Below are 144,179 nucleotides of genomic sequence, written 5' to 3'. Positions count from 1 at the left end.
AATAACATGATTGAAGGTAATAACATGATTGAAGGTAATAACATGATTGAATGTAATAACATGATAGAATGGAATAACATGATTAAATGTAATAACATGATTGAATGTAATAACATGATTGAATGTAATAACATGATTGAATGTAATAACATGATTGAAGGTAATAACATGATTGAATGTAATAACATGATTGAATGTAATAACATGATTGAAGGTAATAACATGATTGAAGGTAATAACATGATTAAATGTAATAACAAGATTGAAGGTAATAACATGATTGAAGGTAATAACATGATTGAATGTAATAACATGATTGAATGTAATAACATGATTGAATGTAATAACATGATTGAATGTAATAACATGATTGAATGTAATAACATGATTGAATGTAATAACATGATAGAATGTAATAACATGATTGAATGTAATAACATGATTGAAGGTAATAACATGATTGAATGTAATAACATGATTGAATGTAATAACATGATTGAATGTAATAACATGATTGAATGTAATAACATGATTGAATGTAATAACATGATAGAATGTAATAACATGATTGAATGTAATAACATGATTGAAGGTAATAACATGATTGAAGGTAATAACATGATTGAAGGTAATAACATGATTGAATGTAATAACATGATTGAATGTAATAACATGATAGAATGTAATAACATGATTGAATGTAATAACATGATTGAATGGAATAACATGATTGAATGTAATAACATGATTGAATGGAATAACATGATTGAATGGAATAACATGATTGAATGGAATAACATGATTGAATGGAATAACATGATTGAATGTAATAACATGATAGAATGGAATAACATGATTGAATGTAATAACATGATTGAATGTAATAACATGATTGAATGTAATAACATGATTGAATGGAATAACGTGATTGAATGTAATAACATGATTGAATGTAATAACATGATTGAATGTAATAACATGATAGAATGTAATAACATGATTGAATGGAATAACATGATTGAATGGAATAACATGATTGAATGTAATAACATGATTGAATGGAATAACATGATTGAATGTAATAACATGATTGAAGGTAATAACGTGATTGAATGTAATAACGTGATTGAATGTAATAACGTGATTGAATGTAATAACATGATTGAATGGAATAACATGATTGAATGGAATAACATGATTGAATGGAATAACATGATTGAATGTAATAACATGATTGAATGTAATAACATGATAGAATGTAATAACATGATTGAATGTAATAACATGATAGAATGTAATAACATGATTGAATGTAATAACATGATTGAAGGTAATAACATGATTGAATGTAATAACATGATTGAATGTAATAACATGATTGAATGGAATAACATGATTGAATGGAATAACATGATTGAATGTAATAACATGATTGAATGGAATAACATGATAGAATGTAATAACATGATTGAATGTAATAACATGATTGAATGGAATCACATGATTGAATGGAATAACATGATTGAATGTAATAACATGATTGAATGGAATAACATGATTGAATGGAATAACATGATTGAATGGAATAACATGATTGAATGTAATAACATGATTGAATGTAATAACATGATAGAATGTAATAACATGATTGAATGTAATAACATGATTGAATGGAATAACATGATTGAATGGAATAACATGATTGAATGGAATAACATGATTGAATGTAATAACATGATTGAATGTAATAACATGATAGAATGTAATTACATGATTGAATGTAATAACATGATAGAATGTAATAACATGATTGAATGTAATAACATGATTGAAGGTAATAACATGATTGAATGTAATAACATGATTGAATGGAATAACATGATTGAATGTAATAACATGATTGAATGGAATAACATGATTGAATGGAATAACATGATTGAAGGTAATAACATGATTGAATGGAATAACATGATAGAATGTAATAACATGATTGAATGTAATAACATGATTGAATGTAATAACATGATTGAATGTAATAACATGATAGAATGTAATAACATGATTGAATGTAATAACATGATTGAATGGAATAACATGATTGAATGTAATAACATGATTGAATGGAATAACATGATTGAATGTAATAACATGATTGAATGGAATAACATGATTGAATGTAATAACATGATTGAATGTAATAACATGATTGAATGTAATAACATGATAGAATGTAATAACATGATTGAATGTAATAACATGATTGAATGGAATAACATGATTGAATGTAATAACATGATTGAATGTAATAACATGATTGAATGGAATAACATGATTGAATGGAATAACATGATTGAATGGAATAACATGATTGAATGGAATAACATGATTGAATGTAATAACATGATAGAATGGAATAACATGATTGAATGGAATAACATGATTGAATGTAATAACATGATTGAATGTAATAACATGATTGAATGGAATAACATGATTGAATGTAATAACATGATAGAATGTAATAACATGATTGAATGTAATAACATGATTGAATGGAATAACATGATTGAATGTAATAACATGATTGAATGTAATAACATGATTGAATGTAATAACATGATTGAATGTAATAACATGATTGAATGGAATAACATGATTGAATGTAATAACATGATTGAATGTAATAACATGATTGAATGTAATAACATGATTGAATGTAATAACATGATAGAATGTAATAACATGATTGAATGTAATAACATGATTGAATGGAATAACATGATTGAATGTAATAACATGATTGAATGTAATAACATGATTGAATGGAATAACATGATTGAATGTAATAACATGATTGAATGGAATAACATGATTGAATGTAATAACATGATTGAATGTAATAACATGATTGAATGTAATAACATGATTGAATGTAATAACATGATTGAATGTAATAACATGGTAGAATGTAATAACATGGTAGAATGTAATAACATGATTGAATGTAATAACATGATTGAATGGAATAACCTGATTGAATGTAATAACATGATTGAATGTAATAACATGATTGAATGGAATAACATGATTGAATGGAATAACATGATTGAATGGAATAACATGATTGAATGGAATAACATGATTGAATGGAATAACATGATTGAATGTAATAACATGATTGAATGTAATAACATGATTGAATGTAATAACATGATTGAAGGTAATAACAAGATAGAATGTAATAACATGGTAGAATGTAATAACATGATTGAATGTAATAACATGATTGAATGGAATAACATGATTGAATGTAATAACATGATTGAATGTAATAACATGATTGAATGGAATAACATGATTGAATGGAATAACATGATTGAATGGAATAACATGATTGAATGGAATAACATGATTGAATGGAATAACATGATTGAATGTAATAACATGATAGAATGGAATAACATGATTGAATGGAATAACATGATTGAATGTAATAACATGATTGAAGGTAATAACATGATTGAATGTAATAACATGATTGAATGTAATAACATGATTGAATGGAATAACATGATAGAATGTAATAACATGATGTAATGTAATAACATGATTGAATGGAATAACATGATTGAATGTAATAACATGATTGAATGGAATAACATGATTGAATGGAATAACATGATTGAATGGAATAACATGATTGAATTGAATAACATGATTGAATGTAATAACATGATTGAATGTAATAACATGATTGAATGTAATAACATGATTGAATGGAATAACATGATTGAATTGAATAACATGATTGAATGGAATAACATGATTGAATGTAATAACATGATTGAATGTAATAACATGATAGAATGTAATAACATGATTGAATGTAATAACATGATAGAATGTAATAACATGATTGAATGTAATAACATGATTGAAGGTAATAACATGATTGAATGTAATAACATGATTGAATGGAATAACATGATTGAATGTAATAACATGATTGAATGGAATAACATGATTGAATGGAATAACATGATTGAATGTAATAACATTATTGAATGGAATAACATGATAGAATGTAATAACATGATTGAATGTAATAACATGATTGAATGTAATAACATGATTGAATGTAATAGCATGATAGAATGTAATAACATGATTGAATGTAATAACATGATTGAATGGAATAACATGATTGAATGTAATAACATGATTGAATGGAATAACATGATTGAATGTAATAACATGATTGAATGTAATAACATGATTGAATGGAATAACATGATTGAATGTAATAACATGATTGAATGTAATAACATGATTGAATGTAATAACATGATAGAATGTAATAACATGATTGAATGTAAAACATGATTGAATGGAATAACATGATTGAATGGAATAACATGATTGAATGTAATAACATGATTGAATGGAATAACATGATTGAATGGAATAACATGATTGAATGCAATAACATGATTGAATGGAATAACATGATTGAATGGAATAACATGATTGAATGTAATAACATGATAGAATGGAATAACATGATTGAATGGAATAACATGATTGAATGTAATAACATGATTGAATGTAATAACATGATTGAATGTAATAACATGATTGAATGTAATAACATGATAGAATGTAATAACATGATTGAATGTAATAACATGATTGAATGTAATAACATGATTGAATGTAATAACATGATTGAATGTAATAACATGATTGAATGTAATAACATGATTGAATGGAATAACATGATTGAATGTAATAACATGATTGAATGTAATAACATGATTGAATGTAATAACATGATTGAATGTAATAACATGATAGAATGTAATAACATGATTGAATGTAATAACATGATTGAATGGAATAACATGATTGAATGGAATAACATGATTGAATGTAATAACATGATTGAATGGAATAACATGATTGAATGTAATAACATGATTGAATGTAATAACATGATTGAATGTAATAACATGATTGAATGTAATAACATGATTGAATGTAATAACATGATTGAATGTAATAACATGATAGAATGTAATAACATGGTAGAATGTAATAACATGATTGAATGTAATAACATGATTGAATGGAATAACATGATTGAATGTAATAACATGATTGAATGTAATAACATGATTGAATGGAATAACATGATTGAATGGAATAACATGATTGAATGGAATAACATGATTGAATGGAATAACATGATTGAATGTAATAACATGATTGAATGTAATAACATGATTGAATGTAATAACATGATAGAATGTAATAACATGGTAGAATGTAATAACATGATTGAATGTAATAACATGATTGAATGGAATAACATGATTGAATGGAATAACATGATTGAATGTAATAACATGATTGAATGGAATAACATGATTGAATGGAATAACATGATTGAATGGAATAACATGATTGAATGGAATAACATGATTGAATGTAATAACATGATAGAATGGAATAACATGATTGAATGGAATAACATGATTGAATGTAATAACATGATTGAAGGTAATAACATGATTGAATGTAATAACATGATTGAATGTAATAACATGATTGAATGGAATAACATGATAGAATGGAATAACATGATTGAATGTAATAACATGATTGAATGTAATAACATGATTGAATGTAATAACATGATTGAATGTAATAACATGATTGAAGGTAATAACATGATTGAATGTAATAACATGATTGAATGGAATAACATGATTGAATGGAATAACATGATTGAATGTAAAAACATGATTGAATGTAATAACATGATAGAATGGAATAACATGATTGAATGTAATAACATGATTGAATGTAATAACATGATTGAATGGAATAACATGATTGAATGTAATAACATGATTGAAGGTAATAACATGATTGAATGTAATAACATGATTGAATGTAATAACATGATTGAATGTAATAACATGATTGAATGGAATAACATGATTGAAGGTAATAACATGATTGAATGGAATAACATGATTGAATGGAATAACATGATTGAATGTAATAACATGATTGAATGTAATAACATGATTGAATGTAATAACATGATAGAATGGAATAACATGATTGAATGTAATAACATGATTGAATGGAATAACATGATTGAATGTAATAACATGATTGAATGTAATAACATGATTGAATGGAATAACATGATTGAATGTAATAACATGATTGAATGGAATAACATGATTGAATGTAATAACATGATTGAATGTAATAACATGATTGAATGTAATAACATGATTGAATGTAATAACATGATTGAATGTAATAACATGATAGAATGTAATAACATGATTGAATGTAATAACATGATTGAATGGAATAACATGATTGAATGTAATAACATGATTGAATGTAATAACATGATTGAATGGAATAACATGATTGAATGGAATAACATGATTGAATGGAATAACATGATTGAATGGAATAACATGATTGAATGGAATAACATGATTGAATGTAATAACATGATAGAATGGAATAACATGATTGAATGGAATAACATGATTGAATGTAATAACATGATTGAAGGTAATAACATGATTGAATGTAATAACATGATTGAATGTAATAACATGATTGAATGGAATAACATGATTGAATGTAATAACATGATTGAATGGAATAACATGATTGAATGGAATAACATGATTGAATGTAATAACATGATTGAATGGAATAACATGATTGAATGGAATAACATAATTGAATGTATTAACATGATTGAATGGAATAACATGGTTGAATGTAATAACATGATTGAATGTAATAACATGGTAGAATGTAATAACATGATTGAATGGAATAACATGATTGAATGGAATAACATGATTGAATGGAATAACATGATTGAATGTAATAACATGATTGAATGTAATAACATGATTGAAGGTAATAACATGATTGAATGTAATAACATGATAGAATGTAATAACATGATTGAATGGAATAACATGATTGAATGGAATAACATGATTGAAGGTAATAACATGACTGAATGATAGAATGTAATAACATGATTGAATGTAATAACATGATTGAAGGTAATAACATGATTGAATGTAATAACATGATTGAATGTAATAACATGATTGAAGGTAATAACATGATTGAATGTAATAACATGATTGAATGTAATAACATGATAGAATGGAATAACATGATTGAATGGAATAACATGATTGAATGGAATAACATGATTGAATGTAATAACATGATAGAATGGAATAACATGATTGAATGTAATAACATGATTGAATGTAATAACATGATTGAAGGTAATAACATGATTGAATGTAATAACATGATTGAATGTAATAACATGATTGAAGGTAATAACATGATTGAATGTAATAACATGATTGAATGTAATAACATGATAGAATGGAATAACATGATTGAATGTAATAACATGATTGAAGGTAATAACATGATTGAAGGTAATAACATGATTAAATGTAATAACATGATTGAAGGTAATAACATGATTGAATGTAATAACATGATTTAAGGTAATAACATGATTGAATGTAATAACATGATAGAATGGAATAACATGATTAAATGTAATAACATGATTGAATGTAATAACATGATTGAATGTAATAACATGATTGAATGTAATAACATGATTGAAGGTAATAACATGATTGAATGTAATAACATGATTGAATGTAATAACATGATTGAAGGTAATAACATGATTGAAGGTAATAACATGATTAAATGTAATAACATGATTGAAGGTAATAACATGATTGAAGGTAATAACATGATTGAATGTAATAACATGATTGAATGTAATAACATGATTGAATGTAATAACATGATTGAATGTAATAACATGATTGAATGTAATAACATGATAGAATGTAATAACATGATTGAATGTAATAACATGATTGAATGTAATAACATGATTGAATGTAATAACATGATTGAATGTAATAACATGATTGAATGTAATAACAGGATAGAATGTAATAACATGATTGAATGTAATAACATGATTGAAGGTAATAACATGATTGAAGGTAATAACATGATTGAAGGTAATAACATGATTGAAGGTAATAACATGATTGAATGTAATAACATGATAGAATGTAATAACATGATTGAATGTAATAACATGATTGAATGGAATAACATGATTGAATGTAATAACATGATTGAATGGAATAACATGATTGAATGGAATAACATGATTGAATGGAATAACATGATTGAATGGAATAACATGATTGAATGTAATAACATGATAGAATGGAATAACATGATTGAATGTAATAACATGATTGAATGTAATAACATGATTGAATGTAATAACATGATTGAATGTAATAACATGATAGAATGTAATAACATGATTGAATGGAATAACATGATTGAATGTAATAACATGATTGAATGTAATAACATGATTGAATGTAATAACATGATTGAATGTAATAACATGATAGAATGTAATAACATGATTGAATGTAATAACATGATTGAATGTAATAACATGATAGAATGTAATAACATGATTGAATGTAATAACATGATTGAATGTAATAACATGATAGAATGTAATAACATGATTGAATGTAATAACATGATTGAATGGAATAACGTGATTGAATGTAATAACATGATTGAATGTAATAACATGATTGAATGTAATAACATGATAGAATGTAATAACATGATTGAATGGAATAACATGATTGAATGGAATAACATGATTGAATGTAATAACATGATTGAATGGAATTACATGATTGAATGTAATAACATGATTGAAGGTAATAACATGATTGAATGTTATAACGTGATTGAATGTAATAACGTGATTGAATGTAATAACATGATTGAATGTAATAACATGATTGAATGGAATAACATGATTGAATGGAATAACATGATTGAATGTAATAACATGATTGAATGTAATAACATGATAGAATGTAATAACATGATTGAATGTAATAACATGATAGAATGTAATAACATGATTGAATGTAATAACATGATTGAAGGTAATAACATGATTGAATGTAATAACATGATTGAATGGAATAACATGATTGAATGTAATAACATGATTGAATGGAATAACATGATTGAATGGAATAACATGATTGAATGTAATAACATGATTGAATGGAATAACATGATAGAATGTAATAACATGATTGAATGTAATAACATGATTGAATGGAATAACATGATTGAATGTAATAACATGATTGAATGGAATAACATGATTGAATGGAATAACATGATTGAATGTAATAACATGATTGAATGTAATAACATGATAGAATGTAATAACATGATTGAATGTAATAACATGATTGAATGGAATAACATGATTGAATGGAATAACATGATTGAATGGAATAACATGATTGAATGTAATAACATGATTGAATGTAATAACATGATAGAATGTAATTACATGATTGAATGTAATAACATGATAGAATGTAATAACATGATTGAAGGTAATAACATGATTGAAGGTAATAACATGATTGAATGTAATAACATGATTGAATGGAATAACATGATTGAATGTAATAACATGATTGAATGGAATAACATGATTGAATGGAATAACATGATTGAAGGTAATAACATGATTGAATGGAATAACATGATAGAATGTAATAACATGATTGAATGTAATAACATGATTGAATGTAATAACATGATTGAATGTAATAACATGATAGAATGTAATAACATGATTGAATGTAATAACATGATTGAATGGAATAACATGATTGAATGTAATAACATGATTTAATGGAATAACATGATTGAATGTAATAACATGATTGAATGTAATAACATGATTGAATGGAATAACATGATTGAATGTAATAACATGATTGAATGTAATAACATGATTGAATGTAATAACATGATAGAATGTAATAACATGATTGAATGTAATAACATGATTGAATGGAATAACATGATTGAATGTAATAACATGATTGAATGTAATAACATGATTGAATGGAATAACATGATTGAATGGAATAACATGATTGAATGGAATAACATGATTGAATGGAATAACATGATTGAATGTAATAACATGATTGAATGTAATAACATGATAGAATGTAATAACATGATTGAATGTAATAACATGATTGAATGGAATAACATGATTGAATGGAATAACATGATTGAATGGAATAACATGATTTAATGTAATAACATGATTGAATGTAATAACATGATAGAATGTAATTACATGATTGAATGTAATAACATGATAGAATGTAATAACATGATTGAAGGTAATAACATGATTGAAGGTAATAACATGATTGAATGTAATAACATGATTGAATGGAATAACATGATTGAATGTAATAACATGATTGAAGGTAATAACATGATTGAATGTAATAACATGATTGAAGGTAATAACATGATTGAATGTAATAACATGATTGAATGGAATAACATGATTGAATGGAATAACATGATTGAAGGTAATAACATGATTGAATGGAATAACATGATTGAATGGAATAACATGATTGAATGGAATAACATGATTGAATGGAATAACATGATTGAATGTAATACCATGATAGAATGGAATAACATGATTGAATGGAATAACATGATTGAATGTAATAACATGATTGAATGTAATAACATGATTGAATGTAATAACATGATTGAATGTAATAACATGATAGAATGTAATAACATGATTGAATGTAATAACATGATTGAATGGAATAACATGATTGAATGTAATAACATGATTGAATGTAATAACATGATTGAATGTAATAACATGATAGAATGTAATAACATGATTGAATGTAATAACATGATTGAATGGAATAACATGATTGAATGTAATAACATGATTGAATGTAATAACATGATTGAATGGAATAACATGATTGAATGTAATAACATGATTGAATGGAATAACATGATTGAATGTAATAACATGATTGAATGTAATAACATGATTTAATGTAATAACATGATTGAATGTAATAACATGATTGAATGTAATAACATGATTGAATGTAATAACATGGTAGAATGTAATAACATGATTGAATGTAATAACATGATTGAATGGAATAACCTGATTGAATGTAATAACATGATTGAATGTAATAACATGATTGAATTGAATAACATGATTGAATGGAATAACATGATTGAATGGAATAACATGATTGAATGGAATAACATGATTGAATGGAATAACATGATTGAATGGAATAACATGATTGAATGTAATAACATGATAGAATGTAATAACATGATTGAATGTAAAACATGATTGAATGGAATAACATGATTGAATGGAATAACATGATTGAATGTAATAACATGATTGAATGGAATAACATGATTGAATGGAATAACATGATTGAATGCAATAACATGATTGAATGGAATAACATGATTGAATGGAATAACATGATTGAATGTAATAACATGATAGAATGGAATAACATGATTGAATGGAATAACATGATTGAATGTAATAACATGATTGAATGTAATAACATGATTGAATGTAATAACATGATAGAATGTAATAACATGATTGAATGTAATAACATGATTGAATGTAATAACATGATTGAATGTAATAACATGATTGAATGTAATAACATGATTGAATGGAATAACATGATTGAATGTAATAACATGATTGAATGTAATAACATGATTGAATGTAATAACATGATTGAATGTAATAACATGATAGAATGTAATAACATGATTGAATGTAATAACATGATTGAATGGAATAACATGATTGAATGGAATAACATGATTGAATGTAATAACATGATTGAATGGAATAACATGATTGAATGTAATAACATGATTGAATGTAATAACATGATTGAATGTAATAACATGATTGAATGTAATAACATGATTGAATGTAATAACATGATTGAATGTAATAACATGATAGAATGTAATAACATGGTAGAATGTAATAACATGATTGAATGTAATAACATGATTGAATGGAATAACATGATTGAATGTAATAACATGATTGAATGTAATAACATGATTGAATGGAATAACATGATTGAATGGAATAACATGATTGAATGGAATAACATGATTGAATGTAATAACATGATTGAATGTAATAACATGATTGAATGTAATAACATGATAGAATGTAATAACATGGTAGAATGTAATAACATGATTGAATGTAATAACATGATTGAATGGAATAACATGATTGAATGGAATAACATGATTGAATGTAATAACATGATTGAATGGAATAACATGATTGAATGGAATAACATGATTGAATGGAATAACATGATTGAATGGAATAACATGATTGAATGGAATAACATGATTGAATGTAATAACATGATAGAATGGAATAACATGATTGAATGGAATAACATGATTGAATGTAATAACATGATTGAAGGTAATAACATGATTGAATGTAATAACATGATTGAATGTAATAACATGATTGAATGTAATAACATGATTGAATGGAATAACATGATTGAATGGAATAACATGATTGAATGTAATAACATGATTGAATGGAATAACATGATTGAATGGAATAACATGATTGAATGTAATAACATGATTGAATGGAATAACATGATTGAATGGAATAACATGATTGAATGTAATAACATGATTGAATGGAATAACATGATTGAATGTAATAACATGATTGAATGGAATAACATGATAGAATGGAATAACATGATTGAATGTAATAACATGATAGAATGGAATAACATGATTGAATGTAATAACATGATTGAATGGAATAACATGATAGAATGGAATAACATGATTGAATGTAATAACATGATTGAATGTAATAACATGATTGAATGGAATAACATGATTGAATGTAATAACATGATTGAAGGTAATAACATGATTGAATGTAATAACATGATTGAATGTAATAACATGATTGAATGTAATAACATGATTGAATGGAATAACATGATTGAATGGAATAACATGATTGAAGGTAATAACATGATTGAATGGAATAACATGATTGAATGGAATAACATGATTGAATGTAATAACATGATTGAATGTAATAACATGATTGAATGTAATAACATGATAGAATGTAATAACATGATTGAATGTAATAACATGATTGAATGGAATAACATGATTGAATGTAATAACATGATTGAATGTAATAACATGATTGAATGGAATAACATGATTGAATGTAATAACATGATTGAATGGAATAACATGATTGAATGTAATAACATGATTGAATGTAATAACATGATTGAATGTAATAACATGATTGAATGTAATAACATGATTGAATGTAATAACATGATTGAATGTAATAACATGATAGAATGTAATAACATGATTGAATGTAATAACATGATTGAATGGAATAACATGATTGAATGTAATAACATGATTGAATGTAATAACATGATTGAATGTAATAACATGATTGAATGTAATAACATGATTGAATGGAATAACATGATTGAATGGAATAACATGATTGAATGTAATAACATGATAGAATGGAATAACATGATTGAATGTAATAACATGATTGAATGTAATAACATGATTGAATGTAATAACATGATTGAATGTAATAACATGATTGAATGTAATAACATGATTGAAGGTAATAACATAATTGAATGTAATAACATGATTGAATGTAATAACATGATAGAATGGAATAACATGATTGAATGTAATAACATGATTGAAGGTAATAACATGATTGAAGGTAATAACATGATTAAATGTAATAACATGATTGAAGGTAATAACATGATTGAAGGTAATAACATGATTTAAGGTAATAACATGATTGAATGTAATAACATGATAGAATGGAATAACATGATTAAATGTAATAACATGATTGAATGTAATAACATGATTGAATGTAATAACATGATTGAATGTAATAACATGATTGAATGTAATAACATGATTGAATGTAATAACATGATTGAATGTAATAACATGATTGAAGGTAATAACATGATTGAAGGTAATAACATGATTAAATGTAATAACATGATTGAAGGTAATAACATGATTGAAGGTAATAACATGATTGAATGTAATAACATGATTGAATGTAATAACATGATTGAATGTAATAACATGATTGAATGTAATAACATGATTGAATGTAATAACATGATAGAATGTAATAACATGATTGAATGTAATAACATGATTGAATGTAATAACATGATTGAATGTAATAACATGATTGAATGTAATAACATGATTGAATGTAATAACATGATTGAATGTAATAACATGATAGAATGTAATAACATGATTGAATGTAATAACATGATTGAAGGTAATAACATGATTGAAGGTAATAACATGATTGAAGGTAATAACATGATTGAATGTAATAACATGATAGAATGTAATAACATGATTGAATGTAATAACATGATTGAATGGAATAACATGATTGAATGTAATAACATGATTGAATGGAATAACATGATTGAATGGAATAACATGATTGAATGGAATAACATGATTGAATGGAATAACATGATTGAATGTAATAACATGATAGAATGGAATAACATGATTGAATGTAATAACATGATTGAATGTAATAACATGATTGAATGTAATAACATGATTGAATGTAATAACATGATTGAATGGAATAACATGATTGAATGTAATAACATGATTGAATGTAATAACATGATTGAATGTAATAACATGATTGAATGTAATAACATGATTGAATGTAATAACATGATAGAATGTAATAACATGATTGAATGTAATAACATGATTGAATGTAATAACATGATAGAATGTAATAACATGATTGAATGTAATAACATGATTGAATGTAATAACATGATAGAATGTAATAACATGATTGAATGTAATAACATGATTGAATGGAATAACGTGATTGAATGTAATAACGTGATTGAATGTAATAACATGATTGAATGTAATAACATGATAGAATGTAATAACATGATTGAATGGAATAACATGATTGAATGGAATAACATGATTGAATGTAATAACATGATTGAATGGAATAACATGATTGAATGTAATAACATGATTGAAGGTAATAACATGATTGAATGTTATAACGTGATTGAATGTAATAACGTGATTGAATGTAATAACATGATTGAATGGAATAACATGATTGAATGGAATAACATGATTGAATGGAATAACATGATTGAATGTAATAACATGATTGAATGTAATAACATGATAGAATGTAATAACATGATTGAATGTAATAACATGATAGAATGTAATAACATGATTGAATGTAATAACATGATTGAAGGTAATAACATGATTGAATGTAATAACATGATTGAATGGAATAACATGATTGAATGTAATAACATGATTGAATGGAATAACATGATTGAATGGAATAACATGATTGAATGTAATAACATGATTGAATGGAATAACATGATAGAATGTAATAACATGATTGAATGTAATAACATGATTGAATGGAATAACATGATTGAATGTAATAACATGATTGAATGGAATAACATGATTGAATGGAATAACATGATTGAATGGAATAACATGATTGAATGTAATAACATGATTGAATGTAATAACATGATAGAATGTAATAACATGATTGAATGTAATAACATGATTGAATGGAATAACATGATTGAATGGAATAACATGATTGAATGGAATAACATGATTGAATGTAATAACATGATTGAATGTAATAACATGATAGAATGTAATTACATGATTGAATGTAATAACATGATAGAATGTAATAACATGATTGAAGGTAATAACATGATTGAAGGTAATAACATGATTGAATGTAATAACATGATTGAATGGAATAACATGATTGAATGTAATAACATGATTGAATGGAATAACATGATTGAATGGAATAACATGATTGAAGGTAATAACATGATTGAATGGAATAACATGATAGAATGTAATAACATGATTGAATGTAATAACATGATTGAATGTAATAACATGATTGAATGTAATAACATGATAGAATGTAATAACATGATTGAATGTAATAACATGATTGAATGGAATAACATGATTGAATGTAATAACATGATTGAATGGAATAACATGATTGAATGTAATAACATGATTGAATGTAATAACATGATTGAATGGAATAACATGATTGAATGTAATAACATGATTGAATGTAATAACATGATTGAATGTAATAACATGATAGAATGTAATAACATGATTGAATGTAATAACATGATTGAATGGAATAACATGATTGAATGTAATAACATGATTGAATGTAATAACATGATTGAATGGAATAACATGATTGAATGGAATAACATGATTGAATGGAATAACATGATTGAATGGAATAACATGATTGAATGTAATAACATGATTGAATGTAATAACATGATAGAATGTAATAACATGATTGAATGTAATAACATGATTGAATGGAATAACATGATTGAATGGAATAACATGATTGAATGGAATAACATGATTTAATGTAATAACATGATTGAATGTAATAACATGATAGAATGTAATTACATGATTGAATGTAATAACATGATAGAATGTAATAACATGATTGAAGGTAATAACATGATTGAAGGTAATAACATGATTGAATGTAATAACATGATTGAATGGAATAACATGATTGAATGTAATAACATGATTGAAGGTAATAACATGATTGAATGTAATAACATGATTGAAGGTAATAACATGATTGAATGTAATAACATGATTGAATGGAATAACATGATTGAATGGAATAACATGATTGAAGGTAATAACATGATTGAATGGAATAACATGATTGAATGGAATAACATGATTGAATGGAATAACATGATTGAATGGAATAACATGATTGAATGTAATAACATGATAGAATGGAATAACATGATTGAATGGAATAACATGATTGAATGTAATAACATGATTGAATGTAATAACATGATTGAATGTAATAACATGATTGAATGTAATAACATGATAGAATGTAATAACATGATTGAATGTAATAACATGATTGAATGGAATAACATGATTGAATGTAATAACATGATTGAATGTAATAACATGATTGAATGTAATAACATGATTGAATGTAATAACATGATAGAATGTAATAACATGATTGAATGTAATAACATGATTGAATGGAATAACATGATTGAATGTAATAACATGATTGAATGTAATAACATGATTGAATGTAATAACATGATTGAATGGAATAACATGATTGAATGTAATAACATGATTGAATGGAATAACATGATTGAATGTAATAACATGATTGAATGTAATAACATGATTTAATGTAATAACATGATTGAATGTAATAACATGATTGAATGTAATAACATGATTGAATGTAATAACATGGTAGAATGTAATAACATGATTGAATGTAATAACATGATTGAATGGAATAACCTGATTGAATGTAATAACATGATTGAATGTAATAACATGATTGAATGGAATAACATGATTGAATGGAATAACATGATTGAATGGAATAACATGATTGAATGGAATAACATGATTGAATGGAATAACATGATTGAATGTAATAACATGATTGAATGTAATAACATGATTGAATGTAATAACATGATTGAATGTAATAACATGGTAGAATGTAATAACATGATTGAATGGAATAACATGATTGAATGTAATAACATGATTGAATGTAATAACATGATTGAATGGAATAACATGATTGAATGGAATAACATGATTGAATGGAATAACATGATTGAATGGAATAACATGATTGAATGTAATAACATGATAGAATGGAATAACATGATTGAATGGAATAACATGATTGAATGTAATAACATGATTGAAGGTAATAACATGATTGAAGGTAATAACATGATTGAATGTAATAACATGATTGAATGGAATAACATGATAGAATGTAATAACATGATGTAATGTAATAACATGATTGAATGGAATAACATGATTGAATGTAATAACATGATTGAATGGAATAACATGATTGAATGGAATAACATGATTGAATGGAATAACATGATTGAATTGAATAACATGATTGAATGTAATAACATGATTGAATGTAATAACATGATTGAATGTAATAACATGATTGAATGGAATAACATGATTGAATGGAATAACATGATTGAATGTAATAACATGATTGAATGTAATAACATGATAGAATGTAATAACATGATTGAATGTAATAACATGATAGAATGTAATAACATGATTGAATGTAATAACATGATTGAAGGTAATAACATGATTGAATGTAATAACATGATTGAATGGAATAACATGATTGAATGTAATAACATGATTGAATGGAATAACATGATTGAATGGAATAACATGATTGAATGTAATAACATGATTGAATGGAATAACATGATAGAATGTAATAACATGATTGAATGTAATAACATGATTGAATGTAATAACATGATTGAATGTAATAACATGATAGAATGTAATAACATGATTGAATGTAATAACATGATTGAATGGAATAACATGATTGAATGTAATAACATGATTGAATGGAATAACATGATTGAATGTAATAACATGATTGAATGTAATAACATGATTGAATGGAATAACATGATTGAATGTAATAACATGATTGAATGTAATAACATGATTGAATGTAATAACATGATAGAATGTAATAACATGATTGAATGTAAAACATGATTGAATGGAATAACATGATTGAATGTAATAACATGATTGAATGGAATAACATGATTGAATGGAATAACATGATTGAATGCAATAACATGATTGAATGGAATAACATGATTGAATGGAATAACATGATTGAATGTAATAACATGATAGAATGGAATAACATGATTGAATGGAATAACATGATTGAATGTAATAACATGATTGAATGTAATAACATGATTGAATGTAATAACATGATTGAATGTAATAACATGATAGAATGTAATAACATGATTGAATGTAATAACATGATTGAATGTAATAACATGATTGAATGTAATAACATGATTGAATGGAATAACATGATTGAATGTAATAACATGATTGAATGTAATAACATGATTGAATGTAATAACATGATTGAATGTAATAACATGATAGAATGTAATAACATGATTGAATGTAATAACATGATTGAATGGAATAACATGATTGAATGTAATAACATGATTGAATGTAATAACATGATTGAATGGAATAACATGATTGAATGTAATAACATGATTGAATGGAATAACATGATTGAATGTAATAACATGATTGAATGTAATAACATGATTGAATGTAATAACATGATTGAATGTAATAACATGATTGAATGTAATAACATGATTGAATGTAATAACATGATAGAATGTAATAACATGGTAGAATGTAATAACATGATTGAATGTAATAACATGATTGAATGGAATAACATGATTGAATGTAATAACATGATTGAATGTAATAACATGATTGAATGGAATTACATGATTGAATGGAATAACATGATTGAATGGAATAACATGATTGAATGTAATAACATGATTGAATGTAATAACATGATTGAATGTAATAACATGATTGAATGTAATAACATGATAGAATGTAATAACATGGTAGAATGTAATAACATGATTGAATGTAATAACATGATTGAATGGAATAACATGATTGAATGGAATAACATGATTGAATGTAATAACATGATTGAATGGAATAACATGATTGAATGTAATAACATGATTGAATGTAATAACATGATAGAATGTAATAACATGATTGAATGTAATAACATGATTGAATGTAATAACATGATTGAATGTAATAACATGATTGAATGTAATAACATGATTGAATGTAATAACATGATTGAATGTAATAACATGATTGAATGTAATAACATGATTGAATGTAATAACATGATTGAATGTAATAACATGATTGAATGTAATAACATGATTGAATGTAATAACATGATTGAATGGAATAACATGATTGAATGTAATAACATGATTGAATGTAATAACATGGTAGAATGTAATAACATGATTGAATGTAATAACGTGATTGAATGTAATAACGTGATTGAATGTAATAACGTGATTGAATGGAATAACATGATTGAATGTAATAACATGATTGAATGGAATAACATGATTGAATGGAATAACATGATAGAATGTAATAACATGATAGAATGTAATAACATGATTGAATGTAATAACATGATAGAATGTAATAACATGATTGAATGTAATAACATGATTGAATGTAATAACGTGATTGAATGTAATAACGTGATTGAATGTAATAACATGATTGAATTTAATAACATGATAGAATGGAATAACATGGTTGAATGTAATAACATGATTGAATGTAATAACATGATTGAAGGTAATAACATGATTGAAGGTAATAACATGGTTTAATGTAATAACATGATTAAATGTGCCCGTCGTCTTTCCTTTTCACGTAGAGTCTGTCAATATCGTCCTATTATTATTATTATCATAATGATGATGATTATTATTATTATTATTATTATTATTATTATTATTATTATTATTATTATTATTGTTATTATTATTATTATTTGCATCTCGTTTTTGTTTATGTTTACAGCAAAGCAAATCAATTTAATAACCCATCAAATTTTTATAATCAAAATTAACTTCATTCATAAAGAGAAGGTACAAAATAATTAACAAAGCCCACACCCTCTCTGTTACAAAATGGTTTTCTAAATAGAAACATTATTATTTAGAAATTCATTTGTAACAATGGGAGGGAGCGTTATTAAATATTTTGTCTTGCATCGTTTTCTCATTATGCCTTCCAATCGTCGACTATTTTCAACTGTTCATGAAAACTTTTACGTAGCATGCTGTACACTAACGACGAAGTGATACAATCTGGCTTTGTTTTAAAATCAAAATAAATCTTTTGTTGTTTTACAATTTTCAATCAATTACAAGGAAACATTTGAGGAAAAAAATATATGCATAAATTACCCGGAAATTTGTAAATTTACAAAAGAAAGACAAATCACTAATAAAATATTTTTTAATTTTAAAAGAATCGGAATCGGGATCGGGAACTGTATCAAAAATCAAAAGATTTAGAACGAAATTGGTAATTGTATTGGAATCGGGAAAAATTTTGGAATCGTCCCTGAATTAGTAATAACATAATTTAGTGTCATAACATGATTGAATGTCATAACATGATTAAATGTAAAAACATGATAGAATGTCATAGAATTATTGAATGTCAACAATTTGATTACATGTGATAACATAATAGAATGTCATAACGTGATTGAATATCATAAAATGATTAAATGGCATAATAATATTGAATGTCATAACAGGATTGAATATCAAAACAGTATTGATTGTCAAAATATGGTTGAGTGTAATAACATGATAAAATATCATAACATGATTGAATGTAATAACATAATTATTGTCCTAATATAACTCAATGTAATAATATGATCGAACGTATTTATATACTTAAATCTAATAACATAATAAAATATAATAACCTGATTGAATGCCATAACATAATTGAATGTACGAAAAAAAATTATTATTCGTTAATTACATTTAATAGTATTTTGCTGTGAAATTTCAAAAGATTTCCAAAATAATTTCATATTTTTCCTATGATTGAATTTTTCAGATTCCGTGAAAAAAAAACTGTTGACGATTGCTTCTTAAGAAGTATTACGAATAAACAGACAAGCTTACTGTTAATAATTAATTTTTTAATAGGTTCTGTTTTTGAATAGGGAATAATTAAGAAATATAGTTAGAAATCGAATGTGAATAAATTTTTCTATGGAAGACCGATGACACTTTGCTGTTTGCACTTTGCTGATAAAAATCATAGCATTACTTGTTTCTTTTGCCAGAATAAGAATATAATTTATAAACAAAGTAACTGAAGCAATTATGAGTTCAGGGTTAATTACATTTTTTTGTGCGTGGCATGTTTTACAATCTGTTAATATTAAATAAAAATGTCACTCCATACAAAAATTTGGAATTGAAAATAATTTCCCCATAGATTTAATTTAAGGATTTAGTTAAATTTAAAAAAAAAAATTTAGTTTTAGGAATTAAAAATTAATATTTCATAGAATAAAGAGGAATTTAATATAAATAATTTAAATATTATGTTTTTTTGACTACAAATTACGATATTGAAAATTAATAATAAAGGAAATTTGGTCAGTCACCGGCCTCCATATCAAACCGGAAGTTAAATGTTTTAGGTGTTGTCTGCTTAAAGATAACATTATTTTTCTGGAGGACATACACATCTATTTTCATAATATTTCAAGCCGAAGGTAAGACTCTTATTTCTTATATTTCACTTGAATAATGATTGAACGAAGACTTTAACAAGATACAATGTATATTTTTACAAATTGTTTTCTTATATTTTTAATGTTTGTAAGACTTAATTTTTATTTATTGCGGACTATTATCATCTTTTACTTAGTTGTTTCACGACGTTTCGGCCAACTATTCCTCTGGCCTTCGTCAGGTGGTAACCGCAATGGATAGGAACTCTTAATCTCCTGACTGCATTCACTGCAATTACTGCCTTCCGTAGTTGTTGCCGTCTCACCACGTTTTGGTCAAGTAAGCCTCTGGCCGGCTTTGGATAAGATTGAAACCACTATCTTCAGACAATTCTGACCTGAAATCGTAGAGATTTAACGTCTTTATTAACTGCGCCACGGGCCCCAAAAGGGCGATCAAGGTTGAATTTTTTGGTCTTATAAATTCATTTTTATTTATGATCTGATCTTCCATAGGCGGATCCGTACCGAATGGACAACAACTATGGAAGGCAGGAGATTCAGAGTTCCTATCCCGTTGCAGTTACCACCTGACGAAGGCCAGAGTAATAGTTGGCGGAAACGTCGTGAAACAACTAAGAAAAAGATGATAATAGTCCATAATAAATAAAAATTAATAAATAATACTCATCTCAATGAAGTCCAATTAAAAAATAATATATTTGTAAGGCTTGTTTTTTTTATATTTACCACACTATTATTTTGTTTTTTGGGGGAGGGGGGTATTTTGTGACGTACAAATCAAATTTCGTCCATTTTATTCAGTGTAAAATAAAGAATATTTATATACGATTTAAATCCTGGTCCTTCCTTTACAATATAAAGTGAAAATTATGATGAATTAATTTCATTTTACAAGTTTTTACTTGTATATTTTGTCATGAGTGTCGAAAATAATTGTCATACCCATCATGAGACTATTCTGTAAGACATTACTTCTTCCTAGTTAGAGGGTAGTATACTATCTGTTTTCTGGTTATGATACCATCATCAAAGGAATTATGTTCTTCTTTTTATTCAGGATAGTGTAGTTTCTCTTATGTTATGATAGCATTTCCCAGGGATTACGTCCTTTCTGCAGATAGTTCATTCGTCATGATACCATCTTCTCAGATATTATCTTCTCTTTTGGAAGGCAGTGTAGTATATATTCGTTCATCACATAAAAATATGCAACGAGAAAGAGCATAGATTTACTAATTTATTTAATAACATTTTTTTCAGTTTCATTTACTGAGGAAGCTGCAGAATAGAATAAAATACTAGAAAATCGAATGATGTAAAAGTATTTCAAGTTCTCTAAAAGTTTTATTATTATTATTATTATTATTATTATTATTATTATTATTATGTGTATATTTTGATGACAATTTGCTGACTGGACAACAGCATTTAGCGGTGTCTATTGATATTAGCTGAGGGATTTTATAGGTATGTGTAATTTGCATGCGATACCACATCTCCCTAAACTTGAAAGGTTGTTTGTCTTTGGTTGCATCTCTGTATGAACATTTACTTGCACGGGCCATGATCGCCCCACACATTCTACCAGGCTAAGATTGTTGCAACAAGAATTCTTATCGCAAGCAAAACTATGCATTCAGTTTATAAACAATGGATGTTTATTATTTGTAGATTGCAAGTGATATTCGTTTTCTTATGTTGAATGGCAGACTTGCAAAATGAGATCTTTTATCTAACTAAAAAAACACCAGTTCAACCGAATATAAGAGACCTGCTCCATCCACCGAAAATTAACTGCTTCCTCAAACGTCCAACTCCAACTGCTTTTGCTTCACTCCAGGATGGCTGGCTTTGACTGCCTCTCCTTCCCATCTTCTCGAACCCATTCACCTTTGACCAGAATCTCCGACAAACCTGACAAGCAGCAAAATCCCACCCTACACAGTAGAAATCTCTAGATGTAAGAAAGCTTTCCACTCTAATAGTTTCTTCCCTAGAACTGCTAGTTTTTAGAATTCCCTTCCAGTTTTCTGCTTCCCCAACTGTACTGACATGCAGAAGTTCAAGTGTAATGTAAACAGACATCTTGCTGCTCGTCCCTACATAGAACCCCTGAAAAATTTGTCCCAGATAGTAGCCCCCTACATCAAAGTGGAATGGTGCCTTGTTTGGGGTGAAAATGCAATAAAAAAATTTTTTTAAATGCTGGCTTTTTTAGTGGTCTCTATTCGACCACTCAGAAGTTGACGAGATGGAGTAAGTTCAGTAAATTTCTGTTATTACTTATTAGCAAAGCATTACCCCTGTCAACCAAGTTTATCATGCATGCAGTGTGATGATGTCTGGAAGTGAAACTTAGCCAATGAAGGTTGAGGACATGCGTTGCATGGAAAGAAATCTCATGAGAAAGATACAATGAATGTGCAATGTAAGTTAAAAACAGGCTTAGATCTGATGACCTCAAAGGAAGATTAAATCTGAAGAGTAGTTGGAGATGTGCATAAAAGGAGACTTTGGTGGTATGGCCACGTTCATAGAATGAATTAGAGTTCTCGAGTCACTAAATGTAAAACAGTCATGATAGTAGGTCCAGAAAACATGGAAGGAAGTGATAAACATAGATTTGAGAGAAAGAAGGATAAAGAAAAACCTGGTCAGAGATAGGTTGGTTTAGAAATCAATTTCTTAAAGTTGTCCAATACATGATAATATGCAAACAGGACTTTAAACCGATGATGATGATGATGATGATGATGATGATGATGATGATGATGATGATGATGATGATTTGTACGTTTTTTTTACGTATCTCTTAGTCCTTTAATAGGTAATTTAAGTGCAAGTCATGGGCATTTTTATAACAGGCTAGTTCGTCATACAACTGGAATCTTTTATTGGAAGCGATGCAAGGAATTGTATAGGAAACTCCACCCATGCATGCACAGGTGTTTTTGCTTCATGTGTGTTGCAGAATATTTGCACTATCATGGTAGTAACACCAAATACAGAATGCAGTAAACTGCAGTTACACCAATTTATGATTAATTTGTACATATTTTTGTTTTGCAGGTGCATGAGATGGCTTCGGCCAGAAGATCGTTCAGAAATAAGCGTGAGGTGTTCTGCTACATATGTGGAGAATACCCTATTGCTCCTAATACGAAGCCAGTCACAAGTTTGATAATGCATGCTTACCATGATTATTTTGGTAGTAAACTTGCTGACAAGGATAAAGCTTGGGTGGTATACATGGCGTGTAAGGCATGCAGCGAGACTCTGCATGGATCAACTAATGGCAAGAACTTCAAATTCCCGTGGTTTGGAGAGAGGCGACAAATCATGCCATTGACTGCTACTTCTGCACTGTTCATGTGATTAGGATCTGTAGAAAGAACTGTGACAGCCTCAAGTATCCTGGTCTTCAATTAACACGTCGTCCTGTAGCTTACTGTGTTGAAATTTCAGTGCCTATTTTAGAAACTTCTGATATTAGTGACGAAGATGCCTCCAGTATTTAAGGACATGAAAACAAAGAAGTGGTTCTTGAAGACGATGCTCAGCACTCATTTTCCCAAAAGGAGTTAAATGATCTAGTTTGCAACCTCTGCTTGTCTAAGTACTCTGCTGAACTGCTGGCAGCCAGATTGAAGGGAAAAAAACTCCTTTCTAACTGCTTGAATAATCTTCTTCCACAACAGACATCAAGAGTATGTTTTTTTTCTCTACAATAAAAGACTTGATGTACTGTGCACAGCTTTTGTTCAAGGAGTGACACAGTACGAACCCAAAGATTGGAGACTGTTCATCAACGGCAGCAAGTGATCATTTAAATGTCTTCTGTTACACAATGGCACCAGTTTGCCTCTGTATCCATCACTCATTCGGCTACACTGAAGAAGTATGAAGCAGTGAAGTTAGTGCTGGAGAAAATTGATTATGATTAGCATAACTGGTTTATTTGTGTTAACTTGAAGATGAACTTTTTGTTGGGACAACAGTCTGGTTTTCTGCATATGTGGGATAGTAGGGGCCGTGCTCAGCATACATAAAGAAGGACTGGCCTGTGTGGGAGGAATTGGTGCCTTGCAAAGAAAGGAACGTCACCAACGACCCTCTGGTGGACAGAGACACAATACTCTTCTAACTGCTGCACATCAAGTTCGGCTTAATCAAGCAGTTCATCAACGTTCTGGACAAGGATGCTGACTGCTGCATTTACTTGTGCCAGGTTTTTCCAGGATTGATCATGAAGTTGAAAGCTGTCATCTTTTACAGTCCTCAGATCTGGCAGCTCATCAGAGATCCAGAGTTAAAAAATGTAATGAACGAAGTGGAACTGGAAGTGGGAAATGCATTTGTTCTGGTAGTGAAGAGTTTTCTTGGCAAAAATGATGTTTACTTGTTTTCTTAAAAACATATTCAGGATGATATGTATTTACAAAATCAGCTGATAATGCTACAAAAATGTAATCGATTTTGTCACAAGATCTGATTTTTTTTTTCAATCACCTTAACACGAAATGGATGTCATTTCCTGACTCAGCAGTGCAAAAATACCCTAAATCAGTTGTAGAAATCTAGACAATATTCAAAAAGTAAAATATTGTTGCCCAGTTAATCGATATAGCAGTTAAAAACAGACAGAAAGTTTCCCTGTGAGATTAGATATTTGTATAGATTTCATATAACAAACATTAATAACCACAATAAATTTAACAATTATTGTTAAATTCCTATAAATGAAGAGACTGGAATCTTTAAATAAACATATTATATTTTTAGAGAATTTTTATTTAATCATATTCATAGTTAGAATCCTTTCAGAATAAGATTTTCTAGGAAAAATAAAAATGTTAGCGACTAAAAGAAGCCTTTTATGACTGAGTATAATTTTTGCCTCCAATAAGAGAATTCAAATGTTAAACTTCTGGAGATAGTGGTTATGGTCTAAGATTATTTTCTTTGTCAGCCTCTTCCCATATATAAATTACTTCTCTTATCTCCTAAAATATGTTATCTCTTTTTGTCTATTTTGTTCAGCAATTACCTTCTTTGTCCACTAAAATAGCACGACTTGATTGGGCAAAACAATTCTATTTGACGAATCACCAGACATTCAATTTGATCAGATAAAAATGAAACGCTTTCCTTCGTTTCCTTTCTGATTCAGAGCCATCTCATCCAGACGTTAAAACGAACCCTATTTCTCATTTACTATCACACTTAATCGGACTTATAAGAATAGTATCATATAAATTGATCTTTAATTTAGTCGCAAATTTACTTTGTTTACAAGACATTCCTTGTATTATATTTTTATTATATATATATATATATATATATATATATATATATATATATATATATATATATATATATATATATATATATATGTGCCTTATTTGTAGCATTCCGAATTTTACTGGGTTCATATAAATTTTCCGTATTGAATAAGTTTTAAACAAAACCAGTTTTTTTAAATCACATAAATAGGTTAGCCGATATTTTGTGTAAATAAACAAAGAAAATTCCAGATACGAAACTAACATAGAATCGCAACAATTTAACTTAGTTGACTAGTCCGGATTAAAAAAATAATTTAAATTAAATAAAGAAATACAGAAATTTAATTTAAGAAATCAATGAATAGTATCAATAAACCATATTAAATGGACATAAGTAATTAGTGGTAACATTGTATGATATTTTGTTTTAATTTTTTTTTTTTAATGGAGATACGAAAATAGGTAAATAAAAATATACTTTGCAAAGATACGATATAGGTAAAATGCTTTCGCTTGTTTTCTTTTCCTAATAAGGGAAATGGTTTCCATAATGTTTTATTATTAAAGTGTTTTTATTCAATAAGTCTAAAGAAAGGCTGTTCTTATGAAAATTTTCAAACAACATAATGTTTGGATTTGTCCGAATGGTCTTAAAACAATTGTAACTAACGATGAAATGCACTATTTGTTGATATCAACCCATTCTTTGAAGTCTTGGTTTTTGTTAAAACAATATATATATATATATATATATATATATATATATATATATATATATATATATATATATGCAGGTGCTAGTCTAGCCGTACTGATGAGCTGTGATATAACAAAACAGTACTGTATGTGGATGACTGCATATACACTCGTTAGCAAAAAAAAAATGGGCCAAACAAATTTTATACATTTTATTGCATTAAAAGCTATATTGAACAAAGAACAACTAAACAAGGAAACTTCAACGAGACTAATAACACAGAACAAAACATTTACTTTAATAAATGTTTAGTATGGAATTGCATTCCCTTTTGATTTCTTTAAAAGATCAATCATTTTAGACATGCTCTCTACCAAAGTGGAACACTGTGAAGAGGAGATGCTATTCCATTCGCTTTGCACAGCTTCCCACAGTTTGTTATTGTTCGAAAAAGTTCTTCCAGCCGATATTATGGACCAAATATTTTCCATTGGGTTTAAATCGGGCTTTGACCTGGCTAAAACATCACATCAATTGAATTATCAGAAAACCATTTTTGTGACTTTAGAAATGACATCATGTTAAAAAATAATGTTCTGGGATATTCCCAGCTTCTAGATACTTGGTAACCGTCCTGTTTCTAATATTCGAATGTATTCCTTTGCATTAATTGACTTCTCACATCTAATAAGTTTCCTAACTCCTACTACAGTAAAAGTTCCCTCCATTCCCGTGTTTAAACATCGTTTTTATGCAACTTGGCGAAAATCTTTCTCCAGTTTTTCAAATGCACTGTTCAGGAGCATCACTAACAAAACAAAATCTTGATTCATCTGACCAGAAAACATTCCTGAACCAGTCGGTATCATTCTTGGCACAACACGAGAAAAATCTCTTTCTATCATTGTTCTTCTTAGATAAAAATGGCTTATTTGCACACCTTTTAGTTAGTCTTTTTCCTATAAGATCTTGGGGTTGGGAAAACAAAAAAGCATTCAGCAGTAAATGAATACTATCCCGCAGTTGACCTCATTAACTCATTAAAACGGGCACCTGCTAAATCCAACTAATTAAATAAATTCAAACGTGTTTCCGTTAGCATCTCGCGGTGGGGCAATGGTTAACATCGCACTTTTTTTTTTCACACTTTAATTTACAACTTTGCCTCAACGGTTCGGGTTTGATCCTCATACTTACTTTTTTTTTTAAACCCCCCCCACACACACACCTCCAAACACCCGGGCAACGCCGGGTACCCCTCGCTAGTATATCTATAAGAGTGAAAATGTCTGTCGATGTGTGTGTCTGTGTATGTTTCCCTACCAAATAACTCAATTTTCGGTCTGGAGGCTCGAGATGGAAAAATCGTTTTAATCAGTTTTCGGCCAGAAATTTGGCTGTCAAGGGGTCAAAGTTCAACGATTTGACCTTTGAAAACTCTATACCAATTTCTTCCGCCAAATTTTGGGTCTAAACACTTGAAATGTAGGTTACTTGGACATGGATCAAACATTTGAATTTGATTTGAGCTCCAAAAAATAAATGTTAAGAGGTCAAAATTGGGGTCAAAGTTTGAAAAAATTGTCCTCTGCGGTCTCTACCAAATTACCCAACCAATTTCTGGTCTAAATATTTGAAATTTTACATAGAGGGTATTCAGAGACAGGGCAAGCTTTTAAATCGGTTTGGGGCAAAAAATTTGAGCTCCCAATGGGTCAAAGTTCAAAAGATTTGACCTTTGCGGTGTCTAGCAAATTATTCAGCCAATTTTCAGTCTAAACATTCCAAATTTATACATAATGGGTATTCAGATATGCGGCAAGCATTTTAATCAGTTTTGGGGTGAAAATTTGACTGTCAAAAGGTCAAAGTTGAAAGAGTTGATCGTTGCAGATTCTACCAAATTCCTCTTCCAATTTGGGGTCTAATGACTTGAAATTTGAGATGTAGGTAACTTGGAAATGGGTAAAAATTTATATTTTGATTTGAGACCAAAATAATAAATGTTAAGGGGTCAAAATTGGGGTCAAAGTTTAAAAAATTTGACCTCTGCGATCTCTACCAAATTACTCAGACAAATTTGGGTCTAAACATTTGAAAATCTTACATAAAGTGTATTCACATGTAGGGCAAGTTATGAACAGTACATAGGGCCCAAGCAAAGTCGGGTTGAACTGCTAGTATATATATATATTGCATCAATTAATAAGTGCTTTAAACCTAAGGGTAGCAGGACAGCACAAAGGAAAAGTAGAATGCCTCCTTTACTCGACTAGTCTGTGAGATACCCTTGGACATAGTCGAGAACCTCCTTAGCCCTCACCCGCCAATCAGGGTAATGTGAGGTCATGGAAAGCAGGTGATTGATGTAAGCAAGCAGAAATAATTCTGCTCATGGGTTCATATTTCGTGTTGTTAAGCAGAAGATATGAGTAGACACTCGTCCAGCATTGCAGACGGAAACTGCAACCTGCCATCCGTACAACTGCAAAGAAAGCTATGGCAATACCTCAAACTCTTTATTTGAGAAACAGTGTGAATAAGGTTCTGGATCAAAACACCTCGCTAAGTAAGGATTACCATGATAGACATCAAACTACTCTCCAACAACCAGCAAAGAATTATGAGAAAGATCGTGAGTAGAAGAAGCAGAAGACGTTTTCCAATTCCGTTTTCTTCCTGCAGGTAGAAGCGTCAAGAGTAGTCTCGGAAGGTTGATTTTGTGCCTTTCAATTAACGGAAAGACCTTTTTTTTTAGTTTCATGCTAATCAATTTTTTTTTTTTTTTTTTTTGCTTTTTGGGTTACAAATGGCATTAAATATGAATTTTAACGATCTGTGATCCAATCTAATTAAAAAAAAAAAAAAAATGAATCCGTCATCATTTTGTTGCTTTTTCATGTTCTAATGTTTTTTTTTTCAATACTTGAATAGTGACAATATTGAATTTTATCACTCACACGCCTCTATTTTGAATTTATAGCTATGGGACACTATCAGTAGATTGCTTCTCCTGCATAAAATGGTGATCTATATAAATAAAAATGTAAAATGTATGTTTGTTCGTAATTGATAGTCTAAATAACCACTGGACCGATTGCTTCAATATTTTGGTATAGCATTTTCATCGTACCGATGCATGTTTTTATATATCTCTTTTTGATTATCATTTGGTTGAGCGGCAGTTTTAGTCATTTAGAAATGTTTTAAAGCTTCACCGCTCACTCATTTTTAGACTAAATTTCAAACAATTATTACAGTTTATTAATCACCTTCTCAGCTATATTGTAAAAAAAAATAATTAATTTTCGTTCAGTAAAACAAAAGTTATGATGAATTTTCTAGTGTTCAAAATCGTAAAAATATGTAAGGAGGTGAGCGACCTTTTTATGACTGGTTTCCATAGCAACCACGTCGCTTTAGCGACTACTGTTGCTACTAATTTGAAAAGAGACGTAACAAGTGAAACAGAGAGAATGAAAGCATGAAATGGAGATAATTGGCGGGATTTTCTTGAAAGCAGACGAGTGCCGTACATTGTTATTACATACACTTGTGCCCGATATTATTCATACCCCCCCCTTGAAAATTGAGTTTATTAGGTGTAACTTTGTAAGAATTTATTGTTTACGTCCATATTGATACATATTCTTAATAAACCTCTTCTGATCATTTTTGTCATTTTAAAATCTCGGGATACTTGTAATAAAAGAAATATACAGCTATTTATAAAATCTGCAATGTTCAAAAATAATCATACCCCCTTATTTTTTCAGTATTAATCGAGTTTCTGACTGTTTGTTTCCTGTTTAATTCTTATTTTGAATGCTTTTATACAACCTTTGATTAATTTCATTTCGTTTTTTGCATTTTTCAGAAATTAAAATGATATCAACTGAAAACCAATAAAAGAATAAAAATTATTAGAATGGGGAAGAAAAAAGAGCTTAGTAATGATCTTAGGACTAAAATTGTGAATTCACATAAGGATGGTTTAGGTTACAAGTCAATTTCCAAGAAATTTGAGGTCCCTACAGCAACAGTACAGAGCATCATCAAAAAATTCCAGAGCCACCACACAACAAACGACTTGATTGGTAGAGGAAGGAAAAGGAAACTGTCTGCTAGAGCCACCAGGAATATTGTAAGAAGTGTTAATGCAAATCCAACCACCACTACTAAGGACATTTTAGAAAATCTGGAGTCTTCTGGCATAAAAATATCAAGGCAAACATTGCAAAGGACTCTGCATGAAAATGGTCTGAAAGGAAGAAGACCAAGAAGGACTCCATTGCACACCGGAAAACACCTTGCAGCACGTCTAAAGTTTGCTAGGACCCATGTGAATTCTCCAGAGTCCGTTTTCTCAAGTATTTTGTGGACTGACGAAACAAAAATTGAATTGTTTGGCCATATGGATGCTTCTTACGTTTGGAGGAAGAAAGGAGAAGCTTACAACCCCAAGAACACCATACCCACGGTGAAACATGGTGGTGGTAGCCTAATGTTTTGGGGCTCCTTTTCGGCTAGTGGCCCAGGTAGTTTGGTCAAGATAGATGGAACCATGAAGAAGGAGCAATATTTGGAGATACTCCAGAAAAACATTAGACAGGATGCGGAGAAGCTCCATTTACGACCAAACTGGGTCCTTCAACAGGATAATGATCCAAAACATACTGCCAAAATAGTCAAGAAATGGTTTGAGGATAATCAAATTAATGTTTTGGAATGGCCTAGCGAGAGTCCCGACTTGAACCCTATCGAAAACCTCTGTCACATATTGAAAACTGAGGTTAAAAAGCGGAAACCTAGAAATTTGAGGGATTTGGAGAACTACTGCATTGAAGAATGGTCAAAAATCAGTGTTGATGCTTGTAAAAACCTTGTTGATAAATATCCAAAACGGTTACAGGCAGTTATTAAGAATAAAGGGCATGCTATTGACTATTAGTAAGAGAGGTATGAATAATTTTGAACTAGTGCCATTATTGTTTTTCTTTGTATAATGTTTCAAACTTGCATAATTTATCTATTTGTTGAGTTTAAATTAAATGTTTATGCTTGATTTATTGTTTGAAATCCCTTTAATATTGTCTACCTTCTGGTTTGAGCAATATTCTTATAAAAATCTCAAAGATCCGAGGGGTATGAATAATATCGGGCACAAGTGTATGTGTTTAAGGGGACAAAAAAATACGGCTGAAATTAAACAAAGAACAAGTGAATTTATTGGAAGCCTGGAAAAATCATGGATTACAATAGAAAAATATGAGCATGAAAAGTAACATGGTTAAGTTTAAACATGGAAAAGTAAAGGACTAGTTGTTAAAACTGAAAAAGATGTCTTTACATCATCAACGTTCTGATCCCTATTTGGCATCAATTGAAATGAATAGCTCTCATCTTGAGGAGGCTCCATGTTTTGACAAGCTCCTGGGCTTGACCGTTATTCCTGATCTGAAATGGAACACGTACATCAAATCTGTTGCCAAGGACACTGGGAAAATGGTGGGATCCTTCTATCGATCCAGAAGATATCTCACTGCTGATGCAATTCTCTACCTATATAAGAGCCAGGTACGTCTAAGGATAAGTATTGTTGCCACATAAAGACCTTATTCTGCCTTGACAGAATTCAAAACAGACTTCGTAGCCTAGTGGGGGAATCCCTTTTCTCTTCCCTGCAACCTCTTTCTCACAGAAGAGAATATGCGAGCCTGTCTCTTCTTTATCGTTATTTTCATGGCAAGTGCTCGTCTGAGCTCCAATCTATGGTTCCCCCCTCACCAAACTTTCACGAGAAATATTCATCTAGCTGAAAACACTATCAATAATTTCCTCCACTCTTTATCTGCGCCTGAACTTAATCATAAATTCCATGAACAAAGTTTCTTCTTAAAACTGCACACCTGTGGAACTCTCTTCCTTTTGCCTGCTTTCCTAAAAAGCTTAAAATTTTAGATATTTTCTGGAATCAGTACTATGTAATGAATTTTGATGAAAATTGGTTTTGTTTGTTTTTTTTGTTTTATGACATATCAACCATTTTGAGGTTATTCAATGTCAGAACATGTCCTTTCTGTAAACGTATTTATACTCGTTCTTTATAGTTCTAATTATTTATTCATGGTGTTTGGTTTGGTTGTTTTGTAGAGGAAAATTGTAGACAAAAAATAGAATGACATCAATGCTTGATGCATTTTATGTTAGGAAGCCGGTATCTTCAGACAGCTTGGTTTGGTAGCACTGAAAAATCGGAATAAGAATTCTAGAGATAAGGTTTGGTCTTGTTTTTAATTGTTGTAAGGAGATATATGAGTTGTACAAAACTGTTCTGTTCAGGAAATACATTTTACCCGTCATAAGACATGTATTTTACTAGTTTACTATCGAATTGTGTTAGTCTCAAGAGAGATTCTAATTTCGTTTGTCGTGCAAACACTTCTGTTATTTTCTTACTCTGTCCTCGGATGAATAAGACCTCGTTCTTATCTTTTAAAAACAATTTGTTTGATTTTTTGGCCTTCCACAACCAATTTCCTTGCATTATAAGTTCCCTACACGATCTCTTGCTTTTACATTTCAACTGAGAAACACTGATGGCATTGCTTATTGAAGTTCGCATACATCTGAAATATTGTTAAATGATTCTTCCATTAAACATGACTATTCTCATTTTCTAAGGTGGAGACACAGTATAAATGAGAAAATAATCCTCTACTCTATAATTAAGGTGAAAATAATCCTCTACTCTATAATTAAGGTGAAAATAATCCTCTACTCTATAATTAAGATGAATGTGTTCTTATGTATACAAATATGCAACCTTTTATCTTTTCACACTAAAGTAAAATACCTGCCTTTTCTACTCCCCACACGAATCCATTTTAAGTGAAGGGAAGTGAGAAAATAAAGTTTTATTCCACCCTCTGAAATAAAAATATAAAAATAAAAAAAATAGTCAAGAATGGGTTTTTCCCCTTTAGATCATCAGAAATGATAACTTATATATGAAAAACTAAACTACTGACGTAATTTTATGATTTTATGTTGTAGGGGACTACGATATATAAATCCCAACCCCGTTACAAAAGAATAATGAAACGAATGGAATTGAAGGAAACAAAAACTCAATTGATGGATAAGATAAACGTGTCGTTTATTTACTGTTGAAAGAATGAATGTTTTAGATATAACATGTGTTCATGTCCGCGCGGGTGTAATTATCATTTGTAGAGGACTGGTATTGTAGAAGGAAAAAGGAAATGTGTTTTCATCTCACGTTCGGGTCACTATCGTTTGTTCGCGCGTGGGAAAAGAAATGAGTAATATAGTAGAACGAGAAATGGCAGTCCATCGTGTAGACAAAGACAAAGATAGTGGGTTGACGTCAGTTAGCAGTCAGCTACGTGAAGGTGTTCTCAGATAGAGAGAGAAAGAGTGAGAATGTGTACGTACGGTCTGTTAGCTTTTTGCCCCACATAGTAACAAGTGGTGTGAGGTACGCGTGTGCGCAAGCCGAAACGGCGGCGGCTAGTGCGCCGACCAACCACCTAGGAGGCTAGTCTCGAAAAAGGCTGGAAACAGCTTGTCTCTTCCTTTTATACTTGTTTCCAGTGGTCTTTTGCGCATGTGTGTATTTCCTTTGAAAGCGGAAGTGACGTTGTCCCTGCGTGCGTGTATGTGAGTACATGTGTGTACGTTAGCGTGTGTGTATATACACGTGAATGTGAGTGTATGTACGCGAAGGACATGGGCGTGTATGTTTGTGTGCGCGTATGTATATGACAAGTAATATAGCTTGAAATGTGAACGCGTGTTTTTGTGTGAGACTTGAAAAAGACTCGTGCAATGTATATATATTTTAGTTATCTAGACATATGAGTGCAAATATTATCGAAACAATTTTCCCCATCATTTTTTTTACAAAGGGTGTACACTATTATTTAATATCCTACAATTAGTCCTCAATCGTTTATCAATTGTTCAAGCTAGTCACGTCTGTCGCTTCACTCCTCTTCCCTATACAAATACAACGTAATCTCTATTGTGTGAGAGATTGAAGCCATTGGCACATCATTTTACTTAAGGGAGATAACTCATAACACCAAATGATTCAAGGGAAATAACTCATATTCGACTAACCTTTCTAGAAAATTGTAACGCGTGCCTTTTTCCATACATACACACACATTTTAGCCAAGATGAATGTGTAGTATCTATACTGATACTACAGTTAATCTTTCTATTCGGTCGGCGAAAAAATTCCTTCTACACTGAAGAAATTTTAATTTTTGTATCACTTCAGAGTATACTTTTTGAGGGGAGCTTGATTTTCTCCCACATTAAAAAACCGACCTTGTGTTTATTTCTGCCTTTTTGGGGTGACTAGAAAATAGGGATTCCATCCCTACTCATCAAAATAGAAATGCTTAACTTATTTTGATTGTATTACCACCCCCGAAAGTACCTGACTCCTAATACAATCCTCTCCACCTATATAAGAGCCTGCGCGAGCCTTTTCTAGTCTCACACAAAAACACGCGTTCACATTTCAAGCTATATTACTTGTCATATACATACGCGCACACACATACGCGCCCACGTCCACACACGTACATATATTCACGTTCGCGTACATACACTCACATTCACGTGTATACACACACGCTAACGTACGCAAATGGACAGCGTCACTTCCCCTTTCAAAGGAAATCCACACATGCGCAAAAGACACACCGGAAACACCTATAAAAGAAAGAGACAAGCTGTTTCCGGCCTTTTTCAGACCAGCTTCCTCGCTGGACGGTCTACAGACCGACAGCGTGCCTTTTCGGCATGCACGCGCGTGCCTCACCCCATTTACTACTATGTGGGACAAAAGGCCAACAGACAGTACGTACACTCTTTCTCTCTCTATCTACTACTTGTGCCAGAGAACACCACCACGTAGCTGACGGCTAACATGGCGCACAGTTTAACTGATTTCAACCCTCTATCCTTTTCTTTGTCTACACGCTGGACTATCATTCTCATTTCTACTAAATTACTCACTTCTTTTCCCACGCGCGAACAAACGATAGTGACCCGAACGTGAAATGAAAACACATTTCCTTTTTCCTTCTACAATGCCAGTCCTCTACAAACGATGGTTACACCCGTGCGGACATGAACACATGTTATATCTAAAACATTCATTCTTTCAACAGCAAATAAACGACACGTTTATCTTATCCATCAATTGAGTTTTTGTTTCCTTCAATTCCATTCGTTTCATTATTTCTTGTAGCGAGTTAGGGTATTATTATATCCTGGTCGGCAACAAGCCAGATAAGTTGGAATATTTATGTCATGTGTCAATAATGAAGACAACGAAAGGAAGTCTCATTTAACATTTTATAAACAAACTTGATTTGTCAATTTTGTGTGGGTAGTCCTGTAGAATGATAAAGTTAGTGTGGGTGCCGCACGTGGAAATAAATGGTAGTTGGGAGGAAGACATTGTTAGCTTGTAATACTTATGTTCTGCCTGGGGCCTAAAGCCCTGGCGATGTTAGCTGTTGGGCAGACCAGTGAGAAAGAATTAAAGGTTTGTGATTTCGCCTTTTATATACTCTGTCATGTGACTGAGAGCTGGCTTGTGATTGGACAAGCCAGGAGGAAATGGATTTCAAATCTTGAAGTTGTGAGAAGTAACTCCTGCCTGTTTGTAGCGGCTGCTACAGATGTGTACCAAGCACGTTTTCTTGTTTCAACAGTTTACAATCGAATAAGGCATGATCTATTTTTTACAGCCAATTCTCACAAAAGAGACGTTGCTACTACTGTTATTATTTCCATGGAAGGTTTTCAACTGAGCTTCAATCTCAGATTCATCCTTGTAAGGCTTGCAGGCAATGCAGAAGAATTACTGATTCGGCTACGGGAAGAAACTATTTTATTAAAAGATTTTTTTTTCATACAACAATTTCGGACGTTAATTGTAAGAAAAGAAAAATGTGACTATTCTTTGCTTCAAACAAGAAAATGGTGTTTTTACTTCAACTACTTTATTTAATGCAACAAAAATTTTAAAAAACACAAAAAGTAAATATAATACATAATTTTATTGGTTGATTTAGTGTTTTGTTTTTGTTTCAAATGAATAGGTTTATTGTAGGACATTTTTTTCTTACATTTACTGAAAGGTTTTGTCTAAGAAAAATTATGGCACTTGTGCATCTACGTTACTGCGCTGAAATAATGTTATTTAGAAACACATTCTTAACATGGGGAGGGGAAGGTGTCTTCTGACTATTCTGTACATTCACCTGACAATTTAATAAACAAATATATCATAAAAATTGAATTTAACTTGAAAATACTATTAAAAAAACAGTGTATAAAGTACAAAAACATTACATTTTACCATTTTTTTTTTTTATTAATGTTATGCTGATTTGGTAATTTTTAGTGTAACTCTAAAAATCTTTTTCTTACAATTTCTAGAATTTTTGGAGATTAGAAAAAAAGAAAATGCAACGATAATTGCAGAGAAATTGTAACTAGAAAAAATATTATTTTTCATAGTGTTAATGCTTATATTTTTTCTTATATTAATGCTATAAAACTTTAAATTTTGTTACATCAAATGAAGTAGTTGGAAAAAAAAAAAAGATGCATCTTTCTTTTCTTAAAATTCTGCAAATATTCTAGCATCTGAAATTATTGTATAAAAAAAAAAACGAATCTCTAGTAAAGTAGAGTTACTTTCCTTAGAAGAGACAGTAATTCTTCCACATTCCCAACTTTTATTACAACTGTGAAGAATTTTCTTTTTTCTCCATGAGTTTAACATCACTCGGAATTTCCTTGAGGTCTATTTTCAAGAATTTCCATCAAAAATTTACAATGTGACTGCTCCCCAGATTGCTACAGCATGCTCATTTTCCAATCCAATGTCAACAAATACTTGTCATAAACCATCTTTATAACTCATTTCGTTAACCCTAATCCTAGAGGGGATTTAACCTCAATACCCAGCCATTTATTAATAAACCCATCGTTGCTGAACAGTCAGCAGAAAAGAAAGCACTTACACTGATGGAGCAATATGATTTTAAGCTCTCTACTGTAAAGACCTGCAACATCATAGAGAAGCATACCATAATCCCTTCTCTGCTGCATCAGATGTTGAGGTAGTTACACTAAAAAACTTCATAAAACATCACTGTTTACAATAATAACCAGATGCCACAATAATAACTTGGCCTTCGGGTCAAGATCAAAGTGTAGCATCTGTTCCGGCAGATACTGCAAGCTATGACTAGCAAAGACCAGATGTGGGGGCAACCCCACATGCCTGACCATTAACCAGCTCCCATTTCCCACCTCTCGGGAGCTGGTCCCCTTTTTCCCTTCTCCCTCCCTTCACTCCTCACATTAAAAATTGGCCTTGTGCCTAATTTGCTCGGTGGGGGAGCAAATAAATACCATCTGTTCCGGCAGATGCTGCACTTCCATTTCTTGTTCTCTTTCAGTGGAGGAGCAGTCCTTCACGACTGAGACAATTTTTTATTTTTGTACCTTTTCTCCACGATAAAAAACGGCCCTGGTGTCTAACTCTGTCCCGTGGGGAGGCATTGTAAATAGGAACAATAATAACCAGATGCCAAAGCAACACCTTGTCTATCATCTTCATTCACTCACACGATTGATTAAAAATTTAATGAAAAAAGTTTTGCATTTATTGGCTTTAATTTTGAAGTTGACAAATGGGAAGGACGTTACTCTCGGTATTATTTGAAAAAAATGAATTTTTTCATTACAAAATCAAAACGTTAAATATTTTTCGATTTTGTTACATTTAGAGTTATCTCCCTTAGACTGGTTAATGTTAATGTAAAAAAATCATCTTTTAAGTGGTTATAAAAAAGACGAAATAATCGATATTTTTTATTAATCGTAGCTTGTTGACATCGAAGGAAAGAGACACACAACTAAAAATAAATTTAATAAAAGAGGTATTAAATTTAACACATTTATGGAGTAGCGATGAAATGGGTAGAAACGTGCTTTTTTTTTTATTGGTTAGTTTTCTTTTTATTCCTTCCGTATACAAATAAATTTTTAAATTAGCGTTGAGAATTTTATATATAAAGAATTAAAAATACGGCAACAGTGTGGTTTAATAACTACTCCAATAGCAAGCGGTTCGATGTTAATGATTGCAAATTTAGTAAGCATTGTAAAGTTTGTGATTCACTCATGCTCAGTCAGGTACTTTTGTCGCGAAATTATCTCAGTATCTCCAAGTGATCTGAAAGCAGGATAGTAAATAAGAATTATAATCTAGACTAGCCTGGGTGCCCGGGTGTTTGGAGGTGTGTGTTGAACAAAAAAAAGTTTTAGTAGGTTGCGGTGTCGGAGTCAGAGGTTTTAGCTGGAGTCAGAGTCGGATTTCTAAAAGTACAAGGAGTCGGATAAAAAAAAATCCCGACTCCGACTCCTTAAGTCCAATGAATTTTTTTTTTTTTTTTTTTTTTTTTTTTACATGGTTTTCCTGTTTGGTTTTACCATTTTTTGTTGTTATATTTTCTAACCAAACCAGGCACATTGCCACTTTGATGTAGGGGGCTGCTATCAGGGATCTAAGTTTCAGGGGTACTATGTAGGGAGTTTAGCAGCAAGATGTCTGTTTACATTACACTTGAACTTCTGCATGTCAGTACAGTTGGGGAAGCAGGAAACTGGAAGAGAATTCCAAAGTCTAGCAGTTCTGGGGAAGAAGCTATTAGAGTAGAAGGCTTTCTTACACCTAGGGATCTTTACTGTGTAGGGGTGGGACTTTGCTGCTTGTCAGCTTTGTCGGGGGTATTTTCATCGAGGGGGTACAAGAACTTGTAGTTCGTCAGAGCATCCACCATTAAAATACTTGTAAAACAAGTAGAGGGATGCAACATTTCGTCGTTAGGACAAGGCTGAAGCTTAGATAACAGTTCAGGACCTATCAGGTTGGCGACTCTCTTTAGAACACTATCCAGGAGTGAGAGACTAGTAGCAGATGCACCAGCCCAAATGTGCAGCAGTACTTGATACATGAGCGAATGGTGGTTTTGTAGAGGTACAGGATACTTTCAAGCGTAAGTAACTTTCTAGCATAGTAGAGAGAAGCCATTTTCTTCACAGCAGCCTTGGCAATGATCTCAATGTATTTATTCCAAATCATGTTCCCTGTGAACATTAACCCAAGGAGTTTGAACGAAGTACTTTCAGGTAATGTATCTTTAGCCATAACTATTGGTGGTTGGTAAGGTTTCATGTAATTATTAAAGGAAACGAGCTTTGTCTTGGCAGCTTTGAACATTACCATCGATTTCTGGCCCCATTCCACTACAGAGTGAAGGTCTTCTTCTAGGGTTTCCACCATTGCTTTAGATGTGTGCTCATTAGTTTTCCCCATGTGCCTGCTATAGAGCATGGTGTCATCAGCAAATATGCCCATGTCAGAGACAATGTTATTCAGTAAGGATCGACCCCTGAGGTACACCTGCATTTATATTATATTGTTTGGACGTACACCCATCGAGGACAACCTGGAGTCTTCTCTCATTTAAGAAGGATTTAATTATGCTAAGTATTCGTCCAGTAATACCATAGATTTTATTTTCATGAGAAGACCATCATGTCATACCCTGTCAAAAGCCTTAGATATATATAGGGCTACTGCCCTCCCCTCCCCTCACCTGCCTTATTTAGTGCTTGGTATATACGTTCAGAGATTACAGTTAGAATATCTGCAGTAGACTGGGCTTGCCTAAATCCATATTGATTGTCAAACAGAAGTTTAGCAGGTGTAAGGTAGTGGACTAGAGCTTGATAAATTAAAGACTCAAATATTTTGGCGAAAAGCAGGAGGAGATTAATTGGGCAATAATTTAATTGGTCAATTCGTTCGCCAGAGATTTTGTAAACTGGTACCACAGAAGTAATATTCCAGCTGTCAGGAAAGAAAGATTCGCTAAGACATTTATTAAAGAGTTTAGAGAGAACTGGAGTAACATCAGCAGAGCATTTTTTAATAGCACAGCCGGCATGAGATCAGGTCCACTTGCTTTTGAGGTGTCTATGTTTTTTATGATATCATGTACTTGAGAAGGGGTGAGTTTCAGATCATCTGGTGTGGTTTCTGTCCACAGAGGAAAATCAGGGAGGGAATGGTTTGCTGGGTCCAAGGTAGAGTTTGAGGGAAAATAACGGGCAAACATGTTAGCTTTCTCAGTTGCTGTGCAAACAACCTCATGATTGTTGGATAGTCGGGGTATTGTTGATTGCCCATTATTTACTACACTATTGTAAATTTTCCAGAAATCATGAGCTCCTAATTTCTGCGCTTCAATGCATTTCCTGGTGGTTTCAGTATATTTACTACTTCTTTCTTACAATTACTTCTAGCTTCTATATACTTTGTCTGTTTGTACAGGACTTATGCTGGATAAATCTACAGTATGCATGTTACCTCTGAGCAATGGCAGCTGCACAAGTAGAAGTAAACCATTTGGTGAGGATGGGGTTTGCTATTAAACTTCCGTGTAGGAACATATGCTTCAATTGTTGCTTTGAACCATTCAGTAGTCTCATTTGCACACTATTCTGCAGGAAGAGAAAAGATATTTCCCCATGCGATCGCTAATGGTATCCTAGTCAGCCTTATTTTAGTACGTTGCCGTTTTGAGCAATGGCTCTTCAACTTGGAGTCGAGAGTTTAGAGTGATTCTATCATTATCACAGCATGATCAGCATTCCTAAGTGGGCAATCAGCATTTGTTACACGATCCTCAGGATCTCTTGTCAGAAATAGATCCACAAGTGAGGCTTGCTGGTCCTGGCGATCTGGGAGACAGGTCGAAAATGTTACTGTCTGTGTCAAGGAATGGGATATAGCAAAATTATGGATAATGCTAAGCTGTGTCAGTGAAGTTAGAAGCCAAATTTCTGTGGCGGGCATTAGAGTCACTAAATACATGTATTTGGGCGCTAGTGTCAAGGGAGAGTGATACATCTATGCTGTAAGAGACATGATTGATTATAGTACAGACCTAGCTGGATGGAGAGCAATAAAGAAAATACAAGTAGCTAATGCTATGTTGTAAATTTAGTTTAAAGCACATGAAGGCCTGGTCGCCTGATTCTAGTTTAGATTCCCTAGACATGGGGAGGGTGTTACAAATATAGACTCCAAATCTGTTCCTGTTAAAGTCCTTACGACAAAGTGTAAGATAACCAGACATGTTAAAGGTTAAAGCTGTTAGAGGGGATGGAGAAGTGCAAGTTAGTTTCACTTAGTGTTAAGATATCCGGGGAGTTTGCTAGGAGAAATTATTCTACATCCTCTAAGATAGTTCTAAGTCCTCGGATAAGTGTAAATGCAAGCCTCAAGAGAGGAGGTGTGAGTGTGTGCCTGGTTTAAACATTTTTTTGGATTGAGCTATCATTTCATTCTATTTAGTAGTTTCAGATCTAGATTGAGGTGCTAGGCAAAACGCATGTGCATAGGCACCATCATGCAACACGAGTAGACCATCAGCCGACTCCTCATCCACAGGAATGTGGTCTCGGGAACGCCCACCAGAGATAAGTGCAGGGTGCCTTTCCGTGCGTGACATGGCACTACAAATATTCCGATATTACACAAGTGATGATAGAACAGCCGCTCTAAGCAATATTGTTTTTCTTTTGTGTGTATTGATATTCACATTAAAAACCCTCTTTTTCTATTTATTTAAAAAGAAAATACAATTTTCTTATATATGGGTTGTGGAAATGCATTCACTAGCAAAAGATCTAGCTAATTTGCATATTCTTTTAAAAATTCATTTTAATTAATTCCCTATTAGCCTTTTCGGTTCTCTTATGGGATGATCTTCTAGAGTTAACTATTACATGTAATTATATTCATGCAGATATTCTATATGATTTATACTTGAATAATATTTGCATAAAATCTTTACTGTAAACAAAAAATTGTTTCCATATATTTATGTATACGTATATATTTTTGTTTGATCTATTGGTCTATCTATATATCTATAAAAGTGAACGTGTCTGTGTGTGTATATTTCCCTATGCAATAACTGTCAATTTTAAGTCTACAGACTCAAAATTTGATATACAGGGTACTGAGATTTGGGAAAATCTTTGTGATACGTTTTCAGCTGGAAATTTGGCTATTAAGGGGTCAAAGTTCAACGATTTGACCTTTGAGAACTCTACCGAACTCTGACAATTTTGGGTCTAAACACTTGAAATTTTAGATATAGGTTCCTTGGACATGGATCCAACTTAATTGATTTCAGCCCAAAACGATAAATGTTAAGGGGTCATAATAGGGGTCAAAGTTACAAAAGACCTCTGCGGTCTCTACCAAATTACTCGGACAATTTCTGGTCTAAACGTTTGAAATTTTACATAAAGGGTATTCAGAGATTAGGCAAGCTTTTTCATCGGTTTGGGTCGAAAATTCGAGTTACCAATATATAAATGTATGTATATATGTATGTTTGCATGTCTGCCTAAAACTTTTAACAGGGGCGACGAATTTTACCAAGATAGGGTAAGTTTGTTTTTTTTTTTTGTTTTTTTTAATCGGTTTGGGTCGAAAATTTGAGTTACCAAGAGATAAATTTATGTAAAAAAAAATATGCATCAAGTGCGCTTGAAAGCCAAATACAACGTAATATTAGGAAAATAAACAAATATTTTACTTGTTTGAAATTTATCACAAATATATTTCAGAGGTATACTCCATCTTCAGTGTTTTTTTTGGGTTTTTTTTCTTCTTCCTTACCATGTTGTAAATTTGGAGAAAGAAGTTTGTAAAGAGCCGTGCATTGTTTCTAGCGGTTGTATTTTGAAATGTTTGAACTGTATGTGGGCAACGCAAGAATAACGTTAAAGAATGAAAGTTCGTATAGAAATGTCGTTTTAATTTGAATAAAATATGCATCAAGTGCGCTTGAAAGCCAAATACAACGTAATATTAGGAAAATATTTATTTTAATGTTTATTTTCCTAATATTACATTGTATTTGGCTTTCAATCGCACTTGATGCATATTTTATTTTATTCAAATTAAAACAACGTTTCTATATGAACTCTCATTCTTTGACGATAAATGTATGTATGCATGTATGTCTGCCTAAAACTTTCAACAGAGGCGACGGATTTTTACAAGGTCAGTATCGTTTTAAAGTTCGACCTTTCAGACAACAAATATCGAAAAAACATCAATATCTTCACCTTCAACTGGGCACTTTTCTACGGGGGGGGGGGGCTTTTTTCGCCGATATTTTTGAAAGTCATCCTCTCCTTTCGATTGTCTAGCCTTAATTAAAACCTATGTCACTTCCGGTTTGGTGGTGATCGTAACAGCAAAGACGTCACGTTTTTTTCCCATTCCTTTCCTCCTTTGTGGTATGGGTTCGAGCCTGCCTTCCTGCTACCACTTTTTTGCCTCAACACACCTTCAAACACCCGGGCAATGCCGGGCTGAAATGCTAGTGATTTAATAAAAAAATTTGTTCAACTAAATTTCACTTTTTTAAATATATTTTTTAACATGAAAAGTAATTTTGTAAAATTGTAATGCTTCGAAATTCTACTTAAGAGTTTCTATTTATTTGCCTCCCCATGAGCACAAAGTTAGACTCATGGTCAAATTCAGCTCCTCAAAACTCTGAATTGGGGCAAAAATAAAATTTACTTCAATTAAGAATTTCTGAGAACAAAACATACTACACTGATCATCTATCTGAAACATTTTCAAGTTTAACTTTGAATGCTTATTTTTTTTAAATAATCTTCAAAATGACACGATTTTTAGTACAAGGAATTGGTTAGAGTAAAAAAAAAAAATTTTTTGCCTATACACTTTTTTTTGAACAAATTTTACCCTACCTCTAAGTATTTGTAATTTTCACTTGGAGAAAATAATTCAAAATTGTCATGTTTACATTTTTGTAATTGGATTTTGAAATTCGTTTGAGTTTTCACTTATTCATTTCAATAAATAATTACATTAATAAAACATTTTTAAAAATCCAATGCTTACATATTACAAAGTTACATATTGGACAAGAAACAATATCCTGTCTGCCCTTTTTATTGATGTTTTTTTTTTATTAATATTGTTTTTATATCCAATATCAATAACACATCATAGTACCTGTAAACTAGGAAATTACCAAAGAATATTTGAATAAAATAGAATAGTAAAAAATGAATTAAAAAAGGATTTTTTTTTTTTTTGCTTTTAATGAATAAATACCCAGGGTGGGTGCTTATACAAAGAGAAGTAACAGATCGATTTTTTTTTGTTTTTGTCTTTAAGAAAAGCAATATTACTTACTGAATTGTCATGTCAAAAATAATATCCAAAAATTACGAAAATTCATTGAGAACAAGTGCTATTGTGTTTTTAGTATTGGCTAAACATGTTGGCCGCCATTACGATGTAATCTAAAATATGCTTTTTGAGTTATGCCCCCTATTTCTACAATTTTCACTAAAACATCTATGAAAAATGTAATTTTCTGTAAAAATTACTTTTAACTTTTTTATACTCGAATTTTAGTAATTTTTTGATATGTTACTATTTTCGACATAAGTATTTTTTTTTTTTAGCTTAAAAAGACGTTTAAAAAACGATTTTTTTGCCTTTCTTTGAACAAGCACCGACAGATACGAATAAAAGGGGAGGGGATTGTATGTTTACCAGTATTATGGTACTAAATTTGAAAACATTGAGAAAAATAATGCAAGTAAACATTAAAGCACACGAATGCAAAACCAGGTTAGGGTATGTACATTTTTCATGGGGGAAGGGGGAGGTGTTAATTTTGTAATTTCATCTAACAATTTAATAAAAAGATGACATAAAAAAATTAATTTAACTTGAACATTTTATCTAAAAATATCACGGTTCATAAACTTCACGTACCCCATTTTGAAAAAAAAAAAAAAAAAAAAAAAAAAGCATCCGTGATTATTCCGAGGGCACGTAAAAATAAGCGCCGGCTTATTTGTTTTTAATATCGAAAGCAGACAAGTCTTATTTTTAAATTGCTGCGATCGACTGGTTCATTTGAATCGCGCGATTCCTTGATTGTGATTGGTGGCGGGCATAAAATATGTGGTCGGTTATTTATTTTTTGTCACTTTTTTTTTTTTTAATACTAAAATATCCTGGATTCATTACGAGTACTTATTAAACTTTAGTACTTATAAAAAATATGGACCATGTATTTTTAAGATAGGATGCAAGTTAAATTCAATTTTTTTTATTAAATTGTTACGTGAAAGTACACAATAATCACAAAACACCCACCTCATGTTAAGAATGAATTTCTAAATAATGCTATTATTTCAGCACGGTCCATATTCTGCATAAGTGCCTGAACTTTCCTTTCATAAAACTGAAAGAAATAAAACATTTGACTATGAAAAAACAAAGTCTGTATGGCAGTAGGGTGCCCCATGTTTGTGGAGTCTTAGTTTTCTCCTTGGATTTGTCAAGAACAAGAAGAATAGCTGCGTTCCCTCGAAGGCATGAAACCATAAGCCAAATCTGTCCGGATTTGCCAACGAAGAGAATGGCGAGGTTTTTCTGTCGGTACAACATAATCGTTCGGTACATAAACTTTGCGGGGTCGGTGTTCAATTTGATCATGGTGCATCATTCTCTCCTTGATAAACCAACGAAGTTCACTGTGTTTGGTCTCCCCCGGGATTTTGTGAAGGGCCCAATAATCTCGAAGTTCATGGTACCTATTGACTGGGTCACATTTTTTATTTTTTTGAAATCTCGGGGCTAGGATCACCGATTTAGGTCGGCCGTCAGTTACAGAAGAGAAACCGGCAGAGGACGCAACGTCGCTAGATTTCTCGGACGATGCAGCCGCAACCTCATAAATAGTTTTGTTCATCTCTCGTAGACGTTCTAAATAGTCGGCGGGGTCCAACAAACTACCACTCTCGCTTTCTGTGTACGACTCGTCTACATAGGTTTTGCCCGTCGCATCTTTACGGGCGATTTTTCTTTTTGTCAGCTTCTTCGCCGGGGGAACATTGTTGCCGTATTCGGGGCGATATTTATCCGATTTGCAAGCACGTAAGAGTTCTTCGAGTAACAAGCCGTTACCATTTTTGGAATGAGGAACCGGTTCCTCGTTTTTGGTCTCGGGTGGTAAAAGGGTGGTAGATGGTCGCTCATAAGACGTAGCATTTTCCTTGTTCTGTGATCGACGGTCAGGTTCACGGTTGCTATGAATCTCGTTCGATTCCGAAAAGGTTGAAATTTTAGAATCCGGATTTGAGGTTTTATTTGGAAAAACAGTCGACTTCGATGAGGAGATTCCCCGTGAAATCCCTTCATCGATATATGGGCGTCCTTCATGGAATTTTTGTGATCCGATTGTGGAATATTCCATGCTACTGGATGGCTTTGGTCCGGAATTAAGATTGACTTGTCGAATTCTTCCAAGTTGAGGATTTTTCCAAGAAGGGGGAGGAACAGGGGGGTCAATTAGATCCTCTTCCCATGCTCTCCGAACGGCATCCACGTCGTTGCAGTGAGATATTTTCGGTTCGGTCTGGAAGTTTTTATGTGATATCATTGCAACATTATAACCAGAGCCGTTTCTACTTAGAGGAGGCGTTAATAATGGAGAAGGAATCGACAATAATGATGAAGAGTCTGGGGATTTATTCGTATAATGTTTTCCTTCTGCGTCTGACGAGTCCGAACACGTCCCACTGCCGATCCCAGTCGAAGTAGAAGAACCATCAGGAAAACCTGTCGAACTGGCACTTACTTCTTGAATTAAATCTCGAAGTTCGTTGCGAAACTGCTGTAAACTTGCCTTATCAATATTTGTAATTCCAAGGCGAGCGAGTTCTTGCTGTACTTCTTCCTCTGTAAACATAAAAGAAGATTGACCGGTAGCCATTTTCAAATTTTATAGTTATTACCAAGTGCTGCCACCTACATTCAAGTTTACTTAGCAACCCCAAGGGAGATCACTCTAAATACATTTTTGTTAGTTTTTGTTTTCTTTTTTTGTTTTGTAAGGAAATTTACGAACTGACTAAAAAACCAGTCCTTCGGGCAAACTAATTAGTGTATATCTTAAAATAAGATGTCCCCTAGAGTAAATGTGGTGGGTTTGTATTACTGTACACAGATTCGAAAAAGTTGTCAAAAAACAAATATATAACAAATAAATATTATCAAAGGCAAGATAAGTTACTTTTCTACCAAACTGGATACATTTTTTTTATTTCTATTCAATGTAACATGTTTATTCAGCTCGAAAAACATGCAGTGTTTACCGATGTATTGGAAAATTCAAAATGGCGCCCAACACTCTCTTTAACATGGTAAGTTTGGGAAAAGGTGTTATAAATAATAAACTAGATAAAATACTATTTAAAAAAACACCGAATATATGTCAACTTATGTCACGGTAACATATAATGAGCGAATTTCTAACAGTATTTTGTCTAGTTTATTATTTATAACATCTTTTCCTGAACTTACCGTGTTAAAGAAAGTGTCGGGCGCCATTTTGAATTTTCCAATACATCGGTAAACACTATGCTTTTCGAGCTGAATAAACATGTTACATTGAATAAAAACACGAAAAATATATCCAGTTAGGTAGAAAAGTAACTTATCTTGCCTTTGATAACGTTTATTTGTTATATATTTGTTTTTTGACAACTTTTTCGAATCTATGTGTACAGTAATACAAACCCAATGTGGTATTATGATGACTGAGATGATTCTAGCTAAGAATAGGATAGAGAGTTTTTGTCATTTTTAACCAACGATTCCTATTTTCCCACAATTTTGGTGGCCTTGTGTCGAATTTGTTCCAAGTGGAAAATTTTTATATTTTGTGCAAATAAATATTTCAAAGTGTAGTATCTGTTCTGTTTGATTCTTTTGTGCTTTGGGGTGGCAAAAGTAAAAAGAATTTATTTTATTTAGATATTTTTTCAACAATTGATTTTAACAAAGATTTTCCGTGTTTCTTCAACATTTACCCTTTTTACATCACAAATGATTTTATGTATTTGCAGAAACTTTTTTTATTTATTCTGAAATGGAAATGAAGGAAATATTTTTATTGTTAGTCTAATCGAAAAAAAGAAAAAAAACCTGGACTTAAGTCTCAGCAACACTCTCCACTCTAACCAGGTTCCATCCGGTTCTCGAGAACTCAACAGCTCGCCTCTCTCAGACATCTTAACTCCCGGCGTTATATTATCTCATTTTTGCAAATTAATGCGCAATCGGACCTGCTCATTCGTCGCCTTCTCGTCTCCCATCGCTCGGGTTTCGAGTTCGCACATGCAGCCCACCTCCGTGACTGCAGTCACACTCAATTTTCACTACACGCCCCCCTGATCTTATGATCATAAGCTGAGTAGGGAAGTAGTATCCGTCTTTGCTAGACACAGCTAGCGCTCGACACTCCGCTAGACACAGCTAGCGCTCGACACTCCGCTAGACACAGCTAGCCCTCGACACTCCGCTAGACACAGCTAGCCCTCGACACTCCGCTAGACACAGCTAGCCCTCACTACTCTCCGTCAAAGACAGATACTACTTAGCAAAAGTGGGACTACATGGCTAGACACAGAAATTAATTTTTAAATTTCTCATTAAAAAACGACTTTACATGCAAGTCGACTAAATCGCAGTGTAATTCTTTTTAATAGCGACTACTTTTTCTTCAAAAACAAAATCGACTTGAATTGTACTCTCACCAAAATAACTATCGTTCAAAAACGACACTTTTTTTCTCCTTTTCAGCACGACACGATTTCATGTTAAATTCCCTATTTAAAAATAACTTTTAAATACATACAAATCGTCGGAATCACATTTTAAGTTCTTTTAACAGCGACGACTTTTTTTCAAAAGCAATAAAATCCGACTCGAATTGTACTTTCATAAAATAAATCTATCATTTAAAAACGACACCCTTTTTCCTTGTCAGCACAACAGGATTTCATTTTAAATTCTGCATTGAAATATGACTTCTATACATACAAGACATCCGAATCGCATTTCAAGTTCTTTTAACAATGATGACTTTTTTCTTTTTTTTTTTTTAAACAAATATAAGCGAATTTCATTCCAAATTCCATGTTTAAAAAGCGACGACTTTAATACAAACAAGTAGACCGAACTGCACTCCAACACGTTCATTTGACAACGACAGTTAAAGAAATCCAACGAATCCTACTGGGATTAATAAACAAAAAGACAAAAACAGTCCGACTCACTTCATATCTTCAACCTTCGCAGTTTGACATGACTCATTCAATTCTCTCTTTGACAACGCTTTTCAATTTTCAACGCAACTTTTAATTTTTCAGGTTCAACACGAACCATTTAAAATTTCCCATTTCATCTCAGCCGCATTGGCTCCATATTTAAAGCTGAAATAGCTTCTAATCGAAAAAAAACCTGGACTCGAGTCTCAGCGACACTCTCCACTCTAACCAGGTTCCATCCGGTTCTCAAGGACTCGACTCTCTCAAACATCTTAACTCCCGGCCTTATATTATCTCATTTTTGCAAATTAATGCGCAATCGGACCTGCTCATTCGTCGCCTTCTCGTCTCCCATCGCTTGGGTTTCGAGTTCGCACATGCAGCCCACCTCCATGACTGCAGCCACACTCAATTTTCACTACAGTTAGTTAAAGTCAAATTATTTTTTCATTGGAATACACAAAGAAAAACAACACTAAAAATATAAGTTCATTAATAATTTCGATATTATTTTTTTTCTGCTTGTACAAAAACTAAATATGAAGTTAATATTGCAGCTTTTCTATGTTCAATAATTAATTCTAGCAAGAGTGGAGAATGAAAATAACCAGGAATGTGATCAAAAGGGCAAATAATACAGACGACAAAAAAATGTAAATGTAAAAATATAAATCTGTTAAAATCAATTGCTTTAAAAAAAAAAAATCTAAAAGTTATCCCCCTTATTTTGCCACCCTCAAATAAAAATGGGGCATTTTATTCTTTTCCACTGTAAGAACAGTGATACCAGTGTCGGAAAGTTGGATTGAGAAGTTAGCACCCCTGAGGAGGAGCACTCTAACCTGCATTCCCCAGTAAGGGCGCCTCAGGTGATTAGCAATAAACTAACTCCTTCTCAAAGAAGGAAAGCAGAACCTGGAAGAGTGCGCTTCATAGAACTGCATAGAACCAGCATTACACCGCGATCAACAGGGACCAGATCATTACAGGAATGGTCTAATCTCTGTTGATTTGGGAGCCCTAGAATAAAAAAGGGTCCTTCTGTTATTCACTGATACATATATTTTTTTTCTATCCCATCTAGAGTGACCTTTGTAGAGGAAGATGAATATCCTCACATAAATAAACTGACCTTGTGTCTAACATTTCCCCCTTGCTGAGGCAAGCAATAGAGATTTTAAAAATCTATATACGATCAAATTGTGGATCTTGTTTACTTGTTACTCTTAACCACACCCTACGAGGGTGGAGTATAACTCAGAATCTGTTTTTAATGTGAAGGTTATCCAACTTTCCCTCAAAGGCATGCACTGGATAGGACAAAAATAAAAGTTGTCACAGCGAGGATTTAATTGAAAAGAAATTACATTAGAATAAAGATAAATGATGTATGTTTGTAAGCAGCAGCTACTGTCGTTACTACTGACCGCTGCTTAAATTTAATAAAATTATCTAGTGTAAATTAAATAGATTTAATTTTTGTAAATATTTTTTGTCATTTTTGGTCTCGTTTGGTAAAAGTACTTTACTGATAAGTTTACTGATTTTATATTAAAATCTGTTTTCTAATTGGAATTTAATTTTTATTTTATTATTTTTTATTTTTTTTTTGCATTAAAAAGTTTTAACAAATAATCAAATCAAACTTTTTATGATTGGAATTTTTTTTTGAAAATATGTTTTAATAGTGTAATAATTTTTATAAATAAAAGTTTAACAAAATTTAAATATATTACAAATTCACATTTTATATAGTCTAGCAAATTAAACAACATTTTAATAACATATCCAGTACATAATACGTAAAAAAATTGCAGTGATATTCAATATTAGGTACATTATTACAATGCTCTTTGCACTCATCCAGTGGAGGCCTGGTTAATGCTTTCGCTCCTTGGTCTTTCCATCCTCCTTGACCCTACACGACTATTTGGTGTGGTGTCAGTTGATGCTGACACTGCATCTTTAGGGAGGGCGTAACTTACAATTATATTTTTTTTTAGTTGTCTTGATTCCATGTAGTGTTGTTCCTCTATCTTTTTGTTTTACTTCTGTTTCAGTTTCGATGTGTCTGTAGCTCATGTGTTAAAGTCTCTGCATTCAAGTGTTTTCCTTACTATTTCAGTCGCTTCCATTATTGTTATCCGTTGTATCTTCTCAGCCAAGATTCCAATCTCTTCCATTCTTTTTCGAAGTTTTTTTTTAGATTGTTCCTAGTGCTTCTATTGATGTTATTTTGACTTTCCTCATCTTTTTATATCCCTTTCAGCTCTCTGACCAGTTCCATGTATTTGCTTCACTTTTCCATCTCCTTGATATTCACCCTGTGGGCTGCTGGAATGACGAAATCTATGATCTGGAAGAATTATCCTTCTTGTTAACTGTTATAACACCCGGTCTTCTTGCTTGGGTGGATTTATCTGTTTGTATGTCCATGTCCAATAAGATTTTGTGGTTTTCATTTTCAAGTACTGCTGTCGGTTTATGTTTGTATCATTTGTGCCTGAGTGCTCAAGATTCAGTTGTTTGCATAGTTGCCTTCTCCACTTGATCGTGTCTATTCTTATATTCTTTTTATGTACTTTTATTTTATTTATTTACTTTTTTTACTGACATTCACCCCTAACAAGGCTTATCACTACTTGGACATAAGGGGCTACTATTTGGGATCATACCTAGGAAAGATTAACAAGATGTTGGTTTACATTACATTTAAACGTCTGCGTATCAATAGAGCCAGCAAAGCATATAGCAGGAAGGGAATACGAATTCTAGCTATTTGAGGGAAGAAACTATTAGAATAGAAAGCTTTCTGACATTTAGGGACCTCAACAGTGAAGGGATGAGATTTTGTGGCTAAGCGGGTTTGTCGGGGATATGTACATCGAGGGGGCACAAGTGCAACGAATTCATCAGAGCACATTCCATTAAAATATTGCAACATTGTGGTGATGGGGCAGGGGTTGGAGCTTAGTTGACAAAGTGGGACTCTTTTTTGGGGCCTATGCAAGAATGAGAAGCTAGTGGTAGATGCATAAGCCCAGCCCAGATGTGGCAACAATACTTCATGCATGGGCGAATGGTGGCTTTGCGGATATATAGGATACTCTCAGGTGTGTGCAATTTTCTAACACGATAGAGGGAACCCACCTTCTTTGCAGCAGCTTTTGCAATGTCCTCAATATATTTTTTCCAGTTCATATTGCCCGCAAGTGTTAGGCTGAGGAGTTTGAAGGAAGAATTCTCAGGAAGGGTGTTAGTTGTCATGGATATAAGTGGTTGGAGAGTTGTTTTGTAATTGTTAAAAGAGAGCAACTTAGTCTTACTAGCATTACATGTTACCATCCATTTGTGGCCCCATTCCACTGCGGTCTAGAGGTAATTTTTAATGACTCTGCCATTGTCTTAGATTTATGTACATCCGTTCTTCCCTCATGCACGTTATAGAGCATTGTATCATCAGCAAATATACCCATCTCAGATATAATATTATCAGGGAAGTCGTTTTTGAATATCAGGAATAATATGGTCCAAGGACCAACCCCTGAGGCATTCCCACATTATTGTTATACTGCTTAGATGTACGTCCATCAATGACAACCTGTATGCTTCCATTGTCTAAGAAGGATATAATTATATTTAGTATATATCCAGTTATACTTTATGATTTATATTTTCATTAGCAGCCCTTCGTGCCAGATTATGTCAAAGGCGTTGGATATATCAAGAGCTACAGTCCTGGCTTCACCTGCCTTATCCAGTGTATGGTATACGAGTTCAGAGATGACTGTTAAAATATCTGCAGTAAAACGACATTGCCTAAATCTATACTGTTTGTCAGAGAGAAGATTTGCTTTTGCAAGGTGGTGGACTAGTGCTTGATTAATTAAGGTTTCAAAGATTTTGTGAAGAGGGGGAGGAGACTGATAGGGCGATAATTAAGAGGGTCGGTTCTTTTCACCATCTTCTAGCTATTAGGGAAGCAAGATTTAGTGTGGCTTTAGTCCACATATGAAAATTGAGAGGGAGTTGTTTGTTGGCTTTAAGATGGAGTTGGAGGCAAAAAATAAAATTTAAAAAATGAAGAAGAAAAAGAAGAAGAAGAAGAAGAAATGAATATTCATAGAAATCAAAAATGAGGGGAAAAAAAAACGGTTATTTTAAGCATACACATATATTTTAACTCTTGATAGATTAAATCCTCAGTTAAATCTACCTCCTCCCTCCACTCCAAAAAATAATTATATTGAGAACGATTATGATTACCCCCGAGAGTCTTTTTTTAATTTAAAGTCGGGGATATGTTTTGCATATAAATTTAACATAAAATAATCTCCTGCTCTAGTTTTTTTATAAAAAGATAACTCGGGGGGGGGGGGGTGAAATAGATCTTGAAAGTACATTCTTCATGTCTTTTGAGAGTTTCTATTTTTTGGAGTTATTAGGTGTGGTGTTATGGGAATGGGAATTTATTAGATGAACACCTTTCACTAAATCACCTCACCTCCACCTATGATTTAGAATTAGTAGTACGGTTAGGATTTTTTTTTGGGGGGGGGGATGATTTGCAACTCAGACTTAGGGTTAGTGGTAGAAGGTTATGTTTTCTTGGGGGGTGGGGGTGCCACTCGGATAAAGGTTAGGCTTTTGGAGGTAGTGGATTCTTCTCTTTAAATGCCTTATATTGTAGTTTCTTTTTGATAAAATTATATTTTGTCAATAGTTCTTTTTGAGCCGTTACCTTAAGTAATTCAATTTACCAAATTCCCACAATCAATGATTACTACGATATTGTTTCATTGACTACACTCATTAACGCTTATCCTCGAGTGGCCTCCGGGGCTTGATAAGTGGTGAGTCCTTTGTAAAAAGAAAAAAAAATTATTGAATCGAATAATCAAAGCTTGAAAGGGTAAAAAATTCATCACATAAAGATTGAAAGTTTTTCAAAAATACTGGCGTTAATACGAGAACATGTTCCTGCTCATATTTCATATATTGTCATCTGTTGCTCATTTATGCTTGCACATATTTGCATGCAACATGAATAAACAGTGATTAGTAGAGAAGGAAGAGATACCAGTAGATTGTTTAGGAATCATAGAATTGTAAGAGTTGCATGACATGCATCATATAGAAGTGAATAGAACACTCATTATATTTGGTGAGGAAAGCTGATCCATTTATAAAATGAGGGTAAGTTGTTCAGAAGGTGGTCAAGAACTGCGTTTGATGTCAACCAATCAGTCATGACCCAAATATATATAATACTGGTTAAATTGGGACTGCGAAAAATTAAACAAAGTTGGCTATTGATACAACACACTATATTGGTGTGTATAGTTGTCAATGAGTGACTGCGGATCTGGGCGACTAGCAATATGGTAAGAGTTATATGTGGAGTCAGCAGCTGCAGTTGCAGAGGAATTGGAGAAGGTAATGCTTGAACGAGGTCGAGTAATGGAGGTGATAACGAACAATAGTACCATTTTTTGTTTGTTTTTTTTTTTGTTTTTTTTTTTTTTTATTCTTACTTGTTCAGATGATGGTCAAAAAATGGAAGATAAAAAGATATCACAGGATTAACTGTAATTCTGTATGAAATGGACTAGTGGAGCAACGTTATCATACATTGAATGCAATAAAGAGAGGAAGGATATCTTATAAAGAGGCCATATATTCAGGTACAACATGGCACCGAAGGACAGAACAGGAGAGAGAGAGAGAGAGGAGAGAGTGCCATATAGATCAACTTTTACTCAAGAATGAAGGCACTCAAGATATGCATCTGTAGAAATTAATGAGCAAGGGTCAGCTAGAATTCAAATAGGTAAAAAGGTTTGGGTGAAGTAACTGAATGCAGATGTATGATACAATGAGGAGTAATTACTAACAATTTAAGCATTGACGGGATGCTGTAGCATATTTTAGATTTAAGGTTTGTGGACCATGTGAATAGTTTGTGGACCATGTGAATAGTTTGTGGACCATGTGAATGATGGAAATTGAAGTGCTGTAGATGAACGCAATGAAGGTGAGGTAATGGCAATGCACAGATCACAGAGAACGTAATGTGCCAATCTGGGTACTGGACTATAGTAAAATGATCTTCGATGATTATCAGGGCGTTTGGTTTAAAATATAACAAATAATTAAATGTTGCTTGCTGTGATAATGGAGAAAAAGATGAAGGGTTATCAGGTTTTAAGTGTGTAGATTGTTTTGCATATTGAGCACTCATTTACAGTGGAGAAAAAAGGATCAAAACAAGAATAAGTGTCCCAATCGACCGAGAAAAACAAAAGAAAAGATTTCAATCTGCACCAGTTTTGTTATATAGGGGTTTCATTAAAAGAGTCTTATTATACGTGATGTTGTATCTTAGTGAGAGAGATGTTGTTATAAGAGAGATTGGGATGTTGAGAGAGTTCTAGAGAGGGATGTTGTGAGAGAGATTGTTCGATGCTGTTGAGAGAGGGATATTGTGTAAGAGAGATTGTTCGTTTTATGACAATTCATATTTATTAAAATGTTCTTTACTTAGATTAATAGATGTGTTGCTATGTGAAGCTCTTAGAATGATGAGATAGTGTTCACTGTTCAGACATTGTGTAGACATGAGATGTAGATTCACATTGTGGATATGAGATGTGTATGTCACGACATTTTATAACACAGACATATAATAACAATTCACTTTACCTTTTTGTAAGAATCACAAACACAAGGACGAGCTTTATCAAAAATACATGATGGGTTTATTTCTTCACGACCGGCCATGGTTTTCATCATCAAGAATTCAAAGCTTCACATTTTAAGTTTAAAAGTGATCGTCTCGCTTCTAGACGTTCGAATTTCAAACTCCAGACTCTCTCTGAGTTTCTCACTGACTGTCTACCTAACTAACTAACTCTCACTTCCTATATTGAGAAATCCATGCATGTCCGGCCTCGTGAGCAAAATTCACGTGTTTCAACATGTGCGACTTTGCACGTTTCCGACATTATGATTTCCCAATAACCTATTTTTTCTTTGATGTTTTTACAAAGGAATTCAACCTACATATCTAATTTATTTAACCCATATTTTATTATCCACATTCTTTCTAACAATTGAATAGTTTATTTATTATTTATTTCATCAGAATTAACAATTTACTGGACATTCCATTTAAACCTATTGTTCTTTAAAACTTATATCCAAGGTTCGATTTCTGCTTTCTCTCATTTTATTTTCATTTTAAGTAATCTCTCTATTTTTATACTTACATGAAAAGGGGACAGCCCTTATCATGTAACAGTTTGACCTTGACCTCCGCACACGTACAGCCTTCTGTAAACAAGTAACAGGCATGTTCAGACATTTGTGCCAAGATTTATTTTTTATATAGAGTGTTTTTTTTTTCTATATTTACAAAACCTTTAAATAAAACTATTGAAACCATAGAGTGCATTCTTTATATTTACAAAACTTTCCTTGAATTCACATACAGTTGATGAACTTTGCTGTTATTGGCATCAGAGGTAAAAACTTGTAATCTTGCAGATAAATGAGCAGCTGCAATTACCAAGGGTTTATTGCAAACCAGATATGAATTGCTCTTTTCAAAACCTTCATGGAATAAGGTTTTTTCTTGTTTTATTTGTATTCCTTGTTGAATAATTAAAATTTTGTGTACCTTCCTCACAGGTTTATAATTTTTTTTTTTAAATTTGAATACATTTTCAATATCAAGATTATTATTTTATATATATATATATATATATATATATATATATATATAATTTTCTTCCTTTGTTAAAACATAACATTTATATGCAATTCATATTAAAAGTCGGTGTGGTTCTTAGCCATACCTAAAGGCACTATTGTCTTCCAAAATTGCTTCTATCAAGGCCTAGAACCATGCCACAAATGTAATAATTAGGAAATAAGAGTTGCTTCCCTTTATTTGTTACTCTTTGTTTTTAACCATTAAACCCTACATTACTTGTGTTATATATTTACAGATAAAGCAAAAGAATACATGAAAAATGAGATTTACAGAACGTCAATGCATGGTGTCAGATAGAAGGTTTATAATGAAGTTATGTCTGCAGGTGTGAGAATATGTAATATTAGAAAAAGCACTTTGCTTGAAATTTACGACTGCTGAATTAGAGAGAACAGACAGAAATGGGTATATAACAAAAATTCTCCCTTAAAATTAATCAAACTGCCAGTCAGCCGACTGCAACCACCTTGATTGATACTACATTGAAGAAATCTTTGAAAAAAAATAATTCTCTCACTACTCTATTTTATATTGTTTTAATCTTTTCAACCATTTTTATATTGTTGCATCCTTTTCAACCAACTTATCACAAGAATCACAAACAGAAAAAGAACTGCTTATTTTAGAACTTGTCAAACAACAAATAAAGAAACTGTACTTGACTTACTTAACTTATGCTAATATTCCAGAGAGCTTCGCCACATGCTTGAAAACAAAATTTTGCCACTTATGATAGTTTTGATCTAGTCCTTCAACTGTTAGTTTTATATTAAGTTAGTAGCGGATTCGTATGATGAACAACAGACACGTGTGAACACTGCAAAATATTTATTGAACTGAAATATAGTAGTCAGTCAACGGCTGTTGTTTCTTATGTGGTGAGAGATTGAAGTATGAGGAATAGTATGAATGATCATGATTAAAGGGGAATAACTCATGTATATCTCACATCGGTTTTTACTAAAAAAAATAAAATAAATTTTTTTTTCATTTATTAAATGTACTTCCTCATTGCCTTAGCTGAAAATCTGATTGTTTTTCCTCTCTTAATACGATTAATTATTGTTCTGTTTTGTGAGTGTGTTTCTGAGGTATTTTGTCTTTGACTATTTTCTCAAATAAATATATTTTCATAATCATCTTGTGTAGTTGTGATGACGCGAGAAAATTTTTCTTTTGTTTTTAGAAGATGATGTCTATTGCGTCTTAGATAACTTCCTTGTTCTGTTCTTATTAAATATGAATGAGGTTGTTCCAGTTTTTTTTTAGCTTTTCTTTTTGGTTCCATTTTCCATGGAAACATATACAAACAGTGTCATTTTTTTTTAGACTTAGTAGTTTGTTAATGTTTTTGTCTATTTCACGCCTTTTCATTATTTTTTGGAGGAAGATTTGTCCTGAGTGTTCTTTTCATTAACTGTGAGGTCGGTGACCGGCGATTTATCTTTTAATAGAGTGGTTCTTAATGCTAACATTGCTAAAAATGGATCCTGGTTGCTTTTGAAATTCATTTTTAGTACCCTTTTTATTGTTTGTATGTTTCTTTCTACTAGTCCATTTGCTTGTGGGAAATTTGGACTTGCTGTAATATGCTTGAATTCCTATTCCCTAGCAAATTGTTTAAATTCCGATGATCCGTACGTATTCCAGTCCATTGTTGCTGATCACTATTTGTTTAATACCAAACTTAGTGAAAGTGTTTTTTATTTTGTTAATCACTGTGTGTTACATACAGTTGTCTGTTTTTGGATATCAACATATCTCGTATCGTCTATAATTACCACATATGCCTTGTTGTCACAACTTTCATGCATGGCATTACAGGTATTTTGTGGTGTATTAACGATTCTGATGGTTGCTGGTTTCTATGGTTTAAATAATATGTGCATGTACTTACTATATCTTTTATTTGATTGTTTATATTGGACCAATCTATAACTTCCTTCGCCCTTGAAATGCACTTTTCTATCCCTAGATGTCCAGTATGGATCTTTTCTTAAAGTGTTTGGGACCACTATTCATGTGCCTTTTAATACTAGTCGCTTCATAACCGATATCTCATTACGAACTGGTATATATGGCGCTATTGTAGATGGCACATCTTTGTTTTTTGGCCAAGTTGATTTTGCATATTTCATCAGCATCTGTAGCATTGGATTTTTTCAATTTCTTCTCGGTATATGTTGAGTTTTTGATCGCTCATTAGATACTGTTTCAAAATTATATGAATATATCTGTTATCTCTTGTGTAGTATTCTTTACATATGCAATGTGACAATGCGTCTGCAATTACTAATTCATGACCCAGGATATATATCACCTCAAATTCATATTTCTGCAGTGTTAATAAAAATCTCTGTATTCTTGGAGGGCTTTTCACAATTGATTTTTTCAAATCTATCTCAACGGTTTATGATCATTTTCAATGAAAAAATGTCTTTTATAAACGAATTGGTGAAATTTTTTACAGGCAAACACTATACACTATGTTTCCAATTCAATAGGACAATAATCCTGTTCTGCAAGAGTCATCAAACCTGATGCGTATGATACTGGTAACCATGTGTCTCCATGTTTTTGTTATAAAACTGAACCTAAGCCTTTTTTACTAGAATCAGTGGTGACTTTTAATTCTCTACTTGGATCATAAACTTGTAGAATTGGTTAATTTGTTATTTGTTTCAATTTTTCCAATGCCTTTATGTGAGGTTTATCGAATGACCAGAGTGTTTTGTTGTATAGGAGTTCCCTTAACAGTGTAGTTAATTCCGAGTAAGTCGGTATGGATTTATACAAGTAGTTCGTCATTCCCAAAAATAGTTGAATGTCTTTTTTTTTTCTCCATGAAAAGCATTTGTGTAATGGCCATTATTTTTGAAGGGTCTGGCTTTATTCCTTGATGAGTATGTCAATTGCTTTACTGCAAATTCACATTCTGATTTATTTAATTTCAAACCAGCTTTGAATACTTTTTCCAGAATTTCTTATGTTCTTTTAAAGTTTCTAACCTTATTATTATTGCTAATTCTTTGTTCCTTTTAAATCTTCTATTATTTTCGTTACTTATACTTGAAAAACTTCTGATGCATTATGTATTCCATAGGGTAAGCGATTAAGTGAATAAAAACCAAATGGTGAATTAAATGTAAAAAGTTTTGAGCTTTCTTCATCCACAGGTATGTGCTAATATCCAATTTATGCGTCCAGTTTTGTGAAATACTTCGGGTTTTTAATTTCTGCTAATATTTTCTCGGTATTAGGTAACATTTTATGTTCCCTTTTTATAACTTTGTTCAGATTTCTGGGCTCTAAACATAGTCTTAGCCTGCCATTCTGTTTCTCCGCTATTATGAGAGAATTTACCTAATCTGTTGGTTCCTGAACAGGTTTTATTATTCCCATTTCTGTCATTTTTTTCTAATTTCTTCTTTAATTTTGGTATCATACCAAATGGTATATTCTTTGGAGGATTCACAACTAGTTTTACGTCCGGGTCTACTGTAATATAATGAGTGACTAGTAATTTGCTTTTATGTCACCAAAACATTCTTCATATTTTTCTTTTAAGCATTTTATGTTTATCTTACTTATTTTATATATTCTTTTTATTAATCAGAGTTTTTTTTTGGCATCAATGACTGCATTTGCATTAGTATCTACTACAATAAAGTGCAAATTTATTTTTACATTTTTATTTTGTAATTATATGATGAAGCTGCCAGTTACTGGAATTTTCGTACTCTTATATGCATTTAATCTTACTGATATCTATCTGCCGAATCATTTTGCCCGGATGCAAGAAGCTGTGACGGATGAAACCAGCCGCAGACCACCAAACAGTCACAATCACCTTTTATTGGTGCAATTTCACCTTCGTTGTTGTGGAGCTTCTCCAGCATCCAACCACTGTGCCAAACGTCATTGATTGTTTTAGAGGATCCACTTCTCAGCACACATCACAATCCGCTTGAGAAATGGATCGTTTTTGTTGCGCAGAAGGAATATAGAAGACACCTCAAACAACAATTTTTTTTATTATCATTCAATTCATGCGGCACCCATTTTTTTGACTTCCCAATTTGCTTTAAATGGTGAACGACTGTTGAGTGGTTGACCTTGAGTTCAACAGCAACTTCTCGTATGATTTTATGAGGATGAGCTTCAATTAAGGCTTTCAAATGTTTATCAACCGCAGTTGGCCGGCTGTGACCGTCTTTATCTTCGAGGCCCTCATCACCATTGCAAAATTTCTTGAACTACCATTGTGCCACATGTTCATTAATGGTTCCTGGGCCAAATACATCATTGATATCACGAGTTGTCTTGGCAGCTTTTTGGCTTGGTTTGAATTGGAACAAGAAAATCGTGCAAATTTGAATTTTGTCCATGCTGTTGAAAAGCCTGCAAACAAAAAAACAAAGAGATTGAGAATGGTAACGAATAACATGATTCAATAGAGCAAGAGCAAAAAAAGATTTTAAAAATGATTTAATCATCAAATATAATTAAAATACAAAAAAATATAAACGTAAACAGTAGCACATTTTTTTTCTAGTTCACCCTAAAAACAAACTAAATTCTACTTTTTATTTAGTGATTAGAAGGAAAAAGGATTAGAAGTCTGAAAAACCTGACTGTAAAAATAAATAAAAACAAAAATATATTAGAATTTAGAGTAGGGGATCAGTTTCGCATATAAGCTTTATTTAAAATGACCACTTCCTTCCCAATAAAATAGCATATTTAAGACGTAACCAATTTTCACTTTTATTCTGGCTATTTTCTTAATTTCTTTGAAATCAATTGTGGGTGTGAATATTCTTTACTGCTTTTTTGCGTATTGTAACCCAGACTTAGGATTAGGGAAGGATAAATAATAATTTAAAATTTTAGTGCTAAATTTTTCAGACTGTTGCTATATAACCAACCCCAACCAATTTTTCAGTGGGTCATGTCTTAGAAAATGTCCTTTGGCATTTTTAAAAAATGGCTCTGTATGTGAATGCATGTTCAATATTTTATATCGTACAAAATTTATCGCCCTTAAAATGTTGTTTTTTTTATCATTATTTAATTTTTAGCATCATGTTTTTCAAGCTGTTTAGAGTGAATTATTGTGTAAAGGTACAATTTTACCCAAAGTTGCCTAGTCACGTTTCATGTGTTTGTACTCCTCGCATTCAAGTAAATTTGATAACTAAAATAAATAAAGTTACGAACTTGCACCAGAGTGGATTTCAGATTTCCTCGTAAACCAGTCGGTTGTTTTAATTTTATTAGTCGAAAAAAAAAAAAAAAAAAAAAAAGGATAGAATATACCATCTCCGAAATTTGAAAGAGTTTAAACTGTTGAAAAACATCGAATATTTATAAATAGATTTAAAATATTACCATGATATAAATTAGTTATAATTTTATAACAATTTGATTCAATTAATAATTCGTAATTAAATGTAATTTTTCAAAATCGTATTAAAAATAAATTAGTTTTTGAAAAGGCATAATTTAAAAAAAAAACATCATTTAAAGCTAATATTTTTTCAGTAGTTGTAAAATTATGTAACACACGCATGTGATGTGTAGTACATTTTTATTAGAGGAAATTTCGTACATTATAAAAAGTGATCTTGAGTTAAATTCTTTAAAAAAAGAAACATTTATACAAGAGAAAATGATTTAAAATATTTTAACAGCCGAAATCGAGCGACTTGAAGTACAGAAATTAAAAGTAAAAATAAAAATATTGTGGAAATTGGGAAAGACATGTTCGCTCGGAGAAGAACGCCATTACTGATCTGCTGTGCGCATGCTCATTGATCCCACTTTCAATGGTCGTTCTAAATATTTTTCACTAAAGCTTCGGTTCGTCCTGATCGAAGTTGAATAATTCCAGTCCAATTATTTTATATACGACTTTGGAAATTATCACAACAGACGTAAGTAATATTTCTTGATTTACTACAAATTTTTGTAAGCCATTTTCTGTAATATTTAAGTAGTACGTAATTTTTAAAAATAGTGAAAAAGCTACAGAAAATGGCGCATTGGTTGGATTTCCGTTCCGCCATTTTACTGTCGATTTCACATCAATGTCTTTTTGCAAGCAAATTTATTTTACATAAATTTCTTTTCAGCTTTTTTTCTACCAAAATAAAAAAGTATATATTCATTAATTTTAATGTAAATCGGTATTTTATTCAGCAAATAAATTAAATCGGTTGTTTTTATTCGGCTTAAATTAATTCGGTTGTTTTAAAAAATAAAAACCGATTTCGTGTTCAATTATGAAGCCGGCAACACTTTTCGATTGTCTTGTTTTCTTTTTTTCACATTAAATAACATTTTCCAAAAAGAAAATCTGAAATTTTGTTATTCTTAAACTTAAATAATTTCTGATTAAAAAAGCAAAAACGATTATTATATCTTTTAACTGGATAAAGAAATATTTTTACAACCATATAAAAAAAAATAATATGCTTTTCTTTTTTATATATATATAAAACTGTTTTTACTCCGTCACTTTCAATTTTGGATTAATTATAATCGCGACCGAAATTTTGCCGCACTTTTTGGTTCTATTTTTTTCTGACTATTTTCCGAATATAAGTAAAAATAAGTCTTTATTTTTATTTTTTTTATTTTATTTCAATATACCTTTTTTCTTTATTTTTAAATATTTGGAAAGTTGAGTGTAATTAATACGGCATTCTGTATTACATTATTACTGAACACTTATAAAACGCTACCAAATGTTGTTCGAATTTCTTTTAAAATACTTCCAAAATGTTCAATCTTTGTATACATCATGAACTGCTAAAAAAATTTAATGAAAAAATGACTTTCTATTCAACTGTCCTTTTAGTTAGAAGCAAAGTTTGGGGATATTTGAAGTAGGATGCCGACCTAGAGTAAATGTGGTATTTTGGTGACTGCAATGATTCCAGCCAAAAACAGCTAGAAAAACACTATTTTTCCCAACAATTTTGATGGCCTTGAGCCTAATTTTTCAAATTTCATAATTTTTTTTTTTAATTTTCGCAAATGAATACTGCAAATTGTATTACGTGCTGATATTGCACTTTATTTTTTTCTTGGTCAGGGAAAAAATCCGTCTAGATCAAGGTAACTTTATTTTGATTTCAATCTGTTGTGCCCCTCTCTGAGAGAGCGGGTTTTCCCACTATTGCCCTCGTGAGGAGACAGGTAACTCGGGGCAGTTTAAATACTTTCACATTTCAAAAGGAATTACTTTGTGATCCTTTGAAATGTGAAAGTATTTAAACTGTCCCGAGTTACCTGTCTCCTATATTAACACCAATTATCAACAGAAAATTAAAAATGCTCACTTGTTTACGAAGAAACCGAAATTTATTCTCGTGGATTTACTTAATAATAGAAATTAATAGAAGACGGTCATCTGGGATGTCTCGATACTCGATGAAAAATCGAAAATTAAACAAATACCGGTAGAAACCCACTCAACAAATTTAACGTTGACATTTGTTCTTAGTACAAATGTCACTGTTAAAATACTAGTACAATTTACTAATATTTTAATTTTCGATTTTTGAGCGATCATCGAGACACCCACTGTCCCACTGATGATCGTGCGACTAGTGTCAGCTATTTTTTCCTTATTCTAAGACTTGATACTACTTGCGTTGCAAAGTAAATAAAGGCACCAAAATAAGTTCAAACACAAACAAAATTAGCTAGGTGTGTAGACGAACAACTTATCTTGCCTTTGGTAATTTTTGATCACGCTGCAAAATGCACATTTTTTTTTTTTTTTAAGAAAACTTTCAATAAGTAATAATCGATTAATAGTAACGTGTAAGTCACATAAAGGTGAGAAAAACATATACACTACACAAGCATACAATAAGACTTAAACTGTGTCCACTTATCGGATAATTGGTCACAATTTGGTATTTTTTATGATCTACTCCAGCATAGTATAAAACCCCCCAACCTTCCTATGTTTAGAACGCCTTTCGGAATACCCCCCCCCAACCTCGAAAGCCGTTCTTAACATGGGGGAGGTTGGGAGTGTTTATTCCGGAATCCGATCTTAACATTGGGGATGCTTATACTAAGCCGGGCCCAGTTGTAAAAAATACCGGTTTTTGAGTATGCTGAAACCAAATATCGTCTTTAAATTTTCCGTAAATAAGTAGTTTTCTAGATATTAAGCAACGCCATTTCGGTATGTGCAAGTGCATAAATGCAACCCGAGAAACTATGTGCAAGTACGCATACCAAAATGACCACCAACAATAACATAAGAAATGACATTGCTTAATGTCTGGAAAACTACTTATTTGTAGAAAATATAAATGCAATATTCGGTTTCGGCATACCTGAAAACCTTTAATAGTCGTCATTTTAAAAGAAAATGTTAAGGTCAAAACCAGTTAAAAATTTACCACACTTTGTCACATTAAATGATGTAGTTAAAAAGAAATTCATTTTTCTTACATCGTAAAATAGTTACCTCCCTTAAAACAATAAGTTAATATTCCGAATAACTGTAACGGGAAGTGAAGTGGAAAAGATAAAGTTAAAAAAACAAAACTCCCTCATACAAAGAAATAAAATTGCTTCACTGACTGCTTTGAAAAAACTTATTAAACCAGAAACCTATTTTTAACAGTGGGGTAAGGTGTTTTTACAATTGTTCACTGTGCAGAGGGCGACAACTCTCTTTTACCAAGAGATTTGTTTATTTTTTTCATCAGATAATTTAGGACGCTTGATGCAACAATATTTTTTATTAATCCAAAAAAAAAAAAAAAAAAAAAAAAAAGAAAGTTGCAATGACTTTTTAAATATACCAAAGTTGATAACATTAATAATACAAAATATAATCTGTATGCAACTATTAAGAAAAAACCCCAACAAACCAACGATATTTTCATTAAATGAAAGCATTTAAAAAGAAGCAAGGATGAAACTTTTAAAGCTGCGGCGACTTTTTTTTTTTTTTTACTAACAAAGCTTATACTAGTAATAACATCAACATGATTCAACAATATTTTTTATTAAATCAATTAGTTATGGTAGTCCATCCATGTGGATGACGACATCTTCAATTATTATTTAAAACATTTTTTTAATTGACTCCGTGACTTCATTGATGACTAAAAATCTGGATGCGTGATCTGCACTGCTTTGCACAGATAGAGCACAGGAAGACAGTGTTTGGGTTTTGATGGTGAATGGTTGCCGCTCGTCAGTATCGTCATTATTTCGCTCATTCTTGTTGTTGAAGAAGGCCATTTCGCTATCACATGTGGAGCACCAAGTATCCCTGTCTGCTGCCAAAGTTTTCAAAAGATGGAAAGGGATATTGCAGCGCTTAAGGGTGAGCTTCATGCAGTCTATGTAGCGTTTCTTTGGGCAGCCGATGTTTCGTCAGCCATGAGTGAGTTGACCAAAGAGAATTCTTTGAGGTAGTGTTGGGGGGCATCCTGATAACGTGGCCCAACCATCAAAGCTGATGACGGATAAGGAGTGACTCTAGAGGTATAATTCCAGCTCTTGTGCAAATCTCTGAATGGGACACTTTGTTCCATCAATGGAGGCCGAGGATCTGCTGTAGTCATTTGATGTGAAATGATCCTAACAGCCTGATATCATGGCGATAGGGAACTCATGCCTCGGAAATGTACAGGAGGGTGGTTATGATGACTACGTAGTAACCCTTGTATGGGTGCTAAGATTGCGGTTGACAAACACTCAGTCATTCAGGTGGCCAAAAGCAGAAGAGGCGAGATTAAGGCGACACTGAACTTCATTGCTAAGGTTGCAGGAGTATGAGAGATTGGAGCCAAGGTATGTGAAGCTACTGATATTCTTTAGAGAGATACCATTGACAATAAAAATGGGAGCATCAGTTGGAGACATATTTGACAGGATTTCCATCTTCTTGGTGTGGATAAGAAAGCCAGCTTGGTGATAAGTGTTAGAGACTGTTAAGACTGTGTTGAAGTCTGCTGGAGGTATGGCTATGGAATGCAGTATCATCGGTATACTGTACGCTGAATATGAGCTAGGTTTTAGTCTTGGCTTGAAAATGTTTCAGGTTGAAGAGGCTGCCATCAAGACAGTACTGGACAGCAACAGCATTAGAAGATTGAAGGTCACGGCATGAAACCAAAATGACGGCAATTAGGAACAGATTGAAAATGACCCGAGTTAAGATGCATGCCTGCTTCACACTGACATTCATGGTGAAAGTGTCCGATTCTGCACCTGACATGGTAACATGAGCATGCATGCCAGTGTGAAACTACTGGAGGAGTGGAGGACCGACAAGAAAGTAGGAAGGCAACCAAATTTCCGGAGAATGTTATTAAATCAAAACATTAAAAAAAAGAAAATTGCGACAAATTTTTTTTTTTAATGTAACAAAGTTGATACATTAATAATACAAAATGTAGTCTGTACACGATTAAGAGTTTTTAAAAACACAGGTTTCAAAATTTCATCCTTATTTTATGAAAGAATTTCATTCTTTTATTTTTTAAGGTTAAAAACTAATTTTTTAAAAACCTTCACATAACATTTACTTCTTGCCGCAGCTTCTTTTTGAAATGTTTTCATCCAATGAAAATATCGTTGGTTTTCGCTTAATAGTCGCGTACAGACTACATTTTGGATTATTAATGTTATCAACTTTGTTAGATAAAAAAAAATTGTCACATGTTTTGATTTAATAAAAAATATTGTTCCATCAAGCGTCCTAAATTATGAGATGAAAAAATGAACAAATCTCTTAGTAAAAGAGAGTTGTCTCCCTCTGCAGAGTGAATGATTGTAAAACTGCGCCGGTGGTGGGGAGTAATATACCCTATAATATGAAATTTGAAAGCTACGAAAAATATGTAAAATGTAGACGACAAAGTTTTAACAAAAAATCACCATAAAAAAAAAAATTGATTCACTTATTGATTTGAAGAAAATTATTAAACATATGGTGCTTGTTAAGGTAGAGTTGACAGATCGATTTTTTAAAATGTTGTTTTCAGCAAAATCAACAGCACTTAAATGTCACGTTGAAAATAGTAATATATTAAACAATTACGGAAATTCATTAAGTAGAGAATTATTTATAGTTGAATGTAATTTTTACGGAAAATTGGGGGAAATTGCATTTTCTCTATATGTGAACACCTTGAAGATCTAAATTTGCCAATGTAATGGTGACATTTTTTTTTAGCCAATTACAGTCAACATTTTTTTTTTTTTTACTAAACTACTTGATAATTTTTCATAATCTTTGGATATATTACTATTTTCGACATGACAATTAAGTACATAATATTATTTTTGCTTAAAACGATATATTTAAAAAAAGATTGATCTGCCGACTCCATCTTAACAAGCACCAAACATTTTTAACAAGGCAATAATTGTCCCTAATTTAATGAAATACTTAAAAACATTGCCTTTTTCTGAATAAGCAAGACCAAATTTGCTTTCGTTAAGTACATACAAATAATTTTTAAAAATAAACATGAAAAAACAAGACAAAAGACTTTCTTTGCCGAATGTTAGTCGTCAAACTTTTACGTCAATACTCGGGACTAGCTAGAACAGAAAAAAAAGGCGAAAACGAAAGTGGTTTTGGTAAACGCGTAGTTTCCTGATGTGATAATTTTATGGGAAAGGTGGTATACAGTATTATTATTATCATCATTATATTATTACGCTTATCACTCCGTCCGTTATCATGCTGTGCATCCCTAAAAAAGGAAAAGGTGGATTATTCCGAATAAATTGGTGTCGCTGTGAGGCAAAGCTAATAAAAATGTGTTGTCTTTCTTGGCCTTTTGGCTAAGATCAAAGTGTAGTATCTGTTCTTCAGGTGCTACATTTCAATTTCTTCTCTCTCAGTGGAAAAGAAATCCTTTACGACTAAGACAATTTAATGTAAGAAAGTTTTAATATTAAAAAAGTAACTAGAAAAAGTTATTTCTGATTTAATTACAAAATGTCCTGGAAATGTCACTTCTGATTAATTATAAAATTCCCTGGAAAATGTCTGTTCTGATTATTTTTTTTTTTTTTTTTGTGTACTTGCCTCCTCACAAGGGCGGAATTGGACATGAGGTGGGTTAAAAATTTAGGGGGAAACCAGCTTCCCAAAAGGAGCACTCTGGTCAATAACAAAAATAAAAAATTGTATCAGTAATGAAGGATTTCTCCTCCATTAACAAAGACCAAAAAAGGAATGCTGAAACTGATACTACACCCAGAAATTCATGTTGAAGCAATGGTTACCTAATCTCTAACCGTGTTAATGTTTTTATGTATTACTTTCGAAAAGCTGCTGAAGCAGTTTATGATTTAAACGTTACTTTATTTCAAGTATATTTTAAGCAGTGGCTTACTGGATATGAAGTCAGTCCTGGAAATTACTTAAACCGTTTACAATTTAAACATAACTTTATTTCATGTATATTTTTAACAATGGGGTGCGGGATATTAAATCAGTCCCTAAAATAGGTGAAACCATTTACACATTACACATTACTTTATTTAATGTATATTTTTAACAGTAGGATGGAAGATAAGGGCCCCGGAAATTGTTGAAAAAGTTTACGATTTATACATTACTTTATTTCATGTATATTTTCAACAGTGGGGTGGGTTTATAAGTCAGTTCCAGAAATGTCTGAAACAGTTTTCTATTTAGACATTACATTATTTCATGTATATTTTTAGCAAAGAGTTTGGGATATAAAGTCGGTCCCGGAAATGTCTGAAACACTTTACGATTAAAACATTACTTTATTTAATGTATATTTTCAACAGTGGGGTGGCAGACATGAAGTCAGTTCTGGGATTGAATGAGATGTGCAAATATATGCTATCATAAAGCGTTGCCCAGTATTGAATGAGATAGGTGGATACCATATAGTAGCAAAATACCTAGCATTGCTCGGGATCGAATAAGATAGTTGAACAATATATATTAGCAGAATACGTGGCGTCACCTGTGATTGGATAAGATAGGTGAATCATATATACTATGAGAATACCCAGAATTGATTGATTTGTTTGTAATGAACTAATGAGCCCTGGCAATATATCAAAGTTATTATTAACTAAGGGGGAGCGACATAGTGGGCTAAAGTTATGAAAATTACTGTCAAAATTAGTAACATATCCAAGAATTACGAAAAATGATGAAATGTGAGTTACTTGATTGGTGTGTTTGTAATGATATAATAAGCCCAGACAATATATCAAATACATAAGTAGGAGGGAGAGGCATAATGTGGGTTTTTAATTATAAAAATTGTCAAAATTAGTAACATATCCAGGATTATGAACAAAGATTAAATGTGAGTTAATCGATTGTGTATTTATAATAAAATAATCAGCCCAGGAAATATATCAAAGTAATTATGTTAGTAAGAGACGGCGATAAGGATGGGTTAAATTATGAAAAATAATTGTCAAAATTAGTAACATATCCAAGAATTATGAAAAATAATAATGTTATTTAATGCATTAGTGTGTTTGCAATGAAATAATCAGACCAGACAATATATCAAAGTTATTATTTTAGTAAGTGGGGCGATGATGTAGGTTAAAATGATGAAAAATGATTGTCGACATTAGTAACATATCCAAGAATTATGAAAAATGATGAAATGTGAGTTGATTGGTGTGTTTGAAATGAAATAATCATCCCAGATAATATATTTCAGTTATTATTTTAGTAGTAGGGGGTTGATAATGTGGGTTAAAAATATTAAAAATAATTGTCGAAATGAGTAACATATCCAAGAATTAAGAAAAATGATGAAGTGTGAGTAAATAGATAGTTGTTTTTTATGAAATAATCAGCCCAGACAATATATCAAAGTAATTTTTTAGTAAGAGAGGGCGACGAGGATGTCGAAATTAGTAACATATCCAAGAATTACGAAAAATTACAAAATGTGATTTAATTGATTGGTGTGTTTATAATAGAATAATCAGCCTACACAATATATCAAAGTTTTTATATAAGTAAAGGGGAAGGTGATAAAGAGGCCTTAAATTATAAAAAAATTATTGTCGAAATTAGTAACATATCCAAGAATTACGAAAAAATTATGAAATATTAGTTAATTGATTGGTGTGTTTGTAAGGAAATAATCAGCCTATACAATATATCAAAGTTATTATTTAGTAAAGAGGGAAGGGCAAAAATGTGGGTTAAAATTATGAAAAATGATTGTCGAAATAAGTAAAATATCCAAGAATTATGAAAAATGATTAAATGATTTCATGCATTAGTATGTTTGTTATAAAATAATAAGCCCGAGTGTTTGTTTCTGAGTTTTAAAAAATGTTATGGTAGGTAAGTAGGAAGGATCAAACCCGGAGTCATGAGTAAAAGTAGGAAAATAAAGTGTGAAAAAAAAAAAAACATCTGCAACGTTAACAGTTCGGCCACCAAGAAAAGTCCATTCCAGTTGTTTAGGAAAGAAAACAAAAAAAAAAAAACGACTACGATAGGTCGGCGCGAACGTGAAAATATAATGTGAATTGTCCAGCACGCTAACCACTACGCCACAGAACACTGCAGCTTAGTTTAGTGATTTTAAATAACTTCACATGAAAGAACTACGAAGCCAAACCGGTGTTCTCTTCTCAACTGTTCCTTGTGAACGATCCCCAAACGGTGTTAAGTGGTGGCAGGGGGAGGAGGAATTTATTAGAGAGAAAATATTTTACCACTTCCATTGATCTTAACCGATTTTGGCCGTGACTTCTCAGCAGAAAAAGTATAGAAATCTAAGATTATCGAGGAATTTGAGAAATAATAAGCCTATAACACACCTCAGATATTGTTCTGCCGTTTGTGCATATTATATTTGCATGAAATATCTTGACTTTTAATCCTATTAATGTCAAAATCAGACGGGGAAAAAATGAGTTCATTTTATTTATATAGAGAAGAGATGATGAAATGTGAGTTAATTGATAGTTGTGTTTTTTTTTTTATAAAATAATCAGCCGATACAATATATCAAATTTAATATTTTAGTAAAGGGAGAGGCGATAATGTGGGTTGAAATTATGAAAAATTATTGTCAAACATAGTAATATATTAAATAATTTTGAAAAATAATAAAATGTGAGTTAATTGACCGGTGTGTTTGTAATGAAATAATCAGCCCAGGAAATATATCAAAGTTATTTTAATAAGGGGGCGATACAGTTTTAATAAAAAAGTAGAATAATATGATTGTGCCTTCATACATGCTGAACAGAACGCTCACAGCATGCCCAGCAACAATATATTACATATGAAAAATGCTCCTGTGGAATTTCCACAGGTCCTACTAGTTATTATTACTACTACTACAACATACTGATTGGTGTTAAAATCAATTTAGTATTGTGTCTGAAATATAAAGGAAAACACTTTAAATTAATAAATTATCAGACATACTGGCATATTTCTAATATAGCTGGTCTGTAAAACTAATCAGTATAAGAATTGGAAAATGTCCTACAGAAAGCAGTATAGTATATAAAAATATTTAAAACTTTGATTTTGATATATTGTGAAACATTTTTATGTGCTACATTGCTAATATTTGTGTTCATAAGAAACTTTATTAAAGCTTTTAAATTTTTCATTGTTCTTTTTGTGTAAACATGAAAATTATATTGTAAAACAAATATTTATTTTTTAGACTTTAAACCTTGCGGCTAGATCAGAATGCATGAAAAAGTCTATAGGCATTAAAAATAGTTTTATATTGTTTTTGTTAAATATTAATCAATGAAGAATCCATTTAATATTATGCATGTAATTTGAGAAAAACATGCTTGAAATGTGTCAGCATTATGTGATAAGCGAAATTACACAACATCAGGTCAAATTCAGTTGCCAGCTTGTTTTGATTTTCTGTTTCACAGAATTTTTCTTGTATTCTGCTCTAGCTGCAACAAAAAATATTGCATCGAGCGTCCTAAATTATGAGATGAAAAAATGAACAAATCTCTTTGTAAAAGTATTATAGTGGTATTTAAATATAGCTTCCCCACCAAAGGAGAGCTTAATCTGGGGTGTAGCCATTGAATGCCTAAAGAGCATTCATGGCCGGTATTTACTAAACCCCCCCCACCTCAAAGAAAAGAAAAAAATTGAGTAGATATGAATTAATCTCAGAAATAAATCGAAGAAAATTTTACATATAGACTTTGGATTTCAGTAAAAGATGGAAATTCCCATAGTCGATCAGAACTTATGCATTTTGGGACCAGTCCAATTTTCAATTTTGTAAAATATACCCCTATTTTCTGAGATGCAACCATAAATCGTACTCTACATGAATCCTCGATGTAGCTTTCACAGTACCAGGATACCAGGAATCCTGATAAGCAACAACTATATATTCACCAGTTGATGGTAATTTTTGTCATTTCTATTCTGATGTTTTACTGAAAATTCAACTATGTAAACAAAGAAATAAAATGGTAATTTTTTTACTTTGTTTCCACCTTAACATTTAAAATGATTACTTTTATAAGTTTTAAGGTATGCTGAAAACGAATATCGCATTTAAATTTTCTGCAAATAAGTAGTTTTTTGTATATTAAGCAATGTCATTTCTTATGTTATCGCTGGTGGCGATCTTAGTACGCGCAAGCGCAACCCCGAGAAACTATGCGCAAATGCACATACCAAGATGGCCACCAGCAATAACATAAGAAACAACATTGCTTAATATCCGGAAATCTACTTATTTACGGAAAATTTAAATGCGATATTCGTTTTTAGCATACCTGAAAACCTTAAAAGGTAGTCATTTTAAAAAAAAAATGTTAAGATGAGAACAAGGTAAAAATTTACAAAATGCATCACAATGAAATTCTTTATTGAACCGCCTAATTATTATTGTTTTACAGATTCGAAAAAAATGATCTTGACAATGAGTTAAAAATAAAAAAATCATACAAAATGCAGTATTTTGTATATTTTTAAGTCATTGTCGAGATTTCAAAGACATGAGATACCACGTGGCTATTTTTCTCGTGCTTGTGTAACATTCGACACTAATTGTCGAAATAAACAAATATTTTGCATTAAATAAATACACTAAAATCTTATCCAACTAGGTAGAAGAGTCTTGCCTTTGGTAATATTTATTTGGGCGCTTATGCACTTATGTTACCGTGCTATTTTTTCAAATAGTATTTTTAAGTTAAATTCAAGTTTTACAATATGTTTTTTATTTAATTGTTAAGTGAAAGTACAGAACAATTAACAAAACACCCTTCCCTCCTCATGTTAAGAATGGGTTTCTAAATAATATTATTTCAGCATGGTAGCATAAGTGCACAAGTACCTTCTTATTTGTTATATTTTTGTTTTTTGACCACTAAAAAATACAATTCCACCTTAAGTACGAGTTAGAAGTTGTAAATACCATGATAACAGAAACGCACATACTTAGTACATTTTGTTGTTTTTTAACGCTTTTAGTACATTGTACTAAAAGCGTTAAAAACAAAAAATAGTTTTGGCTTGGTATTGTTTGGAAATGAAATTTGAAAAACATGAAAATAATTTTTTAGATTGACAAACTCAGAATAAAAAATGACTAGTCTAGTAAACCGAAATCAGAAAAATAGTTTTCTATTTTTAAGAGAATACTTTAGTCAGCTCAGTGCTGGTCAGCACTCAGCACATAGCGAGCCGTTTTCCTGTTAAGTGGATTTGAATTTCTATAAAAGATAACATTTTAAAGAAATATCCACACAATTAATAATTATCAAATATTTACAGATTATACATGAAAATAATTCTGAAACTATTATCTATATGAAAATAGATGATATATACCTATTTATCTTATCAATTTTGAAATATACTTTGTCAACTTTGCTCGGTCATAACTTTGCTTCAGTAAAAATATAAATCAAAGTCCAGTAGAGATGGACTTCTATGCTTATATAGCCTGTAAAATTTCAGCCATATCCAATCAAATTTAACCCCGCGCATGCATATCCAAATATAACGTATGAAATGTAAACATTGAAAAAAGTTTCTCTTTTTGCTGTTGCCATTTTTTTACCTTTTTTTTTTTTTTTCATTTTTAACTTGGAGCATAAAAATATTGAATGCATAAAAGCAAAATTAGCATCATTGAAATGCTTATTCTATTATCTTTCCATCAATATAATTCTTTTAAAAATTGACCCACAAATAAAAAAGATGTGACTTGTTGAAGCACATTAGGTATGTAATATTGCAGATGTCCACGAAAATACAGCATACGCTTGTAATGGTATTATTAATCAGTAGATTTTTACCACTGTCACAGTGCAGTGTGATGATGCATAGAAATGAAACCTGACCAATGAGGGTGGGGGGGGGCGTGCATTTCATTGAAGGAGAGAAATGATGAGAAAAATATAAATATGTAATGTGATTCTTAAAGATAGGCTTAGATTTAATGAGCTGAGAGGAAGATTAAATCTGGACAGCCGATTTCAATCGTATTGCTATGTTAGAAGAATGGATGAGAGTTCTTGGATTAGTAGAACAGATGAAGTAGCAGAGAGCTGCCAGGGAAAACATGAGTAAAACTGAAAAGAATGGCCTTTCGAAGATGAATAACGATCTGACCAGTGAAAGGTTAGTTAGACACCCAACATATGCTGGTATGTAAAATAGATGTAAAACCGAATATGATGATGTTTAAAATCTTGAAACTGTAACTTAAATTCTGTAAAGTGACTAATAAATGTTCACTGCGAAGACCAGAGGAATAGTTAGCCGAAACGCTGTGAAACTATAACTATGAAGATGAGGATAACAGTCCGCAAATAAATAAAAAATATACAAATTACTCATCTCAAAGGATTCCAATAATAAAATAATATACCATTTGATACGAACTCGACAGTGGAAGACCAGGTAAGAATGAAAAAACTTGGATTTATAAGACCAAAAACTCCACTTTGCGCATGGTACAGTGGATAAAGGCATTTAATCTCTACAGTTCTAGTTAAGCATTGTCTGAAGATAGTGGTTTCAATCCTACCCAAAGCCGGCTAGAGGATTAGTTGGCTAAAACCTGGTGAGATGACAACAACTATGAGAGGCAGTAATTACTGAGGATACAGTTATAAGACTTGACTAATGAATGGTTGTAGAATAATGTGAAACGAAATGAAATGTAATCTTTAAATCAAATGTTAGAAAAATATAAAACATGTTTGGAGCATTTGAATTTCTTTTTTGAACTAACAAAAAAGAAAACAAAAGTCATTTATTTGCACATAAATACAACACTTTTTTGTGACAGTTGGAAAATTTTCCATGACTCCACAGCCTTGTATAAAACAATAACATTTGTTCAATTCAATGGACTTTGAATGTCAAAAATTTATTTTGTTGATAAAAAAAGTTCCTTTGTCCTTATTTACTTATCTCCCCACGAGGGCAGGCTTTTGATGTGAGGAAAAATTCAACCCCCTCCAAAAGAGTAATCTCGATTGGAACAAAAAATGAAATTGCCTCAGTTTAAAAGGATTTCTCCTTCATCGACTGTGAACAGAAAAGATGAAGTGTATAAGAAGAGGTATTAAACTTTGATCTAGCCAAATGGTGAAGTGGATCCCTTTTGTATTGGGAATCAAAAAGAAAATCTTTTTTTTTTTTTTTGTCGCAAAATCAATGTTTTACTTTTTTCTTTTTTTTTCTCTTTGCAGATTTTGCCTCGAGAAGAAATGGATCATCATGAATGTAAGAATTTGTTTTTATTGCAATTTTTCTGTTCCAGAAACTATCTCATTCCCAACACAATTTTCTACCTGTATAACAGCCCAATATGTACCGAGATGGAGTGATGTTGCAGGGCACTAAGGATAAATTTACCTTAATTTGACCTTTAACAGCTTTATTAGCCAAATAGAAAAGTTACTAGCCAAACACATGTAATGTTATTTCACTCTAATGTTATGAATAAACCAATTCCATGTGAAGCTTTATTTTATAATTCTCTAAAACAATACAGACGAAATTTATGGAAGGAAATTCATAAATTTCAATGACATTCAGTCATTATTTAGTCAACTGATAAATGCAAGTTTGAAGATCTCAGTTGGAATTTCAACATTGTTTGATTTTGCAAAGAAAGCCGATATCAGCTTTAGTATTATTTTCTTTATTGCCATGTTTCTTTCAAGGTTGAAAATTTTGCGTGCTTAGAAAGATGATTGAAATATGAAATTGTGAATAAAATTGACAAAACTCATAATTTTCATTTTTGGGGTAGGTTGCTGATTTTATTTATTGAACATCTAAAATAAACTGTTAATTAAAAAAAACGTATAGAATTTAATTAATTTATTTTTTCAAACACCTGTGTGGCGCCCATTTTTACATAATGAAATGCTTCAACTTTTACAGGATTCTTACAGACTTGAAAAGCCCTTGAATTTTTACTTTTGCCTTGAAAAGGCCTTATTTCTATTATTTCCTTGAAAAATCCTTGAAAATATGGAAAATTTCTTGAAAAGGCCTTGAAAATTGTATTCTTTATGTTCATTAAAAAATTTGTGTTAAAATATAAAAAATGAAATCGAAATAAATACTATTAAATTATTTTTTAAGTATTAATAAAAAATCCCATTAAAATATGAAATATTGAAAATAAAATCGAAATGCATTGTTCTGACATCATAGAGTATTGTGGATACAAGAAGAATTACGTCCCTTTATCACAAAACTACCTCTGGTTCATGATAAAGATTGAAATCTCTATTTTTGTTCTTGTTTATGATTTAACTTTATAATTTTTTTTAAGGGGCAAGGGTAGTGGCAGGCGTCATATAAATTCCATCCCTCCCCCTCTAAAAAAAATTCTCCAATGGCGAATCCATCCCCACCACCCCAAAAAATAAAATTGTGATAATTTAAAATTAGGCTAGCTGAGCAAAAAAGAAAAAAATGGACAGGATGGCAGCCATCTTGGTTGGAAATTAAAAGCTGTAAAGAGAATTAATTTTTGAGATGAAATCAAAAGCACTTAAAACTACTGAAAATCATCAAAATATGATTCAAGTAGGTTGCAAGGTAACTTTTATTGGCTATGGTAACATTTATTTGTTGTATACTTGATTTTTTTACCACTTTTTTTAATCGCTTTGGATTGTAAAATAAACCCCAAATCTTGTTTTGAAAACTTTTGTCTGGAGAAAGCCTTGAAAAACTTTGAAAATGAACATTGAAAATCTGTACAGACCCTGCTTTATAATGTTAATTGTTTTGTAAAATTTAATGTTAATTGTTTTGTAAAATTTAATGTTAATTGTTTTGTAAAATTTAATGTTAATTGTTTTGTAAAATTTAAGAATTCGCCAAAAATTTTTCTATACATTCACTGTTTTTATTTTTTTAGATCGAATGTGAAATTTTAGGCTCTTTTGAATAAAATGAAAATTATTTACTAGAGAAACGTTTTTCTTAAATTTTGCCTCATATTAAAATAGTCATCAAGAACAAAAATATAGATTAGATTTCATCACAATTTGATAATAAAAGATAAACTAATAGATTATGTATTTTTTTATTAAAAGTATTTTCCCACCATGGGTAAAATTACCTGTGAAGTTAGAAATCAAAACCTATATTTAAGAAAAAAACAACGTTGAATTTTTTGCTTTCTTTTTTTTTAAAAAGATATGAATAAATATACTGTAAAATATCTGTAAAATAAGATTATTAGAATTAAAATTTCCTATATTTTTTAAATCTTTTTTTATTGTGCAAAGTTCAGTTTGCTTCATTAGATATTTTAATTAAAAAATATATGTAATTTTTTAAACAAAAAGAAAAAATTCCAAATTTATCTATTGCAATAACTTATAAGAACATATCAATCAACTAATAGCAAAAAAATTGTTTTCAGTTTTTCTTCTTTTCTTTTTTTGATTATGAAAACCATTAACCGCAACCATCAATCAGCATAATGGGTAATTTAACGTTTTTGCAATGATATTTATGTTCATCAATGTTTCCATATTTCCAAAAAAGCAGGCTGTAAAAATTTTTGAACTCATACTATGTGATCATTATTACTTTCATTTCAGTTTCAAGATGTTTGATTAATAAAAATATATAGTTGTTTGATTAATAAAAAAAAAATATATATATAGTTGTTTGACTAATAAAAATAAAAAATATATAGTTGTTTGATTAATAAAAATAAAAAATATATAGTTGTTTGATTAATAAAAATAAAAAATATATAGTTGTTTGACTAATAAAAATAAAAAAGATATAGTTTGACTAATAAAAATAAAAAAATATATAGTTTGATTAATAAAAATAAAAAAATATATAGTTTGATTAATAAAAATAATAAAAATATATAGTTTGATTAATAAAAATAAAAAAAATATATAGTTTGATTAATAAAAATAAAAAAATATATAGTTTGATTAATAAAAATAAAAAAAATAGTTTGATTAATAAAAATAAAAAAAATAGTTTGATTAATAAAAATATATAGTTTGATTAATAAAAATATATAGTTTGATTAATAAAAATATATAGTTTGATTAATAAAAATATATAGTTTGATTAATAAAAATATATAGTTTGATTAATAAAAATATATAGTTTGATTAATAAAAATATATAGTTTGATTAATAAAAATATATAGTTGTTTGATTAATAAAAATATATAGTTGTTTGATTAATAAAAATATATAGTTGTTTGATTAATAAAAATATATAGTTGTTTGATTAATAAAAATATATAGTTGTTTGATTAATAAAAAATATATAGTTGTTTGATTAATAAAAAATATATAGTTGTTTGATTAATAAAAAATATATAGTTGTTTAATTAATAAAAAATATATAGTTTGATTAATAAAAATAAAAAATATATAGTTTGATTAATAAAAATAAAAAATATATAGTTTGATTAATAAAAATAAAAAATATCTAGTTTGATTAATAAAAATAAAAAATATAGTTGTTTGATTAATAAAAAATATATCGTTGTTTGATTAATAAAAATATATAGTTGTTTGATTAATAAAAATAAAAATATATAGTTTTGATTAATAAAAATAAAAAATATATAGTTGTTTTGATTTAATAAAAATATATAGCTGTTTGATTAATAAAAATATATAGCTGTTTGATTAATAAAAATAAAAAAATATATTGCTCTATTAAAACTTTTATTATTTAAATAATTAAACTTGCTCGTTTTATTTAAACAAAAAAGGTTGAAAGGCATTTTCATTCAGTAATGAGCTTTGGAAGATTATAAAAGAAAAAAACATACACATTTGTTTATGTTGAAAACTATTTTTTCTTAATTTAATAAAGAAAATTGTAGATAAAAGTCTTAAATTTCATTTTTGTTATGTAAAAATTACTTAAAGTACAATATTTTTAATTAAAAAAAAATGTTATAGTTTATTTGCAAAAAACGGGATTTATATTTAGAAATATATATTTGAAACATTTTTTAACTTTCATTTTTGTGTCTCGGGAGAAAATAAATAATCCAAAGTGTTGTATCTGTTCTGATACTACACTTTAGGTTCTTATTTAGAATTGCTCTTTAAAAAACAAAAATACAAAAAATACAGAACAATCTTATTGATGCATGTACTTGTCACATTACAAAGATGTCATATTCCAAAAATTACATAAATTGATCAAGTAGGTTTTTTTTTCATAAGAAAAGCAAATTTTAACAGGAACCTAGGAGAGCATCAGGAGCAGCCATATTGTTTTAGAACGTGTTAAAATTCAAAGGCCGACAACTCTATTTGACTACCAAGATTTATTGACTGTACAATTTTATTATTATTAATCATAAACCATAAATGTTGATTTTCTTAATGGAAAAACCCTACTTGATCAATTTTTGGAATATGACATGTTTGTTCAGTAAAGTGTACATATATCATAACGATTTTTCTGGTTTTTTTTTTTTTTTGTTGTTTTGTTTTTTAAATACATGTAATTCTAAATATGCACCAAAAATTTATTTTGAAACTTGAAGGTATCAAAATTCAAAGTTCTTCCGGTGTTTTTTAAACAATCTTTGTTAAAAATAAAGTATATTGCTCTATTAAACCTTTTATTGTTTAAATAATTTGACTTTGCTCGTTTTATTTAAAGAAAAAAAGGTTGAAAGGCATTTTTCACTCTGTAATGAGCTTTGGAAGATTGTGAAAAAAATCATCAAAAGATAAGCGTTTTATTATTTCTAGGCGCCAGTTGGAAAAATCACTTGCAAATGCAACTGTTTAACTCACAACATAACACCCTGTTTTGCCACATCTAGGGAGGAGCTGTTTAGAGCACTCTTTCTTTTCTTGACAGCATACAAAACCGATCTTGAAATCTAGTCAGTGATGTCCTTTTCTCCATCATACAACCTCTTTTTCACAGAAGGGACATTGCGAGCTCTATCGTTATTTTCATGGTAGGTGCTCGACTGAGGTTCAATCCTTGTTTTAAGAGTAAAACATTCAAAACAAACACTTGACTAGCTACAACTATTGTCAACAATACTCCATGCATGGACAGATGGTGACCTTATAGAGGTACCGGATACTCTCAAGCGTAAATAACTTTCTAGCATGATAGAGAAAGCTTATCTTCTTGGCAGCAGTCTTGGCAATGCCCTTGATATATTTGTTCCAATTCATGTTGTGAATATTAAGGCGAAGAGTTTGAACAAAGAACTTTCAGGCCATGTATCATTAGCCATGGCTGTCAGTGGTTGAGGTTTCTTGTAATCATTGAAGGAAAGAAACTTAGTCTTGGCAGTATTGAATGTTATCATTCATTTATATCCCCATTCCACTACAGACTGGAGGTCTTCCTCTAAGGTTTCAGCCATTTCCTTAGATATTTGTTCATTTGTTTTCCCCCTCATGTCTGTTATAGAGCATGGTGTTGACCTATCTCTAAGAAAATTTCACCAGGGAGATCATTTGTGAATAATAGGAGTAATAATAATAATGGTCCAAAGAGACTACTGTTCCCAACTTGAGTGTTATTTTCGCATTTTGGCTGGTGGTCACATCGACCAAAACGTTGTGAAAATGATTTTTAAGGTGAGAACGGTAATCTGAAGAAGCCAAACAATACGAAAATCATTAAAATTAAAGTGAATATATTTACACATTTTCACACTAATGTAGGGGTTTTGGAGACTTGCTAATAAGTTTCTTTCCATGTGGGTTAGGGTTCTTGATCTAACAGGAAAGATTGTTAGAAAAAGTTTGGAGACAATTTTTTACTTATGGAATAAAAAAGATTTTTTTAGCTATGATAGTATAAAAGTTATAATCATTTTTTTTTCAGCCTCCGAACTAAAAACTGATGCCAGCACAAGCCCCCAACATCCAACAACCGTTTCTGTGGTGAACTCTAATTCCAACCAAGAACAAGATCAGCCTCAGGTGAATGCTACTGCTACGGGTGGTACATCCATCTTTCTGGATTTGTACCCAGGCTGTGATGTTTGTGGCAGAGATCACCTGACCGAAGAATGTCCTGAATTAGGACTCAACACTTCCACGGCAGAATTCAAGGTCATGACCAAGTAAGTCTGGCAAATGAAGGCGGATAAACACCCTTTTTAATTGTTTGAAAATTAAAATGTTAATAGCGAGAAATTCACATGTTTTTATTATTGTTTAAAATTAAAAAAAATATTTTGTGTTATTATTACATAATAATGATTTCTTAAGACTTGTATTCGATTATGGCTTATGGAATATGAACACTACTGCTATATTAAAGAGTTCTCTTCTTAAATCATGTATAGATTCTGGAGTTCAATCGGATGCACCTGAAGAAGGTGCAGCAGCCATCATGCAAGTCCATAAAAGGAAAAAGAATAATGGTTGCACCGTGTGTTGTTCATTGAGGATTGAACCCAGAGTGTTTGCTTACAAGATATAATTTTTTTTGTGTGCAATGAGTAGAATTTATGTATGCAAATGAAAATTGTTTCTTTTGCATAAGCGAATTCTTGTTGATATAAAAAGAGAAAGGATTTTCTTTCTGCAGCAATACAAAATCTACATACATTGAGTTTGGATTACAGAATATTCAGAGAAAAAGAGAAACATGGCGGACACAAAAACCCTATAGAATTATAGAAGGTCAAAGGTTACATCCACGACACATTGTGAGAATAACATCCAAGATGAGAATGCTAGTTCGAATGATCCCAATAATAAACATTTGGCTCTTTTATTAGTTTTTCTACCTGACACAATATAAAAGAGAAATTTTCAATATTTGTCTAGTGATTTAAAACATCATTTATCGATTGACATTGGTTAGTTTTTCATCGGCTACAAACAAAAAAAATTTCCTGCTAATCGTCATGTGATCTTTTGTTTTTATTTTTTCTTTATTTCCATTCCTTGACTTTTGCCTATGTTATTCCCACACGTCAGATTTAACTTGAACTTTCAACAGTTGTAAACATGTACTGCGACACATGTTTAATCTGTCTGATGGCAAAGTTGCAAGAAAACTTTTCCTTCTAGAGACTCAGAATTGAAAAATCCCATTTTGAAAACTAATTATCTCTCAGAAAAAGACCATCTGCTGAGAAAGCAGCCGACTTAAGATTTCATAGAATTGATATCTGCTTCCCTTCATAGAAGCAGAGATGAGTTTTTCATTTTTTAGCAGAATTTCTTTTGTAATTCATAAAAGGTATATTTCGGCTTAAATTTTCTTTTCTTTTAAAAGACTGGTTTCTGCCAAATTACTAGACCTCATTAATCAATGATAGTGATTTGAAGATTTGTTTTATCAAAGAAAATTGTCTTGTTACCCCCCACCCATACAGTCTTTTTTTTTTTTTTTTTTTGCTACCATGTTTTTGTTTTGTTTATTTGTATGTAATTATATGTAGTAAGGCTTGCTTCTTTAAACGTAGGGTTAGTAATAGGAATAAGGAGGGTTCAGAGGGATGGGCTTGCCATTCTAACTTAGAATCAAAAAAAGTTTTTTGTTGAGGCTTACTACTTCATTAAACCTTCAAACCTAGGGTTAGTGGTTAGACAATTTTCGTTTATTTACTAACTTTTAAACATAAGCCCATAAAAAACATACCCCTTCCCCCCTTAAAAAGAATGCACAGGATTTATTTTCCATAGGAAAAAATATTTTGGTTAATTGTCCTAAAAATCTGGAATGATTCAGAAATAGAGGATCATTTTACATTAAATTTGCATGTTGCCAGTTTGAAAATTATATGAGGGAGAAGGGTATCTTGGGAAATGGACTGTTTGGTTTGCCAAAAGACAATTTGGCTAGTCTTGTAACAAGTCTCTTGAAGGTGGATAAATCAATGACGATTTTGACTTTGGCAAATAAAATGTGTTACTTGTTGCAAACTCTGATTTGTGATTTTATTTAGGAAAAAAAAAACCTATCTTGCAATGCTGACCAAGATCATCTGGTTAACACTGAAGCCAGTGTCAAGATCAAGTAGTGAACAGCACAATCACAAGTTAACACAGTTAATTTGTTTTCCGAGTCTATCAAGGCCATTTTTAATATATAATATTGAAAAGTTTTGCTTGTGTGCTAGATTATTAATTTTCAATTTTTAGCCCATAAACCCCTTTCATCACTGGTATTCTCTCCCACCATACCTTTCAAGAAAATATCTGATTAAAAATGTGCATTCATACTAACAATAATAACACAACATTTAATGCAAATGCTAGTGGAAAGAAAATCCAAAATGATCTTTCAGTAGCACCGAGTGGGGAATACTGTGCTTTTTGTGGCTCTGGATCCAGTTTGTGTTTGCTAATGTAAGATGCCAATCCCCCCCCCCCCATCCACTGTATTAGATGACAGCATGTATATAATTTGTGACCAAAGTCCTTCAAGCTCCTTCCAATAATAATTGAAAATATACACATTTTTAGCTTTTTCACTTTTTACAATGTTTCTAGAATACAAAAGCTCAAGAGGTTATACACAGCTAACATACTTTCTAACTTCCAGCATGGTTACTACCGGAAGCGGTGACAAGGCAAATCAGTTCCTTCACTTTTATTGTTTATTGGTATTTCTATTGTGAAGCGATTTATTGAAATAAAATATAAGAAAAGGACATTATTGAAAAGTATGCAATAAAAATTAACAAAATTATAAAGATAAAATAACATTTTATCTGCATTTTATTTCCACTTTTAATAACATTAAAACATACAAGTTTTTATTTTATTGGAAATTTTATAAGAAATGTGTTTGAAATTATAAAAATACGTTTTTTTCTATTTTAAAAATTAAAGTTTTTTGTTTTTTTTATCTGAATTTCTATAATAAATATATGTTTATGAAAGTATAAAAATAAAATAATTGAAATCAGAATAAAATTTCAAACTAAAAAAAAAAGAATCGTATCCAATACATAATCTCCCCAAATAGTTTTAAAAGATTTTAAAAAGTGTTTTGAGTAATTCTTTAAAAAAAAAAGAGTGCAAAATGTCCTTTCAATAATTTTTAATTAAAATAAGATCGTAAAAACTTTTCAATGATTATTAAATAAAAAAAAAAGAAAAATCGGAAAAATAATTTTTAAAAAATGTATATGTACAGAGGAGATCTAGACGTGAGAGAAAAAAGTGAAGGAACTGATTTGCCTTGTCAACGCTTCTAGTAGCAACCACACTGAAAGTTAGGAAGTACGTTAACTGATTGTAACTGCTCAAGAATCCCTCAACCCTCACACCTTGTTATTCTCTCCTCCTCTTTCGTTCTCAGCTTCTTCATAATCTTTTTCCCTTTTTTTTTTAATTTCTTGCCAACTTACCTTCACCATTTTTCTTTATTGTTATTTGAGATGAGATTGTTTTTGTTTTTTTTTGTTTGTTTTTTTTTTTCTTCAGGGCTCGACTGACATTGCCATCCATCTTGGTTTTACTTGAACACATGGACTCCTCTCTTACAGTGGTTGCGCAACAGGTCATTCCTACCAAAACACAATTTGGTCCATTTGAAGCCAGAAGAACAACTCAAGACCTTGATGCTGAAAATGTCTTTAACCTCAAGGTTTGTTCACGATATTAAGCCTTTTACTTATCAAATCGTTTAAAACTCTAAATACTTTTATATTTTGTCTGACAATGATCTTATAGTTGGTACTATATATATATATATATATATATATATATATATATATATATATATATATATACACACAATGGATGTATGCCCCTTCCTGTGTATATTTTTGTTTGTACATAGTAATGTATATGTTAAAGTTTCTAATGAACTGCTGATTGTAGCAATTTCTTGTTGACATAACAAGCCAAAAGTAGAAGTAATCCCTATGACCATATAACAAATACTACACTAACCATCTTTCTCCAGGGGAAATAATGTCTAGGCAGTAATGACAAACAAACATATATTATACTACCCCCCCCCCACACACACACTGCCTCAACAAGGAGATAATGCCTGGTAGGATGGTCCAACTATAGCAGAACATATCATATTCTACCAGCTCTGAATTTATCATTAAAAAATTATTTTGACAAAAAATTCATAGTTTATTTATTAAGGTTATTAATTTTATTGATGTACTATTGTAATATGGTTTTCGCTTCAGAAACATGGATACCAAATCTCCATTATTAAACTTGTCATGTAATACATTTAATTCAATGGCATTTTTCCACATGTGCTGTAGGCTGCAGACATTAACCATGGCGATGTAAAGTGAATGTTCCCATGAAATTCTCATTATCATGGAAAAATTAACATAGAACAGTTATAATGAGAGTTGAAGGTTTTACAGCTGGACTTCGTTCTTAAAATCAAACTGTTATGGATGTCTGCATGTTTTATCTTAATACAACAATTAAGTTCAATAGTTTTCACTTGAAATCAGTTGGTTAGGTGTTCAGGTACCTAATATTCACCAATGTTCATTCTTTTACAACAGACATTTGGTCCATTTCATGCAGTCACCTCTGACTAGGAGGTCCCACACCACTGTCTAGAATGAATTGCCACTTGGTCAGAGCTTGCTTATTAGTCATTGACAACTGATCATCTGAAGGTTGTTTCCCAATTTGCCATCTGGGTATCTGAGTTTCCTCCAAATAATGTTTCTTTGGTTCACAGATGTGAGATCTTTTTAGCAAAATTCTGCTTTTTTGTTTGTTTGTTTATTAATTCAGAAAAAGAATGATTTTTATTGAAGCTTTTTTTTTTTAAAGAAAAATTTAGGTTGCTTGAAGCACTGCTAGTTAACAGGTATGTGTGTATTTATGAAGGCTGATAGCAATGTAGAAAAAACTGAATGATGAAAGCAAGTATGAACAAGAATATATATTTTGTAAAAAAAAATTAGCAAACAATAGATTCAATTTAATTCATAGATGGAATCTTGACAGATATTTCTAAATTGCTAAAGCCTTACCCCCTTATTTTTTGTCACTATTTGGTTATATTTTATTTCTCTTTCTTATTTCTCCTTTTTTCTCTTCCCCTGTTTTTTCTTTCTTCTTTTCTCTCAAAAGTGATAATATTAAATTTGCCGTGAACTCTTCTTCGTATAAGTAAAAGAAACTTCGGCTTCATCAAACAACGACGTCATGCCCCCCCCACACACACACACACACATACACATACAATATCTTTTGATTTTGACATTCTTGTTCATGGTGATTGATATTTTAATAAATAAATGTGTTTCTGATACTTACCAGTAGCACATTGTTTTTGCTCAGCCTCTCTCTATACAAACACTCACAGGAGGTCTGTGGGCCTCAGGTTTAGAAATCCATGACTTCATCTTGTTTTTCTGTCATTGGTTACTTTAAGATGTTCTTTAGGCTTCCCTGGGTTTACATATACATTGACGCAGCAGTTCTCACCAAAGTTAAGCAACATGGAGTCTGGCCAATATCAGATGGTTGAACATTTGGGAATGCTAGGCACTGTATGGCATTGTCCAATGACCAGGATGTACAAATTTGATATTCTAGGTAAACTTCCTCATATGAGGGAGCTGACTTAGTTTGATCAGGGCTCATACCACATTAGGTATTACTGGCTCGTATTTTTTTTATATTGGATGTAATTTTCTGATTCTTAGGTGGGTTTTTTTTTTTTTTTTTTTTTTTTTTCCATTTTGGCTGAATCCAAATTTACAAAATGTAATTATTTTAATTTATTTGTTTTTCATCAATGCCTGCTTTCTTTGCAGATCCTTTCCAAAAATGGAACAGCCATTTGTTTAGATACATCAAATGAGGGTGAATGCAATTGGATGTGTCTGGTGCAATGTGCACAAACTGAGGGAGAGCAAAATTGCATTGCTTATCAGATGAACACAAACATTTTTTACAGCACCATCAAAGACATTGCAGAAGGTGAACAACTTAAAGTTTGGTATGCATCATACTATGCCAAGAAAATTGGAAAGCCAGTCAAACCAACAAGAAATTACAGAGGTATGCCATTCTTTTTTTTTTTTTGCATTCCGTTTCTTAAAAAATGATTTGTGGGATGAAATGAATTAAACTGAAGGATTTGGGAGAAAAACAAATCAGCAATTTTTCTCTTTCTCTGTAGCTCATATATATTTGGTTAATAGCCATTATTTTGTGTATTACATGGAATTCATAATGGCTCAGTATTCTATATATGTAAAAAGGTGTGTGTGTGTATATATATATATATATATATATATATATATAACATCAATGCGTGTATAATTTGATAAACATCAATGTGCGTGTATATATATATATAAACATCAATGCATGACAAATCTTCATGAGGATGAAACACAGAAAATTTTTGTAGCTTAATTACCATGTATAGTTTCATAACATACTACCTAGCTCTATTCACATATTGAGTACTGTTCAAATCTATGCTGAAAACTGATACATAAAATATTATATCTGTTTATAAAATTGTATGTAAATACATGAAATGATATAGTCTTTAGTGGAGAGCTATTCTTGTAATAGAAAAATGACCCCCAAAGGGATGGCAGAAGAAATAATTGTTATGGAGAAAAGAAAATTATCCAATTACAAATATTAAATTTAGTTGTCCCAATCCAAAATTGGCAGCATCAATCCAATCAGAGAAGCTTTAAATTGTAAAGAATTCCAGGTAAAGAATAGTCATAATCCAGTCAGAGTGAGCAGAGTATAGTTCCCTTCTCATGTCAAAATGAAAAGCTATGACTAAAAAATTCAAAGAGATTCAGTGTGTTTTATACAGTGATTTTGGTACCTGATTGGTTTATTCTTAGCTATATAATTATCTCGAATTTTGTGATCATACCCAGTGTATAATGCCAAAAATATTGCGTCATATATATATATATATATATATATGACATGGATAATCTCGTGTCACCCCTAACATCACATGATCTTGATTTCTTACCCTAAAATATCTGAAAGAAAAAGACAGAGTCAGACAAAAGCAAAGAATTCTGTATTATTTCCCAGAAATCCTTAAACACGGTCATCTTGAACACCTTAGCAAAATCACCCTATATCTATTCACCAATAACATTTCAGCTACCCAAATGTAAAATTATATCAACAGTGCTCGGTCTCAAATTTGTTTTAAAGGAATCTTTTCAGGGTATACAAGCTCAACTTCATTAAAAACGACTAACTTCCCACATTTTCTCACTTCCTCCAAAAGCATAAAAGTAATAATCCACAGACAAATCAAACCCATAGTATCCAGTATTGAGGGACCCATATACAAGATCTCTGTGTTTCTCTCAGAATTAATTAAACCTTTACTCTCAACCTTCCTTACACATGTAAGCAGCTCTGACCAAGCAATAAACTTCAACATCAACAATTATACTTGAATAACGATATTCCCCTCTACATTTCCATACCTGCACATGCTGTTATCAACCTCATCACTAACCACATATTATCCAATAATTTACTTTATTGTTTCGGGATAACCCCTGCAGAAATATAACTAACTTCTTTGCATTATCATAGAAAATCCATATTTTACATTCCAACAACACTCATAGAATCAAGTAACAGGTTTACCTATGGGCTCCTGCTTTTCTGGTCTCATATCTATCGCATAGATGGATTGATTTAAACAGTAAGCATAAAGCACTTGTCAGTCCTTGTATTTTATACAAGGTATATTGACTAGCAATACACATGGACGATAAAACGCTTTGGATAAATACAAATTTCAAGAGGGTTCTGCTAAAATTGTCATGTTTTAAAAACCAAAGCAACTTAAGTCCTCAATATATCACTGTTTTGTTCGAAAAATGAATATACTTTCAAATAAATTAATAAATAATAATGTACATTATATATTTTAAGAGTTTTAAGCAAATAATGTGCTAAAAATGTTAATATCATAAAATGGCGTTTTCAGTAAGATTTTGTAATGACTCCCCCCCCCTCTGATTTGTAAGTGGTCGTACCACGTTTCTCTTAAGAATTTCGTCATGAAATTTGGAAATTAACTAGAAGGGATATCAATTTTAATAGATTTGGTTGTCCGAAATTCTTTTGACAGCTCATTTTTTTTTTTCTGTTAAAAAACGATTTCAACATGACGAGTTTGGAAAATTTTGAAAAAAAATTTCTTCGGACACCCACTGTTAAATAAATTAGTCTTTTTATTACATTTATCTGTTAAAAATAAAAATGTAACCGCCTTTCTTTTGTAGTACCTACCAATTTAAAATCATGATACCTGGAAAAAATCATTCTATTTTTAAAAAGTATCTAAAAATGATCTGTAGAAGCAGCAGCAGCTACTATCGCTGATATTAATTACTTTACTGTAAACAAACTTTTTTTTGTTTTGTTTTTTATTTCAGAACGAATTAAAAATTAAAAAAATTGAAATATGAATATAAAAAAAAAATATTTTTACATATTTAGTTGGAGCTCATATCAGAACATAATTAGCTTAACTAGAGCTATTCGGTTATCAGAATATATAATTTTAAAGCAATCCGGTGTTATTTTTGGTCAAATTTTAAAAATATAGTTGAAAAACAAAATGTAACGTGTGCACTTCTATCCATTACATTAGTTTTTAATGGTGAATTAAACAGGGTTTTGTTTAAAAGAAAAACGAAAATGTGAAATATGATTTTTTTGCTTCATGTGTGCAAGCAGTACTCCCCCCCCCTCCACTCCCAATATATATTTTTTAGTCTTTTTTTTACAATTTTTTTTCAGCAGATTATAATCGAATGGAAACTAACCTACCCAATTATATATATATATATATATATATATATATATATATATAAACATACAAAATCAATATTTGTAGGAGGTGCTCAGTTCCTAGTTTAGTTCCTATTTACTTGCCTCCCCACAAGGACAGTTAGACACAAGGTCAGTTTTTAATGTGAGGAAAATCCAGCTTTCCAAAAGGGGTCAATCTGGATAGAAACTAACACAAAAATTGTCTCCGTCATGAAGGATTTCTCCTTCACCGACAGAGGACAGAAAAGGCGAAGTGTAGCATCAGAATACTACACTGTGATCTTGGCCCGAAATCCAGGTAGAGAAATAAAAAAAAAAAACGTCTTAAACTGGAAAGTTTAATGAAATAATGTGTCACTCGGACAAGAAATGTAATTAAAAATAAAAACCAAATTCATCAAAAATTTGTGAACGATTTGTTAACTTTAGCAAAAAATGTTTTTAGATATTTAAATAAGTGGGTAAAAATACTTAAGTTTTCCAAACGTCATGTTTTCTGTTAGTGACGTCACTTGTTTTAAATTAAATTTATTTTTGTCTATTTGTCGTAATTCTTGTTAAGTTTCACACCCCTTAAGAATTACTACAAACAAACAAAACTAAATTTCATATTTAAAAGTAATTTGATGTCCAAAATCTAAGGCATAACATTTTCAAAAGCCAATAATCATGACCCACTAACCATAAATATGGGAGTCAAATTCTTTCTTAAAAAAAAAAAAAAAAAAAAAAAAAAAAAAAAAAGCTCCTTTAATCCTGTCTCTAACCCTAGGTACAACAATAATGCTAATTCTAAATGGTAAGCTCCTCACCAAACAAGGTTCCTTGGTAAGCTACATCTAAAAAAAAAAAAATATCCTTCCTTAAAGAAAATGCACCATTTATCACCCATAAAAAAAATAAACTGGTCAACTGTCCTAAAATGCTAGAATGGTCTCGAAATGGTGAATTATTTTACATTAAATTTATGTGAAACTAACCTTCACTCTAAATTCTAAAATTGTTTTTTTTTTTTGTTTCTATCAAGTCTTCAGGGTGTTCACACATAATTTTCCTTAGCTCTATCATTAACCCAAAGTCAGAGTGGCAACCTCCCAACGCTGTCATAATTGTACAAAGACCCATAATTGAAAAAGAAAAAAAAGTTGCACGGGATTTATCTCTGATGGAAAAAAAATGGTTAACTGCCCTAAAACGCTAGAATGGCTCAAAATGGGGAATCATTTTACATTAAATTCTAAATTAATACTTGTTTATCTTTCATCTTTCATTAAAGCTTTTGAAGGTATTCACACGTAATTGCCTACAAAGGTAAAATCGCATATTTTGGAGAGGTGGTCAGATGGGGGGGGGGGGGCTTAACAGAAGGTATTAATCTACAATAATACCAAAGAAATATTGCAATATATTCATTTTTAAACAGTCCCAGATTTCGATTTCAGTCATTTGTACATATAATGCATTACAATTCAGCTTTAACTTCTTTTCTTTTAATGGATACATGGCATTTTTAAGGAATTGCAGCTTGGAGATTTTCAGTAACATATTTTAATTCCTTGCACAAAAATACACTTATATTGTAAATTTCATTGCTTAATCTTCTGTTTTAACAAATATATAGCATTTTTACTGAAAAAGTAGTGTAAAAATGTGACAAAATGCATATGGTCTTAAAGAGGGAAACATATCCAAATATGTAAGGCACAAAAATAGTCATAACTTCCTTAATTTTAATCGGATTTCAAAAAAAATTTTTAAATTCTGTCTTAGCTCATCAAGCTCTTTCTATAGATACCAATATTGAAATATTTAAAGCTATTTCAATCTTTTCATGTGTATTGACAGTATTCTTATCTTCATATCTTTTCATGATGAAGCCATTAAAATATTTAATAGAATAAATAACGCAGATCCCCATCCACAGTTCACGATTGAACACACTGGTGCCTCTGGCTTACTCTCACTTCCTGGTTTTAATGTCAACATCACTGAGGACGAATTCATACACACTAAATTCTGTAAACTGTTCACACACTTTAAATCTGACTTATTTCTTAAAGGTAGCTTAGAATATGCACATGCAGAGATTACTAATATAGAAAACAAATGCCCCACTATTGCTATCAAAATAGAATACACTAATGACTACCATGTTTCTGCCATAGCCAGCCTTAATAACATAAAAAAATGCAAACATCATACCCTCTCCAATACTTGCTTTATGAAATTTCCTTTAAATCACATCTGCCTTTCACAAAGCAATATACAAAAGATTTAGATATTCAACTCCCTCATATTGATACAACTTTATGAGAAACTATGTAAAAAACAAAAGTCATAGTTCAGAACCCTGCTCCCTGACCACTTTCACTATTTCAAACCCAGTATTCTGCACTCATATAGTTTGCAATCTATAATGTACAATAGTTTCTGTATAGGAAACACTATAAGACTTTTGCACCAGCTCATCAAAGAACACCTGAATATTGGAATTGTCTCCTACAAGCACATCATTTCGTGTAATAATATGCAACAGGACATCCATCAGAAACATTGGGGATGTAAGGGTTTTGGAAGTACTTTTTACGTTTAATCTAAGGAATCTAAAAGCAAAATGAAGTTAAAACATCAGTCAATACTTTCAGTATGAAAACATTTTGTAGATTAACTCCCTTTTGCTTTTGCCTTCCTAAGGAAAAGTGAAATTCTACTTTGTTTTAGATTATAATAAATATAATTCTACTTCGTTTTAGAATATAATAAATATTTTAGAATTTAGTGAAGAATCAATTTTGCATGTAAATTTAACATAAAATTATCCCCCATTTACAGGCCATTTTAATATTTTAAGGCAGTTAACAATATATATATATATATATATATATATATATATATATATATATATATATATATACACACACACACACGGATCTACTTATTTAGACAATTTTCAAGCTTTTTTTATTTGGGGACAGGCTTACTGATGGTTTATAATGAGATTAGGAAAGATTTTTAGGAGATTGACTTTCCACTCTAACTTGGGGTTACTGGTAAGGTGGAAAAAAGTATTTTTTTTTTTTTTTTTTTTTTGCTTACTGCTCAAGCGTATGGTTTATATTAGGTTAAAAAACGCATGTTGGGAAATGCATCTCAATTTCAACTTTTTTTTTTTCATTCATGATGTATGAAAAAAAAAGTTTTTTATTTGAGTAATCTTTACTTTTTCCTATTTTCAAAACTAATCCGTGCATTTCATTATTTTACAGTTATGTTGCTTGCTGAACAGAGTAAAACTCCTGAGGACGTTAACAGTGGTGTTTCTGTTCTGCAACAACACCAGGTCACAGAGTCTTCAACTGTTGACTCTGACATCGCCCTCTCGGTCATGTCTGACTCAGACAAACTCTACCGGAAACGTATTCTTTCGCTTATCCAAGGAGAAGAAATAAAGGAATACAAGTGTAGTCGATGCGACGAAATATTTAATAACCAGGTCAATCTTGCCAAACATTTACGAGCTCACCTGGTGCCAAACTGTACAATGCGTGTGAATAAAACGCGTCTGCGTAAATCTCATTTCCAATGTTCCGCGTGCAATATTGGGTTTGTGAACAAAAGCAACTACCAGCGTCACATGCAGCGTCACAAGGGACAAGTACTGCGCTGTCTTGAATGTGGCTATCGTAGTTATCGTTTGGATGTTATGGGGAATCATTTACTTTCAAAACACAGCAAACTGAAAATGCAAACAGCTGACCAAAAGACTATGTTGTTTGAGTACGAGGACCACGTTCCAGAGGAAGGTGGTTGTCTTTCCCTTGATTCAGGTATGGTCGGTGAAGATGGTGGTGATGAGGAAGAAGAGGGAGAAGATGCATTAGAGGAGGAAGAAGATAAGGGAGGAGAAAGTGGGGATCATTTGGCTAACTATTCTGAGGGGCTTCAACAGGACCATGACTCGTCTGTTACTCTTGTTGCTGATGTTGCCTGTGATAAAACCGTCTTAGAAGATTGTTCAACAAAAGAAAACATTGATAATGACAATATGTGCCATCTGGAGGCGCTGGTTGATAACAACCAAGTGCTTGTTGAAGAAGATAAAACAGTTGCTCAAGTCCAAAATGCTTTTCATGGGTTGCATGAAAAAGCCGACATTACAAAGATTGCCTTAATGGAAGCAAAAATTAACTTAGAGGATGGAGAACTTGATTTTAAGGAGACTGTGACAACCGTTTCTGAGGGCTTTGAAGGGTTTCATTACATAAAACAAAGTGGAATTGGTGAATACATTCAAAGTGGAAACGGTGCCAGCCTTGATTCAAATATCCAAGATGGCACCACGACAGTGCGAATTGTGGAAGTGCCTGATGTTCAAACTCACGAAACTATTTCTGAAATATATAACACTATGATAAAATCTCCTCAGGAGGGAGGAGATGAAAACGCTGAAGATATTGGAAAGTGCAACAAGTATTATGTGAGGACCGTCGAGGGCATTGAAATGGCAGATACATTGCAAGCAGGTGATGTTGTATGCCAGGCAGTCGATCATGGCTCTGTGTTGAATCAATCTTCTAACTCTTTTGAGAAATCCTCTGTTGGCGAAGAAACTATCATTACGGGAACAGTTATCGAAAATTCGACACAAGGTCAGGTTGCAAGTGGCTACATCGTTGAGGAATCTGTTGTTACTGGAGAGGTACTTGGTCAACAAGGCTTAGTCGTTAGCGAAAGTGTTGTGACCAGCGAACCCATCAGTCCAACCATTGTCAGCCAGGCGATGTTGAGAGAAAATATAATATGTGAATCATCTACGGTTGATAAGGTTTCTTCTACGCAGGCTGTTTCTTACCATATGGCAACCTTGAATGAGTGTTCAGTAATTGCAACACAGGGAAAGTGTCTTGTTGAAGGCTTCGGAGATGCAGCTAATTTGATGTCGATTGAAGAAAGCAAAGTTAAAGATGTTTCCACCTCGACCGACATACCACCAACTGTTGAAAATGTGGTTTATGTGGAAAACTCTGCTGTTGGCTGTGAACAAGTAAATATTGTGAATAATAAATCGTCCGAAGTTACTCCAGTGGACAAGGATCAGCCAAATAAACTGATTGAATTTGTGGACTATGTAGCTGATGTCATCCGGCAGAATGAAGAAACAGAGGCTCAGAATCAGACCGAAGAATCTTCAGAGATGAAACCAGAAAATGGCAACAAAGAAGAATCGCACAGTCCATCCAATGCTGATGTTATCTCTTTGGAAAAGGACAAAATGCCAGTTGCTGAAAATGAAGAAGAAGAAGAATTCCTGAGTACACATGAGAATGAAACAGCTAAAACTGACAAAGAATTTAAGAAACGCAGGCCTGGTCGACCACGGAAAAGAACACGTCAAGGTTTTCCTGCCAGCAAAAAAAAGATCTCTAGCACCATTGAATCTGAGAAAAGTTCTGAACCAGAAAAGAAGAAACGTAAAACATCTCCTGCCCGTCCTGCTGCAGCGTCAGTTTCGTCTTCAGTTTTGAGTCCTGCCCGAGTGCTACCCGGTCGTCGACTGAAGGGAATTCGAACGACTGGAAACAAAGCTGTAGAGTCTGATGAAGAAAAAGTGAAGACACCACCAAAAACTGACAGTTTAAAACCAAAGAAACTTTTTACTGACTCTTTGAAGCAAGGTTTGTCTCGGCGTCGAGGGAGACCACCCAAGATTTTAAAAATCCACGCGACACCTTTGACAACTAACACCTACAATACAAGTGAGAATTCTTCAGCATCATCTCTGAGCAAAACTGTTTCTTTATCTCCGGGAATAAAGACTAAATCTACTGCAACAACTATTTCTCTGGGTGGTGCTCAATTCAAAAAACCACAGGAAGTAAATGCGTCAACCACAAAGACTTGCAAGAAATCTGAAGAGGAGAAATCCTCAAAGAGCCCAGAGACAAGTAAAATTGATGAAACGTGTGAAATGAAAGAGAAGGGAGAAGTTGAAGATGAAGAGAAAAATGTTGACGATGGTGAAGATTCAGTTAATAATAACAATAACAGTCTCGGTGAAGAAGAAGAAGAAGAAGAAGAAGAAGAAGGCGAAATTGATGAGAATAATTTGGATGGTAAGGACGATGATGACTTACATCAAGGAATCAGTATGCTGATCGATAAAACAGAGGATGGCATTTTGTATGCATGCTGTGTCTGTGGGAAACGGTTCACTAATATCAAGTACCTAAAGCTGCACGCGCCTGCCCACACAGATAGGTTTCGGTGTGAACTGTGTGATAAACGGTTCACACGGAAAGAATCTCTTATGAAACACCGTTGTGACAGCGGATTCCGTTCAGCCATTTTGCAGACGGTCAATGACGACAAGCCGAACTATACATGTGCAGAGTGTGGAAAGACGTTCACACGTCCAGAATATGCTAAGCGCCATTTTGCTATGCATACGGACATTTGGAAATGTGAAAAATGTGGCCGTCAGTTCTCACGGCGCCACCTACTGTCCAGTCACGTTTGTAACAACGTGGAAGAGGAAGAAACTAAAAACTCGCTGCATCAGTGCGATATATGCGAACAGAGTTTCCGTACTGTCAAGTACCTTTACCGACATCTGGCAATGCATACGGACATCTTCAAGTGTGATCAGTGTGGCCGTTGCTTCTCTAGGAAGGACTCTATGCAGAAGCACATTTTGCGTTGTGATCCGAAAAGGGCAGAAGCTGAAAATATCCATTCATGCGACAATTGCGGACGAACGTTCTCCACAAAGCTAGGTCTAGAAAATCACCTTCTCCACTGCTTCACACTCCAGTGCCATAAATGTCAACGGTCATTCCCTTCAAAGCAGGATGTGAAAGATCACGAATGCCAACCTTTATTGTCTGACAAGGTGGTCAAGGAGGGGGAGGATCGTCTCGTCTGCCAAATGTGCAACAAGAGTTTTGCCAACCTGCAATACCTGAATAGGCATGAAGCAACGCACAAGGGCATATTTCAATGTGAAATTTGTATGAAGGGTTTCAGCCGTAATGAAGAACTCAGTTGGCACAATCGATTGTGTATGGGGGAGGCATTAATTAACCGAGACGGTTTTGTGACATGTGAAAAATGTGGTAATAAGTTCCAAGATGCAAAGGATTATCGCGAGCACTACCAGCAGCACACGCACCCGTTTGACTGCACGCGTTGCGGGAAACGTTTTGTGAAACGAGGAACTCTTCAAACACATTCCTGTCACCGGTTGCTTGAAGGTGACGAAGCTCGTTGCGAAATATGCTATAAGACATTCCGCTCCGAAAAATATCTGAGTCGTCATCAAATCATTCACAAAGAGCCTCAATTTCAGTGCGAAGTGTGCCACAAAAAGTTTTACCGGAAAGACTATTTAAACGACCATAGTTGCCGTTTGCCTGACGGCACAATGGTAAGAGTCGTCAGGCGTCAGAATCATGTATTTATCCGTGATAATCTGATTTGTCACTTGTGTGGAAAATCGTTTGTCAGTGTGAGCAATTTGAACAAACATCTAAAGTGCCATGGTGAGAAGACGTGTGAATGTAACATTTGCGGAAAACGCTTCCACTACATTACCTACTTGAAGGAGCATAAGGCCGCAGTGCACGAGAATAAATATCAGCACCAGTGTGCCGAATGTGGTACAATCGTCAAGACAAAAACCAGTTTGGTGTCTCACATGAAGCAATTCCATTCAGATGCACCACCCAAATACACATGCAAGACTTGCGGCAAAATTTTCCGTCAGAAGGGCAACATGAAAACTCACATGTTCTCTCATTCGCAAGAGAAATTATTCCAGTGCACGTTTTGCGGCAAGAAGTTCAAGTATCCAGATCAGCTGAACAGACATAACCTCGAACACACTATGACCAATAAATTGCAGTGTGAACACTGCGGTAAAAAGTTTGTCAAGGGTTACGAGTTGCGTAAGCATGTTCAGATTTTCCACAGTGGTTTGGTGTACCTCTGCAACCTGTGTAATGCAAAGTGTGGGCACCGGCACACCCTAATCCGACACTATAAGAGGAAACATCCGCACAAAGTGTACTTGTTGAGGGATCCAAACTTTCTGAGTACACTCCTGAAGCACATTGATCGTTCACCAAAGGAGGTTGTTAAAGCTGAACCCATTCACACGAACAAGAACGAGGAAACGATCATCACACTTAATGCTGATACAAGCATCTCTGTGGCCACAACGGACACTTTGCTCCCGCAAGTGGCAGCCGAAGCTCTTCATAGCCTTTCCAGTAAAATGTTTACAACGCAGGGTGACAATATACAAGTGCCTGAAATTCATCAAGGCATAGTTGAGGAAGATGGATCACACACAGTTGTCATTTTACAATTTGTTAACCAAAGTGAGGATGGTAGCGAAGAAACGGTGATATGCCGACAAGAAGTCACTCCTGAAGAGGTGACAGAAGGACTTTAAAAATTAATGTATTTCGGTACCAGAAATTTTTGCAGGATTTTAATTCATTCTTTAAATAAAATTTTTTTAAAAATTTCTATTTTCTGAATATAGCTGTTTTTTAGTTGGTTTATTTTTTTAATTTTCCATTATATGGAGGCTGGAGACAATTTTACAGTGGAAATTTGTCCATGCACTGCTAAAGAAATATCTTCAGTTAAAATAAGATAAACAATGAAAAGTTTTGCCAAATCTCAAATTTATTTTCATATAATAGCCTTTTCAAGTGAGCAAGTTGTTATGGGTTGTTGAGTTGGCTTATTTAAAAAGGCCTTATTTGGTTGAAATGAACTTTGGTCTGCCTTTTAATTTTTATTCCTTTCTCTGCTACACAGAGCTAGCTCTTCTACTTAAGATTCCCTACAAAAATTGCTCTATCTTTTATGGATACAACATTCCAGCCTTTATAAATAAATATATATATATATATATATATATATATTTATATTTTTTTTTTTTTTTTTTTTTTTTTTAATTTATTATAAAATAATATATTTTTTTTTTTTTTTAATTTATTATAAAATAATATATATTTTGAATACAATCATAAAAAAAAAAAAAAAATCGGCATATTTCATTGTAAATGCAAATTCTTTAGAACTTCTATTCCTGGGCAACATGCAAACATAAATCACTAAACAAATAATCAATCAAAAACTTATCACTCCAAAAAAAAAAAAAAAAATTCAAGAATTTTTATGAAAAACCAAAAAGTCAAAAGCCAAGCAGGCTGCAATAATAATTATTGCTAAATATTAAGCTTAGTTTTTTGTGATTATTTTGATTGAGATAATCTAAAGATATATATGTTAAACTTATATTATTTAGATTATTTTTCTCTTAGACGTTATTCTCATGTATCAACTGATGTAACCACCAATCATCCTCAGGTGTATCTTGTCAAATCCGAGAATCTGTATGACATTTCAAATTTAACACTTTATTTAATTCACAGGGGTAGTCATGAAAGAGTAGAAGTCTAAAGTAATTCACAATTGTATTCTTAGTATCGCTTGCACTAATGATTGAACCTTCAACCTCCAGAAGATTCACTTAAAACTGATTATTACTTAGCACTTCTTTCCATTATGCCAAAAGATAATTCTATAGTATGAATTTTAAGAGCCTTAAATCTATTATTTTAGATGTGTAATCTTACTACTTATCACTATATATTACAGCATATTGAAGTGTATATATATTATATATATATATATATATATATACACACACACATATAAATTTATTTATATGGTCGATTGGGGAGAGGGAATTAATGTGCTCAGCTTCTTTACTCACTCAGCGTTTGAGAGGTAAAAGAACTTATATAGAATATTTGAATATCTATATATATCTCATATAGATCAAGTGCTAGCCCCAGAAAAGAGGTTCCTTAATTTCTGAGAACCTTGAAGTAAAGTGAAACATCCATGTATAAATGTTATTCTAATCGATTATTTATAATTAACTAGCGGGGGGTACCCGGCATGGCCCGGGTGTTTGTAGGTGTGCGTGTTGGGGGGGGTGATCAAAACAACCCTGTTTAAAAAAAAAAAAAAAAAAAGATGTTGGCCAGATGTTTGGAGGTGTAAAAGAAAAAAAAAAAAAGTTTTAGTAGGAAAGTAGGCTTGAACCCTGAACCTTTGACGTGGAGGTGGAAACGAAATGGAAAACAAAAAAACCTTGGGACCTAGCCATGTTGGCCACGAGAGAAGAGAAATGAAAAGCATCTTAATTTAACGTTTATAAAATGAAATTGACAGGTGCGAGACACTTAAGTCGCGTGATGTTTGAGCTTGAAATATGACGTGGCTGCAAGCCAGTTTTTGCTTGTTTTATACTGAAAAGCGAAAGAAACGTGATCGAAATATCTGGAAAAAACAGCGCGTGAAAGTCGGGCAAATTAAATACACACGCGACCTCCGTTCTTAAGTCGTAGATATTATCATTTAGACATAATATAAAAAGTTTTAAGAAGCAAGCTGAGCGAGAAGGCCGACGAAAAAAGCCTTTTGCAGACATGCACAAAAAGTGAACATACATACATTTTTGCTTTTATATGTATAGATGGTATTAATTGATATTGTATTAAATTTTATAAAAGGTTTACTTAATCATTAATGTTGTGTTGCTTCTTGGAGTCAATTTTTCTGTTTATGATTTAACTTTGTGCCATAATAGTAGATGATTTCCCGCCTATATATTTGGTAAACCATATCTGACTTTTCAATATCTCCATGTATTATAGCTTTCTAGTGTTCTTCTAGCTTTACTTTTAGTGGGCGACTTGTTTCATCTTTGTATATTTTTCCACACTTACATGGAATTGCATACATACTTTTTCTGTAGAAAACTTGACTCACACAAGATGTTTTTGAAGAGTTGAGTCATGCCTATTCTGACGTTATATGGATTACATATTCTTTGAATACAAGTCTTTCGTAGATGATAGACAAACTGTGGCAAGTCTTGTTCTTGAACTACGTGCTTCTAAATTGAGCTGACTTCCGAAAAGGCCTGTAACTACTAATAATTATTATCGTTGTGATTTAAAAAATAAAAAAAAGTATTTTGGTGCCACTAGCTAGAATCAAAACCGAAGCTAGCATTCAAAGCTGGTGACGTTACCACTGTACCAACATGACACACGTATGAACTGATTAAAAATAAACTAAGATGAATGTACAAAATGTTTAACATTTTTTTCTCAATTTTGCCTCATTTTTTACCTTAAAAACAATTTTGACCGACTAAAGATCCATAAAAGAACCCGTAAAAAAATCCGATCATTTGAGGCCCCTAGTGCCACTCTGCGACTTTTAGTTTCGGAGGAGATAGAGTTTGAAAATATGGAGACAAACATATAGCCATTTATATATTATATATATATATATTAGATATATATATATATATTAGATATATATATATATATTAGATATATATATTATATATATATATATATATATTAGATATATATATAGCTCTGTTGATATTAACAGTAATTAATTAAAATTATTAAAAAATATGTCGAAGTACGTTCAAGGATGGAGTACTAGCTGCCACATCTGGACAGGAGCTTCTAAAAACAGCTTATCCTGCCTTGTCAGAATACAAAATAGACTTCGTGGCTTAGTGAGGGATGCCCTTTTCTCTTCCCTGCAACCTCTCTCCCACAGAAGAGACGTTGCGAGCCTGTCTCTGTTTTATTGTTATTTCTATGGCAAGTGCTCGTTTGAGCTCCAATCTCTGATCCCCCCCTCGCCAATCTTTCATGATAAATACCCATCTAGCTGAAACCACTGTCAATTTTCCCCACTTTTTATCTATGCCTAAATCAAAACGTAGATTCCATGAACAAAGCTTCTTTCTTAGAAGTGCCCGCCTGTGGAACTCTCTTCCGTTTGTCTGTTTCCCACCTGACTACAACTTGGATGTCTTCAAGTCCAACAAACAAATTCATGATGAACCACCCCCTTAAGTAAGACACTTTATCAAATCTCCAATACTAATGATTACTACGATACTATCCCATTGATTATTGTACATGCAATAACTCTTATCCCCGAGTGACTTTCGGGCCTTGATAAGTGGTGACCTCCATGTAAAAGAAAAAAAGTAAATTACCAAAATTGTTCTTAAAATATTGTCTGTTGATTTTCAAGGAATGTAATATAAATAAACTGATTAGCTTTTCATATAAAAATATTGTAATGCAAGTTATGCATTTAAAAAGAATACTTAGAGCTTGATGAATAATTGCTGGATGGCGAGTAATTTTCTTGCTTGAATATCTGTATGCCTTCCATTCCAATTTCTCTGATAAAGAAAGAAATAACGAATAGCGTTTTCTTTCAAAAATAGTTTTTATTTTGCACAAAAAAAAAAAAAAAAAAATTGTAATACAAATTCAAATGATTTCAATAAAAAATGTGTGGCCAGATGGAAAGAAAATTTAAAAGAAATGAAAACCTATTTGGCTTCATTAAATTCAAACTTATACGGTTTCTCAATTTTGTAGATGGCTATTGGTTATTTGTATCATTTGAAATCTTTGAACTACTGTTCTAATCTGGAGTATTATTATCAAAAGGTTTTAACCTCCAACTCACATTAGCGAATCACTCGATGGAGGCTTCCTTTCTAGGCCAGTTGCTCTTGACATAGCAAAGACCTTTGGTAGGGTATATCATAAAGACGTACTCCACAAGATCTTCAACTATGGTATACCTGGAAATGTCTTTATTAAATTATTTCTCTCTGATAAGAGTAGTGGTTGATGGGCAGAAATCAGGAGCTCACAGTATTAATGCTTGAGTCCCTCAGGAGGTCCATCTTGGGCCCAACTCTCTTCCTAATCTACGTCAATGATCTTCCAAATCACATCCTAAGATTATTCGTAGACATTATACTAACGACAGTACCATCTATGGCAACACTTCAAAGACCGTAAATGACCAAGTTCTTTCTGATTCTCTCTTCTCTGATCTTGAGCACATGGTACAATGGGAAAAGAAGTGACTAGTTAGTTTTAATGCATCTAAAACCGACAAGCAGGTTTCTTCATTTGAACTGCTAGACTTTGGAATCCCCCTTTGTTTCCTACTATATAATGTCCCTGTAGATATTCCCAATAGATCCCCACTATGTTCAAGTGGCAATATGTTTTGTTTGAGATAAGTTTATTAAACAAAAAAAAAAAAAAAAAAAACATTCTGAATATTGAAAGACTTTAAATTAAGGATACAAGTAAGAATTTTTGTAATTCTAGGGGACAGGGTTAAACCTTATACCTGCAGATGCCAAAACACTGATTAAAACAATTAAAATAATTTTTTTCAAACATAACTCAATCCCAATACTAAAAGAAAAAAATCCTTTAGGAAACAAACGTTGATTAACTAAGATTTAGTATAATATATTTGGGTCAATCATAACTGGAAAAAAAAAAAAAAAAAAAATCTCAAAAACGTTTGTAGCTTAGATTTAAATTATTTGCAATTTTATGAAAATATTACCCTTGTTTAATCCCTGCAAGGGCAGAGTTAGACACAAGGTCAGATTTTAATTTTAAAATTTAGCTCCCCAAAAAGGATCACTCTGGATTAGGATAACAAATTTCCTCAATCTAGAAGGATTTCTCCACTGACCAATAGCAGAAAAGATCAAAGTGTAGTATTAGAAAAGATATTACACTTTAGTCTTAACCAATACAATAATATATTGTGATCTATGCATGTAGATATTTAAAAAATATTTTTTTAATACAAAATTGATACAAAATGCTTTTAAGTCTTAAACATTCTTGAATGAGAAAAAAAAATAATGGATGAAACTGACAGGATTTGGAGTTTTAGAAAAAATCCTGCATAAATTGTCAAAAAAAGGAAGTTTATCTTTTGTTATCAGAGTTCTTCTCTTGTTTTTCTTCCATGATTTTTATTTGTTTTGTTAAAAACTTTCTGTTTAGTTTTTGTCATTTTTGATGGTTTTGATTGGCAGCTATTTAACACTTGGTCAGCTGCGTGGAGGCCGGAGAGATACGCTCCCTGCACAGTACCATAACGTCTAGGGTGAGTATATTCTCCAGCAAAAAAGATGTGTGGACAAATCGGCTTGGAGAGTACATCCCACTGATTGGTAGGACTTCCTGTTTATAAAAAAAAAAAAAAAAAAAAAAAAAAAGAAAAAGAAAAGGAGCACATATTTATTCTAATTTATGAATTATAGAATTTGGCTATTTGATTATTTCAGAGTTCTTACAAAAATAATAGTATTCCCTCAATATTATTTTCCGTTTGAAAAAATTAAAAAGTTCCAATTATATTCCACTCTATAAAGAGCAATACATATTTATTTGTAAATAAATATATATGTCTTATCAACGAAGTCTGCCGAATGAATGAGGGAAAGGAAGAAAAATTTATTCCTATTATTTTCTTTCTTTGCCATTCCATACCCTTTATACTTTCCTTTTTTAACTTCCTATTTGATTTGAGAATTAGTAAAAATGAAAATCAAAAAACAAGGAGTAAAGGAAAAGCGGGGAAAATATGCAAGTTAAAAACTTATTTATATGCCGTTTTCCTTTTTATGTAAAACAAATGTTTTAATGTAAAAAAAAAAAAAAAAAGTGAAGCATGCATGGTCTTCCATGAGTGCACAGTGAACAAGGCATAAAAAAAAATGACCAAGTTCAGCATCCCCTCCCACATTTAGCCCCAGAAGTCCCCAAGGGACGTCAAATGCTGGTGAAAATGAACAAATGGTGACATTTTAGGCCTTAGCATATGTAGATTTGAGTTCTGCACCATGCAAAAAAAGAAATGACCAAGTCCATCATTCCCCCCCCCCCCCAAGTCCTTAACATTTTTAAATTCGAGTTCAGCACCTTGCAAAACTGATAGACATACACAGAAAATTTTGGACAAATATGGTACATTAGTTCCAAAAATGGGTGTGCCCCAGGGGCTCCTTTAGGGCTAATAAAGCCCTAAAGGAGCCCCTGGGGCACACCCAAGAGTTATCGCAAAGTATAGCCAAACAAAATTATATAGAAATCAGTTAGTTACAACTTTTCAGAAAGTTTTATAAAAATCTAAGGCATCAATTTTTTTTTAAATAAGCACAAAAGTGTCAATTTTAGCCATGTTAACCTGAAAGGCACCAATAGACAACTGGAGTTTTCCCGGAAAATCTGTTTTGTTACTTTTTTTTTTTTTTTTTTTTTTTTTTTTTTTTTTTTTTTTTTTTTTTTTTAGTCATATCATGTTTGATGTTTGTGCAAAATTTCAAAAAATTCCAAGGCGTAGTTATTGAGAAAAGTGCGGACAGACGAATGGACAAGGATGAAGAACAATTTTAAAGTTAAGAATTAGGGGGGGGGTCTTTTTTTTTTTTTTTTTTTTTTTTTTTTAAACGAGAAAACATTTGGAATTTATTAACAAAATCAATGTGCTTTTTAAAAAGCACACTTGTACAAATGAAGATGTTTTATTTTTATTCAATTAAATTCGGTACATTAAATAATATATACACATACACATATCTTCTATATAAATAAAACAATAGATTATGTATGGGTGTCTGTGTGTGAAAATATTGAACCGATAAACTCTTCAACTACTGATCACATAATTAACTGAAATGAACAGGAAATATTAATCATGCACAAAATATGGTTTATAACAGGTAAAATCTTTGTTTGGATGGATGAATAATGTGTACAGAAATATGTCGGAAAGTTGAAACGCAAAATGTTCGTTACAACTTGCCAAAACATTTTTATTACTTTTACGCATGTGCAAATTCATTTATAGCTTGAAGTGGTTTAAATCTTGATATTATCTATTTGTCGATAGCTCATATGATAGGGAATGCGATTAAAGCCCTAAATGTTTTGGTTTCAATTATAGCTGATGAAACCCCAAGTTATTTTTTTTTTTAAACTTTTGAAATCAGTACTATATTTTAGGTACAATATAATATTCAATAGAGAATTAGCATCTGCATGAATTAAAATATATTTAAGTATATTTTACAAACAGGCAATGTGTATATAGTGATTGTAAGAAAAAGAAATAACTCACCAATTGTTGGGTAAGAGAAAAATCCTTTGCTGAAAGAATCAGAACTCCATTGACTACGAACAACACTGATAATGTCAACAGATGAGAGTCCAGTCACTTGGAAGATGGACTGAAGACGTTCAAGAGCTAAAAAAAAAAAAAAAATAAATAAAAAAATTATATAAATTGTTATTAAATTTACAAATTGGATTAATTATTCTAATTACTTTTTGTACAAATTATTGATGAAAACTAATCGATGTGAATAATCAAATTTTTGTCAACAAATATTTGCATATATATATATATATATATATATATATATATGCTTGCAAAATTTGTTAATTTTGAAGCAAAAATCAGAAAATCATTGAAGACTTAGACTTACAACCTTAGAATCTGCCACTCCATAATAACGATCAATATAAGGTTAAAGTCATTTTTCCCCCTGCAACTTTGATTATTTTATATTTTAAACTAAATCATTCATATGATAATTTGATTCTCGTTCCAAATATCTTACCAGAAATTATGCAACCACCTTTTTTTCAGATTTCCTACATTTATTCTGGCTTATCAGACTCCCCCCTCAAAAAAAAAAATGCAAAAAGAATGTGAATAGTGGACAATCAACAATTCCTCGACTATCAGTAAACTTGCATGGAAATAGATAAGGCGGATCTGTTTGCCCAGCGATTCGCTTCTAACTCCACCATAGACCTTGCAAACTACTCCCTCCTAAATTTCCCTCTGTAGACAGAAGCATCATTTGTAGATCTGAAAACCTCATATATAGGTTTATAAAACAATTCAACCATTTCAACTAATTACTATGAAATAAAAAATGCTTTTTATAAAAAAAAAAACAAAAAAAAACTCATTTACTGAATACAAGCAGGACCCATTAATCTCCCGTTATAAAAAATTAAAGTACAGTTGTTGTTGGTAGCCAACCTCCAACAGCTTTTGGAATAGACACCCCCAACCATCAAAAAGTACTTGTCTATCAAATTTAAATGAGATTTTTGTAATCAGCAGAGTCAAAAACCTATAAAAGTTGTCATGTTAAAGAAAATTGTGAAGGGGCAGCTACAGTAAAAATTTACCCACACAAAAAAAAAAAAAAGAAAAGAAAAAAAAAAAAGAAAAACAGTTATTGTCTTCTGTATAGAGCGATGCTAATCAGTTAATATGTTTAATTTTGTTGTGTTTTTTTTTTTCAGCGACCTCAATCGGTTAATATGTTTAATTTTGTTGTTTTTTTTTTCAACACAATTGTAATATGTAGAGAGGGACGACAATCAGTTAATATGTTTAATTTAATTAGTTTTTTTAGCATGATTTTCTTCTGTAGAGAGTGATACCATGTTGTATAATTTCTGGAGCATTCATTTATTTATTGTAAAAGTGAATTCCCAAATATGAGAATAGTCAGGGATCAGCCAATCAAAATGGGTGGAATTTGAGAAGGGAGAATTTATTACTTTTGAAATGATAAATGGAAAGATTATGTTATGTGTATGTATACAATGACCAGTTAATGGCGGTGCAAGCACAACATCGTAGGAAAATATAGAATTTGACCTGGTCTAAACTGGTAGCTGTGGGAGCACTATATATTGAGAGAGAAAAATAGGAACTTCTTCCTCTGTAAATGTGGTGATTGTGATGGTGTTGCTCATGTAATGTAGCATTTTATTATCATGAGTGAATGTGGCAAAAATGGTGGTCGTAAGCTACATAAGATAGTGGCTGTCAGGGTAAATGTATTGAATTTGTATGTAGCATCTGTTGTCAGAAACCTACGGTACTTTGGTTTCAAGAGAAATTCTGCAATCAAAATATTATATATGGAGATAATGAATATTTACAAAGTGAAGCAAGCGTTTATTTGGGGATGTAAAAATTTAATTATTAAATTACAAATATAACAAGCTGAAAATTTATGTTGACAGAATTTATAAAAATGCAATATGAAAAGAAATGAAAACTGTTTATTTTTACCAAATTCCTTGAGCTGATCATCCGTAAAATTTTCCATGTGGCTTGCAAGGTTCCCTTGAATAAACGTGGTTAAATATGGATCCTTGCGGCCGGAGAGAAGTCCTGTGTTTAGCCAAGTGGTCATTACCCCAATGTCAGTGATTTGAGTTGGAACATAATGGAAGATTTCGATATCCTTAGGCCAGAATACTTGACTAAATTCAAAAATTATATTGTTTACAATTCCGATTCCTGAGAACAAAATTAAAAACAAATGAAAAATGTCAATAACTTTGTGAAAATCTTAATGGCAGTTTAATTGTTAAGTGGAGAAATCAAAAATGAAAATATTTGAATTATGTAAAACAAAGGAAGATACATAAGAAATAAATGAAAATAAAAAAAGAAAATTATGACAATTCTATTTCATATTATTTGGATTATTCGAGCTACTGCTCTTATTTTGAGTGTTATTTTTACAATGTTTTGGTCAATGTAACTTTTAAACTTCTTTAGGTGTATCTTATCAAATTTTCATTCTTGAATTCAATAAGAGACACATGAAGTTTGGAGGTTACATTGACTGAAACTTTGTGAAAATGATACTCAAGATAAGAACAGCAATACAAATAATCCTCATCTCAAATATTCAAAAACGTAAGTCAATTTCATAAAAAATGAAAGTGAAAAAAAAATGTTTATATGAAAGAAATAAAAAAAAAAACCCTGCATTTTTTTCATTTAAAGACTCAAACAAAAACTTACAAAATTTATTAAAATCTCTCTGTGGAATGGTCTCTACCAAACTACTGTCAATTTTGGAGTATATAGACTTGAAACTTGATATATGAGATATTTAGGCCTGAGAAACAAAATCGATTTAGTTTTAACCATTAAAAATGGCTGCTACAAGGTCAATGTTAAAAAATTTGGATTAGCAGGTATAGTTTGATGTAATGTGTATGCTCCACACATGCACAAACATCTACAGTTATACTTTTAACTGCATTAATTTGTCAAGTTTTGATATGCATGAGTCATTATCTTAGATGTTAGCGAATATCACTAGAAAGCTAAATATTTTGGTTTCGATTCTAGCTCCCAAATCATTTCTTTTTAAACTTCTGAAATCACTCCCATACATTAGGTACAATAATCAACAGAGAATTGACTGTATAATAATAAATGCAAAATCTGCATAAATTAAAAGATCATATTTTACAACCAGGCAATGTGGGGCAGCCTACTAGCTTTAGATAAAGTTCAGAAATTTATAATATACTGCGCATATATACATTATTAATCTACACCTATTTTTTTTTAAATATAGGATAGCTTCATCATTCAAGATGCAATGCAAAATCAGTAATTTAAAAAAATTTATCTGATGCCACCGCTGAAACCTCAACTAAAATACACTTTCTTGGATATCAGGTTAAGATCAAACAGTAGTATCTCTATTTAAAAAAGTACAATAATAATGGATGTCCATCGAATGGAAATATGTCCTAACTTCTAGGAGAATGACACCCATAACCAGATATATTCTGAAACTACATTAACCAAAACTTTTACAGAAGCATGTTTCTGTCTGTTTGAACAAAGATGGTACTATAATATCGTGGGGTTCTGCATTTGCCTCAGATACCCAACAGAATGAAAATGTTTTTTAGCATGGTAACAATATACAATAGATGAATGATGCAACTGGAATTTTCACAAGTCCCACTCATTTTTAATAAGCCTTTTAAAATAGAAATAATATAAAAATATTTTTAAAATGACATTATATAAACTACAGTCTTAAATTTAATATGGACAATGAAAAAGATAATGTAAATGAAGCAGTGGTTTCCAAAATGAAAGAAAAATGAAAATCTTCCCAAAAAAACAATAAGTGTAAGAATAGAAAGGAAAAGTTACCAGCTTCAAAGTATATTTTGTGTTAGGCAACTGTTTTGCAGGGAGAAAATAATTTGTATTCTTAATTACAGATTTTTATAGTTAGAACTAATTTGTAGACATGTAGAGACTAATGGACTTTACAAAAGATGGATGATGAGTCGAGGTTATAGTCAGCTAATGTACTTCCTAACTTCCGGCATTGCATTACTGGAAGTGGTGATTGGGCAAATCAGTTTCTTCACTTTTTCACACCTATATCCCCCCTGCGCATGTACTCTTTTTTTTTTTTTAATTACATTTTTCTGATATTTTTATATTTTCATTAATATATGTTTATTATATAAATTCAGATAAAAAACTTATTTTTATAAATTTCATCAACATATTTCTTACACCACATCATCAACATATTTCTTCACATAAAATAAAAACTTATTTTTTTAAATTTTGTTATGAAAAGTGCAAATAAAGACTAATTATGTTATTTTTATCTTTTTATAATTTTGTTGATTTTTATTGTATATTTTTCAATCGTTGCTTCTGGTAGTGCTACACCAGAAGTTAGGAAGTACGTTAGCCGACTATAACCAGAATCGAAAGTGTTGAATGAAATTTTGTCAGTGTTATGGTGTTGGATGAATAGAAATTTCGAAAAGTTGGACAGCCATTGTTACCTTATTATAGCTACATATATCTTTGTTTTTTGCATTCAGAAAAAAGGGGGTTTTATTGAACGAAAGAGTTTGTTGTAACATGGAATCTTACAAGATTACAAAGGCAAGAACAAAAAACAGCCAAATTTTTTTTAATAATCTTTCATAGTGTGAAGTAATTGCATCCTAAGATTGGAATAAAAAAAGGTTTTGATGCCATTGGATCTACTTTGAAAACCTATTTCCTTGGCCCTCTTAGCTTTGGAATTCCGTCCTTATTCTCTCAAGCACACCAACATAGAGAAATTTAAATATAATGTGAATAAACATCTTGTTGTTTAACTCCCTAACTAGGTACACCCTATAAATCTCGCCCCTTTCACAATAGCCTCTTAAACATTAGTAGCAATACACCTTGGTTAGAGTGAATAAAAATAAAAATTAGTTTAAAATATTAATTTTCTTTATTATTGCAAATGTAATATAAATAAAATTGTGCAATCACTTTTCGCATGTGTATACACACGTTTCTGACCCTCTATATGATTTACAGATGTTTTGTTCTTTAATTTACTTTTATCTGATTTTAATTTCGTTTTAATACATTATGCAATTGCATTTTTTTTTTTATTTTAATAAAATAACAAAATGCAATAGCATAATGTACTAAAACGAAATTAAAAAAGAAATCATGATTTTACATCCATTTAGTTTCTTTGTAAAAAGTTGAACAGTGTGATTCCTTGTTAATAACAAAAAGGAAAAAAAAAAAGAGAAATCCTGAGCTTCCAAAATTTAAGTGATTTGAAAGCATTTAAACTGTTAAATGAAAACTCATTTCCAGCTCTAAAATTCTTAGCAAATCATGTATTAAATCTAATTTGTCTGTGTCTTCATATTTTCAAACTATCTCCTCTGAAACTAAAAGTCACAGAGTGGCACTAGGGGCCCTCAAATGACTGGGTTTTTATGGACTGTTTCTTTTATGGGTCTTTAGCCAGTTAAAATCGTTTTTAAGGAGTTAAAAATGGGTCAAAATTGAAAAAAATCGTTATATATTTTGTACATTCATCTTAGTTTATTTTTAATCAGTTCATATGCATGTCAGCAGCTTTGAATGCTACAGTTTTGTTTTTGGTTTTGGTTCTAGCTGATGGCACCCAAATACATTGTTTTTTACTTTTGAAATCATGACTTTATAATATATACAAAATCTAGACAAATTAAAATATCATATTTAAGCGCATTTTATGGCCGGGCAAAGCTAGGCGCCCCTCTGCTAGTAAAAGATATGAATCCAATGATTTCACAGAGATTAACAAAATTAGTTATACTAGCAAAAATATGCTCTATGTGGTTGTATATTTTTGCTAACTTGGAAGGATGGTATCACGACAAACCCGCCTGCACTATTCTACCCACCCATCCCATCACAAGGTGGGGAGGAGGGATGATCTCATGACAACAGAACAGATACTACACTACACTGCTGAATTGAGTAGTGAAAGATAGTACATTAATAGAAGTAATAGTAGTTTCAGCTTCAGATAAATACTAAATACAAATACCAAATCTCTATTAGTAATAATCTCATTTCATTATGTCTCCATTTTTTTAATATCGTTCAAATGATTGCATTTTTGTGGACCATTTTTCATGGGCCTTTATCTGGTGAAAATAGTTGCTAAGGGAGTCAAAATTGAAACAAAGGAAAAGTGTTAAGTTGACTTAAACTGCTCTTCTATGTATGCACAAATATATATACATTTGTACATTAATTTTAGTTTCTTTTTAGTAATTTCTTATTTAACTGATAATAGCTGATTTGGTAAAGTAGCAGGCTAGAGCGCTTTCAATTTGGGCTTAGGTTCTATCTGATGGCACCGAAGTCATTTTTTTTTTTAAAACTGAAATCACGACTATCTATTGGGTACAATATAATAATAAATAACCGATAGAGAATTGACTATAAATATAAAATCTGCATAAATTAAAATATCATATTTAAGCGTATTTTATGACCAGGCAATGCCGAGCACATGCTTGTATTAGGTAATAATTACTATTGTGACAAATTATTTTAACTGAAATACAGTTGGGAAATTAGTCAAAAACAATTTATTTTGGTTTAAATCATTTGTGATCTATTAGTGCGAAAAAATAAGTTTAATGGAAGCCATTTTTGTTTAATCATGTAATGTAAACAAAATGGCTACTTTTTTCAGAATCGATATTTACACAAACTTCTATTAAATATAAGTTTTTTTTCTTTTTAATCCAAAGAAGTCACAAATGAGTCTTTCAAGCAAAAATTTTTTTTTATCTAATTTTCGAACTGTATTTCTTTTAGGTAATAATGATTACTGACTTTTATAGCATTTTGGTTAAATTAGTAATTTAATGATTAAAAAATATAATTAAATTTTAATCTTAAATTATTAAAAAAATTAAATAATTTGGTTACTAAAAAAAAAAAAAAAATTAAATAAAAAATTCCTGAACAGCATCAGCTTGGCCCAACTAGTACAGAAAAAGATAGGTTTGGATTTTAACTAGTATTGTTCATTATTTTTATTGCATCGATAATGTTTTATATTTAAAATCTTTTGGAAAATAATTCCCTTCAACACCTTCGTAAGAAAAACAGTTTCTTCCAGATTTCTGCCTATATTTTACATATAAACAAAAATCAAGAAATATCTGTATGATATACGTACCTATAATGAAATAAAAATATCATATTCCAAAAATCATATAAATTGATCAAGTAATTTTATTTTTACATAAATTTAGTAAGCATTAAGTATTATTGAGTTATCCTCGTTTTGTTTTGCGAGACACTTTTCAAAATAGCGAAGGAGTCACCTTCCTTATTTATGAGTATGATGTGTTATTTTTCAATAATTGTGTCAAATGAGAGATTCTTGTGCATTATTAATTGTTGAAAATAAAACCACCAATTTACATGATTTTTGGAATTCAATATTTCCAATTTTTTTACATTTGATTTTTTAATATAGGTGGAATCCTTGGCAAAAACAGAAAAACTTAAAAAAAAAAAAAAAAAAAAAAAAAAAAAAAAAAAAAACTCTTATGTTGGCTTTTAGTTTGATTTTCTATTAAGCATTCTGCCCTTTATCTCCTTGATGAAAATCCCAAGAGTTTTCTCCCCTTTTCTTACCCATGTTTTGTATGGCTTCCACCTTGTCGGAGGGCAATGGTGGATCAAACAAAAGTTCCCCACTCTTCAACACACCGAGTGGGACAGCCACAATGACTGCATCCGCTTGTATTTGCTGACGATCTGTTGTCCGTATCAAAAGTTTCTTTTGATCTGATCCAGCATCAGAAGTGACAAAGATTTGACGGACAACTTTGTTCATCTCAAGATCCAATGGTCTTTCATTAAAGCTTATACCGCTCAACAACCTGGAAAAAAAAAATCAACATTTATACAGATTCTCTTTCTTCATCTTTAAGAAAAAAAAAAAAAAGGAAATTTATTCAGATATAAAAATAAATATTAGATTTCATTTAATTGATATAAAATGAAATCTATTTATTTTTATATCTGAATGTCTGATTAAGTATATACAGTTTTGAACACAAAAGTTTGGTTTGTTTAGTTTATGTTTTTGTACCTGAAATTTTGGTTTGGTTTGTGAATTTTTGTACATAGAGGTTTGATTTGGTTTATGTGTTTTGAATTTATTTGAGACTAAATACCTATTTATCTTTCTCCTCACATGGGCAAAGTTAGGCATAAAGGTCAGATTTTTATATGGGGGATATTCAGCTTCCTCAAGTAAGAAGCACTCTAGAATGTAACAAAAAAAAACAAAAAAAACTAAAATTACCTCAGTTAAGGATTTCTTTTTCACAGACCAAGAACAGAATACATACTACACTTTTATTCTAGCCTGAAAACCAAAAAAATTAGGGTTGATGGTAAAACTAGCAATATTTCAGTTCTAAAAATATAAAAACACAAGAAAAAATCTTAAATTAAACAGTTTTGTTAAAAAAAAAAAAAAAAAAAAGTTCTTTCTTTTAATTCTGCAGTTGAAATTTTATTTCATCTTTAAATTTACTAAAAAACAAAAAATATTTTACAAGTTGGTAGCCATGAAATCGATACAAGTGCAAAACGACTTGGATTGATGTATCAAATTACTTTCAGTTTCATAGCGCAACTTTTGATGCTTGTCCATAAAAATGTACAAGTGAAAAAAAAATTGCAGTTCCAAATAAATCAACAGAAAAATTCTTTGATATACTTGCATATCAACAAAAAATTGGGGAAAATTATCTAGTAGATTTTAATTAAAAATATAAATCATTTTTATCATATTTTTTCTCATTTTCCATCAATTATAACTTGGTGGAATGATTGACTGACTTATCTTCCCTATTTTACATGTACTTGTGCCCTTATCAATAATGAATTAAAAAAATATAATATTTAGTCATATGAACCTTTCCAACAATCATTCGCTCTCATGAGTGTTCCCAACAAAATTCAAAATCCAATCATTATTCATTACCTGTCAGCAACTTCTTGGAATCCTTCTTCAATAATTGTGTCGAACGAGAGATCCTTGTGTGTTATCAATTGTCGACAGCTGATGTTGCTTGGAAGCAAATTCATTCGGGACATTGTGATGGCTGAAAACATTTTAGAAGACAACTGACCCTTTAGGCTTGAGTTCTGCTTATATAATCTATTCACAGCCATTTGTAAGGAAATTTCATCTGCATTTTCTTCTGCAAGTTTAACTGCGGCCGTTACAATCTGAAATGTATTAAAACAAAAATAACTTGCAATAATACCAATCAGATCACATACTCTTTGCTAGTATATATGATGAATGAACATATACTGTTCCACTGGCATGCTTCCTGGTTGACTACAATAAGATGGCCTTCAAGTTCAATGCAAACAAGTTCTTGTTGAGCCACTTCCTTAAATAATTAAATTCTTCCACCACTAACAAATATTATACTACCACTTTACATTCATTAACTCTTCTCCTTGAGTGGCCTTCGGCTCTTGATATGTGATGACTCCTTAATAAAAAACTGTGTCCATCCAAAGGAGGTAATGCCTGAAAGGACAGTCTCATGACAACAGAACAGATACTACAGTACTTCCACCACCAAACTGAGTATTGAAAAATAGTAAATATAAAGAAAAACAAATGTTAGAACTCCTTCATACCAACGCCGCAATTTGTACCAACTCATCTTAAAGCGTAATTCACAATACAAACTCTCAACATCTGTGCTCTCTCTAGACTGTACAAAATTCAACTGACTGCCCCCCCCCCGCCTCACATCATTCTTATAGTCACTAATCTCCTCATATGCAAATTATTGGCACCTATATAAAGAAGCCATCAACAAACTCAAATTCTTTTTTTTTTTTTCTTCCCTGATCCTGTCACCTGACAGGCCAAAAAGATGTGCGGTAACTTGTGAGTAGTTTCAACATTTTATTTGCCTTTATATTTTTACACCACAGTACAATTCGTCTGAAACAATTTAGTAAACTAATCTGAGCATTATAAGATAGTAATAGTATCAGTAGCCCTAGATATATCTAAGGCCCTTAACATGTATGGCACAATTGTCTTCTCATGAAAATCAGATCCTATGGTATTACTTGATGAATACTTAACATAATTAAATCCTTCTTAAATAAGAAAAGAATTCAGGTTGTCCTCGATGGTCATATGAAAAAACAATAAGAAATGTGAGAGTACCTCAGCGGTTGATCCTTGAACCTTTATTATTCCTGATATTCAGAAATGACCTCCCAGGTAAAATTGTCTCGGAGATGGGTATCTTTGCTGATGACACCACTCTCTATAACAAACACAAGGGGAAAACGAATGAACATGTATCCAAGGCAATGGCAGAAACACTAGAGGAAGACCTCCAGTCTGTAGTGGAATGGGAACAAAAATGGATGGTCACAATGCTGCCAAGACTAAACTTCTTTCGTTTAATAACTACAAGAAACCTTCTCAACCACTAATAGCCATGGCTAATGATACATTACCTAAACGTACTTTGTTCAAACTTCTTGGTTTAACGTTCACAGGGAACACAAGTTGAAACTGATACATTGAGAGCATTGCTAAGGCTGCTGCAAAGAAGGTAGGCTCTCTCTACTGTGCTAGAAAGTTAATTATGCCTGAGAGTATCCTTTACCTCTACAAGGCCACCATATGTGCAGTATTGTTGCCACATTTGAATCGGTACATCTGCTACTAGTCTCTCCCTCTTAGACAGAGTTCAAAAGAGTTGCCAACCTAATAGGTCCTGCACTATCAGCTACGCTTCAACTTCAACAAAATGGTGCATCCTTCTGCCTATTCTACAAGTATTTTAATGGATGCTCCAACAGAATTACAAGCCCTCATACCCTCCACTCGACGGAAATACCTCCAACAAACCAGACCCGCAGCAAAATCCCACCCCTACACAGTAGAAATCCCTAGATGTAAGAAAGCCTTCTACTCTAACAGTTTCTTCCCTAGGACTGCTAGACTTTGGAATTCCCTTCTAAGTTCCTGCTTCCCTGATTGTACTGACATGCAGAAGTTCAAATGTAATGTAAACAGACATCTTGCTGCTTAATTCCTTACGTAGTACCCCTACAAATTATATCCCAGATAGTAGCCCCTTACATGAAAGTAGCACTGCGCCTTGTTTGGAGTGAAAATGCAATAAAAAATTTTTAAAAAAATATTAGTAACACCATTAGTTATAGATGTGTGGGTGCGCTTTGGTATAAAGAAAAAGTAAAGGGGGATAGTTTGCGATGATGTGACATGTTAATAGTTTTTGAAGTTAAACGTGGTAGGTTAGATATGTTTGATTTACTGCAAAGTTTTGACTTGTCAAGTGTTTTTGGTCATATGATTAGATAATTCATTAAAGTTGATCTCTTTAGAATTGCTGAACAGATTATAGTTAAGGAAGGCATGTTTGAGATCAGGAAGGAATGAATTCAATGTAGTAAAGATTGCATAAAACATATGTTCAAGCAAAATTGTCTATGTGTGAATATAATTCTAGTTAGATGTCCAAGGAAATGACAACCAACACAACACTAACACCTCTCCTCAGATTTTAGTTGGACTAACTCAAGAGTTTTGAAGTCATTTAAAAATGTGCTTTCTTTAGTCTGTCACGTTTACCTTAGAAATAAAATTTTGATTGATAAATGCACAGATTTAATGAACACATGCCAAGAATAGAAGTTCTTGCTTTTAGCAATAGTATTCCTACCAGTCCTAGGTTTTGATTTGGCTCTTTGATGATAATGAGCAACATCAGCTTGTGATATTATTCTTTCAACCCGCCATCTTGGATTAGAACATGCTTGTTGACTTGAAATGATAAAACCTTTTATCAGTTCACATGTTTACTCCTCATTTTTGCAGAACTGTCACTTTCGGTGGCTAAGTCATAGAAAATAATATCAAAGCCGGAGGAAGGTTACTTTTGCTTTCACACTCTCTTTCCTGTTGAATTTTGACAGAGGTGGATGTGGAATACTTTGAACAACCACGATTAACTGCTTTCAGTTTCCAGAAATAGGAACAAACATGTGAAGGTGTCATTTTCTCTTGCAAATTTTTATTTCAAGTCAACCACCAGGTGAGTATAATCTTAATTCAAGATGGCTAGCTAAAAGAATTAACCCATTACTAGATGATCAGAAATCACATTGAAGGTTAACTGACACTTAGCTACTCTTTAACTATACAACTTAACAATTCAAACAATATACTATTTTGAGAATTTTTCTCTTACAGAAAAAAAATTAAGGTTTTTTTTTTATCATTGCTTTTGTCTCAAAATAATGGAAACAATCTTTTTGGAATTATTGTAAATTAAACCCACTGCTCCAAAAATGAAGTCTCAAAAAAAATAATAATAATTTTCAGACAATTACAGGCAAAAACCTTTAAACACTTGTTCAATAAATAAAAAGTACAAAAAACAATTATTTAGAATTTATAGTGAGGATCTGTTTGCATATTAATTTAACTTAAAATGAGCTCTCATTTATAAGCCATTGCAGCATTTTAGAATAGTTATCCAATCTTTTTTACTATGGATGCTCAATTTTTTATTGGAAATGGTCTTTTTATTTAGGTAATTGTGTTTGGTTTAACGACACTCAAACTTAGCGATAAAATAAAATTGAATGGCCTCATGGAGGATCACTGTGTTAAATTTATATGCAAAACTGATCCCCCATTCTAAATTCTGAAAAACATTTGTTTTGCTCATTTTGAAAAATGATTGAGCAAAGTGTTAACTTACAAATTTACCATTTTTCCTCTATTATAATGGAAATTATGACTAACTACTTCTGTAAGGAAATTGTCCTAGGGGTGGGGGTGATACTAATTATGACAAAAATCTTGCAATGTTTGAGAATTTGAAGAAAAATATGTCGACTAAATGTGAACAGAATATTATGAGATTTGAAAAATAAACAAAAAGTAATTTCTAGGTTAGGTTTATATACAGAGAAATAAAAAATTAAATGAATGCAAAAACAATAGAATAGCTAGCAAATGGGAAATATCAGAGTGAAGTCAGACTAAACAAAAATGTTTCTTTCGCATAGGCTCTCACACTGGGCTCTCAAACAGTATGCTACATGGAAGAGTGTCAGAAAACTTTGTAACATCAAATAAAGTAAAAATTCCTTTTGTGTTTTTCGAGTCTTCCATTGTAAACTAGTCTGCAATCAAAAGATGCTTGAAAAAAATGTAAGAACTCTCCAATGGAAAAACTGGCATTTCTTATTTTGTTTTATGTAATGTGGCTCCCAGCAGAAAAAAATAATAATAAATAGAGCAACCATGTTATACACCTATATCAAAGAGTATAAAAGTGAGGGAGGAATCTAGGGATCAGCTAAAATTGAAATTAAAATAGCATCAAAATTATTTCCACTGACCTTTTGATAAGTTTGTGTGATGTTGTCCAGACTTTTTCCTCTGTAGATTTTTTGATTGTGACCGTCTATCAAATAGGCAGATTTAATGAGCCGCGTAGTCACCTCATATGCCTCGAACATCTTGACCATCTCATTTAGAGGATCTCTTGAATCAAACAAAAGTATGCCCAAATCAGCTTCAACACCTTAATGAGAGAAATTAGAATCCATGTAAATTTTATTTGAACATTTTTTTTAACAGTTTTATAAACAAAAACATTTTCTATCAACAAAAAGTGAAAAAATGTTTATTTTTCTTAAATAACTCCCTGACAAATAGAACAAAATTAACATCAATATTTTGTATATTACTTTAATTGGAATTCATTATTAAGATGAGTATTATTTATTCATTTTATTTATTGCGAACTATTATCCTCATCTTTCTTAGTTGTTGTTTCACAGCGTTTCAGCCAACTATTCTTCTGGCCTTCGCCAGGTGGTAACCGCAACGGATAGGAACTCTGAATATCCTAACTGCATTCTCAGCAATTACTGCCATCCATAGTTGTTGTCTCACCACATATTTGGCCAAGTAAGTCTCTGGTGCAGTGTATAGAGACGTTGAATTTCTATGGTTCCAGGTGAGAATTGTCTGAAGATACCAGTTTCAATCCTACCCAAAGCCGGCCAGAGGCTTACTTGGCCAAAAATGTGGTGAGACAACAACTATGCTGAGAATGAAGTTAGAAGATTCAGAGTTCCTATCCCGTCGCAGTTACCACCTGGCGAAGGCCAGAAGAATAGTTTGCCAAAACATCATGAAACAACAACTAAGAAAGATGAGGATAATAGTCTGCAATAAATAAATTAATCAATATTTTGTTCTGAATAGCCATTTCCTTTAATGATAGTTCATGTTGTCAAAACAAAATTGTAACTTGTTTTAATTTCTTTACAAATACAATGATTCACTTTTTCCAAATTTTTTTAGATGAAAATTGCTAATTTGTATTATTTGAACTACTGTTCTCATCTTGAGTGTTATTCTCACAATATTTCGCCTGATGTAATCCAATCCATAGCATAACGGATAAAGCATTAAGTAAAATTCAGTTCTAAATGACACTCGTTTGGAAGTTGAAAGTTCAATCCTCAATGCAGGTAATACTAAGAATACAATTGCGAATTGCTCAACACTACTATCCGATCATGATCCTGTGGATTAAATAAAAGATTCCACTTAAAATTCCTTACAGATTCACAAAGTTTGACAGAAAGATTTCTAAGTTTGACAAGATACACTTGAAAGTTAGAGGTTATATTGGCCGAAATGTTGTGAAAATAACACTTCAGATAAAAGCAGAAGTTTTAATAATCCAAATAATATAATATTCTTGCTCGAAATATTTCTTGTGGAGAAGACATCTTTTGTGCATCAAATGTGCCTAGAGTCGGAAAAGACCAGTGGTTGAGAGTAGTTCCCTGTGCAGAATATACGACTACAGCTTGGTAGTTTATGTTGTTCACAACACAATCTATATATCTATAAAAGTGAACGTGTCTGTGTGTCTGTGTACATTTCCCTATGCAATAACTCTGTCAATTTTAAGTCTACAGACTCGAAATTTGATATACAGGGTACTGAGATTTGGGAAAATCTTTGTGATCCGTTTTTGGCCAGAAATTTGACTGTGAAGGGGTCAAAGTTCAACGATGTGACCTTTGAGAACTCTACCAAACTCCTCCGACAATTTTGGGTCTAAACACTTGAAATTTTAGATATCGGTTCCTTGGACATGGATCTAATTTAATAACTTGATTTGAGTCCAAAACAATAGATGTTAAGGGGTCATAATAGAGGTCAAAGTTTTTTAAAATTGACCTCTGCGATCTCTACCAAATTACTCAGACAATTTCTGGTCTAAACATTTGAAATTTTACATAAAGGGTATTCAAAGATAGGGCAAGCTTTTTAATCGGTTTGGGTCGAAAATGTTTAGTTACCAATATATAAATGTATGTATGTATGTATGTTTGCATGTCTACCTAAAACTTTTGACAGAGGCGACAGATTTTACCAAGATCAGTATCGTTTTGAAGTTAGACCTTTCAAATGACAAATATCGAAAAATTGGCTAAAAACATTAATATCCCCACCTTCAACTGGGCACTTTTCTACAAGGGTGAGGTGATCGCTTTTTTCACCAATATTTTTTAAAGTCATCCTCTCCTTTCGATTGTCTAGCCTTAATTTAAACATAACTCACTTCCGGTGTGGTGGTGGTCATAACAGCAAAGATGTCTCAGGTTTTTTGCCATTCTTTTCCTCCTTCGTGGTACGGGTTCGAGCCTGCCTTCCTACTACCACTTTTTGTTTTTGCTCAACATACACATTCAAACACCCGGGCAACGCCAGGCTGAAATGCTAGTAAAAAAATACAAGGATGTCAGTTGCGAGATTTATAGCCTTTGTGACACGTTGTCTAGTTCAAGAGCAGTTCTACTCGCAATGAATCCAAGTGAGGTACAAAGACGGCAAGAATGACAAAAGGATGAGGCATGAGGATACTTTTCACTATAAGTAAACTCTGACTAAATATTCAAAATCTCATTTTGTATTCACGACCCAAATAAAACCTCACTATAGCTAACCTACACTGGCTTTTACGAGGAATGGTGCACCTTCTCCAAGTGATGTTACCTCAAGTAACAGCACAAAGCCGGATATCCCACCAGACTAGACAAATTCTTGTTCTGGAATCTAGTAAAACAAGGAGACAACAAGAAAGATATACTATCACATATTTAAATGGTCAATTGGGGAGAGGGAAATTAGGTTCCCAATTTTTTTGCTAACTTGGTGTTTGAGAAGTAAAGGAGAACTTTAATGGAATGTGTTTCATTTAGAGATGAAGTGTTTGACCCAGGAAGGTACTGCTTTGATTTCTGAGAACTTCAACTGTAGTAAAATGAAAAAGAAACATAATTATTTATTAGATCCATGATAGTAATCACTCTGTAAGTGTCACCAGTATCACAAAAACTCCTCTGAAAAGGAGACTTCGTTGGTTTGGTCACATTCTTTGATGTCCTGAGAAAGAATTCAATCACAAAGAAAAGCGCGAAGGTGGCTAAATGAAGTGATGGATGGTGAAGATAGACAGAGTTGGTAGCCAGCCTCTGCGCTTTTGCTATGCATACCTGGAATTAGGAATTGCTGAAGTATGCTGAAAACTCAACTCCAATGGGTTTTTTTAACGGAAATTACTCCAGAAAAAGCATGAAACCATTTGATATAAGGAACTAAGAAAAAACTACTATCCAAAGTAAAAATTAGCTAATAATAAGTGTTAAATGGATAGATCCATAAAACAGCAATTCTTTCCCCTTTGTCAGTAACCTTGCTCATGGAATATGAGGACTAAGAAATAAAATAAGGGAAATAAGTTTAACAACGCTGCTAAAAGCAAATACAAGGTCCACTTTCTATTCTCCTATTAATGTAGATGGACTGCTCTTTATGTAAAGAATTTATTTGCAGCCGGCTTAACTCAATCTAGATTAACGCTGTTACAAGTTGTAATTAGTGGTGGGATGATTCATCGGAATCGTTAATTGTAAGAATCGTGTATTTTGGAGGGAATCTGAATCGCATCGTTAAAAATACCTTAGATTTACGATTCTTTCATTATGATTCTCTTATGTTTTTAAGTTGAACTGTTTGTTTGAAGTGAGATTAATGCTGTCAAAAATTTATGATAAAAACGTCATAGAACTTTTCATAGCATATTTAATATGATATACAAGAATTTTATTAACTACTTTAAAGGTGATCTTTATTTATCTTAATGAGTTTTCTTATACATAGGTGCTGTCTGTCTGTTTTGACACTTCGAGGCCCATGATTAGTTATCTGTCGCTCGGCTTTTTTGAAGTATCCAAAAACAAAAACGTTAGAACTACATATTATGCCGACTGACGGTTACGCTTAAGGTCTTTCGAAAACTCCAAAAGAAAACAATCATTTTGCTATCTGTTAAATAAATGCGGTAAGTGAATTTAATTTTTTTTCTTTTAGGCATTTACATTTCATTAAAATATTCTGCGAATGAAGCAATTACACATTTCTTCTGGAACTTCTTTGTATAACAAAAACAAAAAAAATGTGAAAAATTTACTAAAAAAGGAAAAAAGTTAAACTTTTTTTGAAAATCCTATTGAACTCTCTTTGCAAACTGACTAGTCACTCAGAGCCGTTCAACTAAAGGACTGTAAGGGCTTGGTCAATATTCACCGATGCCTGGTATCACAGTTGTGATGTGAGCATAGGTAAATGTTTCCCAACCCCTAACAAAAAATAAAAAGGTTGTCATAAACTTAGTTTTTTTTAGAGGTAATTGAGGTCGCTGACAACGAATCTGGTAATCAAATTTACCATTTGCATAGTATTAACCCCTGAACACAGGGACTATTTTCCGCCATTTTACATATTCCGTTTATGCGCGAGGTAACATAAATGACGGCTGTTGAATGTGCCTTCACATAGCAAACTGCCATTTCACATGGCGTACAAATCTTTTGTGGAACATTTAAAATTATATGAAAAGGAAGAAAAGTACTCCAAGTGGGGGGGAGGGGGAATGTCGAAAAGACATTTTTTCCCCCCAGAACATAGAATTTTCAAACTTTTGTTTTTTCATCAGAAGACAATTTAAAATTCGAAGAAAAAGTTGTCTAAAACAAAATTTAAAGAGAATACATTATAGTACTTTTGGGGGGGATTTTTTTTTTTTGTCTTACGTAGTTTTTAATGCATTTTGATGGATCTAAAACAAACTTTTCACAAGCGGTTTACAAAAACATGAGCAAACATTTTTATGTTTTTCGTTCTTTTTTGCACGCGTGCAGGGGGGGAGGTTCAATTATAGAACTTGTGTGGCTTAACAGGTGCTTCCACAATTTAATTTACCGTTTTTCCATAAGTGACGTGCCAACATTTACCAATTAGAATACCATTTAACATTTTTAGGAGATTTTACTGTTTTCTGTTTACATTGGGGGAGGTAGCAACAGGTTTGATTATCAGATTCGTTGTCAGCGACCTCGATTACCCCTGAAAAACAAATTAGAGTGGTCGTGTTCTGTTGTAGCGTATCACTATATTTACCATATATAATTATATAATAAAAATAAATATAGAAATAAACCAATTTATTTAGATTTAAAAAATAACATTATTATTGTTAAAAATATTTTTTAAAAAGTCAAATAAATAAATAGGAATAATTTGAGACGATTGAATATAAAAGGCTAAAAATTTAAATCAAAAATTTAGTTATTTTTAAATTTCATTTAGTAATAAGAATATTGTAGAAAGTGGAATAAAAAATCAGTTAGCGATTGAAGCTGCAAAAAAATAAAAAAAATGTTAAATTTTAAAGAGTTATCAAAAATAAAGAGAAAATAAGACAAAAAATGAATATCAAAAGATAAACAAAACATGTTATTCCCCTTGAAATTTGATGTTATTGTATTTTTGTTGAATTAATCATGACTTTCTTTTTCTTTTATATTTTTTTATATATAAAATAACTCCTGAAATTGATTGTTATTAATTTCATGGTGCATGTTTAATTCATTGTTAAAATATTTTTGACTTGTATCTTCAATGAAAGAAATTTTACGAAAAAATCAACTCGTTTTCGAAATTCACTTAATTGTATTTCCACTTTTTCACTGTACCAAATTTTTATCGCTACACAAAAACTTTATAATGGTATATATCAAAACAACAATTCCGCGGGAATCGGAATCGTACTTGGTATCGGAATCGTTAATCAACATTTTCCTGGAATCAGAAAAAATTTAGGAATCGTCCCAACACTAGTTGTAATCACCATAATAACACATTACAAATACAGACTTTCCTACTTCAAAATATTCATAGTATTGAAGGAGTTATTTATTAGCTGTACTTCCTCGGTAGTTTTCATTCTCGTTTTTTTGTTCTGGTTTATTTTATTAAATCCAAATTACATTATATATATATATATATAAAATATAATTATCCACCGACACATGTTTCATTGTCTACAACTCATCAGACTCGCTGAATCTAGCGAGATTCGAAATTAGGACCCCATGGTAAGACGTGTAACCCACTACTACTAGGCTATCTCACACAACTGAATGTATTGCGCTTCTTTTATGTAGATGTTATTTGTTTTGCGATATTTTTTGAATTAATTCAATTATTTATACGAAAATGCATATATATATATATATATATTTGTAAAAAAATTTAAAAAAAAAAAAAAAACGAAAACACACACACATTGTTTTATTTGGTCATTAAATTATTAATTGAATCAAATGGTTATAAACCTATAACTAATTTTGCTAAGATAATGTTTTAATCTCTACAAAATCATTTGATGTAAATAACTTTCAAAAATTGTAGTACATGAAGAATTTTAAAGGTAGAAAGAATGTTTTTATTTCAGTTAAAATGCTTTCAAATTTTGAAGAGTTACAAAGTAATTCATTCTTTTATTTTCAACTCTAATAAATTAAAATGGTTGACTTGTTTATGAAGAAACCAAATTGGAATCTGGTGGATTTAATTTTGTTTTTGTTTTTTTCAGTTAGCATTTTACATTATGCATTTTTTATTTCATAAGTGATTAACAAAAACAATGTGTAAGTCACAAATGTAAGAAACATATACACACTTTTATTAATATAGAGATTTCATCAATGTGGGGGGAGCAAAACAAAATAATATAAGGGGCAGATTAGTAGTAGAGCCCTACCAAGCCTTCCTAAGGGCAAAACACCCACTATTTTTTCAGCTAATGTACTGGAAAAAAGCAGGTCAATCTCTAGGAGGTAATGGGAAGAAAAAAAATATGAATGCATCTTAAAAATATTGGCAAAGAAATAAATGTTATTTTAACACTCCTTCTTGGACATACATTGAGGGAGGGGATAAGTATTCTTGATTAAAATTAACTCAATGTTTTTTTATTGCTAAACATTTCACTTATTTCATTTGGATGGCAAAATTGGGGTTACTCAATTAAAAGAGTGGGGGGGTATACTATTTTAGAATTGTTTGGTCTATTTACTTCTTCACAGGAGCAAAATTAAAAACAAATTCGGTTTTTAGTGTGGGGAAAATCCAGCTACTTCACCCCCCACCAAAAATAAAAAGCTTTCTGGATTGGGACAAAAGTAAAAATTACCTGAGTCTAGGAAGATCTTTAGTTTTCCTCTGTCCAAGGCCAGAACAGATGTTAGACTTTATGGGAAGCAGCAGCAGTGAATGCTATTTTTAAGTATCAATTCTTGATTTGTAAAACATTGTTAATCAGCAGTTTCTTTTAGCTAACAGTACAGATGCAAAAATATTCACCTGATTTCGTGTATAATATAAAAATCCTTTTGTGTTTTTTTTGTTTCAGATTCAACACATGTGAATATGCCACAGATCCAGCCCTCAGCAAACACAAGAGACAAACTATTATATGCACAGCGTAAGCATATATAACCTCATGAAACTCATATAATGCACAAGTTTATACACACACTCTCAGAGAGTAGAACTAATATATAAACACACACATTTACAATGCTTACCTGCAAACTCACACGATGTGATCTGAAACAAACATGGCTGCTCAACTTCTTACACACTAAAAAACTCATTTATCACTTGGAACATTCCTCAACATTTTGAATTCTCATTTATTACCTTTTTAATTTTTGTTGTCTTAACAATTTGTCAATAAGCTTGATGCATTTGTATATGAATCTGTTTTTATTTTGATATTTTCTCATCTGCAATAACTTTAATCTGAACTTTTTTAACAAAATGGACAAAATGATGTGGCGCAATGGATAAAGTATGAAGCAAAATTTAGTTGTAAGTGACTCTCTTCTGAAGGTTGATTGATCAATCCTCAGTGCGAGCAATACAAAGAATACACTTGCAAATTACTTAAGATTTCTAACTGATCATGGCTGACGGAAGGATAGCATGTTATCCTGCAAATTAAGTAAAAGGTTCCATTCAAAATTCTGTGCAGATTCCAGAGTTCGACAAGATACATCTGAAGAAGGTTAGAGGTTACATTGGCCAAAACATTGTGCAAATAACACTCAAAATGAGAACAGTGGTCGAAATAATCCAAATAATACTCAAGTTCACTAGTTTACAACATAAAATAGTGATTAAAAACTAGTAATATTCAAAAAACCCAACATGGAGTCATAAAATTTCAGAAAAGATTGTAAGGGAGATAATCCAAATTTCCTGCATAAAAAAAAAAAAAAATAGTATCATATTTACTTTAGTTACTTAGGGTTGTTATTTAAAAAAAACACCAAAATCTTCATCTATAGATAAAACTTGATGTGATATTCGAGTGTTCTATACAGAAAAAAAAAGTGTATTATGTAAAATTTACCTGAAAAGACAATGGAAATGGTCCCAAATTTGTAAGTACCCTCTTAACCTAAGAGACATAGGGGGGTGGACCGCCTTTACAACTTTAACTATTATATTTTTAGTGACATTTATATCATATGTATTAAACTGTCTGAGGAAGATAATGGAAGTGGTCCCGAATCTATGTGCTTAATAGCTAGCTGCCCCCTCCTCTTTGCAACCCATGGAGGACAGCAATCCTTTAGAACTTCATCTAATTTTAATGTAATTTAAAATTATATGAGAAACACAACTTTTTATGACTAGGAGGTGAAATGAGAGGAAGGAGGAGTAGTAAAAACAAAGAAACCACACAGTGTCATTTCAAAAATGGCAGAGACTTGATTTTAGTTTTATGTATCGCTTCAATATTTCTTTCAACTTTTTAAAAGGTAAAACGGTAAACTTGTTTTTTGCCTAAATAAAACAGTTCTGTTCAAGTTCTATAGAAGTACAGTCTTTTCTTTCTTTTTTTTTAAGCGGTTGGTGCTTAAAGTGGTTGCTAATTTTTATCGATTAGTTTTGTCTGATCTTGCACAATGGTGAATGTATTTGTTTTTTGATTTTCATAGAATAGTCCATCACGTACATTATCCAATATCCATCGTAATTTCTTTGGCAATACTTTATATTGAGTAAACCATTATTATACTTCATAATATATTTCAATTTTACTTTGGTACAGTGGTATGGCTTTTGAACGAGATTTTTTTTTTTTACTTTCTTTTCGCCTCAGCATTCAACGTGAATTTGATGACTTACTGGGTTTTCGTGTATGCTGAAAATGAATATCACATTTAAATTTGGGGCAGACAAGTAATTTTCTGGATATTAAGACCTTTACTATCCAATGTAATCCATTATGTTTTCACTGGAGGCCATGTTTTTTTCCCAACTGAAAAGTACTAATGCGAATGTGTTACAAAACACCTTCCTCATCCCTATGTTAAGAATGGTGAATGCCACTGACACATTATACATTGAAAAAAAAGTCTTAATTTTCAGAAAACTATTTATCTGCCCCAAATTTTAATGTGATATTTGCTTTCAGCATACCCGAAAACTTATAAACATCATCAATTTAAGATGATCGTTAAGATGGAAAGAAAGTAAAAATATACCAAAATTAAATTATAAATGAGAGCATGAAAAAGGGTGGGTTGACTCCTCCCCTTCCTTTACGTTAATTTCGTTGTCGGTAATTTGCATTCATTCTCAGCCTACATTACATTTTAATTTCACAATGACGGCACTAAGGACTTATTTGCCAAAATTGGGGCTAAGAAATGTCAAATTTCAAACACAGTGAAATGGTTGAAGGAAAATCCCTCACTGACGACTTCAATTGAGTCAGGAGCAGCAGACGTAGAAAGATGGCTAAATGAATTGGATGATTTATTTGACCAAATTATTTTAAAATCTCCCCAGGAAGAGGGGTTGATGCTTTGCCAAGATTCAGAAATATTTTCTTCCGATATTAGGAAAGTATTACATAAATTGAAGTCTGGTCATGAGGTTAAAAACCTGCATCTCTTCAGCCTTTAATGTTGGATTTGGAATGTCCAAATTTTAGTGGGTCTCCTTAGAACTTTCCTCAAAAGATTTGATTTGTGTACCCCCAATTTGGGGGAGGCGGATAAATTGCTTCTTAAATGTAAATTGAAGGGGAAAATTAATGACTTAACCTCTAATATAGATGTCACCTCCAATAACTATATTGTTGCCTTAAATTGTTTGAGGGAGACATTTCTGAATCCTTCCATTATCAAAGATCGAATATTGGCGGTGCAGATAATGAAATTGGAGGAACTCAAAACCTTTGTTGAACAAATTAAACTGGACTTGTCGGAATTAGATAAGTCTTTCGGAATGGACTTTTTTAAAGAATGTTCTACAATGGTTGTGCATATATACTGTTGCATATTGTGTAATTTCCCTATTAAGGTTAGAAGGGAATTAATGTCAAGAACAAAAGAACGTTATCCTTCATTCTTATCTATCATATTTCACTTTTTAACATCATAGAATTTCTACAGGCAGCACCTTTGAATATAAAGAAGTGGGAAAGTTTTCCGCTCAAACCACTGTTTTTTTTTTCATCTGAAGTTCAACACAATATGGCAGCCAACTCCAGTAATAAGATCGTTAATCGTAAAAGAGGCTTGAATTCCCCAAAACATCTCCTATGGTGTGCTGTGATGCTTGTGACAGTTGATACCATTTTGACTGTGTTGGGGTGAGTTAGAAGGATACTTTCAGGAAATGGAATTGTCCAAAAAAAGTAAATCACTAAACTCCTTTAAATCTCTCTTTAAACTCAGTATTCATTAAATTATTGACAGTCAATTCATTCATCATAAGCAAAGTCACACATAGTTCTTAAAAAAAAATAAATAATAAAACCTACAATGATTGGTTAAGTTCTTGTGACCAATAGAATTATTGACTTGTGGATTAATTGACATAGTTACCTTGTATTTAATATTTGGAAAAAAGTAATGGATACCCATTAATTCTTCTTTCCTCTTTTGGCAGTATATCAGAAATTGCATGACTTTTTTATTTTTTTTTACATGGGGATCACCACTTATCAAGGCCCGGAAGCCACTCGGGGATAAAGGTTATTTTGTGTACAATAATCAATGGGATAATATCATAGTAATAGTTGGTATTGGAGATTTGATAAAGTGTCTTACTTAAGGGGGCGATTAATCAGGAATTTGTTTATGTTGGACGTGAAGACGTCCAAGTTGTAGTCAGGTCGGAAACAGGCAAGCGGAAGAGAGTTCCACAGGCATGTACTTCTCAGAAAAAAGCTATGTTCATGGAATCTACGTTTTGATTTAGGCACAGATAAAGAGTGGGGGAAATTACTGACAGTGGTTTTAGCTAGACGGGTGTTTATCATGAAGGATTGACGAGAGGGGACCAGAGATTGGAGCTCGGACGAGCACTTGCCATGGAAATAACGATAAAACAAAGACAGGCTCGCAATGTCTCTTCTGTGGGAGAGAGGTTGCAGGGAAGAGAAGAGAGCATCCCCCACTAAGTCATGAAGTCTATTTTGTACTTTGTCAAGGCAGGATAGGCTGTTTTTTGAAGCTCCAGCCCAGATGTGGCAGCAGTACTCCATCTTTGGACGTACTTGGCTTTTATAGAGATAGAGAATTGCATCAGTAGTGAGATATCTTCTGGAGCAGTAGAAGGATCCCACCATTTTCCCAGCAGCCCGGGCAACAGACTTGATATACATGTTCCATTTCAGATCAGGAGTAAAGGTCAAACCCAGAAGCTTGTCAAAACATGGGGCCTCTCCCAGACGAGAGCCATCCATCACAATTGATGCCAGATGGGGATCAGAGTGTTGATGATGTAAGGATAGGAGTTTGGTTTTAGATGCATTAAAGATAACCAGACACGTCTTCCCCAACTGAACCACGCTCTCGAGATCAGAGGAGAGAGAATCAGAGAGAACTTTGTCATTTACAGCCTTTGATGTGTTGCTGTAGATGGTCGTGTCATCAGCATAGATGTCAACGAATGATTTAAGTATGTGTTTAGGGAGGTCATTGATGTAGATCAGGAAGAGAGTTGGGCCCAGGATTGACCCCTGAGGGACTCCAGCATTAATACTGCAGGCCTCTGATGTTTTGTCCATCGATCACTACTCTTATGAGCCTATCAGAGAGAAATGATTTAATGATTGAGAAAACATTTCCAGTTATATCGTAGCTGGAAATCTTGTGAAGTAGACCCTTATGCCATACCTTGTCGAAGGCCTTTGATATGTCAAGAGCAATTGCCCTAGAAAGGAAGCCTTTGTTGAGAGATTCACTAATCCTGTGAGATATAACCAGGAGCTTGTCAAAACATGAAGCCTCCCCAAGACGAGAGCCATCCATTTCAATAGATGCTAGATGAGAAACATAGCGTTGATGATGTAAAGTTAGGAGCTTGGTTTTAGATACACTAAAAGTAACCAGCCACATCTTCCCCCACTGAACGATGCGCTCAAGATCAGAGGAGAGGGAATCAGAGAGAACTTTGTCATTTACGGCCTTTGATGTGTTGCCGTAGATGGTCGTGTCATCAGTATCGATGTCAACGAATGATTTAAGTATGTGTTTTGGGAGATCATTGATGTAGATCAAGAAGAGAGTTGGGCCCAGGATGGACCCCTGGGGGACTCCAGCATTAATACTGTGGGCCTCTGATTGCTGCCCATCGACCACTACTCTTATGAACCTATCAGAGAGAAATGATTTAATGACCGAGAAAATAGTTCCAGTTATACCGTAGCTGGAAATCTTGTGAAGTAGGCCCTTATGCCAAACCTTATCGAAGGCCTTTGATATGTCAAGAGCAATTGCCCTAGAAAGGAAGCCTTTGTCGAGAGATTCACTAATCCTACGGGATATAACTGTTAGCATATCAGCTGTAGATCTAGCAGACCGGAAACCATATTGCATGTCACTAAGGTTATTTCTGCTGAGGTGGTTGACTACTTCTTTATTTAATATGGATTCCAGTAAATTACTCATGACACACAGGAGACTTATTGGTCTGTACTGAGAGGGAGATGACTTAGCACCTGAGTTCTTAAATACAGCGCATACTGACAAGGTTTTCCAGGGTGTTGGAAAGCACTTCTCCTTAAGGCATCGCTTAAACAGTTTAGGGGCAAGTTCTGATCGAAGCTTTTTCAGCACTATAATTGGAATGCCATCTGGGCCAGTTGCTTTACTGGAATCAAGGTTCTTAATTAGTTTGGCGACCTCATGCACAGATATTTGTATGTTGGATAACGTGTTGTCTGTTGTAGGAGGAAATATAGGGAGTTGATAATCTTTGTCACAAAGGGTAGAGTTAGCTACAAAGTTCTTGGCAAATAGTTTGGCCTTGTCTAATGCTGATGAGATGACCTCAGGTCCATTGATGATGGTTGGGATAGAACACACGCATCTGTTCAGGATCCTGTTTGCTATTTGCCAAAACTGGTGAGAAGCAAGCTGCTGCTCATCTACTTTGGATTTGACAGACTGAGCATATAGCTCTCTTGCATTTTTTATTACTCTTTTACAGTGATTGCTGGCAGTCCTGAAGGCAGCTTTAGTCTCATACATCTATTACATTGGTAGCTATGGAAAAAGTGATTTCTGTGCGCAATGGCAGCAGCACATTCTGGGGAGAACCATGGCTGGCTGTTAGGTTTTTGTTGGAATTTTTTGTTGGAATTTTTTATGGTATGAATCGGTCTATGCCTACAATTAATCATTCGGTCAGGTCTGATACTATAGAGGACACATCCTTTTTAAACATGGAATGCAGAGGTAGATCAGATATGAATGTACGGAAGCTATCCCAGTCAGCCATAGAGTATCGATATACAGTACGGTGGAGAGGTACATCTGAAGACTTATTGTATTTCATTTTTATCTTAACTGATACAACTGTGTGATCGGAGGATCCCAGGGGAGATAGAACGGAACATGAACATAGCTCAGGGGAAGTGGAGAGAAAAAGGTCTAGAAGGCTTGCATATTGATCAATAGTATTGGGCACACGGGTGGGCTCGCGAACAATCTGAGTGAGGTCATAGGCAATGGCAAAATCATGACAGAACCTCCCCTCATCATCTGTCTTATTTGAGTGGGTCAGCCATTCCACGTTTTGGACATTGAAGTCACCTCAAATGTGAATGGTAGCCAAGGGATGAGTAGAAAGGATGAGGTCAATTTTCTCAGATATACTCTTAAGGACAGTAACCCTGCTGTTGCGGGGGCGATAGAGGGCAAATATGAATGCGGTGGTGTAAGCAAGTGCAACCCGGAAACACATATAAGGTAAATTAGGGTCTTCTCTGGAGATATCTCTACCACACGGGAAGCTATCTTTAATGTAGGCGCATATTCCATGTCCATAGCGATCTTGGGGGTCAGATTTAGATGTTAAATTAGAGTATCCTTTCATTATGAACTCATCTAGGGAAGTGGTCAGCCCTATGCCAGTTTGCTTAGAAAGAGTAAGTCCGGTTTCATCTCCTGTAATTTGGTTTCAACCTCTGGAAGGTTGGAACGTAAACCTCTGATGTTGGAGAAGGAGACATGGTAGTAGGGGGTCTACGTTGGAGGATGGGGTTCTAGGTTTATTCGTGTTTTTTTTTTTTGGAGATATTTCATGTTGAGTTTTTCGGGTTTGTGGAACAGGTCAACAGACTTGGTTAAAGTAGGACAGAGAGGGAAAGTAAGAGAAAGAAAGAGAGGAATTTTTTTTTTTTTTTTTTTTTGTGTAGCACATAAGGTAAAGCTGTAACAATTACCCACTAGTATGGCATCGAGAGGCCCCACCAGAGACTACTGCATGGTCCAGAATCCCTTCACCAAATGGCAATACAGCAGCCCCAGTACTTTACACCTGCTGATAGGACAGCCTCCTTAGTGGTTAACCAAGGTTCGGGTCCCTGACTATCAGGCGGGTAACGTCAGCCCAGATGAAACGTTTACCTCCAGCACCCTTACTAGTGACATGGCCACAAGGATAGACATAGAAACAGAAAAATTTCCGACATCTCAGGCTACTGTTCACAAAGCAGCTTTTTCTTCACCCTTTGTCAGAAAAATCACTCATTGGAAATGAGGACTGAGGGACAAAAAAGGAGAAGCGAGAGTTACTGGAGCTGCCGATAACACAACATTGGTTGATAACACATCCACTGTATTATCTACTCTTCATTAAAAATAATAATGATAAGAATTTGATGTCATGCTTTATTACAGCCTTTTGATTGATTTAAATTTGAACTCATCAGGATGTTCAAACCGAAAAACTTCAGTTTGTGTATATATTTTTTACTGGACAGACCTTATTTGGGTCTCTCTTTTAACCAGTCATGGACTCATTAATTTAAGGACGATTAGAGCTCTCTTTTCGTTCCTCAGTGAGATTATTCTACCTAACTAATTAAGTTTCATTCCTCGATGTAATATCGTCTCCTTTAAATCAGCTAAAAAAATGTTGATATGGAAATTAACTATTTTTTTTCATTCAATTTTCACCCCAAACAAGGCACAGTGCCACTTTGAAGCAGGGGGCTACTATCAGGGACATAATTTGCAGGGATACTATAAAGGGGGATGAGTAGAAAGATGTTTGTTCACATTACACTTGAACTTCTGCATATCAGTACAGTTGGGAAAGCAGAATCCCGGAAGGGAGTTCCAAAGACCTGCAGTTCTGGGGAAGAAACTATTGGAGTAAAAGGCTTCCTTGCACCTAGGGATCTCTACTGTAAAGGGGGTGAGACTTAGTGGCTTGTCGGGTTTGTCAGGGGTAGTTACGTCGACGAGGTACAAGTGTTTGCAGTTCGTCAGAGCATTCACCATTAAAGTATTTGTAGAACAGGCAGAGGGATGCAATATCTCGTCGATGGGACAGAGGCTGAAGCCTTGATGAAAGGACCTATCAGGACCTATCAGGCTGGCGACTCTCTTTTGAACCCTGTCCAGGAGCGAGAGACAAGCAGCAGCTGCACCAGCCCAGATGTGACAACAGTACTCCATACATGGGTGAATGGTGGCCTTATAGAGGTACAGGATACTTTCAGGTGTAAGTAGCTTTCTAGCACGGTAGAGGGAGCTAACCTTGTTTGCAGCAGTTTTGGCAATGCTCTCAATGTATCTATTCCAGTTCATATTCCATGTAAACGTTAGGCCGAGGAGTTTAAAAGAAGTACTTTCAGGCAATGTGTTCTTGGCCATTGCTATTAGTGGTAGGGAAGGTTTCTTGTAGTTATTGAAGGAAACAAGCTTAGTCTTAGCTGCTTTCCGGCTGACTACAATATGGTTGTGTTCAAGTCTAAAGTAAATAAGTTCTTGATGAGCCGTTCCATATAAGTTATCAAATTTACCAAATTTTCATTACTAATGATTACTATATTGTCCAATTTCTACTGTACACTCTTTAACCCTTATCCTTGAGTGGCCTCTGGGCCTTGATAATGTGGGTGGTGATGCCTATGTAAAAAAAAAAAAAAAAAAAAAAGCATTGAAAGTGACCATCCATTTTTGTCCCCATTCCACTACGGATTGGAGGTCATCCTCTAGTGTTACTGCCATTTCCTTGGATATGTGTTCATTTGTTTTCCCCTCATATCTGTTATAGAGAGTGGTGTCATCGGCAAATATACCCATCTCCGAAACAATTTTATTAGGGAGGTCATTTATGAATATCAGAAATAACAGAGGTCCAAGGATAGACCCCTGAGGTATTCCCACATTTATGTCATATTGTTTAGATGTACGACCGTCAAGGACAACTTGGATTTTTCTCTTACTTAAGAAAGATTTAATTACATTATGTATTCTTCCAGTGATTCCATATGATCTAATTTTCCTTAGAAGACCATCGTGCCATACCCTGTCAAAAGCTTTAGATATATCCAGGGCTACAACTTTACCCTCCCCTGTCTTGTCCAGTGAACGGTATATATGTTCAGATACTACAGTTAAGATATCTGCTGTTGAACGGGCTTGCCTGAATCCATATTGTTTGTCAGTCAGGAGTTTAGCAGCTGTTAGGTGCTGAACTAGGGCTTGATTAACTAAGGACTCAAATATTTTGGCAAAAAGCAGGAGGAGGCTAATGGGGCAATAATTTAGTGGGTCAGTTCTTTCACCAGAATTCTTGAAGACTGGTACCACAGAAGCAGTTTTCCAGCAGTCGGGAAAGCAAGATTCGTTAAGGCATTTATTGTAAAGTTTGGAGAAAACTGGAGCAACCTCAGCAGAGCATTTTTTTAATAGCACAGCCGGGATGAGATCTGGTCCACATGCTTTTGAGGTGTCTAGGTTTTTTATAATACCATGTACCTGAGAAGGGGTGATTTTCAAATCGTCTAGTGTGGCGTCTGTCTGCAAAGGAAAGTCAGGGAGGGAGTGGTGTGCCGGGTCCAGTGTGGAGTTTGAGGCATAATTAAATGAATCCATTTACCAAGAACATTAAAACTCTACTCAGTAGAGATTTAACACTTCTTACCAAGCAGCACCTACCAGACTCAGCTGAGCTGCAAAATGATGCAACGATTTTGCAACCCAGAAGAAAGACGACTGGTTTTTATCATATGGGCTAAGTTTGTCTTTCATTCATTGTGTCAATTTCTCTCTGCTAGTAGTCCTAAATTATGTGAGATTAAATTTCTCACATACTATTAGAAGTTTTCAGGAATGCTGAAAATAACATTTGAAATTCCAAGAAACAAATAGTTTCTACTATATGAAGAAATTATAGTTTCAAAAAGTGTAGTAAAAAAACTATAAAAGTGATCATTTTAAAGAAAATTGTGGAGGTGGGCCTAATGTAAAAATTTACCGGTTTTCGACTATGTGGAATACGAAAATCGCATTTAAATGTTGCAGAAATAATTAGTTATCGAGATATAAAAAGTTGTATTACGCATTGTATTCTTTGGCGGCCATCTTTTTTACGCGCGTGCAGCGTCAGTCATAAATGAGTAGATTTGTTTATGGCGCGCGCACGCGCATAAAAAAAGATGGCCACCAAAAAATACAATGCATAATACAAGTTTTTTTATATCTCGATAACTACTTACTTCTACAAAATTTCAATGCGATTTTCGTATTCAGCATAGTCAAAAACCTTAAAGTCGTCATTTAAAAGAAAATTGTGGACGTGGACCTAACCTAAAAAAATACCAACAATTATACGGTTCTTCTGCTCGGTGTATGTTGGAGCGTTACTTACGGAAAAAAACGGTAAATTGGGCGGGGGGGGGTAGGCGTTACTTATGGAAAAACGGTAAATTAATCTTCAGAAGCACCTGTTAAAAGTTGTACAAGTTCTATAATAGAATACCCCCGCCAAAAAAAAAAAAAAAATGTTTTGTGAACCGCTGGTAAAAACTTAACTTTTTAGATCAATTAAAAAGCATCAAAACACAAAAATGGACCACTTTTTTTATTTTTGAAAACTTCCTTGTTATTTTAAATGTCTGCTAAAAATTCCTCCGCGATGTAACGAGTCACTATACTACGCGCGTGCACGCGCAGACGCATCCTGTAAGAATAGGAATAGCGTAAACGAAGGCGGTACTCAGATGGCACAAAATAGTGCGAGGGTTAATACCATGCAAACGGTACATTTGCGACGGGTTTTAATATCAGATTCGTTATCAGCGACCCCGAAAACTTGGAAAAAACAAAATTTTATTGATCAGTGTTATGTTAAAGAAGATTGAAGAAAAACAAAAAGTATTTTGTTTCCAAAATAAAAAAGATCGGATCTTTTGGTTCGGGCGTGGAGTGTGTGTGTGTGTGTGTGGCGGAGGGATGTACTTGGAAGACCGCGCGAATAAAAAAAAATAAACAAGACTATGTCATTACACCAGTCAACACCAGTCAGTTAATACGAAGTGACCTAAATATTTCGAGGCCAGAAATTTCCCCCTTCGAACATTAGCACCTTTATTAATTACGGTTTTGTTTTACTACACACAGATTCGAAAAGTTGTCAAAAAAACAAATAAATGTTATCAAGTTACTTTTCTAACTACCTTAATTACTTTTTCATTGTTTTTTTTTTTTGGGGGGGGGGGGGCTAACTCTAACCGAAGTTAGTTATAATTCGGTAAAAATCGGTTTGATTCAGTTCAAATTCTGTAGAAGCAATCAGAAAAAGTTAATTTAAAGTAGTAATTGGTTGCGGAGGCGGGAGAGGGTAAAGTTTAACTTTAAATGACCCCCACTAAATAAATAAAATTTTCGACCATTGTTTGGCAAAAATGAAATAAATAAATAAATACCGGAAATTTAAGTAGAAATCACGTTTTTTGTTAGATAATTTTTTTAAACAAATAAATAATCACCTTTAATTCTGTCAAATGAGACGCGGTCAGTCCAGACACGACCTCCATAACGCGACTTTCGAGCTTCTAAGAGAGTTACATCGTAGTGTCCCGTGTTTGTAAGTGTTCGGGCGGCAGTTAAACCCGAAATTCCCGCCCCAATAACCACCACGGTCTTTAGGACATCAGCATTTTTGTTTGTTGCGTTGTTCTTTCCTGATCGTTCATCGTGGGCTGCACAAACAATGATCGAAGAAAACACAGACAAAAAAAAGAAAAGATGAACGATATCTTTCGCCCGCCAAACCATGTCAACAAAACTGGAGATTCTAATATTTGAAGGGTCGCGGTTTCCCAGACGACTATAACTAGTAGTCCTCCTTTGGTCACACCTGTTTATACTCGACAGGTGGCGTCCTCCAACTTGACAAGTGCGCTCCCTTGGACTTTTTAAACAAATCAACCCTCTTTGTTACCAAGGCTCGGTCTAACGGAGAAGTCTATGTCGCTAGAGAGAGAGAGAGAGAGAGAGAGAGAGAGAGAGAGGAAGAAAAAAAAAGCAGAAATGAAAAATATAACTTCAACTAAGATAATAAAAATGATTATTACCGATAGAAATTATTCTAAAGGAGATACCTTTGGGAAAAATGTTAAAAAATATCTTTCTTTATCAATTCATTTATGACTTATTTGCGTTAAAAAAAAGTTGGTGATAGTTTAAATTGGTGATCTTTTAAACCATCGCATTTCAGGTGAAAACATTATTACATACTTACGCCTCATGTCGATGTCGAAATTAGTATAAATTCAAAAATTACGATAAATAATTGAATAGAGCATGTGCTAGATGTAGTTTTTAACAAAAAATCATCCACAATTACATTCTGACATTTTCTATCTATCTATCTATCTATCTATCTATCTATCTATCTATCTATCTATCTGTTATATGAAAGGAACTTTGTGTGTGTGTGTGTGTGTGTGAGAGAGAGAGGGGGAGGGTAGAGAGAGTTCCTTCTAGACTCCAAAACGACTGGGCCAGTTTTTTAAATTTCACGTGGAGGTACTTGATGTGTCTGGGAGTGTTCTGACATAGGTTTTGTATCGGAATGCTTCCGATAAGTATCAAAAATCGATAATCGAAATAATCTCATTAAAGAAAGTCCAATTTTGATCAAAATTAATACTTTTATACAACCTAACATCATAAGTGCATTAATGAAGTTTTATCACCGCACAAGTGGAAAGGCCCAGCCTATAAAATCAACTGTAGATTCTTTTATAAGACACAGGCACGTTCAAAATGAATTTAGAGAACAATTGAACTACAATAATTTATTTTTCTACGTTTAGCTATAATTTAAGTAATCA

At 32.0% G+C, this 144,179-nt stretch overlaps 3 protein-coding genes and 1 pseudogene across 3 annotated transcripts; 2 read left to right on the top strand and 2 right to left on the bottom strand.

The window, feature by feature from the left end:
• Window positions 1–47,489: 47,489 nt before the first annotated feature.
• On the bottom strand, window positions 47,490–49,545 carry LOC145296028 (uncharacterized). The gene has a single exon (XM_080142074.1). It carries the CDS (start codon window positions 49,483–49,485, stop codon window positions 48,049–48,051), a length of 1,437 nt encoding a protein of 478 aa, XP_079998200.1. The 5' UTR covers window positions 49,486–49,545; the 3' UTR covers window positions 47,490–48,048.
• A 15,633-nt stretch (window positions 49,546–65,178) lies between these two features.
• Window positions 65,179–102,437, top strand: LOC145296026 (uncharacterized). Its single transcript, XM_080142072.1, has 6 exons — window positions 65,179–65,533; window positions 79,332–79,365; window positions 84,968–85,208; window positions 88,534–88,696; window positions 90,864–91,110; window positions 97,164–102,437. Exons 2-6 carry the CDS (start codon window positions 79,350–79,352, stop codon window positions 102,347–102,349), a joined length of 5,853 nt encoding a protein of 1,950 aa, XP_079998198.1. The 5' UTR covers window positions 65,179–65,533; window positions 79,332–79,349; the 3' UTR covers window positions 102,350–102,437.
• On the top strand, window positions 71,415–71,512 carry LOC145296417 (U2 spliceosomal RNA; annotated as a pseudogene).
• A 3,795-nt stretch (window positions 102,438–106,232) lies between the features above and the next one.
• On the bottom strand, window positions 106,233–143,320 carry LOC145296027 (uncharacterized). The gene is made up of 7 exons (XM_080142073.1): window positions 142,830–143,320; window positions 123,481–123,665; window positions 119,039–119,286; window positions 117,676–117,923; window positions 111,958–112,188; window positions 109,975–110,100; window positions 106,233–108,035 (listed from the first exon to the last, which is right to left on the bottom strand). The coding sequence occupies exons 1-7, from the start codon at window positions 143,116–143,118 to the stop codon at window positions 107,791–107,793; spliced, it is 1,572 nt and encodes a 523-aa protein (XP_079998199.1). The 5' UTR covers window positions 143,119–143,320; the 3' UTR covers window positions 106,233–107,790.
• Between the last annotated feature and the right edge of the window lie 859 nt (window positions 143,321–144,179).

The sequence above is a fragment of the Euprymna scolopes genome, chromosome 16 (genome assembly GCF_053919585.1).
Source record: "Euprymna scolopes isolate OS-2025 chromosome 16, ASM5391958v1, whole genome shotgun sequence".
In the NCBI taxonomy this organism is placed as follows: domain Eukaryota; kingdom Metazoa; phylum Mollusca; class Cephalopoda; order Sepiida; family Sepiolidae; genus Euprymna; species Euprymna scolopes.
The sequence above is the reverse complement of the archived record's forward strand: the minus strand, read 5'-3'. Positions and strand labels throughout refer to the sequence as shown.

Coding starts and splice junctions, on each gene's coding strand:
- LOC145296028 (XM_080142074.1), bottom strand. CDS start 49,485: ATGGCTACCGGTCAATCTTCTTTTATGTTTACAGAGGAAGAAGTACAG.
- LOC145296026 (XM_080142072.1), top strand. Junction 88,697..90,863: donor AAAATGTCTTTAACCTCAAG/GTTTGTTCACGA, acceptor CTTTCTTTGCAG/ATCCTTTCCAAAAATGGAAC. Junction 91,111..97,163: donor ACCAACAAGAAATTACAGAG/GTATGCCATTCT, acceptor ATTATTTTACAG/TTATGTTGCTTGCTGAACAG.
- LOC145296027 (XM_080142073.1), bottom strand. CDS start 143,118: ATGGTTTGGCGGGCGAAAGATATCGTTCATCTTTTCTTTTTTTTGTCT. Junction 110,101..111,957: donor TGATCAGCTCAAGGAATTTG/GTAAAAATAAAC, acceptor TTTTTTTTTTAG/CTCTTGAACGTCTTCAGTCC. Junction 108,036..109,974: donor TTTCTCTTACCCAACAATTG/GTGAGTTATTTC, acceptor TTTTATAAACAG/GAAGTCCTACCAATCAGTGG.